Below are 144,179 nucleotides of genomic sequence, written 5' to 3'. Positions count from 1 at the left end.
AGCCTCCACCCAGGAAAATAATCTTTATAAAAAAATATGATTCATGATGACCTTGGTTTTCCAGTCAGAATTCTTAGGGGCTCCCAGGTGGTCCTCACGGTAGTACTGGTAGATCATTCCTCTGCCCCCTTCCCCTCACCTGTGCACATTCCTCTGCCCCCTTCCCCTCACCTGTGCATTATTTCTAAATACCACGACTTGAACCGTGTGCTCCTTTGGATAGAAGCTTGAAAACAAGTGATCTTTGTGCCAAATAGAAATTTTCTTGAGCAAATTATTGATTGAATCAATCTTACAATGAGACCTTTTTTTAAAAAAATGATAGTAGCATTTATTTTTAAAGATTAAAAAAAATTTCTAAGTCGTCTCTACACCCAGTGTGGGGCTTGAACTCACAACATTGAGGTCAAGAGTCGTATGCTTCACCAACTGAGCCAGCCAGCTGCCACTAAAATGCAGCCTTTTGAATGACCTAAAAATATAAATTGTAAAGAACCATTTCGAAGCACAGTCCTTCCCAAACTGATACACTGATGAATTTTTGAAGTATGGCCTTGATGGGCAAAACTTTTTGGCCAGTTGAAGTTACTGTGAACTTGAGAAAATGAATTTTTTTTTTTTATATGCTTTTTCTACTTTTCCTACGTTTCTTCTCATTAGCTGCCCCTTCTTGACTTCTCTTTCTCTTACTGCAGGTATAAGTAGTAGGGGGCATCTCTTCACACAAGCCCAAACAAGCTTGGGCAGCCTTGCATAAAGCTTTTGATAGAAACACATTATACATTGGGATTTTCCCAGGGTACCATAGTGTTACTAATGGGAGAGGCTGTTGGTTGACGGGAGGTCTTGGTTCTGGGATTCCCTACGAAAGATTTACATGAGGATCTGTCCTCTAATAAAGACAGCCAGAAGGAGAGTGGCAAGCACAAAGCAGTTTATTAAGGACCGTACACTCTCAGGGTGGGAGAGTGGGCAGGCTCAGAGGTGGCAACTGCATTGGCGTTAGGTCTTTTCTTTTTGTGTTTCCATCGGTTATGGGTCATAGCTAGAGCTATCTCTGACTGAGGTTGTTTCCAGTCATTTGAGGGACTCCCTCTACCAGTTGGGAGGGGGGGTTTTTTACCTTACAAGGTTCTTGGCAGAACTGTCACGGCCATCGTTGGGTGGGGGGTGTCAAAATCACAATGTAAATATATTATAATGAAGCTATAGGTTACCCTGGCACAAAGGTTGAAGAGGAGACTGCACGTTATGTACCTATGGCTCTTGGTCTGTCAGCCCTGGGGTGTTGGAAGCAGCAAGGCCAAGATGTTAAGAGCCACAAAGTCGGGATTTAGTCCTCAGGCTTCTAATGGGTCATCTATTTATTCATCACCTTTCTCTCCATCTCATGTCTAACTGCCTATTCTATCTATAGTAGCTTCAGGGAAATCATACACATAGATGTGTGTTAGTATAGAATGGGTTAGGATACACATGGATACACATAGATGTCTCATACACATAGATGTGTGTTAGTATAGCATGGGTTAGGATAACTGTTAGAGTCAGATCTGAATCTAAACAGTGGTTTGGTTCTCAGCCACTGTGCAATGTTAGGCAAGTTACTAAAACTCTCTGAGCTTCCGTTTCCTTATCTGTAAATGTAATTAATAATCATTGCCTCATAGGGTTATTGTGAGGTTAAATATCTAGAATGGTGTCAGGCATATTGTAAAGGCTCAATAAACAATGGTTTTATTATTATATGATGATGATAATGCTGCTACTCGTGATGCCATTAAACTTAGTGGAATTCTGACCTCCTCCTTCCGTAAATATAGGCAAAAACATCAGCACACAGTTATGGACAATTAAATGAGTTCTTTTGCTCCTTACTTTCTGGATAATGGGGCTTATAAATTCTTCATAAAGCACTTTGGATTCTGGAGCTAAAGCTCTAAAGAAGTCTAATGACTAAATAAAATTTAAATGCCATTAGTACTTCACATAATTATCACAAAGTGCCAGAGGGATATTTGGAAAATAAATAAATGGAGTCGGCTCTTTTGTTCTCTTTAAGATTTCTACTGAGATGTTAACAGACAGAAAAACATTAAAAATACTTTATGAAATTTATTTTTGCTTTAATTTTTTAAAATCCCACATTGTTTAGCTCAGGAGGCTGACTATAAGCAAGTTTCAGAGTAGTATATTAGCTTTTAGAATAAGAGTTAGCTTTGTGAATTACCTAATTACACTCAACCTTGGTGCTGTTGATATTTTGCATAATCACTATAGAACAATGCATGTGTGGCATGTGTACACTGTAGTTTAATTTGGCAGAGTCATTCTTTCTCAATGTCTGGGGAATTTATGGACCATCGTAAAAATAATTGGTATGGAAAATCAAAGTGCTTTTTATCTTAAATAACAATATTTCACTTATACAACATATACAGACAAGGGTCTGGAAAGAGTATAGGCCACTAGTGGTAAAAAAATAAAATGATTATATATCATAAATTCTGTTATCATCAGTGAAAGAGAAGATTGAATGAAATGCTTACGTTTGTTTGAAAGAAGCAGGAATTTGATTCATGTGAAACAAGGGCTATATTTTATTTATTATTTAATTTGTGCAGGAAACTACACATTTTACATATATTACCTGATTTAAACTCTCAATGCCCTTGTGAGGAGGTGCTCAGTGGAAAATACAGTATGTTTTCAACAGCAAATTCTTACCACTTACTATGTTTCAGTTGTTATGCAGGACACTGGGAATTCACCAGTGGTTAAGACATGTCTTGTTATGTTTTTTGAACTCTCCCAAAAGGTGAGGATCATCCATAAATAAATGAAAAAAAAGTTTGTGATAAGTAGGGAGGATAAGAAGAAACAAAGAAGTATGAGTATTGATTGCTAAGCATAATTCATTTGTGGGTAGGCATTCTTTTTTTTTTTTAATTTTTTTTTAACGTTTATTTATTTTTGAGACAGAGACAGAGCATGAATGGGGGAGGGGCAGAGAGAGGGAGACACAGAATCTGAAACAGGCTCCAGGCTCTGAGCTGTCAGCACAGAGCCCGACACGGGGCTCGAACTCGTGGACCGCGAGATCATGACCTGAGCCAAAGTCGGCCACTTAACCGACTGAGCCATCCAGGCGCCCCAAAGGTAGGCATTCTTAAAATAGTCACTGTATCACTTTGGCATTGGAAGATTCCCCAAGTTTTAGATTGTAGGACAGGGATGACTCAGACCTCATTTACTCTCAGATTCAGTGACTGTTTTCTCCGCACATCCGGGCCAGGCATTGTGGTACAGTATGTGGAGTGCACAGCCATGCCCAAGTAGAGGGATCTGAAAGATGATGGCCTGGATGCACTTACTGTCCCCCTTTTCCAGTCAGGATCTACACAGTAAAACAGACAGACCCTGGAGGTTGTGTTTCTGGTGGTGATATTTCCCGAGATGTCTCTGAAAGAGGGCAGGTTCAGGGGACTTAATTATCTGGAATGATGGCCCAAGCCTCTCCTCAGCCAGCAGTTGGGGGCAGACCTCATAAAAGAGCTGTTCACTTCTTCTGGCCTGTGGTCCTTAGATGGGCTTTCTTGTTGTTTAAATCTACACAGAGCTGGAGAGCAACTGGCCTGAGGGGCTGAATTAAATCTTCCCTTGTCTGGAAGCCATCTGTGTCCTAACAGCTTCAGGTAGTTTTTCTCTCTGTCATCCCCACAGGGCAGCAGCTTGATGCTCTGACTCTGGCAGGGGCTGTTTAGTTGTTCACTGCCCACTGGTTGACCAGTGGCTTAGAGACCCTTGCAGCCTAGGTAGAGAGTGTAGGAATTACAACCATGGCCATTCAGGAGTCACTGTCATTCTTGAAAGACAGTGGATCTCAGTCCTTGGATCACACTAGAACTTCTAAAAGTACCTGTGCCTGCATCCTGTGCAGAGCATGAAATCAGATAGTTGGGGCTGTGGCCCATGTATCAGTATATCTTACAATTTTCTCATGGTTTCTAAATGTATGGCCAAAGTTGCAAATGACTAATTTAATATGACTGAGGATGAACACATGTAGTTAAAAGAGGTGATTAATTTTGAGGGAAAACCAGTGGCTAAATAGCATGGAACATTGGCACAGAAAAAAAAAAATCAAACTTTCGAGTAGATGAAATGGGGCAACAAAAACAGAACTACTTTCTGAACTTGGATTCATAGTTCAGTAAGAGAATTCAACCAGTTACTGGCCCAGTTACTGTCTCAGAAAACCAAATGGCATAAGTAACTTACAAGATAGACAAATGAAAAGACATGAAAAGCAGAAGTGAAAGATAGTTGACTGATGACTAAGTGGGAAAAAGAATAAATGGAGGATAGATAATAATGAAAGAAATAATAGAATCTTTTCATGGGTAAAGAATGACTTAAAGGCTCAGTGGCTTGCAAATAGCATTGAAATTAAGGCCCAAATATCAGGGAGCAAATTAACAACATGTAATTGATTATTTAGTTGAAGGTCAGAACATATATATATATATAGGCCAAGGGATCATTCTTCTCTTAGAAAAAAAATTTTTTTTGAGAATATAAGATGGAATTGGTATGCCACCCATCTATCCTATGTAAGAACTTTTCCAAGTATAATACAAAAGGGTTGAAGCCTCTAAAAGGGTGAGGATAATATAACAGGAATATATGATAAGGGTGGTTGGCCTAGTGAAGACAGACTTGGCGTGAAAGCATTCCAATAATTTGATTTGGGCCAGGGAAATACAATGGGTAAGTAAACTATCTTGGTAGCAAGACTACTTAATTTAGGGTCATCAGTAGAGAAATGTAGGTTTCATTATAACTCTTAGGAATGGATATATAAACAGTTATGATATCAAAGTGTGGTTATATTTCCAAAGGAATATGCCATCCAGGCATATGGGTGGTGGGTGTGGGGAATAATATGAAAAAAAAAATGAACTTCCAAGAAAGAGTAAAAATGAGAACAAACACAACCGTGATAAATAGATCAAATGAAATTGAAGTATAAGAATAAACCCCCCTTATAAATTACCACATTACATAAAAAACAGAATTTCCATTACACAAGTCTGAGACTCTCATAGGTGGTTAAAATGCAGAGTGCACAAAAAGAGAATAGCTCTTGGTGACAACTAAGATAGTATTACTTACATGTGCCAAACCTAGGACAAACCTGTAAGAAATAAGAATGACTTGAACCAAGTAAAGTTATAATAGTGGGTTTTTATATAACTTGTTACAAAAATGTTAGTGATAAATTCGATAAAAAAGCCAGACTACTGTGCATTTTACTTATGTAATTAAAAGCTCAAAGCAATATGTACTAAAGAAATATTTTAGGTCATGTGTGAAGAGCAAGTATTACTTTTTGGTTCACAGGCATGTACAATTATCAACAAATGAATAAGACCATAACATATTAAAAATTTAGAGATTTTGCAAGTCACGTTTCTTATTATGGCCAGTAAAAGTAGAAACCAACCATACAATTATTACAAAGTCTTGTAATTTAAAAAAACAAACCCTCAATTAAAAAAATACCACAAAATAGATAAACAAAACACCAGTAGATCAGCTTACATTATGGCTTATATGACATAGTCTTTGCTTTATTTGGAGAAAATAATAATTATTATTATTAAATGAAAGCCTCATAATAAATATAAACTATTGAATTTGAGAAGCTAGGAAAAGCATAACAATATAAGGAATGAAGCTAGCAATAATTAGTGATGTAAAAGATAAAGAAATAGAAAAGTATATTATAAAAAAATTAAATATACCCCAAAATATGGGCCTTTAGAAAAAGCAAGTGGAAAATAAGAAAAGATAAATACATGTAATAATTTAAAAAGGACAGTTGACAATACCATAGACACTGAAAAAATAATTTATAAGAGTATTACTTGTATTTTTTCTGAGGATCATACTCTATTGATAACTAGTTTCTTGCTTGTTTTAATATTCTGGGCATATTTGTTTTAGCACTTGACTTTCTTGTTTTGCACACTGTTACTTCCTTTAGGTTTGACAGCTTTCTTCATAGTGGTAAGCTACTCACAGTATGTTACACCACTTTCATCTTTTGATCTAGTACTGATTTTTAGCTATAGAATAGGGTTGTTTATCATGAACTAGAATCAATTCGAGGTTGATATTTCAAGGAGGAATTTACCCTTACTTTCAACTTACTTGTTTGTTTTCCTGAGCCAAGAGACTTTCTGTGACTTCTTTTACACCAGGTAGACACAAGAAGGGTGCTCTCGGGGAGAGAGAGAATCACAAGCAGGCTCCACACTGCCAGTGCAGAGTCTGATGTGGGCTTTGAACCCACAAACTGAGATCATGACCTGAGCCAAAACCAAGATTGGACACTTGACCATCTGAGCCACCTAAGTGCCCCAATATGCTGTCTTGTTTTGAAAATGAATATAATATTATTGTAGTTATTAAAAATCCGGATGAACTAAATTTGGAAAATAAAAGGGCACTCTGTTCTTTAATGACAACTTTATTCCCCAAACTCAGCATTGTGGGGTGGTTCAATATCAAGTTTTTAGATGATTGCCATCATTGAACTACTTGCATTGAGCTGGTTGAAATGTGTTTTTCTTTTTTTTATAATAGTAATAAATGTCATTATGCTATTGTATTATCCACGAAAATGCATTAAAGGATCTTCAATTTAGTCATTGAAACTTTAACAACAACTGCATATAAATATACTCCCTCTTCAGTATAAAAATCAGTGTTTCAACATTGAGGCTCTTGGGAAGTGATGGGAAATGGTGGTGGTAACTCCTGGTAGGGCATGACTTTAACATAGAAGGTCTCTAGAGTCAGAGACTTTGAATTAAACTGAGTGAAACAACTACTGATAAAAATGCCCAATATTAGGTATTTTCATTTAAAAATGGCCATTTTGGTATATAGGAAATTTTCCCCCATTTTTTCTCTAGATTTTCCACTTACTACAACTACCTACGCCTCCAACACTGGAACAAGGCCCTTTGGTTTAAATAGGTACAAATGTCCTTTCCATTTGCTTGTCCACATAGAGCTTTATATGCACTCCCAAAGCAAGCTTTAATAGATGCTTTGGCTTGTTGATGAACAAGAAAAAGAAAATGTCTGGTGGATTCAACACCTAACCAAAGTGTGGTTTTCTTCTCCCTACATTTGACTAACAGATAGAACATCTTAGTATTATATTAAGATTGTAATAATGAGTTTGTTTAAAAGAATATTTTAATTCACTGTTTCTGCTATTCAAGGTAGAACCCAAATTTTCTTTAAAACAGAGAAATAAGGTCATGGATTTTAATACTATTTGTACTGTGCAAGACATATGTCCACTGGATCTTACGTTGTGTTTATTTTTCTATTCCTCCAAAGAATGACATTAAAACACCTAAGGTAAAATGAGTAAGTGATAGGGCGTATGATTTTAGTTTATATGCTGTTGTAGTATTCTAAGTTAAATTATGTTTGAATTTTGTATTGCAGTCTGTACGTTTATTCTTACATGTGTACAGAGAGACAAGATATTTTTTTCTATTGAAATCCTTGAATTTGTAACTTAAACCTTGAATTATGGCAGATAAAATGATCTGAATTGCTATAATGCACTTATCACAAAGCTCCATTTCTCTATGTAGTAGGATCAAGAGGATGCAAAATGATATTTATTATTTACGAGATGATGTATCAAGCAAGAAAAACATATAAACCAACACATATATTTTCAGGTGTTTAAATGAAAAATAAATACTGAGATGAAATGTTTGATGGTCCAAGAAGCAATTTATAATGAGTATATGATAATATCACAGATTCGACTCCTACTTTACATCACCAAAGTCCGCATAGCTTGATCTTAAATTCTGTGGAAAGGTTTGTAACTCTTTAAGCGGTCCTTGTCTCATCTTGATCCTTCCCTAGGAAAGGGAATTAAGTTGTTTAGTATCTTTATAAAATTGTCATACATTTCTGTATTTTTCTTTCAAAGCAATAGCAATGATAGTTTATAGCATGCTTTCATGTACACATAATCCTGAGGATTATTGTTCTGATTTAATGACTTGATAAGAACATCTATCCAGTAACAGAGCTGGAAACTTTGAGGAACTGCTTTGGGATTTAGGATGCAAACATGTATCATTTCGTATTTTCATGAGTAAAATAGATAAGCTGTCACAAGAGTGCTATGTGCATATGAGAATGTTTGTTATTTCTATCAGGCCCCTGTAGCTTCACTTCCTTTCATACCTGGCTCCAACATGTTCTTCAGTTCAACTGCAGTTCTTAGAAATATTGTTCACTTTTTTGATCTAACTGTCCTTTTACCATGTTTGCCTGGCAAAATCCCAGCGATGCTTCAATCTGATTGTCCTTCTTACTTAAACCTACAACTAAGGTTGCCCAATGCTGCTAGTCAGATATTAATATCTATCATTTAATAATCTCTTTCCTTTGCAAGGGTGAAGATTTGTATCACGGATATATCACGGATGACCTTTCTTTCTTCCCTGACTGTAATATCCCCTCATAACTTCTTGTTTTTCAACATTTGATATCAGCATGACAGGAACATAGGAATATATCTTATTTTAAACGTATGACACATCTTTAATCTAAATTGGAGGTAATAATTTGAAAACTACATGCTTTCAAAAAGTACAAGATAGAAATAAAAATACTATGTAAAGTTTCTATCACCAACTAAATTGACAAATGAAATAGTTCCACAGACTATGGCCCTGAACATTATTGCCTAGGGAAATATTCTAAAGTGCCAGATGTTTCATTACTTGGGTATATTTTTATAAAATGGAAATTCATTGATTGCCTTCAGATGGAAATTAGAAAATCAAGTATTTAAAATCATCTCATCAATTTATTTTACCTGATGTTTTTAAGCATAGATATGTGTGTGTATACCCCCCCCACAGTCATCTATTTAAATGTAAATACATATGTATATATGTATGGTTTTGCTAAACTCATGTAATAAATTTTACTATAATTGTAATATTTTTATAAACATGTTTTGAATTTTTTTGGAAATACCTGCCATAAATGTACATGTTGAATGTTGTACAGGTAGTGTGTTTATAGAAAATGAGACTATTCATCTGCATTTCTTTTAAAAATAGTGTAAATGGGTTTATCACAACTGTGAGGTATCAAAGGTCAGGTGACTAAAACTCTTGTGTAGATTCACAGCATCACTGGTAATTACCTTTACCATTGCTCTTTATTTTTTCATACGGATTTGAGTTACTGTCTACTGTCCTTGGATTTCAGTTGGAAGAACTCCTTTAGTATTTCTTTAAAAAAATTTTTTTAAATGTTTATTTATTTTTGAAGGAGAGACAGACAGAGCGTGAGCAGGGGAGGGGCAGAGAGAGAGGGAGACATAGAATCCAAATCAGGCTCCAGGGTCTGAGCTGTCAGCACAGAGCCTGATGCAGGGCTTGAACCCACGAACCGTCAGATCATGGCCTGAGCTGAAGTCGGATGCTCAACCGACTGAGCCACTCAGGCGCCCCATCCTTTGGTATTTCTTACGGGACAGATCTGTTAGCAGTGAACTCTTTCAGTTTTGTTTATCAGGGAATACGTTTTATTTTATAACACTGTCTAACCTTTGCCGCTTGTTGGTGCATAGCCTCCAGGTTAATCAGAAGTGAGTACACAGGATAGTCTCAGGTCTTTTCTGAGCATGTGCACAGTCCGAAACGTGCACATAGCTCTATGTATGTGCCTTTTAGATTGCTAGGAATATGTTACAGTTTTTCAACCCCTTCTGTGGACGTCTAATTCCTCATTTTTCCTTTTAAACTTAATGATTAGCCTATTGTTTGTTTGAACTGTTACCCACTACCTCAGGCGTGTATGTTGTTACACAATTGCCTCTAATTGTTCTTGACAAATCTTTCCACTCCCAATACTTGATTTCAAAAAGTTTATTTGTACTGAGTGAATTTTGAGTCAGTGCTTATAGACTGAATGTCTGTGTCCTCCACCTCCCTCAAATTCGTATGTTGCAACCTCATCTCCAATGTGATGGTATTTGGAGATGGGGTCTTTGGGAGATGATGAGGACACGAGGGAGGATCCCTTATGAGTAGGATTAGTGACCTTATAAAAGAGACTCCAGAGAGCTCCCTCACTCCTTCCGCTGTGTAGAAGACTGCCATCTGTTAACCAGGAGGAGGGCTCTCAGCAGACACTGACTCTACTGGTGCCTTGGTTTTGGACTTCCTATCCTCTAGAACTCTTTGAAATAAATGTTGGTTGTTTAAGCCACCCAGTCTGTGGCTTTTTTTTTTTTTTTTTTTTGAGAGAGAGGTTGGGGGAGGGGTGGAGGGAGAAGGAGAAAGAGAATCTTCTTTTTTTTTTTTTTTTAATATATGACATTTATTGTCAAATTGGTTTCCATACAACACCCAGTGCTCATCCCAAAAGATGCCCTCTTCAATACCCATCACCCACCCTCCCCTCCCTCCCACCCCCCATCAACCCTCAGTTTGTTCTCAGTTTTTAAGAGTCTCTTATGCTTTGGCTCTCTCCCACTCTAACCTCTCTCTTTTTTTTTTTTTCCTTTCCCTCCCCCATGGGTTCCTGTTAAGTTTCTCAGGATCCACATAAGAGTGAAAACATATGGTATCTGTCTTTCTCTGTATGGCTTATTTCACTTAGCATCACACTCCAGTTCCATCCACGTTGCTACAAATGGCCATATTTCATTCTTTTTCATTGCCATGTAGTACTCCATTGTGTATATAAACCACAATTTCTTTTTTTTATTTTTATTTTTATTTTTTTTATTTATATATGAAATTTATTGTCAAATTGGTTTCCATACAACACCCAGTGCTCATCCCAATAGGTGCCCTCCTCAATACCCATCACCCACCCTCTCCTCCCTCCCACCCCCCATCAACCCTTAGTTTGTTCTCAGTTCTCAACAGTCTCTTATGCTTTGGCTCTCTCCCACTCTAACCTCTTTTTTTTTTTTTCCTTCCCCTCCCCCATGGAACGGTTCCTGTTAAGTTTCTCAGGATCCACATAAGAGTGAAACCATATGGTATCTGTCTTTCTCTGTATGGCTTATTTCACTTAGCATCACACTCTCCAGTTCCATCCACGTTGCTACAAAAGGCCATATTTCATTTTTTCTCATTGCCACGTAGTATTCCATTGTGTATATAAACCACAATTTCTTTATCCATTCATCAGTTGATGGACATTTAGGCTCTTTCCATAATTTGGCTATTGTTGAGAGTGCTGCTGTAAACATTGGGGTCCAAGTGCCCCTATGCATCAGTACTCCTGTATCCCTTGGGTAAATTCCTAGCAGTGCTACTGCTGGGTCATAGGGTAGGTCTATTTTTAATTTTTTGAGGAACCTCCACACTGTTTTCCAGAGTGGCTGTACCAGTTGGCATTCCCACCAACAGTGCAAGAGGGTCCTGTTTCTCCACATCCTCTCCAGCATCTATAGTTTCCTGATTTGTTCATTTTGGCCACTCTGACTGGCGTGAGGTGATATCTCAGTGTGGTTTTGATTCATATTTTTCCTGATAAGGAGCAACGTTGAGCATCTTTTCATGTGCCTGTTGGCCATCCGGATGTCTTCTTTAGAGAAATGTCTATTCATGTTTTCTGCCCATTTCTTCACTGGATTATTTGTTTTTCGGGTGTGGAGTTTGGTGAGCTCTTTATAGATTTTGGATACTAGCCCTTTGTCTGATATGTCATTTGCAAATATTGTTTCCCATTCCGTGGGTTGCCTTTTAGTTTTGTTGATTGTTTCCTTTGCAGTGCAGAAGCTTTTTATCTTCATGAGGTCCCAATAGTTCATTTTTGCTTTTAATTCCCTTGCCTTTGGGGATGTGTCGAGTAAGAGATTGCTATGGCTGAGGTCAGAGAGGTCTTTTCCTGCTTTCTCCTCTAGGGTTTTGATGGTTTCCTGTCTCACATTCAGGTCCTTTATCCATTTTGAGTTTATTTTTGTGAATGGTGTGAGAAAGTGGTCTAGTTTCATCCTTCTGCATGTTGCTGTCCAGTTATGCCAACACCGTTTGTTAAAGAGACTGTCTTTTTTCCATTGGATATACTTTCCTGCTTTGTGAAAGATTGGTTGGCCATACTTTTGTGGGTCTAGTTTTGGGGTTTCTATTTCTATTCCATTGGTCTATGTGTCTTTTTTGTCAATACCATGCTGTCTTGATGATTACAGCTTTGTAGTAGAGGCTAAAGTCTGGGATTGTGATGCCTCCTGCTTTGGTCTTCTTCTTCAAAATTACTTTGGCTATTCGGGGCCTTTTGTGGTTCCATATGAATTTTAGGATTGCTTGTTCTAGCTTCGAGAAGAATGCTGGTGCAATTTTGATTGGGATTGCATTGAATGTGTAGGTAGCTTTGGGTAGTACTGACATTTTGACAATATTTATTCTTTGAACCCGTAAGCATGGAATGTTTTTCCATTTCTTTTTATCTTCAATTTCCTTCATAAGCTTTCTATAGTTTTCAGCATACAGATCCTTTACATCTTTGATAGATTTATTCCTAGGTATTTTATGCTTCTTGGTGCAATTGTCAATGGGATCAGTTTCTTTATGTGTCTTTCTGTTGATTCATTATTAGTGTATAAGAATGCAACTGATTTCTGTACATTGATTTTGTATCCTGCGACTTTGCTGAATTCATGTATCAGTTCTAGCAGACTTTTGGTGGAGTCTGTCGGATTTTCCATGTGTAATATCATGTCATCTGCAAAAAGGAGAGAGAGAATCTTGAGCAGGTTCCACTCCCAACTTCAAGTCCAGGGCTCAATCTCAGGACTGTGAGATGATGACCTGAGCTGAAGTCGAGTCGGATGCTTAATAGACTGAGCTCCCAGGCACCCCAGTGTCATTTTTGTTATAGCAGCTGAATGGACTAAGTTAAAAGAAAGACTAGCTTTGCAAGTGGAATCTTCCAGGGAACTACTAAACTGGTTAAATAATGAAAATTCTCTTGAATGGGGCTTTAAAAGAGCTCTAATCCTGTTTTTCTTCCTCCATTGCTGCCAAACTGTTGATTTTCATGTGATTGCGAATCTGTTGTTTTCAAGGCTATCTCCGAGCTGGCATGGGGTGAATGGGAATAGGGCAAGTTAAAAAAATGCCATGAAACTGTTCTTTCTGAGATTTAGCAATTATTCTTGAATTAAACACTCTCCAGGTTGCTGCAAATCATAAAGTCAATTCAGGTTCTGAAATGTTGATTCTGACCATTACATACACGCACACAATCTTTTCTCATGTCTTTTATGGAAGGTTTCGATGGTTTTTATCATTTAAAAAAATTTAATGTTTATTTTTCAGAGAGAGAGAGAGAGAGAGAGAGGGAGAGAGAAGGAGAATGATTGGGGGAGGGGCAGAGAGAGAGAGAATCCAAAACAGGCTCCAGGCTCTGAGCTGTCAGCACAAAGCCCAGTGTGGGGCTCGAACACACAAACCATGAGATCATTTCCTGAGCCAAAGTCAGATGCTCAACTGACTGAGCCACCCAGGTGCCCCTTTACTTTGTCATTTTTATTAATATCACCTATTCATTTCCTATTTGATTATTATTTTGACCAATAACAATATCAAAACTGTGGCATAAAAACATACTCAGACCAGTGGAGCAGAATAGAGAACCCAGAAATGGACCCACAAACGTATGGCCAACTAATCTTTGACAAAGCAGGAAAGAATATCCAAAGGAAAAAAGACAGTCTCTTCAGCAAACGGTGTTGGGGAAAATTGCACAGTGACATGCAGAAAAAGGAACCTGGACCACTTTCTTACGCCATACACAAAATAAAATGGGTGAAAGATCTCAGTGTAAGACAGAAAGCCATCAATATCCTCGAGGAGAAAGCAAGCAAAACCCTCTTTGACCTTGGCCGCAGCAACTTCTTACTCAACACGTCTCTGGAGACAAGGGAAACAAAAGCAAAAATGAACTACTGGGACCCCATCAAAATAAAAAGCTTCTGCACAGCAAAGGAAACAATCAGCAAAACTAAAAGGCAACCGACGGGATGGGACAAGATATTTGCAAATGCCATATCAGATAAAGGGTTAGTATCCAAAATCTATAAAGAACTTATCAAACTCAACACCCCAAAAAAACAAATAATCCAGTGAAGAAATGGGCAAAAGACACGAATAGACACTTCTCCAAAGAAGACATCCAGATGGCCAACCGACACATGAGAAAATGCTCAACATCACTCATCATCAGGGAAATACAAATCAAAACCACAATGACATACCCCCTCCCACCTGTCAGAATGGCTTACATTAGCAACTCAGGCAACAACAGACGTTGGCGAGGATGCGGACAAAGAGGATCTCTTTTGCATTGCTGGTGCAAATGCAAGCTGGTGCAGCCACTCTGGAAAACGGTATGGAGGTTCCTCAAAAAATTAAAAATAGAACTACCCTACGACCCAGCAATTTCACTACTAGGTATTTATCCAAGGGATACAGGTGTGCTGTTTCAAAGGGACACATGCACCCCCATGTTTATAGCAGCATTATCAACAACAGCCAAAGTATGGAAAGAGCCCAAATGTCCATCGATGTATGAATGAATAAAGAAGATGTGGTATATATACACAATGGAGTATTACTCGGCAATCAAAAAAGAATGAAATCTTGCCATTTGCAACAACGTGAATGGAACTGGAAGGTATTATGCTAAGTCAACTTAGTCAGATAAAGACAAATATCATATGACTTCACTCATATGAAGACTTCTAGAGACAAAACAGATGAACATAAGGGAAGGGAAACAAAATAATTTAAAAACAGGGAGGGGGCAAAACAGAAGAGACATATAAATATGGAGAACAAACTGAGGGTTGCTGGAGGGGTTGTGGGAGGGTTGTGGGCTAAATGGGTCAGGGGCACTAAGGAATCTACTCCTGAAATCATTGTTGCACTATATGCTAACTAATTTGGATGTAAATTTTTAAAAATAAAAAACAAAACAAGTTAACAAAAAAATGAAAAGAAAAAGAAATGAGTCCTTTCAACACTAAAGCCAGTGATACAATAATTCTCCTTTCTCCTTTCCACTAGGAATCTTGAGGTCTCCCTACTTTGCTTCTTGTTTTCTTAATGATTCATCAAATTCTATTTCCTTAGTTTATCCACTCTTCTGTCTGTCCTCCTGTCATTTATATGACAGCTCTCTACTCTCAGCCTTCTCTTACTCTCTTCCTTGTTCTCAATTCACCTATCCTGTATCTGCCTTTTCTTCTTTAAATTTCTTTTTTAACTTTTATTTATTTTTGAGACAGAGAGAGAGCATGAACGGGGGAGGGTCAGAGAGAGAGAGAGACACAGAATCTGAAACAGGCTCCAGGCTCTGAGCAGTCAGCACAGAGCCCGATGCGGGGCTCGAACTCACATACTGCGAGATCGTGACCTGAGCCAAAGTCGGACGCTTAACCGACTGAGCCACCCAGGCGCCCCATGCCTTTTCTTCTTTAAATTGGTTAAGCCAAGCCATAAAGTCCCAGACTCTGCCATCCATCTCCTGTTTGCTAGGATGCATGGACTCATTCACGCTATCACATACAAGTCACACCTACCCTTCCTGTCCACCTCAAATTCACATGCTTAAGTTCAAGAATAGTGCATTCATGAAATAGAGTGCCTTCCATTTCATTATCATTCCCCAAACATCAACTCCCCAAAATCGACATAACATTACACACTTTTCCCAGGACAAAATTTGTAAGTATCTGTGAGTTTTTTTTAACTCAGTTTAGCAGAGTATGCTCAATATGCCCTGTGAGGTATGGCATGTAAATGACAACATAACAACAGTTGTTACTGATTAGTATATCCTTTGTATTGATGATAGCTGCTTTGGACTGAATCCCTGTTACATGACACACACAGATTTATGCTGAAGCTAATACTCAGAGTAATCCTGGGAGGTCTTTGGTATCACTACAGATTAGGAAACACAGAGTAGGGCAAGTAAACCATCTGCAGACCTGGGATTCCCACTCAGGGATGCCTGATGTTGCCATCAATGTCTTATTTACTAGGGCACCTACTATTAACACCATTTTAAAAAGTCAACAGATTAGCCACACTTGATTTTAACCTGGTGGTTGTTGTTTTTATTAATTTGTTTGTTGATTGTTTTTAATACCAACAGCCACCATTAATACAGTATAAAGCTATCATGGACAAGTATTCAGTACAGAAGTTGTGGGGACTATGCATGTACTAAGGAATAAAAGATGGGCACAATTCCGTTTACTCACCTCTAAGTAGTACAGTTTTAATATTGTCCCCCCCCCCATAAAAAAGCTTAAAATTTAATTAGGGAAACAAGACATAAACACATAAAATCAAAACCATTTACAAAAGTAGAATATAAGGCTTAGATTGCGGCAGCATTAATTACTCCATACGCCCAGTGCCCGCTCTGCAGAATGTGAAGTTACCTGTGTTCCCTCTTTAAAACATTTGCTGAAGTCTAATATATGTACAGAAAAGGGCACACATACTGCTCCCAAGAATTTTCATAAACTGAACATACCCAGAAAATAATACCCAGGTCAAAGAAAAGAACATTACCAACATTCTGCAAGCTCCTCCTTTTGTTCCTTTTCAGTCATTAGTCTCCTTGGAGTGTAACCTTTATCCTGACACATAGCACCATAGATTGGTTCACCTGTTTTTATACTTTATGTAAATGGAATCATGAAGTATGTATTCTGTTGTGTCTGGATTCTTTTGCTCAACATTATGTTCTTTATTTTATTTTTTTAATTTAAATAATTTTTTTTAATTAGCATATAGTGCAACAACGATTTCAGGAGTAGGTTCCTTAATGCCCCTTACCCATTTAGCCCACACCCCTCCCACAACCCCTCCAGCAACCCTCTGTTTGTACTCCATATTTAAGAGTCTCTTTGTGCTTTGTCCCCCTCCCTGTTTTTATATTATTTTTGCTTCCCTTCCCTTGTGTTCATCTGTTCTGTGTCTTCAAGTCCTCATGAGTGAAGTCATATGATATTTGTCTTTCTCTAACTCATTTCGCTTAGCATAATACCCTCTAGTTCCATCCACGTTGTTGTTGCAAATGGCAAGATTTCATTCTTTTTTGATTGCCGAGTAATACTCCATTGTGTATATATACCACATCTTCTTTATTCATTCATACATCGATGGACATTTGGGCTCTTTCCATACTTTGGCTGTTGTTGATAATGCTGCTATAAACATGGGGGTGCATGTGTCCCTTTGAAACAGCACACCTGTATCCCTTGGATAAATACCTAGTAGTGAAATTGCTGGGTCGTAGGGTAGTTCTATTTTTAATTTTTTGAGGAACCTCCATACCGTTTTCCAGAGTGGCTGCACCAGCTTGCATTTGCACCAGCAATGCAAAAGAGATCCTCTTTGTCCGCATCCTCGCCAACGTCTGTTGTTGCCTGAGTTGCTAATGTAAGCCATTCTGACAGGTGGGAGGGGGTATGTCATTGTGGTTTTGATTTGTATTTCCCTGATGATGAGTGATGTTGAGCATTTTCTCATGTGTCGGTTGGCCATCTGGATGTCTTCTTTGGAGAAGTGTCTATTCGTGTCTTTTGCCCATTTCTTCACTGGATTATTTGTTTTTTTGGGGTGTTGAGTTTGATAAGTTCTTTATAGATTTTGGATACTAACCCTTTATCTGATATGGCATTTGCAAATATCTTGTCCCATCCCGTCGGTTGCCTTTTAGTTTTGCTGATTGTTTCCTTTGCTGTGCAGAAGCTTTTTATTTTGATGGGGTCCCAGTAGTTCATTTTTGCTTTTGTTTCCCTTGTCTCCAGAGACGTGTTGAGTAAGAAGTTGCTGCGGCCAAGGTCAAAGAGGGTTTTGCTTGCTTTCTCCTCGAGGATATTGATGGCTTTCTGTCTTACACTGAGATCTTTCACCCATTTTATTTTGTGTATGGCGTAAGAAAGTGGTCCAGGTTCCTTTTTCTGCATGTCACTGTGCAATTTTCCCCAACACCGTTTGCTGAAGAGACTGTCTTTTTTCCTTTGGATATTCTTTCCTGCTTTGTCAAAGATTAGTTGGCCATACGTTTGTGGGTCCATTTCTGGGTTCTCTATTCTGTTCCATTGATCTGAGTGTTCTTGTGCCAATACCATACTGTCATGATGATTACAGCTTTGTAGTGTAGCTTGAAGTCTGGGATTGTGATGCCTCCTGCTTTGGTTTTCTTTTTTAAGATTGCTTTGGCTATTTGGGGTCTTTACTGGTTCCATACAAATTTTAGGATTATTTGTTCCAGCTCTGTGAAGAATGCTGGTGTTATTTTGATAGGGATTGCATTGAATATGTAGATTGCTTTGGGTAGTATCGACATTTTCACATTATTTGTTCTTCCTATCCAGGAGCATGGAATCTTTTTCCATTTTTTTTTGTGTCTTCTTAAATTTCTTTCATAAACTTTCTATAATTTTCAGTGCATAGGTTTTTCACCTCTTTGGTTACTTATTCCTAGGTATTTTATGGTTTTTGGTGCAACTGTAAATGGGACCGATTCCTTGATTTCTCTTTTCTGTTGCTTCATTGTTGGTGTATAGGAATGCAACTGATTTCTGTGTGTTGATTTTATATCCTGCAACTTTGCTGAATTCATGAATCATTTGCAGCAGTTTTTTGGTGGAATCATTTTTCCATATAGAGTATCATGTCATCTGGGAAGAGTGAAAGTTTGACCTCCTCCTGGCCAGTTTGGATGCCTTTTATTTCTTTGTGTTGTCTGATTGCAGAGGCTAAGACTTCCAATACTATGTTGAATAGGAGTGGCCAGAGTGGATATCCCTGTCTTGTTCCTGACCTTAGGGGGAAAGCTCTCAGTTTTTCCCCATTGAGGATGATATTAGTGTATTAGTGTTGGGTCTTTGGTATATGGCTTTTATGATCTGGAGATATGATCCTTCTACCCCTACTTTCTTGAGGGTTTTTTATCAAGAAAGCATGCTGTATTTTGTCAAATGCTTTCTTTGCGTCTTTTGAGAGGATCATATGGTTCTTGTCCTTTCTTTTATTGATGTGATGAATCATGTTAATTGTTTTGCAGATATTGAACCAGCCCTGCATCCCAGGTATAAATCCTGCTTGGTTGTGGTGAATAATTTTTTTAATATATTGTTAGATCCTGTTGGCTAATATCTTGTTGAGGATTTTTGTATCCATGTTCATCAGGGAAATTGGTATAGTTCTCCTTTTTAGTGGGGCCTCTGTCTGGTTTTGGAATCAAGGTAATGCTGGCTTCATAGAAAGAGTTTGGAAGTTTTCATTGCATTTCTATTTTTTGGATTAGCTTCAAGAGAATAGGTGTTAACTCTTCCTTAAATGTTTGGTAGAATTCCCCTGGAAAGCCATCTGGCCCTGGACTCTTGTTTTTTGGGAGATGTTTGATTACTAATTCGATTTCCTTACTGGTTATGGGTCTGTTCAAATTTTCTTTTTCTTCCTGTTTTGGTTTGGTAGTGTATATGTTTCTAGGAATTTGTCTATTTCTTCCAGATTGCCCATTTTATTAGCATATAATTGCTCACAATATTCTCTTATTATTGTTTTTATTCCTGCTGTGTTGGTTGTGATCTCTCTTTCATTCTTGATTTTATTTTTTTGGGTCCTTTCCTTTTTCTTTGTGATCACACTGGCTAGTGGTTTATCAATTTTGTTAATTCTTTCAAAGAACCAGCTTCTGGTTTCATTGATCCGTTCTACTGTTTTTTTGGTTTCAATAGCATTAATTTCTGCTCTAATCTTTATTATTTCCTGTCTTCTGCTGGTTTTGGGTTTTATTTGCTGTTCTTTTTCCAGCTCTTTAAGGTGTAAAGTTAGGCTGTGTGTCTGAGATCTTTCTTCCTTTTTTAGGAAGGCCTGGATTGCTATATACTTTCCTCTTATGACCACCTTGGCTGCATCCCAGAGGTTTTGGGTTGTGGTGTTATCATTTTCATTGACTTCCATATACTTTTTAATTTCCTCTTTAAATGCTTGGTTAGCCTATTCATTCTTTAGTAGGATGATCTTCTGTCTCCCAAGGATTTGTTACCTTTCCAAATATTTCTTTATGGTTGATTTCGAGTTTCCTAGTGTTGTGTTCTGAAAATGTGCACGGTATGATCTTGATCTTTTTGTACTTACTTAGGGCTGATTTGTGTCCCAGTATGTGATCTATTCTGGAGAACTTTCCATGTGCACTGGAGAAGAATATATATTCTGCTTTAGGATGAAATATTCTGAATATATCTGTTAAGTCCATCTGGTCCAGTGTGTCATGTAAAGCCATTGTTTCCTTGTTGATTTTTTGATTAGATGATCTGTCCTTTGCTGTGTGTAGGGTGTTGAAGTCTCCTACTATTATGGTATTACTATCGATGATTTAGTTTACGTGTGTGATTAATTGATTTATATATTTGGTCCTCCCACATTTGGCGCATAAATGTTTACAATTGTTAGGTCTTCTTGGTCTATAGACCCGTTGATTATGATATAATGCCCTTCTGCATCTCTTGATACAGTCTTTATTTTAAAGTCTAGATTGTCTGATATAAGTATGGCTACTCCAGCTTTCTTTTGTTGACCATTAGCATGATAGATGGTTCTCCATCCCCTTATTTTCAATCTGAACGTGTCTTTAGGTCTCAGGTGGGTCTCTTGTAAACAGCGTATAGATGGATCTTGTTTTCTGATCCATTCTGTTACCCTGTGTTGTTTGATTGGAACATTGAGTCCATTGACATTTAGAGTGAGTACTGAAAGATATGAATTTATAGCCATTATGTTGCTTGTAGAGTTGGAGTTTCTGGTGGTGTTTTCTGGTCCTTTCTAATCTTTGTTGCTTTTGGTATTTATTTATTTATTTACATATTTTATACACACACACACACAAACACACACACACACACATACATATATACATTTCATCTTTTCTCCTCTGTGAGAGTCCCCCTTAAAATTTCTTGCAGGGCTGTTTTAGTGGTCACAAACCCCTTTAATTTTTGTCTGTCTGGGAAACTTGTTATCTTTCTATTTTGAATGACAGCCTTGCTGGATAAAGAATTCCTGGCTGCATATTTTTCTGATTTAGCACACTGAATATATCCTGCCACTCCTTTCTGGCCTGCCAGGTTTCTGTGGCTAGGTCTGCTACAAACCTGATCTGTCTTCCCTTGTAGGTTAGGGATTTTTTTTTCCCTTGCTGCTTTCATGATTGTCTCCTTGCCTGAGTATTTTGTGAATTTGACTATGATACGCCTTGTTTAGGGTCAGTTTTTGTTGAATCTAATGGGGGTCCTCTGTGCTTCCTGGATTTTGATGTCTGTGTCTTTCTCCAGGTTAAGAAAGTTTTCTGTTATGATTTGCTCACATAACCAACCCTTCTACCCCTATATCTCTCTCTTCCTCTTCTGGGACCCCTATGATTCTGATGGTGTTCCTTTTTAATGAAGGACTCTTATTTCTTGGCCCAATTTATTTATTTTTATTTTTATTTGTTTTTAGAATTTTACATTTATTTGCTTTATTTTTAATGTAGGATATTTATTTTTATTTATTTATTTATTTATTTATTTATTTATTTTTTATTTTATTTTATCTTATTTTTTCAATATATGAAATTTATTGTCAAATTGGTTTCCATAGAAAACCCAGTGCTCATCCCAAAAGGTGCCCTCCTCAATACCCATCACCCACCCTCCCCTCCCTCCCACCCCCCATCAACCCTCAGTTCTCAGTTTTTAAGAGTCTCTTATGCTTTGGCTCTCTCCCTTTTTTTTTTTTTCCTTTCCCTCCCCCATGGGTTTCTGTTAAGTTTCTCAGGATCCACGTAAGAGTGAAAACATGTGGTATCTGTCTTTCTCTGTATGGCTTATTTCACTTAGCATCACACTCTCCAGTTCCATCCATGTTGCTACAAAGGGCCATATTTCATTCTTTCTCATTGCCACGTAGTACTCCATTGTGTATATAAACCACAATTTCTTTATCCATTCATCAGTTGATGGACATTTAGGCTCTTTCCATAATTTGGCTATTGTTGAGAGTGCTGCTGTAAACATTGGGGTCCAAGTGCCCCTATGCATCAGTACTCCTGTATCCCTTGGGTAAATTCCTAGCAGTGCTACTGCTGGGTCATAGGGTAGGTCTATTTTTAATTTTCTGAGGAACCTCCACACTGTTTTCCAGAGTGGCTGCACCCATTTGCATTCCCACCAACAGTGCAAGAGGGTTCCTGTTTCTCCACATCCTCTCCAGCATCTATAGTCTCCTGATTTGTTCATTTTGTCTTGGCCCACTTTAAATTGAACTTTTTCTTTCCCTTTAGAGATAGTAGAGTAACCATAACAAAATGATTGTAAACATATGGTGTGTGTTAATGTGATCATTTGCTTCCTCATTATGGATTTAGTATGACCATTAACATCTAACTGCCTAATTTCCCAATAACCATTGAAAAATTAGAGCTGCATCATTGCCACCTATTATTCACCATAATAATTTCATTTCTGAAGGCATTTAATCTTTGTAAAATGATGCACATCATTTGCCTTTTGTATTATTTTGACTTTTGGCCTATATTGACATGATTTACTTGTGTTTTATGTACCTGTATAAAATAAAAATTACACACTTAGCAGTCTTTTATAAAAAAGTAAATTATAGTTATATTTACTAATTTTTAGTTTTTTTTTCTGTTATGTGATCAATGTTTATTTGCTCTTGGTATATCTATGTCCATATCAAAGCTTTAAAAAATACCTATATGTCTATGGTAAAATACTCACATCTTTCCATGCTTGGTTTAAATTGCTTCCATATATCTCCAAGAACAAATGGTTCCTTTGTGCATTGTTATAATTCATTACTCAATGGGAGAAGATTCCTATGAAGGTGAAGACTTGGGTGCTTCTGGTTATAGAAGGAAATGTGATCTTTGGTGATTTTCACATTAGTGTGCAAATGTTCACACCTGGATGCTTACATACAAGATCATCTATTGGTTCTCTCTCTCTCTCTCTCTCTGTCTCTCTCACACACACACACACTCACTCATAGTCCATAAACTCACCCACACCCATGCTCAAATGCACACAGTCACATATGGTATTCACATGCTTTCGTATGCATATGTAGATATAGATAGTTATTTAAAATGCGTTGGGAAAATTTTCTGTTTTATTTGGAACATACAGAACTCTCATTTTTACAGTGTATTATTTTCACTAATATTAAGAGGTAACCCTCTGAGATTTAGCTGCCTTTCATCTTGGATGTGAATAAACAGAACGATTTATGCATTTAATTTTGAAATATACTAAATGCTTCTATTAGATACCAACCCTTAATTTTTCCCTTTAGGTGTTTGATTAGTCTTAAAAGAATTTGGGACAAAAATGAACATATAAAGTTAATATTTTTTTTTTTTTTAATTTTTAACGTTTATTTATTTTTGAGACAGAGAGAGACAGAGCATGAATGGGGGAGGGTCAGAGAGAGGGAGACACAGAATCTGAAACAGGCTCCAGGCTCTGAGCTGTCAGCACAGAGCCCGACGCGGGGCTCGAACCCACGGAGTGTGAGATCGTGACCTGAGCCGAAGTCGGCCGCTTAACCGACTGAGCCACCCAGGCGCCCCTAAAGTTAATATTTTAATCTTTCTCTTAAAGACTTGGTCATTTACAAATTTCCAAAAAAGAGTTAATAGTCATCAATTAAATATATCTCCCATTAGGATTATAGCTAAATGCACAGTGATTCTACCTGATGCCTTTGTTGTTGCTGATTCTTCTTGTGTGGTAGGTTTTTATGTCATCAACTTTCACCCCACATCCCATCTAAACAAGTATATTGCATGTTCCAATCACATCCAGCCCAGGTCAACTGACCACAGCTGTGCAGGTTATCAATTAGACACATGTATGTGGTGGCCGTACCTGTGTGACCTTGTATAATCTCTTCATCTTCATTTCCAGTAGACCAGGCCACAAATGTGTAGAAATAATATCCACTCTACCTTGGTTTCTTTGTTAAGAAGGAAGGGTCTGAGTAGGGCCAGCAAACCATAATGAGTAGTGCTGCGATGTTTTACCATGTTTTGCATCCAGGCAACTGAAACTTGGGCTGAAGGAAAGAAACATAAAACATGTTTTCTTCATGAAAACAACCTATTCTGCAAATCTGCATTTGGGTATTTTGGAACTTGCACTTCAAGTAACTCTAAATCAAATTTGTCAGTCTGCCTTTCCCTGAATATCCTTTTACAGATGAGAATATCGAAGTCCCCAGAAGGAAGACAACTTGCCTAAGATCACAAAAATAGTTTATGTCCAGGCCAAGACTATAATAAAAAATCTTCTAGATCCTAGTCCACAGTGTCTTCCTTCACTCCTTAAGGATTCGTCATCACCCGTTACCTGGGTGATTTCCTGCTATTGCTTCTCTTTCACCAAGTGGTGACTGCCTAAATAGGGTGAATTCTAGCATGCACCTTCTATAGAACCTGTAATTTCCGTTCCTCCAAACTCTGGGTCCATGTTTATTAGCTTGTGTCTGACTGTGAGTTTTCAATACCCAGGTCAGAAGGAATATGTATCAGATTTCTATTTTTACTATTATTATTTAAAGATTTTATTTTTAAGTAATCAAACCCACTGTAGGGCTCAAACTCAAAACTCTGAGATCAAGAGTCATATGCTCTGCTGACTGAGGCAGCCAGGTGCCCCCAGATTTCTATTTTTAATTACTGATGATTCAAATAGCGTTTGAAATTCTGTCCAGAAGCTCTTCAGTTGCCCTAGTTTAAATTGTGAAAAGTAAACATCATGGAAAGGACTCTTCCAGTTTCAAAGTATGTAAATGCTAATATTGACCCCAAATACATGTGAGCTAAGAACCTGGTTCACATTGCATATTTAACTCCCTCCAGACTTTTTAGAAGGGATTGTATGTTCAATGTTTTTTATAATTGGCATGAACTTGATAAGTAGCTGTATTGGATTATGCTGGTTAGAGACTTTTAGGCAAAAGGGTTATTTGAGCAGATGATAACATCCACAGTAAGGATGTTGTCAACCTTGTTAACTGACTGGAATTCATCCTATTTAGTGGTAGAGCAATGAAGTAGCCTTGATTTGATCTGTTGTTATGCTTGCAGATTCATTGGTTACAGGTACAGATGATGTTTGGTGATTTGGAAGGTTTTTATGAAGATTTGTATAATGTGAAGTTGACAATTAATACTCATTATTCAGAGTAGGAGTTCTGGTTTTTAATTGTACAGGTAGCTGTTTTTATACCTGTTTTATTTTTCCTTCTATTTTTGCCAGGTACATTGTAGGATGTGGGAGGGAGGTAGAAAAATTCCTGAGTTCAAACACAATTTCTAGGGAGTTGCTTCCTTTCCTGTGAATTTACTGTTAATCCTTAGCCATAATCTCTTCAATTGAATACGCAACACCATTCTCCTAGCTGAAAAATGCCAAATACCATTTCAAAGTGATTAAAAACCTGGTGATAAAAAATTTTCCAATAATGCTTTCACTTTATGACTATTTCCTTGGATGATTTCCTAAAGATGAAGAAGCAATAATAATGTGTGGGCATTTAATATTAAGTATTTAGAGACTTTAATAATTTGAGATTAATATTTATAAAACTTTTATGGGTAACAGTAACATTTAATGAAACTATCTCATTACATTAGTATTATTAGATTGACTGATATAATTGTAAGATATAAATTATGCATTTTTCTCATTGATCCTTGACAAGTTTTTATATGGAAACATGACTGATGGGATGGATATTTGTAGGCTTTGGAATTGTTCCAATATGAGATTCAATAGAGGTTTTGGGACTTGTTAGCAGTGAGAGCTTCAGAAAGTTAATTGTACTCTGAAGCTCTTCCTTACTTAGTAAACGACCATGGTAATTTCTGACTTGCCTGATATTTTAAGGTATTAATAATACATGGTATAAGTGCCTAGCATAATGGTTTGAGTGTAGTGATAATAGTGAAAAATAATAGTAACAATAAGGTAATCACTATAAGAAACAGGCTACATACAATAAGAAGCACCTAATGTTGACCTTTAAGAAATTATTCTATTTCCAAAATCTCCAAGTATTTTTATTTACCATCTCTCAGTAAAAACCAAGGTGTTTAAATAAGAGTTGCTTTATATTCTGGGAATTAAGATGAGACAAGAGATGAAATTGAATTCAAACAAAAGGCCTAATGAGTGTTTCTTGAAACCTTTGTAAAAATTGCACAGTTAATAAGGTGGCTTAATTTCATTGCTGGAGGCGCCGATGCATATTTCATTCATTTTAAGTGTTTCCTTTTTCAGAGCCAGAATGAAAATATAATAATTGCATAGTCCATGATTAGCCAGCTGCTTAGCAATTCTTTGTCCTGTTGAGTATTTTCTGCTGGATCTTTGTGCTAGCAACGGATAGCAAGTAGACAATGTTAGTTGAGCACAGACAATATATTTTTGTTTTGACATAATTGCTGCCCCTTTAATGGAATATTAGGGCTACTGGCAGTGTTTGACTACCTGTGTGTTTACAAAAACTGAAGATGACAAAAAGTCATATCCACAATACAGAGTTACCCCTTTCATGAAGATGCAGCCGATTTCACCAAATTGAATTTGTAACTCTCTCTCTCTCTCATGCTTTAAACCTGAAGCCTTTGTTTGGGGAGGATCAATGGACGCTTATCAGAAATCTCTGCCTCTGTGCCAAGTTCTTTACCCACACAGCGAGTGCCTGTAAATAGAGTGTCAGTCACAGGGCCTCACATCCACCTTCTCCTGCCCCACCGTCAAAAGAGCAACAGCAACTATCAGGGAGAGGAATATTCTACAAAGAGATTGGGACTGTATTTAACAATGTAGCCCAGGACTGACAGTCATCACAGCCAGTGAAGAGCATCCTAGGCACCTGGGAGCGCGATCATTCTTTCTCAGGAGTGTCGGGCTGGAAAATTGCCCTGGACATCATGCTTGTCCCTGAGAGAAGGCAAACTTTTAAACTAGGTGACTGGGGAAGAAGGATTGTTTGAGTTTGGTTCCCTACTTTTTCATTTTTGACAGACTAGTCTTTCATGATTGAGAGATGAGCTAAATTACTCCATGATACTGCTGCCTCAGCGTCCGTTTTGGGTGGCTATGTGACTCGCAGGGGCCTTGAACTGACTAGTCCCTCCCCCAGCACGTGCTCTAGATAACAGCCTGCAGTGTCACAAATAAATTGAAATTCCTAATATGACTCCCCCCAGTGCCCTCTTCCACCTCCCAGGGCCCCCGATGAAGCTTACCAAAACCCTGCTCTTTTTGGCTAGAATTAACCAGGCTGGCCTAAGCCTGGGAACCCCAGAACACTCCGCTTACGGAGTCATGACAGCTTTTCCTCAACATTGATTTAATCATCATTTCTTCTGTTGAGTGTCAAGTGAATTTTTGACTTGTGTTTTGGCATCATGCTATGTGAAGAATATGTATATGTAACCCTAGAATCCTGTCTAGTGAGCTGAGATATTCATAACATTGGGGACACACTAAAGAAACAGCAGATTCTGTGGCTGGGGTCATACTCACATTGTGGCATATGCTCATTTAAAGCAGTGAAGACTGGATTGTCAACACTTGCTCCTTGTTCTCTTCTTTTCTCTAAACAGCTCACTTGAATCTGCATAAGCCAAACGTGACAAATGACAACATCCCCGTGTTCTTTTGTACAGCTCAAGCCTTATTCTAAACATTTCCCATGGCTGTTTGTGGCATTTCGAGCCAACAGTGATAATCATGACCACCATTTATTGAGTATTGACTAAGTATGTGAGATATAATGCTAAGTGTCTTACATTGTAGTTTCTTTGGGTCTACACTACAACTTTATGAGTTCTGCACTCTTAGTCCCATTTCCTGTATATATGTACGTGTGTGTGTGTGTGTGTGTATTTAAAGAATATTTTAATCAAAACAAAACACTAAGCAAGCAACATTACCTGCCTGCTTTTACTCCTGTGTGCATACATGTATGTTGTATGTCTTACGTGCCAACTGGCTTACAGACAATAGCTTTTTTTTTTTTTTTTAACGTTTTTTTAATTTATTTTTGAGACAGAGAGAGACAGAGCATGAACGGGGGAGGGACAGAGAGAGAGGGAGACACAGAATTGGAAGCAGGCTCCAGGCTCTGAGCCATCAGCCCAGAGCCTGACGCGGGGCTCGAACTCACGGATTGTGAGATCATGACCTGAGCTGAAGTCGGACGCTTAACCGACTGAGCCACCCAGGCGCCCCCAGACTATAGCTTTTTTTTTTTTTTTTTTTCAACGTTTATTTATTCTTGGGACAGAGAGAGCATGAACAGGGGAGGGGCAGAGAGAGAGGGAGACACAGAATCGGAAACAGGCTCCAGGCTCTGAGCCATCAGCCCAGAGCCCGACGCAGAGCTCGAACTCACGGACCGTGAGATCGTGACCTGGCTGAAGTCGGACGCTTAACCGACTGTGCCACCCAGGTGCCCCCAGACTATAGCTTTTTAAAGAGATGAAAGTTTACAAGGTAATAAAAATGTTTTATTATATTAAAAATGGTTTATATTGTATTTACATTGAAATGGTTGAAGATTAGAGAGTTAACACAATTGCTAAGTCATTTAGCTGGTTCAACTAAGTATTCTTTGTTTCCAACTTGTTTCTATCATCTATTTTCTAGTTTTTCAGCTTCCTCAGGAGCTGGAACTTTGGTAATATCACAAACCACAGGTATTGTAATACTGTGTGCTTTGTTCATGTAGCTGCTAGAATTCTGAGCTGTATTGTATTGTACTGTACTTTTTAAATATTTATTTATTTAGAGAGAGCACGTGTGTGAGCTGGGGAGTAGGAGAGAGGATCCCAAGCAGACTCCATGCTGTCACCACAGAGCCTGATGCGAGCTGGAATTTATGAACTGTGAGATGATGACCTGAGCAGAAATTAAGAGTCAGATGCTTAATTGATTGAGCCACCCAGGCACTTCTCTGTGCTGTATGTTGTTATGTTATGTTACATTATTTTTAATTTACATCTGAGTTAGTTAGCATATAGTGCTATAATGATTTCAGGAGTAGATTCCAGTGATTTATCCCCTATGTATAACACCCGGTGCTCATCCTAACAGGTGTCTTCCTTAATGCCCCTTACCCATTTAGCCCATCCCCCCACCCGTAACCCCTCCAGCAACCATCTGTTTGTTCACTGCATTTAAGAGTCTCTTATGGTTTGTCCCCTCCCTGTTTTTATATTATTTTTACTTCTCTTCACTCATGTTCATCTGTTTTGTATCTTTTTTTAAAAATTTTTTTAATGTTTATTTATTTTTGAGAGAGAGAGAGAGAGAGAGAGAGAGAGGAAGCATGAGTGGGGGAGGGGCAGAGAGAGAGGGAGACACAGAATGCCAAGCCGGCTCCAGGCTCTGAGCTGGCGTCACAGAGCCCGATAGGGCTCGAACTCACACACCGTGAGATCATGACCTGAGCTGAAGTAGGATGCTCAACTGGCTGAGCCACCCAGGCGCCCCTGTTTTGTATCTTAAATTCCACATGAGTGAGGTCATCAGATATTTGTCTTTCTCTGACTTAATTCACTTAGCATAATACCCTCTAGTTCCATCCACGTTTTTGCAAATGGGAAGATTTCATTCTTTTTTATCGCTGAGTAATACTCTGTTGTTTATATGTTATATACACCACATCTTCTTTATCCGTTCATCCATCAATGGACACGGGCTCTTTCCATAGTTTGGCTATTGTCGATAGTGCTGCTTTAAACATTGGAGTGCATGTGTCCCTTTGAAACAGCTCACCTGTATACCTTGGATAAATACCTTGTAGTGCAATCGCTGGGTCATGGGGTAGTTCTCGTTTTAACTTTTTACACTTGATCTTAGCCAAAAGGCCGAGAAGCGGTATCTGTTTTTAACTTTTTGAGGAACCTCCATACTGTTTTCCAGAGTGGCTGCACCAGTTTGCATTCCCACCAGCAGTGCAAAAGAGATCCTCTTTCTCTGCATCCTCGCCAACATCTGTTGTTGCCTGAGTTGTTAACGTTAGCCATTTTGACAGGTGTGAGGTGGTATCTCATTGTGGTTTTGATTTGTATTTCCATGATGATGAGTGATACTGAGTATTTTTTCATATGACTGTTAGCCATCTGCATGTCTTTTTTGGAAAAGTGTCTATTCATGTCTTTGTCCCATTTCCTCACTGGATTATTTGCTTTTGGGGTTGAATTTGATAAGTTCTGTATAGATTTTGGATGCTAACCCTTTATCTGATGTGTCATTTGCAAATATCTTCTCTGAGCTCTATTTTAAAACTGGATGGTCTGTACTTGTAGTCTTGGGACCTTCATATAGAAAATATCTTGAAAATCTACCCATTTTCTGGTAAAGTACAATTTCCCTATGCACACAGGGTTTATTGTTCTATTGGGGTTAACTTGGGTCACTCTTGATACAACTTTAAGATGTTTCCATCAACAAACACCTAAATATGATGCTGTCTGGATAGGGGGAGTAATGCTATGTTACCTATTTCTCAAGGTTTCATAGGGAATTTATCTCATTTCTATTTATTGTGATAGATCACTTATCCTGCCTAATTTCCAAAACTGCATAATTCTATTTTAATATTTCCTTTGTTTAATATGTACTTGATTGTTATCTTTGTTAATTTATAATACTTTTTAAGATTTAGGGCATATATTTTTAATTATTTCAGTGTTACTTGTAATGTCAAAATAGGATCACACATACCTATGTGCCTGTAACTCTATGCCTTTTTTAAATTGGTATTGTAGCTTTATTTATATATCTATTTATTTTTAAAAGTTTATGTATTTTGAGAGAGAGAGCATGAAATGGGCAGAGAGGGAGAGAAAGAGAATCTCAGGCAGGCTCCACCATTAGCATGTAGCCCAATGTGGGGCTCAGACTCATGAACCATGAGATCATGACCTGACCCCAAGTCCAGCACTTAACCAACTGAGCCATCCAGGCACCCCTTTTTGTTGTAACTTTAAATGAGATGAAGTGTGGCAAGTCCCTAGTGGCCTGTAGCTTATTAATTTTGCAGGGATATGTGCTATTCTAGGCAAACTGAAGTCTGACAGCCAACTCTTGACTGGAATAATCTGTATTAACAGAATTAATTTTCATATTGACCTCTTAAAACATAGTTTTCACATTTTCCTGAATATTTTAATTTCTATTAGGCTCTGGCTCAAAAGTGGGCACCTTATAATTGTATTGATTTCAAATAATAGATACTTTGCTAAATATGGTTAGTAAACAACCTCTAAGCCAGCGGCAAAATTTCACAATAAAACACTGTTAATGTACTTTTAGTGATTAATTTACACTACGATTATTACATATTAAAAAATTCGCATTTACCTTTTGAAAAATAACCATCATGGGGTCATTTAGCACATTGCAACAATAGTATGTTAAATATCACGAGAATGTGCCAGGAAGACATTAATGTAATAGTATCACAATCAGCTTTGTACGTACGGGATGTGTATGATAGCAGACTTCATGAAAGCTAGCAATAGGATATAGGAAATGGATATTGACTCTAGATTCAAATGTACATATACATATATACACATTTACATATGCATTATATGTACACAAACACACATATATATGCATATCCGTGTGTGTACATATGTATGTATACATGCAAAAACATGTATATTATATATATTTTTGAGCCTGAGTATACATAGACATTTTTAGAACAATATGATCTTATAATAATAGTAAACAGTTGCTCAAAAGACTGTATTATTTGTATAATAAAGGGACAGACAACCTATTGAAGAAAGTGAGTCTCAACCAGAGTTAGAACATCCTGATTTTGAATGACAGTGTTAGTATCAAATATTGAAGCTTCTCACCATCTTTTCAGTTATGCACTGTTACCAGTCACTTTTCTGGGAATAGTGATTAAATGCAGAGTTTATTTTTCTCTGTAGCATAGAGTGTGTGTGTGTGTGTGTGTGTGTGTGTGTGTGTGTGTGTGTGTGTTTTATTTTAATTAAGAACACAAATATGCAAAGAAAAAGTGAATAATAATTCCTGGGCAGTTTCTGAAGTTTAACTCCTTGCCATGCTGCTGCTCATTATGAGCACTGATTCTTTATGTCAGGCAGTGGTGGAAAGCTGACACTCTGTATTAGCAGACACTTAACGCTTTCTCCCACATCTTTCTGTGATTCTACAGCTTTGCTTAGATCTTTTCCCTCAGTGGCATGTGGTTTGCCCTCTGAACCTAGCATCTGCTCTGCAAAAGAAATAATGTTCTTTTTCTGTGGACAGAAGTTCAGCTTTCAAGGAACTCGTAGGAGAGGTAAAAAAAAATGCAAAAATATTTGTAATGGTAAGTTAAATGTAATAAGTGCAACAATACACAGGAAGCCCAAAGAAGAAATCTTCTTGGGGTGTTTGTGATTAATCTTAAAGATTGGGTAAGATTGCAGCCAAAGAGATGCACAGTGGATATGTGAGGATTGGGGGAACACTACCTGGTGGAGGCAAATGCCTGATGATTGTGGAGTGTCCAATTTGAATAACGTCAGGGGAATGTGAAGAGTAGTTATGGGAGAGTAGACCAAAAAATTAAGGCAGATCCACATTGTTTTCCTGGAGCTAGTCGTTCTCAAGTGAGGTTCCTCAAGAGAAGCCTTATGTAAAATAAATTGAACAATTATTTTCTCAACTCTCTCAGAGTTGCTACATAGCTATCACTGATCTATATGCATAGGAGAGAAGTTACTTCATTACATATAATGGGTGTCTGGGGGTTTTGGGTTTAATTCTCAACTGAGAAAGGCTGGCCTAGATTCTGGATAGCGAGGAGATGTGTGAGTTGAATGGTGACATCATATGGCTGTGTTTTGGGAAAATTTAACTGATAGTAGAATTCAGGACAATTTGAAGAATGCAGAACTAAAGATTATTGGAACTTTTGTAACATGACAAATTATGAGGAAAATGAAAATGGTAATCAAAGGAAGGTGATGGGCAAAAAGTAGACTTGCATTACTATCTCCTGCGAAGTTAGAAATTGAGTAAATAAACACAAATCCATGTAAATTCTTAAAAGAGATAAATGCTATGAAGGGAAGTTTCTATGTACATGTAACTGTGACATAAAGGTTTATATATTTGGAGGAGCGGATAGCAGTATGATAGAATGAGGCTTTTTTGCATATGGTGAGTTTAGAATTTGTTTTATCATTAGTGAGATACTAGTGGATATTTTAAATCAAAAGTAAAATTATGATAGAAATCCCTATCTCCTCTTTTTGATCATAGGATCCTTATTTTAGTGATGGTAAGGTTACATGAGATTGACTATAATTATAACCTTGCGACCAATGATCATTAAAAGCCACTGCTTTCTTCTTCGATTCTAAAGCTTACTAAAGAATACTTTTGCGAGAATTGTGATGATTCTTGCATAAGGTTATAAACACAAACAGGATTTTCCCTCCTTGTAGGTTGTACCTGCCTAATTGATGGATTTTATCTACTCTGTCCACATTCTATTATTACTGAAAAATGGGCTGTGTGTACAACCAACAAGGCATTTACTGATACTCTCCAAGTTCAGCAGTTGACAGAGGAGCTGTCATCTTTGTTAAGGGGCCCAACCTGACCCAAATTCAGGTCTGACTATAAATCCTGGTTTCTTTACTATTCTACACTGCCTGAGTGAATTTTCCTGAGTTGAGAGAGAAACAAAACTGCTGGAACTCAAATTAAATACAAATAAATGAATTGAAGCTAAATTGAAGAAACATAACTTTTAAAATTGTAAATGATTATAAATCTGTTATTGAAGATACTGTCAGGAGTGTTACTTGTTCTCTCATACCTTCGGGTCCTATGTGAACATTTCCAGTAAAATTTAGTACCAATATAAAAGTCTCATTAAGGAGTTTTTTGGTTTTTCAGTTTTAAAACGGAGACTTTCACTCTGACTTCAAAGAAGTTAAGGAACAATTTTGATGGTAAAGCATAATTAGTACACTTCATTGAATTTGAGGTCCCAATTTTCTTCTAGTTTATCGATTATACCGTATCCATATCCCATTCAGTTTGTTACTTCACATAGAGAATTTCTAAGTTGAAAGGTCATTATGCTTAAGCAGATTGCCCATTTCTTAGTATCTAGTTAGTCAAGTCTCATAGGATACTCCATTCTGACACTGTGAGTTAAGCAAAGATAATGGCTTAACCAAGCTATCTTGTCTTTACCAAGAGGACATAGCATGAACTGGCTGTATGGTAATGAAACTCGTTATGAAGAACAATGAGCATTCCAATCTCATTGTTGGTGTTTATATTTTTATTAGAACAAAACTGTCTTCTGGGAAGAATCAACACAGCAGACTTGGGAGGTTTTGAAAATGTGAAAGACAGGCTGAAAAAATGTGTAGGTAAATCTATATCTTGAGATGGGAAATAAACCATAATTTTAGTTTTTATGGTTGTGTGATGAAACGAATGCCCATAAATGTCTAGACTAGCATGGAGGGATTTGGACAAACAAATGGCTGAGCTGCTTTTAGTAAATCCCGTTGAAAGTGATAAAAGTCCTGAAGAAACTATAAACAAAAATCTATAAGAGATTAAGTTTCAAATGGGACTGTTGGATTTAATGAGATCTAAACACATGAAAACTGTGTTTTCTGATATGGTAGCTAATAGCCAACCATATTTAATTTTTGTTCAGATTTTCTTTGAGACTACAATCTTTTGATTTAGAAACACTGTACTATACCTATCTTGTACATACACTATACCTTCTTCCTTAGCTGCCTCCCTGTCTAGCCTCTGGCAGAGTGCAAGGCATAGAATCAGAATCTCAGGAACAGAAAGACACTAAGCATTACATTATCTGGTCCTATACCCTCCGTTAAAGAAAACCCTTGAGATCTGGAATCACTCATTCCATCCTTAGGCAAATCCAAGTTTTCCTTTTACTAAGAATCAGATTGGTAGCTGTAAGCAGTATGCCCAATTCTGCCCTCCAGAGTCATCATGAAACATGTTTAATCTTTATTCTGCCCACCATTTCTTTAAATATTTAATAAAAATACCATTAAGCCTAAGTAATAGTTTTTACCTATGTGAAGTGGCATCATTAGATATCACCCCATACGTGTACAGTCACTGCCCTCATAATAGTAACCACCATATGTTGAATCAGCCAACAATCACAAAATCCTGGACTAGGGATTTTACTTAGATTTTTTTTTCTAATGCATACATGTAACCAGAAAAGTGAATGCATATGTACAATGAACAAGGCATTTACTGTTATTCTCCAAGTTCAGCAGTTGACAGAGGAGCTGTCATCTTAGTTAAGGGGCCCAACCTGACCCTAAATCAGGTCTGACCATAAATCCTGGGTTCTTTACTATTCTACACTCCCTTATATAAATTGCAAGCACATGCCTTATTATCAGCTATATCATTCTGGGTAAATTGGACTATTTAAACTCGGTGTTTGTCCTTTTAAAACACTTATCTTTGGGTTATGGTAATGACCAATCTGATCCTCTCTTGGATAGTGTAATTTTGGGGAAACTTTACAAAAATTTTTTCTTAATATTTATTTTTTGAGAGAGTGTGAGTGGGGGTGGGGCAGAGAGAGAGGGAGACACTGAACCTGAAGCAGGCTCCAGGCTCTGAGCTGTCAGCACAGAGTCCGACGCGGGGCTCAAACTCACAGACTGTGAGATCATGACCTGAGCCAAAGTTGGACGCTTAACCGACTGAGCCACCCAGGCACCCCTTGGGGAAACTGTTTTAAATCAAGATCAGGAGGTTGCTTGCTAGAAGAGACAGGTTCCTGTAAGCTTGATCTAGCATGGGACAGAGTGGGAAGTTGCCATATCAGCACTCAAGAAAGGATGCACCAAAGCATATTCATACTTCCCAAATCTTCAGTTCAGTTGGACTCAATTGAAGTCATTTAATTATAAAGATTCTTCTGACTATATATTTTTGTGATTCAAGAAGTATAATGAACTAATGGTACAGATTGAGGACGTAATTTATATATATGCATGATATATAAAATATGTGTGATATGATATATATGCCATACCAGGTCCATTTAGGTTTATGTATAGTATGTGTATATGTATATATTTAAGCGCTTATTTATTTTGAGAGAGAGAGAATGCTTGGGTGAGAGTGGGGGAGGGGCAGAGAGAGGGGGAGAGAGAAACCCAAGCAGACTCCGTGCTGTCAACACAGAACCCCAGGCGGGGCTTGATCCCATGACCTGAGCTGAAATCAAGAGTCAGATGTCTAACCAACTCAGCTACCCAGGGACTACTATATATTTTTTACCGTAAAGAAAAAAAGTCAAATTTATAGTTATAAATACCAAAATATAGAACTGTTTAGAGAAACAAATAGAAATGTTTAAAAATAAATTTAATATCACCTTTTTAGTATCCCCTTGCCCCTCAGCCTTTTAATAATTTGGGGAATATGCATCCAAACCTTTCTCTGTGTTCATACATATTTCCTTTTTCTTTCATTCTTTTATTTTTCAACGAAAGAAGTTTAAAGTCTGAAATTCCTAGAATTGACTTCCAAAGCATATGACAACTTGTTCAAATAATAAGTGCTTTTCAACTTGATAGAAATTGCTTGATGGTTTTGCAAAAATTTTTGCAGTACATACTTTGAAAATCCTGGTGTATGTGCCCTTTCTCCTCAAATTCTCTTCATCACAGGATACCATAAAGTTTTTAAACTTTGGCTAATATGATGAGTGAAAAAAATATATCTCATTCATGAAGCATAATTTAGATGTTTAGTGATACTGAAAATCTTTTTGTGTTTAGTGACCATTTCTATGTTCTTTGTGGCTTGCCTGCTTATATCCTTTGCTAAATTTTCTTTTTTCAAAATTTTACTTATTAATTAAAAGAACTTTGTATATATTAAAAATATTATCTTTTTGTTGGTCATTTCATTCTAAATGCTTTTCCCAGTTTATTGATTACCTTTGGCTTCCGTTTGTGGAGGTTTTGGCAAATGATTATTTTGTGTCATAAAATAGGGTCAACTTAAGAAAATCCTCTCAATATGTGTGATGGTTAATTTTATGTGTCAATTTGGGCTAAAGGATGTCCAGACAGCTGGTACAACATTATTTCCGGGCGTGTCTGTGAGGGTGTCTCCAGAAGACCTAAGCATTTGAATTGGTAGGTACTGTAAAGAAGGTTACAATCACTAATGCTGGTGGCCATCATCATCCAGTTTGTTGAGGGCCTGAAGAGAAGCAGAGGAAGGGTAGGGGAAGGGCACCTTCTTGCTGTACTTGAACTGAAACATCTGTCTTCTCCTGCCCTTGGACTCTCTTGGGTATTCAGACTCAGACCAGGACTTAAACCACGAGCCCCCTGATTCTCAGGCCTTCAGACTCAGTCTGAATTACACCACTGACTTGCCTGTTCTCCAGCTTGCAGATGGCAGATTTGGGACTTCTTGGCCTCTGTAGCTGCCTGAACAGATTCCTATAATAAATCTCTCTCTATATATCACTATATGTCCTACTGGTTCTCTTTTTCTGGAGAACCCTAATAAAACATATTATAAAATTTTTCTCCAGAACAGTTCTCATAAATTTTTTTATTGTGAAATTTATTTTTATATTTTGGGTAAGATCATGGTTAACTTTTCTTTAACATCATTAGTAAAAAATGTTGGCTTTACATGATAAATTGAAATTCTTTCCATGTGTTCCTATGACTGGGAAAGAAGTGATAAGATATTTAAAATTAGGTGTAATCAGCTACAAAACAGTCTGGAGTGAGGTCATCTTAAAGGTAGATGTGATTATGTGTCTGTTGAGAGTATGTATCTCTTGGATCAAATTTTATAGTTTTCAAGATTTCAATTGGTGTCTCACAGTTGCTCTTATATCTTAAATTCATTCTGATATTTTATGTTTTTCATGAACCTAACTTTATATATCTTTAATTTCTCTCTTTTAAAGTCACATAACACAAGATTATCTATGCATTCCTAAACCCAGTCATGGTTGTATATCCTTTTAACGGTGTACCTTGACATGTCACATTCTCTTCTGTGGCAAATGAGCAGGGGATGGAAGGCATGGCAGTTCTCTTGTGGCTCAGAGTAAATGAAGTTTTAGACTCTAACCCTTCTGTTATGGTTTGGGAAGGATCTCACTCTGCTTTCTTTTTCTAAGGGGCTGGCTGCCATGTCCCAGATGCAAGCCCTGGCCCTAACTGCTATTTCCACCAGAGCTCACTAAGGTTTACACAAGTGAGTAGCCGTTCTAAGGACCACAGGAAGTAAATGGACCTATGTTGCTTATCATCCAGAGATCCTAGAGCTTCAGCCACTTGAGACCACTCATGAGCAGCTCCCAAAGATTGAGGAGAGACAAACCTTGTCTTTCACTTCAGATCCGTTGGAGAAGGAAGCTATGCCTTGATTTCCTTTCCTGGAAATCCCAGCTGAACTTGTGTCCTTGGACCCTCGTAGTCTACCAGGAGCATGCTTGCCTGGGTTTATCACCTTCTCTAGAGAAAGGATATTGGCAATGAAAGTAATGATATGTGACCAGTATGCGATTATCCCAGAATTTCACAGAAATGACTTCAGTGTTTAGACATATCTTTGTAAGAGAAAGAAATCTTTTGTAGTGGTCTTTTTTTCCTTATTTTTCTACCTTTAACATACTTTGGAATTAAAGGCAACCAGATTTTAAGTGTTTGCCTCTTACAAGTGTGATATAATAAGAATTGAAAAACGGATGTTCTTCAAGGAATTTTTTAGAATTTTATGGCTGACCCACTTGAATTTCAATTTCTTAATAAGCTTAATCATATTTTGCTCTCCTGCTACATGTCTAATCATAATCATATGAGTATTTTTCTGTTCTTCTACATGCAGATTGCCCCATACATAACATCTCTCCATCTAAGGCTCCACATGTGTTCTATCACCCTCTTGGAGAAATGCTTCTCAACTGTTCCTAAGTATTGCTGGTATGGTCTCGGCTGTCATTTCCTCAGCACCATCTGTAGACTGATATTTTGTGGGAATTTGTATGGATTCCAAGTAAGAATTCAGCTCAACAGGCCAGCATATTTAGTTTTTAAGAGAAAAGAAAGTAATCGATCAATTCCTATTCTGGTCCACTCTCTACCCCCTCTCCCACCTCTCCTCATTCTACCCTCACATGAAGATATTTTTACAGCTTTGAAGTGGAACCAGATTTGCAGGCTGCACAATTAAATTTCAGTCAAAAATTCCACTTACTAGAATGCTCACAATACTAATAGTGTTGTTAGAAATAAGACACTTGATTAAAAGGCGGCACACTTGTCTATATCTTTAATGTGCATTCCTAATGAGTCCTAGCAGGAGGCTGATTCACATGAAAATGCACAATTAGCTCATCCAAGTTTAATATACCATTATCTGCACCCAAGCCCTCTCTTCATTACCATTTGAATGCACTGTTTTCTTTGGAGTTTTGTGCAGGAAACAAATCCCTGTATATGGCACACAGCTCTAGACTCTGATTTGTCTGCATTTGCCCTTTAGACAAAAGGCCAAAACGACGTGCTCTGTGGTGCATTAATTTTCAGTCTCTGGCTATTTTTGAAATTGTAATGCAGCACATTTCCTTTTCCAAGGGACTTGAGTCAGTAGACAATGTAGAGGTGGATATAGTCAAGGGATTTGTTTGTTATTCTGAGTAGTGGCACGCCATCTTTCCCACATGGACTTCAGATAAAAGGGGTTGTTTTAAAGAGCTGTTGAAACCCACTGAAATAAAATACTATTTGAAATCTGATTTCACTATATTGAGTCTACATTACTATCTGGACTTTGAAGTCTGAGACAACCAGGTGCCTGAAATAGCTGAGAAAACACAGATTTTATTTAATTCCTATCAAAATTATCATGTGGCATTTCATTACTTTCGGTGTTTCTGGCATATCACACTCCCACAGTTCTACAAGCTTCCTGGTGTTCAGAATTCTATTTAATCGGGAACAAATAAAATCAATAATATTAAAAGTAGTCTGAGGGGCACTTAGGTGACTCAGTCAGTTAAGCGTCCAACTCTTGATTAGGGTTCAGGTCACGATCTCATGGTTGTAAGATCGAGTCCTGTGTGGGGCTCCGTGCCAGGTTTGGAACCTGCTTAAGATTCTCTCTCTCTGCCCCTCCCTCCCCTGTGCATGTATGCTCTCTCTCTCAAGAAAAAAAAAAATAGTACTGTGAACATTTTTAATAATTGCTTCCTTCTTTATTCTTCATTTTCATGGATAGTGTAAATTTAGCTTTTCAAAGAGAAATAATGGTAAAAAGAAAAAATGTGTTTTTTTATGATATAACTGATAGTTTCTACTGTTGAATAATGAATCACATAGGACATTTTTCTAAGGCTGAAGTCAGTAAAGAAAAATACAATTGATTATTATTTTGCAGATTTACACAGTAAAAAAGGGCATGTGGCATACTTGAGGTACACAGGCAATACTATTATTTGCTCCTAAGGTAATGTTAAGAATAAATGACTAAGGTTAAGGAAAGCCAGGCTCATTGGAGGGCGCATGGCATATTGGAAGGTAGATGATGTTAGAGATCATTTGAACCTATAGGGTTTGTTTACAGTCTCTACAGCTTACTACTTTTGTTAGTCAAGATTGTTTCTTAATTTCTGAGTCTCAGAATTCTTCTTTCTTACATCTGTAAAAAATGGCATAATTTTGTGCACCACTGTTGTGAGGATTAGAGATAAAGTTACATATAACCTAGTGATAAATACATAAAGTTTATAGTATATGAGACCAGTAAAAAATGAACTGTATTTGTATATACTAGCAATGAGTGTTTTGAACTGGAAATTAAGAAAAATTCCCATTGCAACAGCATTAAAAAGTATTAATACTCAGGAATAAATTTTGAAAATGAAGTATAAGAGGGGCACCTGGGTGACTCAGTGGGTTGAGCCTCCCACTTCAGCTCAGGTCATGATCTCACGGTTCATGAGTTCAAGCCCCTCATCCGGCTCTGTGCAGACAGCTCAGAGCCTGGAGCCTGCTTCAGATTCTATGTCTCCCTCCCTCTCTGCTCCTCTCTCGCTCGTGTTCTCTCTCTCGCTCTCTCAAAAATAAATGAACATTAAAAAAAATTAAAAAAAAAATAAAAATGAAGTATAAGATTTGGACACTAAAAAGTACAAAATGTGGGTGAAAGGAATTAAAGAAGACCTAAATAAATGGAAATATATTCCATATTTATGGCTCAGAGATTTAGAGTTGACTTACTTATTTTGAACGACAGTAGGGGAGGGGCAGAGAGAGAGGGAGAGAAGCATTCCAAGCAGGCTCTGTGTTGGATCTCCTGAACCGAACTATGAGATCATGACCTGAGCCAAAATCAAGAATCAGATGCTTAACCAACTGAGCCACCTAGGCACCCTGGCTCAGAGCTTTAATATTGTTAAATGATAATACTATCTAAATTGATCAACAGATTCAACACAATGTCTATCAGAGTTCTTGCTGTGTTTTTTTTGCAGAAACTGACAAGCAGATTCTATAATTCATAAGGAGATTCAAGAGACCCTGAATGCCTAAACAATCTTAAAAAAGAAAAAGTTAGAGGACTTAGACTTCCTGATTTCAAAATTTACAACAAAGCTATGATAATTGACATTGTGGTACTGGTATAAAGGTGGATACTTGGAACAGTGGAACAGAATCAGGAAAGAAGTAAGATATCTATACATCTGTACATCTAGTGGAGTACAAACAGTTGCCATGGCTGAGCACTTAAAAGATGCAAGTAGTAAAAAAGCATCCTGAGGGAGCATGGAAGAGTGAGGACCCTAAGCTCACCTTGTCCTATGGACGCTAGTAGATAACTCTCATATCAGTGTGAATAACCCAGAAAATGATTCAAAGACTGGCAGAACAAACTCCACAACTAAAGGTAGAAAAGAGGCCACATTGAAAAGGGTAGGGAGGGCAGAGACCCAGTGGGGACCTAAACAGACCCTTGGGCACAGAGAAGAGGGAGAAATAGGCTATCACACTGGGGAGCCTAACATTTGGCTTTGAAAGCAAGAGGGGATGAATTTTGTCAGTTCTTTCAATGAGTGGGACTTAAAGCCTGGAATTTTCCCCGTTTTTAATTTCAGAGAGAGCGTGTGTGTGTATTTGAACATTGCCATAACAACATCTTTCTAGATGTCTCCTGGGGCAAGGGAATCAGAAGCAAAAGTAAACTATTGGGACTACATCAAAATAAAAAGTTTATGCACAGCAAAAGAAAACCAACAAAACTAAAAGACAGCCTATGGAATGGGAGAAGATATTTGCAAATGACCTATCCAATAAAGGGTAGGTATCCAAAATATATAAAGAACTTGTACAATTCAACACCCCCCAAAACAAATAATCCAATTAACAAATCCAATTAACAAAAGACATGAACAGGCATTTCTCCAGTGAAGACATCCAGATGGTCAATAGACACATGAAAAGATATTTATCATCACTTACCTTCAGGGAAATGGAAATCAAAACCACAGTGAGATAACAGCTCAAAGCTATCAGAATGGCAACACCTGACAGGGTGTTGGTAAGGATGTGGAGAAAAAAGGAACTCTCTTGCCCTGCTGGTGGGAACACAGACTGGTGCAGCCACTGTGGAAGACTGGATGGATGTTCCTCAAAAAGTTAAAAATAGAACTATTCTACAATCCAGTAATTGCATTACTGGATATTTACCCTCAGAATACAAAAATATAAATTCAGACGGTCATATGCCACCCCTGTGTTTATAGTAGCATTATTTACAATTTATGAAGCAGCACAAGTGTCCATCAATAGATGAATGGATAAAGAAGATACGGTATATATACACAATGGAATATTACTCAGTCATAAAAAAGAATGAAATCTTGCCATTTGCAACAACATGGATGGATCTGAAGAGTATAATGCTAAGCAAAATAAGCAAGTTAGGGAAAGACAAATACCATATGATTTCATTCATATGTGGAATTTAAAAATCAAAACAAATGAGCAAAGAAATAAAATAAAAAGCAAACCAAAAAATACATTCTTAACCGTAGAGAACAGACGGTTGCCAGAGGTCAAGTGAGTGGGGGGGGGGGGTGAGTGACACAGGTGGAGGAGATTAAGTGTACACTTTACCTTGATGAGTACTGAATAATATATGAACTGTTGAATCACTATATTGTACACCTGAAACTAATATGACACTGTATGGTAACTACACTGGAATTAACACAAAAAATAAATAAGGGGCATCTGGTGGCTCAGTCAGTTAAGCGTCCAACTCTTGACTCAGGTCATGATCTCATGGTTCATGAGATCGAGCGTCCCAGGTCAGGCTCTGCACTGACAGAGCGTCGCCTGCTTGAGATTGTCTCTCTCCCTCTCTGTCCCTCGCCTGCTCATGCACGTATTCTGTCTCTGTCTCTCTCTCAAAATAAACATTAAAAAAACAAAAGTAAATTTAAAAAAGGCAAAAAAAAGATAGAAATGAATGTCTTGCAGTGCTTCAATTGACTACATGAGGATCTCTGTGAAGAAGGTTTATTGTGCCCTTCTGCTCTTTGGTCTCTCAGAAGAACAGTATCTGATCGTCTTGCCAGATGGGAGAGCTGATTTCCAAGATTAAGGTATTAGAGCTCTAGCTGAGAGCTATTCTACAGATGAATCCAAGAATGCTGAAGATCCTGTGGATATGACTGTGGATATTGATACAGCCAGTTAATTCCTCATCATTTCTGATGACCTGAGAAACATCCAATGTGGGAATATCAGCCAGAAGCTGTGAGTGTGTGCTTAGAGATTCAGCTACTGAGTTCTGTGTCCTGAACTCCCCTCAAGGTTCACCTCTGGTCACCATTACTGGGAGGTGAATGTGAGACAAAGCAAGGAATGGGATCTGGGAGTCTGCTGAGAATCTGTTAACCAACAATGTGAGATCCAACTATCTTCAGAGCTTGAGTTCTGGACCTTAAATTTGAGACAAGAAAGCTACTTGTCTGCCAACACTAAGCTATAGAATGCCCTCTGGGTAAATGCCCAGTTACACTGAGCGGGCAATTTCCTTGATAAGGGTTTTGGACTATTTCCTTTTGTGACATTGGTGATGGAACCCATTATCTTTACAGTAACTAAAATTTCAGTTTGAGTTACTGTGCCCATTCTTTTATTTTTTGGGTCCAAGTAATGGTGATCAAAGCTCCCTGAGTGTCTTGTGAGGAACATTCTACATCATAATCAGACATAGACTAATAAACCCAAATAACAAAGCAGTTTTATGACAAATGTTTTTGTGCTCATAGCTATGATCTTTTTCATTTAGTACACATGTTAGACAAACTGAAACACTATGAATCAACACAAATTAGGTTAATTGGAACATAAATTGTATTTTAAGTTTTAAGAGTCATGGTCAAACAGTTAAAAATAGCATTGGTGATATAAATAACACACTGAATGCCAGAATAAATGGACTAAAGCTTACATAGAACATCTAAACAAAAATTATAAAACATTCATGAGAGTAATTATAGAGGGCTGAAACAAATGGTGGGATATACCATGGCAAGGGATTGGAAGATTTAATACTGTAAAGTGGCAATAAAAAATTTAGGTTTAGATTATGAGAAACTTAACAGAAGACCATGGGGGATGGGAAGGGAAAAAAAAGAGGTTAGAGAGGGAGGGAGCCAAAACATAAGAGATTCTTAAAAACTGAGAACAAACTGAGGGTTGATGGGGGGTGGGAGCGAGGGGAGGGTGGGTGATGGGTGAGCACTGGGTGTTGTATGGAAACCAATTTGACAATAAATTTCATATTAACAAATATTCAAAACAAAAAAATATATAGATTTAATCAACTGCCTTCAAAATTATTGATAGAATTTGACATGATGATTTTAAAATATAGCTAAAATTGAAAAGGACCATGAATAGGCAAAAGAGTCTTGAAGAATAAAGTTGGAAGAATTATTCTATCAAATACAATAGTCATGATAAAGCTACCTAAATGATACAGTGTGGTATTGGTGCTACTATAGACAATTAGATCATCAAGATAAAATAGAATAAAAAAATGAACCTATACTTGTATGGGCTATATATTTATATAAGTTTATATAGATAAACTGCAAAGTTTACTCTTTGCAGTGACAAAGCAAAGTCTTTTCAAAAGATGATGGTGGGTCAGTTGGATGTCCAGATGGATAAAAAAGATTCTTGTGTCACATGATGATCCAAAATCAATTTCAGATGGCTCATGGATCTTAAAATGAAAACAAGAGTGGCTCTAGAATAGATTACATGATGATAACTTTTTGAATTATATACATGCAATAAGATGCATATGTCTCATAAATAATACTGTATAAGTTTACCTTATTATTACCTTGTTATTAAGCAAATATTTATATTTTATAAGCTAGTACTTGAGAATTTTTTCTTAGCTGCTCCATTCTGCGATAAAAGATGAGATGGCTCAAGATCCAGGAAACAATTGCTTTCAAAATTATGTTTCGTGATGGTTTTATGGAGTATAATTATCTTCAAACTCAGTAAGTTGTATATATTAAATGTGTACAGCTTTTTCTATGTCAGTTATACTTTAATAAAGTAGTTTAAAAATTGTGTTTCATGGAATGAGGATAAAGATTTCTTACGCTCATCGGATCATATTTGGTGACTGAGCCAGGATAATTGGCTGAAGGGATCGCTTATAAGCAGGTCTTGGGAGGGAATATGTTTGTCACCTAGAAAAGCCACATGATATTAGTTAGATATCCTTGTTAGGCTTTCCTTAGTACTGATATGACCCACTAGTAAACTCTTCAATTTATTTTGAGAGGAGTTTTCTCCTTTGGAAGTATCTCTGTATTGATGGAAAAAAGGTCCTGACCTGTGCTTGAGGGTAGCTTGTTCCAAAGAGGGACATTATAGCATCTTTTCAATAAGCTTTGAACAAAACTTACAAAGTTTGAAAAATAAGTGTGAAAGGAGTATTCTTTACTCCAGAAAATAAAACTATTTTTGTCTGTTAGCAAAGTAACCAGTAGCTTAAGAGATGTTGCCTTTGTGCTCTAAAGAATATTGTTTTTTAGTGGATACGAGGCTAAAAAGGATACACAAAATATGTTCTCACCTTGCTGTATCTGTCATCAATGCATAAGGCAGATTATACCTTCGTTCAAGATCTTATGTCATAAAACTACACAGAATTTTACAATAGTAAAATCGAAAACTTTTATTCAGTTGAAGGTATTACCAATCAGAAAGGTCTAAGAGTCTGCCTGTCATATATTCACATAGCAGATGGTCACTGAATACATTTTGAATGAAAGGATGTTAAATCTCTTCCCTAAGGGAAAGTTCTAGTTAGTATATGAACCAGAAGTAGATGTCAAATCTAGTGTTCTGTTACATAATACTGTTATGTATAAAGCTGTTTGACTAAGGTAAAAGGACAAAGTAACCTATTTTCTCAATACATTTTCAGGAACACTTGTTCTTTGATGAAGTTGTTTTATTTATTTATTTATTTATTTATTTATTTATTTTTTTTTTTATTTATATATGAAATTTATTGTCAAATTGGTTTCCATACAACACCCAGTGCTCATCCCAAAAGGTGCCCTCCTCAATACCCATCACCCACCCTCTCCTCCCTCCCACCCCCCATCAACCCTTAGTTTGTTCTCAGTTCTCAACAATCTCTTATGCTTTGGCTCTCTCCCACTCTAACCTCTTTTTTTTTTTTTTTCCTTCCCCTCCCCCATGGGTTCCTGTTAAATTTCTCAGGATCCACATAAGAGTGAAACCATATGGTATCTGTCTTTCTCTGTATGGCTTATTTCACTTAGCATCACACTCTCCAGTTCCATCCACGTTGCTACCAAAGGCCATATTTCATTTTTTCTCATTGCCACGTAGTATTCCATTGTGTATATAAACCACAATTTCTTTATCCATTCATCAGTTGATGGACATTTAGGCTCTTTCCATAATTTGGCTATTGTTGAGAGTGCTGCTATGAACATTGGGGTACAAGTGCCCCTATGCATCAGTACTCCTGTGTCCCTTGGATAAATTCCTAGCAGTGCTATTGCTGGGTCATAGGGTAGGTCTATTTTTAATTTTCTGAGGAACCTCCACACTGCTTTCCAGAGCGGCTGCACCAATTTGCATTCCCACCAACAGTGCAAGAGGGTTCCCGTTTCTCCACATCCTCTCCAGCATCTAGAGTCTCCTGATTTGTTCATTTTGGCCACTCTGACTGGCGTGAGGTGATACCTGAGTGTGGTTTTGATTTGTATTTCCCTGATAAGGAGCGACGCTGAACATCTTTTCATGTGCCTGTTGGCCATCCGGATGTCTTCTTTAGAGAAGTGTCTATTCATGTTTTCTGCCCATTTCTTCACTGGGTTATTTGCTTTTCGGGTGTGGAGTTTGGTGAGCTCTTTATAGATTTTGGATACTAGCCCTTTGTCCGATATGTCATTTGCAAATATCTTTTCCCATTCCGTTGGTTGCCTTTTAGTTTTGTTGGTTGTTTCCTTTGCTGTGCAGAAGCTTTTTATCTTCATAAGGTCCCAGTAATTCACTTTTGCGTTTAATTCCCTTGCCTTTGGGGATGTGTCGAGTAAGAGATTGCTACGGCTGAGGTCAGAGAGGTCTTTTCCTGCTTTCTCCTCTAGGGTTTTGATGGTTTCCTGTCTCACATTCAGGTCCTTTATCCATTTTGAGTTTATTTTTGTGAATGGTGTGAGAAAGTGGTCTAGTTTCAACCTTCTGCATGTTGCTGTCCAGTTCTCCCAGCATCATTTGTTAAAGAGACTGTCTTTTTTCCATTGGATGTTCTTTCCTGCTTTGTCAAAGATGAGTTGGCCATACGTTTGTGGGTCTAGTTCTGGGGTTTCTATTCTATTCCATTGGTCTATGTGTCTGTTTTTGTGCCAATACCATGCTGTCTTGATGATGACAGCTTTGTAGTAGAGGCTAAAGTCTGGGATTGTGATGCCTCCTGCTTTGGTCTTCTTCTTCAAAATTACTTTGGCTATTCGGGGCCTTTTGTGGTTCCATATGAATTTTAGGATTGCTTGTTCTAGTTTCGAGAAGAATGCTGGTGCAATTTTGATTGGGATTGCATTGAATGTGTAGATAGCTTTGGGTAGTATCGACATTTTGACAATATTTATTCTTCCAATCCATGAGCAGGGAATGTCTTTCCATTTCTTTAAATCTTCTTCAATTACCTTCATAAGCTTTCTATAGTTTTCAGCATACAGATCCTTTACATCTTTGGTTAGATTTATTCCTAGGTATTTTATGCTTCTTGGTGCAATTGTGAATGGGATCAGTTTCTTTATTTGTCTTTCTGTTGCTTCGTTGTTAGTGTATAAGAATGCAACTGATTTCTGTACATTGATTTTGTATCCTGCAACTTTTCTGAATTCATGTATCAGTTCTAGCAGACTTTTGGTGGAGTCTATCGGATTTTCCATGTATAATATCATGTCATCTGCAAAGAGCGAAAGCTTGACTTCATCTTTGCCAATTTTGATGCCTTTGATTTCCTTTTGTTGTCTGATTGCTGATGCTAGAACTTCCAGCACTATGTTAAACAACAGCGGTGAGAGTGGGCATCCCTGTCGTGTTCCTGATCTCAGGGAAAAAGCTCTCAGTTTTTCCCCGTTGAGGATGATGTTAGCTGTGGGCTTTTCATAAATGGCTTTTATGATCTTTAAGTATGTTCCTTCTATCCTGACTTTCTCAAGGGTTTTTATTAAGAAAGGGTGCTGGATTTTGTCAAAGGCCTTTTCTGCATCAATTGACAGGATCATATGGTTCTTCTCTTTTTTTTTGTTAATGTGATGTATCACGTTGATTGATTTGCGAATGTTGAACAGCCCTGCATCCCAGGAATGAATCCCACTTGATCATGGTGAATAATTCTTTTTATATGCCGTTGAATTCGATTTGCTAGTATCTTATTGAGAATTTTTGCATCCATATTCATCAGGGATATTGGCCTGTAGTTCTCTTTTTTTACTGGGTCTCTGTCTGGTTTAGGAATCAAAGTAATACTGGCTTCATAGAATGAGTCTGGAAGTTTTCCTTCCCTTTCTATTTCTTGGAATAGCTTGAGAAGGATAGGTATTATCTCTGCTTTAAACGTCTGGTAGAACTCCTCTGGGAAGCCATCTGGTCCTGGACTCTTATTTGTTGGGAGATTTTTGATAACCGATTCAATTTCTTCGCTGGTGATGGGTCTGTTCAAGCTTTCTATTTCCTCCTGATTGAGTTTTGGAAGCGTGTGGGTGTTCAGGAATTTGTCCATTTCTTCCAGGTTGTCCAATTTGTTGGCATATAATTTTTCATAGTATTCCCTGATAATTGTTTGTATCTCTGAGGGACTGGTTGTAATAATTCCATTTTCATTCATGATTTTATCTATTTGGGTCATCTCCCTTTTCTTTTTGAGAAGCCTGGCTAGAGGTTTGTCAATTTTGTTTATTTTTTCAAAAAACCAACTCTTGGTTTCGTTGATCTGCTCTACAGTTTTTTTAGATTCTATATTGTTTATTTCTGCTCTGATCTTTATTATTTCTCTTCTTCTGCTGGGTTTAGGCTGCCTTTGCTGTTCTGCTTCTAGTTCCTTTAGGTGTGCTGTTAGATTTTGTATTTGGGATTTTTCTTGTTTCTTGAGATAGGCCTGGATTGCAATGTATTTTCCTCTCAGGACTGCCTTCGCTGCGTCCCAAAGCGTTTGGATTGTTGTATTTTCATTTTCGTTTGTTTCCATATATTTTTTAATTTCTTCTCTAATTGCCTGGTTGACCCACTCATTCGTTAGTAGGGTGTTCTTTAACCTCCATGCTTTCGGAGGTTTTCCAGACTTTTTTCTGTGGTTGATTTCAAGCTTCATAGCATTGTGGTCTGAAAGTATGCATGGTATGATTTCAATTCTTGTAAACTTATGAAGGGCTGTTTTGTGACCCAGTATATGATCTATCTTGGAGAATGTTCCATGTGCACTCGAGAAGAAAGTATATTCTGTTGCTTTGGGATGCAGAGTTCTAAATATATCTGTCAAGTCCATCTGATCCAATGTCTCATTCAGGGCCCTTGTTTCTTTATTGACCGTGTGTCTAGATGATCTATCCATTTCTGTAAGTGGGGTGTTAAAGTCCCCTGCAATTACCACATTCTTATCAATAAGGTTGTTTATGTTTATGAGTAATTGTTTTATATATTTGGGCGCTCCGGTATTCGGCGCATAGACATTTATAATTGTTAGCTCTTCCTGATGGATAGACCCTGTCACTATTATATAATGTCCTTCTTCATCTCTTGTTACAGCCTTTAATTTAAAGTCTAGTTTGTCTGATATAAGTATGGCTACTCCAGCTTTCTTTTGGCTTCCAGTAGCATGATAAATAGTTCTCCATCCCCTCACTCTCAATCTAAAGGTGTCCTCAGGTCTAAAATGAGTCTCTTGTAGACAGCAAATAGACGGGTCTTGTTTTTTTATCCATTCTGATACCCTGTGTCTTTTGGTTGGCGCATTTAATCCATTTACATTCAGTGTTATTATAGAAAGATGTGGGTTTAGAGTCATTGTGATGTCTGTATGTTTTATGCTTGTAGTGATGTGTCTGGTACTTTGTCTCACAGGGTCCCCCTTAGGATCTCTTGTAGGGCTGGTTTAGTGGTGACAAATTCCTTCAGTTTTTGTTTGTTTGGGAAGACCTTTATCTCACCTTCTATTCTAAATGACAGACTTGCTGGATAAAGGATTCTCGGCTGCATATTTTTTCTGTCTAGCACACTGAAAATCTCGTGCCAATTCTTTCTGGCCTGCCAAGTTTCAAAAGAGAGATCAGTCACGAGTCTTATAGGTCTCCCTTTATATGTGAGGGCACGTTTACCCCTTGCTGCTTTCAGAATTTTCTCTTTACCCTTGTATTTTGCCAGTTTCACTATGATATGTCGTGCAGAAGATCGATTCAAGTTACGTCTGAAGGGAGTTCTCTGTGCCTCTTGGATTTCAATGCCTTTTTCCTTCCCCAGTTGAGGGAAGTTCTCAGCTATTATTTCTTCAAGTACCCCTTCAGCACCTTTCCCTCTCTCTTCCTCCTCTGGGATACCAATTATGCGTATATTATTTCTTTTTAGTGTATCACTTAGTTCTCTAATTTTCCCCTCATACTCCTGGATTTTTTTATCTCTCTTTTTCTCAGCTTCCTCTTTTTCCATAACTTTATCTTCTAGTTCACCTATTCTCTCCTCTGCCTCTTCAATCCAAGCCGTGGTGGTTTCCATTTTGTTTTGCATTTCGTTTAAAGCGTTTTTCAGCTCCTCGTGACTGTTCCTTAGTCCCTTGATCTCTGTAGCAAGAGATTCTCTGCTGTCAGCTATACTGTTTTCAAGCCCAGCGATTAATTTTATGACTATTATTCTAAATTCACTTTCTGTTGTATTATTTAAATCCTTTTTGATCAGCTCATTAGCTGTTGTTATTTCCTGGAGATTCTTCTGAGGGGAATTCTTCCGCTTGGTCATTTTGGATAGTCCCTGGCGTGGTGAGGACCTGCAGGGCACTTCCCCTGTGCTGTGGTGTATAACTGGAGTTGGTGGGCGGAGCCGCAGTCAGACCTGATGTCTGCTCCCAGCCCACCGCTGTGTCCACAGTCAGACTGGTGTGTGCCTTCTCTTCCCCTCTCCTAGGGGCAGGATTCACTGTGGGGTGGGGTGGCCTGTCTGGGCTACTTGCACACTGCCAGGCTTGTGATGCTGATCTGGCGTCTTAGCTGGGGTGGGTAGGCAAGGTGCACGGGGGCAGGAGGGGCAGGCTTAGCTTGCTTCTCCTTAAGTGATCCACTTCAGGAGGGGCCCTGTGGCAGCAGGAGGGAGTCAGATCCGCTGCCGGAGGTTTGGCTCCGCAGAAGCGCAGAGTTGGGTGTTTGCGCGGAGCGAGCAAGTTCCCTGGCAGGAACTGGTTCTCTTTGGGATTTTGGCTGGGGGATGGGCGGGGGAGATGGCGCTGGCGAGTGCCTTTGTTCCCCACCAAACTGAGCTCTGTCGTCAGGGGGCTCAGCAGCTCTCCTTCCCTTTGTCCTCCAGCCTTCCCGCTTTCTGAGCAGAGCTGTTAACTTATGACCTCCCAGACGCTAAGTCGCGCTTGCTGTGGGAACACAGTCCGTCAGTCCCCTCCGCTTTTTGCCAGCCAGACTCGGGGGCTCTGCTTGGCCGGGAGCCGCCCCTCCGCCCCGGCTCCCTCCCGCCAGTCCGTGGAGCGCGCACCGCCTCGCCGCCCTTCCTACCCTCTTCCGTGGGCCTCTCGTCTGCGCTTGGCTCCGGCGACTCCGTTCTGCTAATCCTCTGGCGGTTTTCTGGGTTATTTAGGCAGGTGTAGGTGGAATCTAAGTGATCAGCAGGATGCGCGGTGAGCCCAGCGTCCTCCTACGCCGCCATCTTCCCTCTCCATCGATGAAGTTGTTTTAAAGATGTCATTGGATCCTTAGTGTTTTTCTGACATACTTTATAGGTCAGATCAAAGATTACACTCTGGTTATAGGGGTCTAACAGCAAACAGAATCGCCATATATAGCACTAGGTTAGAAGTCAGTTTTAACTTTGGGCTAGATCCAGTTAGGAGATTTCTCAGTACTTTTCCTAAAACTAGAAATCAGACAGATCAGTAGGTGGGCAGACTCGCTGATAATGAATACAAGGCTGTGTTTCCTATCTGAAAATAAGGAAGATACTGGGAAAGTGTGCATGTGCTTGCTTGTTACCCAGGGCAGGGACTCCATTACATATGCCAAGAGACCTTTCCCAAGTTAGAAGAGACATGAGTTGTATCCAGAAAAGTCTGTGACAGCCACCAACAACCCCACGTTTCAGTCAGTCTTTCTATTCATCTGTGTTTTAATTTGGGGGGCATTATATTGTACAATGTAATTCAACCAAATTAGATGCAGTGGTAAATACAATTACTCTTGATATTTCTATTAGTATACTTACTACGTGCAAATCTATGAAAAGATTATTCTGCCTCGGTCAATCTTGCTTAAAGGGTAAATAGGTGTTGTGTATCAAAGACCACAACAATCATCAGTAACTATATAAAGCTGTACTTTATCCAAAATACCCTTTTCTTTCCTAAAATATGCTTTGGTGGTGGAATATAGTGAATAGAACTGATTATTCTATAGGAAGCACATAAAAGAATAGAGAGTTAATGGGACAAGGAAGGCAGACACATGTTATTGGGAAATTGAATAATAAAAATAGACATTTGGATAATTGCAACAGATGGGCTTGACACAAAACAGAACAGTGCCAATGCAGAGACTGCTGCATTTTCACAAACAGTACACAGAACTGTATTTATTTATCCAAAATATTCCATTTATATGTATACAGACACAAGTGTACCAAAGTTCATTTTTTTCAATATTATACTTAAGATAGCCTAATTTGTATGTGTGTTTGAAAATAAACCATTATAAAAATAGAATTATATGTATACGTATCAAGTTATTCCTACAAAAGAGTTGATTATAGAGCATTGTATCCTTTCAAAAGGTCTTATATATGTGTATATATATATTTTTATTTGTACATATTTGTTCTTAACAACTTTAATGAAAAATTGACTTCTGTGTTTGAGGTGCCCCTGGGCTCTGAAGAACCAGTCAGTGGATTTAGTTTTATCATTGCAAAGCCTGGTGGTCTTTGGCCCAGTCTTTATGTTTATATCTTCCTGGCCATGTTCCTGGCTTTGACTGGGGCCTTGTGTTGATGACCTTTAGTTTTTATTTACTCCCTCCTAACTCCTTGCCTGGCTCTGAGTCAATCTGTGCCTCATCTTTGTTGCAAAGTAACTTGTGAATCTGTAGCATTCTGCAGTTCTGATTCTTTGGAGGATACCTAGGAATTGTCAGTTTGGCAGAGAAGAAATGAGAAAGTTTTTGGTAACACTTCTTGCTTGTTAGGCTGCATTTAGCAATATGGAGGTTTACTGGTGAGCCTAACAAGAGTCGTGTCTGTCAAGAAGTGGTGATGCAGGCTTGACTGGGCTGGGTTGGAGGTTAGGAATTGGGTAACTTGTTAGGATAACTCCATTGAGGCTTCTTGCTGTAAAGGAAACACAGAAATGAAGCATAAGCTATGTGTGTGTGTGGGGATATCTCTCTCTATAATTTTATATTTTATTAAAAATTTTTTATGTTTAATTTTGAGAAAGAGCACCAGCGGAGGAGGGGCAGAGAGAGAGGGAGAAACAGAATTGGAAGCAGACTCCAGGCTCTGAGCCATCAGCACAGAGCCTGACGCGGGGCTTAAAGCCTTGAACTGTGAGATCACGACCTGATCTGAAGTTGAACACTTAACCAACTGAGCCACCCAGGCACCCCTTTTATATTGTTATTTTAATTGAATTCGTTTTAGATAATAGAAACTTAAGTGAGCTTGTTGGCTGAAGTAAGCCACTTTAAAGAGAAGGGGATAACCACATGAATGGAGGGATTGGATGGGTCCGTGGAGGTTGCTTTTGAGGTATTAAGTAGAGGAAAGTATTAAGTATTCCTTGGGGATATGAGGCACTTACTGCCTTGTGATTGGAAGGAAGAAGGAAAAGGATTCACTGATAGATGAGTATGTAGATTTGTAGTGGAAAACTGAGTGGATTCATGTATGCTTACTTTTGTTAACTCATTGAAATATGAAGCAAGAAAAATCGGTTGTGAGGAGGTAAGTGAAACGGTTTTAACAGAGAAGAGACTGTATGAAATGTTTCTCTAAGGAGTGGGAAAGTAAGCTTACTAGAAAATGGCAGGATTAGTGAGTAGTACTAAGTAAATGCCACTTTGAGACTCACAGTCATGACTATAAAGGGGACACATGAGCTGGGTTGTTGGTTAAGGTGCTGTGTAGGTTGACATTCCACGAATGAGCTGTGGTTTTTCCCAGGAGAGTGAAAGAGAGCATGAAGAGCACAAAGTCAGAAGCATTTTAAAAGGGTGATTTTAATGATGCATCAAGAAAAGAGGCTGGACAAGGAGCAGGGTCACTCAAGGTGGGACTTTCTCAAGCAGGGTCACTCAGCGGGGATTACCATGGGGTCACTGGATTGGAGGTATCACGTGGTTGTGGAATGTGCCAGTAATGGGGGCATACTTGAGCAGGTGAACCGTTGTGATCAGAAAGTGGATGATTAAAATTCAGCTTTAGGAAGTGGTGTAATGCCTGGTAGGGACAAGATGCAGGGAAGTCGGATGGGAGGTAGAGGTTCGAGGAGGACATCAGAGAACTAAAAGTGTAAGATGTTAGCCCATCGGTGTGGACATTATCAACATTGAGAGTACTGGCCGGAAGGTGGGAGGATGAGGAAGACCCTGAGTCAGGATTTAATTAGTGAAGGGTTTAATTCATGAAGAATGTTTAGGACATTAGCAGGGAGGTGCAATGAAAGAGGGTGGTGGGAATAGAGAGGCTGCTGTGGCCACAAAGTTGAGTTCTGGGGATCAGAGGAAAGGGGAGGAGGGACTGGAAAAAGGCTGGGAAGCCAGGTATGCAGTGTGTGAGACAGAAAAACAGTTTCTGGAAGAGAAGTTTGCAGAGGAGTCCCAGCAAGGAGCTGGGTTTCTGTAAGAGGAAAACACATAAAGAAAATGTTCTACAAATATCTCAGGTTGTGAAGAAAGACGACTGATCACACAGAGGAAGGTGGAGAGCAGTGCTTGAGTAGAAAGTTTGGAAGGAAAAGATCACTTAAGAATTAGGTTAGGGAGAGGACAATGTACCGTGCCCCTTTAATAAGGTGTGTGGTTAGCAAAGGATTGTGCTATTTCTAAGCTGGAGTCTGGCTGCTTTATAGAAAGTTTTGGGTGATAAATGTGTATTGCTAAAATATCTGCTAGAAAACAAACATCCTCACACTCTTTGGAAAATGAACTCAGAACAATTGCCATCGCACACTGGGACAACTGGCATCCATTAAGGGATTCTGAATACTCATCATACAAGACCATCCTCTACCTTGACCATTACCTCAATTTCCTAACTGGAAATGGATTCAATCCTGAAATACTTGTCCTCATCTATGGGGCAGATAATATCACAAGAATTTCATTGAGCCACTTGTAACATACACTTGAGAAAATAATAGGAAGGGCAGAGTGACTAAAGATGGTTTAGATCACTATGCTTACCATAAAAAATGCATTATTTTCTTTTTTTTAAAAGATGTTTATTTTTGAGAGAGAGAGAGTGCAAGCAGGGGAGGGGCAGAGAGAGAAGGGGTCAGAGAATCTGAAGCAGGCTCTGTGCTGACAGCAGAGAGCCCGATGCGAGGCTCAAACCCATGAGCTGTGAGATCATGACCTGGGCTGAAGTTGGACGCTTAACCCACTGAGCCACCCAGGTACCCCCAAAATGCATTATTTTCTTTTCTCTTTAAAAAATAATTTTTTAAAAATCTTTATTTATTTTTGAGAGAGAGACAGAGTGTGAGCAGGGGAGGAGCAGAGAGAGAGGGAGACACAGAATCTGGAGCAGGCTCCAGGCTCCAGGCTGTCAGCACAGAGCCCGACGTGGGGCTTGAACTCACGAACCGTGCGATCATGACCTCAGCCGAAGTCAGACGCTCGACCGACTGAGCCACCCAGGCGCCCCCAAAATGCAATATTTTTTAATGGTTAGATCAACATTAATGTTCGAATCAACACTTTGTAATTACATATTTTTTTGGTGAAGCAAATAAATAGAATTAAAAAAATGAACCAAGTCGAGACTTAGTTTTGATATTTTAAAATTAAACACAGATTTTTTCAGCATTTTTTGGGTCAATAGCTATAGTTACATATCATTCTGTATCCTCTTTTGTGCTATGTATTTGATCAGTGAGATGGTGATAGTAAGTTAAAGCTAAAATTGTATTTATTATGATATAATTTTCACACTTCTTTCTTTCTAAAGTAATCTAGGGGAGGAAATTAGTACTGATACTATGTCAAGCAAGGAAAGTGATCAGATTTGTATGTGAAGTGGGGAGAAGTATTTGAAGGAGATGATACCTTTATATTGCTTGAAACTTATTTACTCCATTAGAAAAGGTCACTTTTCCCAGTAGATTTAAGGAAGAAAGATCACATTTGCTTAGAACCAATGGACAGGCATTTTGTAAAGCTGCAAAAGACCCTGAATCTGTTTTCATTATTCTATTATGGTGGGGACTCAGAGTTAATGCTACTGCAAATGTGGGGAGAAAGAGAGGTTTATTGTTGCCTAAAGCTTTGGAAATAAATTTAGAGCGGTCTCCAAGGAAGACCCTTCCATGAATGGCCTGCTCTCTTTTGTACTTGTCTGTTGCTATTTCGAGATGCTATTTTGTTATTGCTAAGAGCTAGTCCAAATCTGATCAACAGAGGTTTCTCAAGAGAATGTGGGCGTGCTTTTTATCTTTGGAACTATTCAGTTATCTTTAACTTTAAACTGTCTCTGAGTAATTAGTTTGATATGATGCTTTAACATAAAGTAATCCTCAAAACTCTTAATAGAGTGAAAATCTGATAACAGAAAAAAAGGAAAGATAATGAAAAATTGCTCTTAATTTTCTCATTTTTTAGAGTACAAAATAATAGATTTTACTTACAAAATTATCTTTATGTGGAATACATATAGGAATGTGTACATAAACCAAAAGACTTAAAAAGCCCAAATAGCAATACAAGCATTAGCGTGATTTTATATGCTTAAATGTGATTCTGTGGCTTATGAACTTTTTAAAGCATTTTTCTTTGTGTTTATTCTTGCCATATCAATTATGCACACTGAACCTCAGATGTATGTCTGATAAGTAGTAGGGATATTAATTTATGAATTACTATAAGGAAGCTAATGTTTTTCCTTTTTTTAAATGAAGTGTAGTTAACACACAATGTTACCTTAGTTTTAGGCATGCAAGATAGTGATTTGACAACGCTGTGCGTGATGCTGTGTGACCACAGGTGTAGCTACCATCTGTCACTGTACAACCCTGTTATAATACCATTGACTGTGTGCCCTGTGCTGTACCTTTCATCCCCTTGACTCATCCATTCCATAACCAGAAGTATGTACCTCCTCCCCTCCACTCACTTTGCGAATCCCCCACTTCCCTCCCCTATGGCAGCCATCAATTTGTTCTCTGTTTTTAGGGGTTTCTGGGTTTTTTTTGTTCATTTGTTTTGTTTTTTAGATGCCACATATGATTGAAATCAAGTGATATTTTTCCTTCTGTGAGTCTGGTCCATCCATGTTGTTCCAAATGTCAAGATCTCATTCTTTTTATGGCTAATATTCCACTGTGTGTGTGTGTGTGTGTGTGTGTGTGTGTGTGTGTGTGTGTGTGTGTACATACTACATATTTTTTAAAAATATTTATTTTTGAGAGAGAGGTAGGGAAGAGGGAGGGAGGGAGGGGGAGGGTCAGAGAGAGAGAGGGAGACCAGGGACCCAAAGCAGGCTCCACACTGTCAGTAGAGAGCCCAGTGCAGGGCTCAAACTCATGATCTGTAAGATCATGACCTGAGCTGAAGTCAGGTGTTTAACTGACTGAACCACACAGGTGCCCCTTACACTACATCTTCTTTAAAAAAATTTTTTTTAAATATATGAAATTTATTGTCAAATTGGTTTCCATACAACACCCAGTGCTCATCCCAACAGGTGCCCTCCTCAATACCCATCACCCATCCTCCCCTCCCTCCCACCCCCCATCAGCCCTCAGTTTGTTCTCAGTAAAAAAAACTTTTTCAATGTTTACTTATGTTTGAAAGAGAGGGAGAGAAAAAGTACAAGTTGGGGAGGGGCACAGAGAGAGGGAGACACAGAATCTGAAACAGGCTCCAGGCTCTGAGCTGTCGGCACAGTCTGACACAGTGCTTGACCCCACGAACTGTGAGATCATGACCTGAGTTGAAGTCAGATGCTTAACTAACTGAGCCACCCAGGTGCCCCTATACTATACCTTCTTTAACCATTCATTTATCTATGGACACTTAGGTTGATGAAGCTGATGTTTTTTTTTTTACAGTAACAGAATTTTCATGTCATATAAAACGACATTCCTTTTTGTTGTCATTAAAAAAAATTTTTTTTAATGTTTATTTCTGAGACAGCATGAGCAGGAGAGGGGCATAGAGAGAGGGAGACACAGAATCAGAAGCAGGCTCCAGGCTCTGAGCTGTCAGCACAGAGCCTGATGCGGGGCTTGAACTCACAGACCATGAGATCATGACCTGAGCCAAAGTCAGTCACTCAACTGACTGAGCCACCCAGGCGCCCCATAAAATAATTGATTATTCAGGTAAGGGTTGGTGGTGTTGGACATGGAGAAGTCAGCAGTTTAAAAGAGAAGAACCATCCCCATCCCCACAATGCTCAGGTTTGCCAAACTTCTCTCTGGGAGGTTGACCAGTCTTTAAAGAAGGAAACCACCTTATTCATTGTTTTTCCAGTGCTTTGGAGCTCTGGTAGATACGTGGCTTTGCATAGTCACTCTGATGAGCTGAGGGCAGAGAAATGACTAGATTTTCCTTATAACTTATCAACTTCAACAGCACTTAAAAATTTGTTTACAACTTGGATCAGGTGTTAAAGAAATTTCACACCGAAAAATAGTTTGAAGATTGTTCACTTAATACAAAACATTCAATTTATATACCGTGGAACTGGGACATGTGGAGGTTTTATGTCTGACTGTCTGTAGCTCCCCAGTTACAAGCCAGTTTGTGGCAGAATCATGAACAGCTCTTTATTTGTGTGCATCTTCCACATTCACCTCCTTTTCTTTTCCTTATCCCTATTTCTTTCTTCCCTTCCACCTGCCCTCCTTTCTTGCCTCCCTCACTTCCCTGACTTCGTTTGCCAAGTACTGGATTCTATTTGAGATGCACATTGCTTGTCATAAAGGGCACAGAGATCTAGTTTAAAAACACAATAAACAAATCACAAAACAGCTTGGCGAATGCTACAACAAAAATATGAATGAGATAAACATGCAGTTGACTGGGTTACTGTAAGACAAGCAGTCGCCTTTCCTGAGTCATGGAACAGTAGTTAAATACTTATTTATTTTTGTTTCTTTTATATTTGAGAGAGAGAGAGAGAGAGAGAGAGAGAGAGAGAGAGCGCGCGCACATGAGCAGGGGAGGTGCAGAGAAAGAGGGAGACAGAAGATCTGAAGCGTGCTGACAGCAGCGAGCCCATGCTGGGGCTTGTACTCACCAACTGTGAGATCATGACCTGAGCTAAAGTCAGAGACTGAGTGACTGGGCCACCCAGGTGCCCTGTGGTACAGCATTTAAACTCTGTGATGAGATTTACTTTCAAGTCTTCTCTCAGCCACTGATTAGCTGCATGACCTTTGATAACTTCCTTAATGTGGATTGCTTTATAGTTCTTACGGAAGGGAGGAGGAATCAGACAAGCATTACTCCTTCTTCCTACTTACAAATCCATGGGAATGTCTGTCTATGTAAAGGAAAAAACCATTTTCCTATACTCCTAACACTCGGATACCACATGTGGGGTTTCCCCCGAAACCAATTTTTAAACTCTGTGGACACCAATTGGTTGTGTTGCAATTCAGTTAGGAAACTAACAAGATAGAATTAGTACAGAGTTACGGGCTCAGTCCCACAATATTGCTGTGATGTCAGATGCCAGTCACAAGTTTTAGGTTGTTGCCTGTACTTCTGACCAACCAGTTACAAATTTAGGAGTTCCTGTAACGCCCTCCTCAGGTACCATAATTTGCTTATAATGGCTCCCAGAACTCAAGGAAACACTTAGGCCTGCTGTTTTATTATAAAGGATTTAAAAAAAGATACAGATGAAAAGCAAGATAAAACGGTACATAGGGCAAGGTCTGGAAGGGTCCCAAGTACAGTGGCTTCTGTCTCCTTGGTATTGGGATGTGTCCCCATCCTCGCATGTGGATGTATTCACAAACTCAGAAGTTCTCTGAACCTCCTACTTGAGGAACTTTTATGGAGGCTTCATCACATCGTCATGATTGACTATTAACTTAATCTCTAGTTCTTCTTTCCTCCTTGGAGAATAGGGGAGGGCGCTGAAAGTTCCAAGCCTGTAATCATGCTTGGTCTTTTTGGTGACCACTCACCATCCAGGAGCCCAACAAGAATTGTCTCATTTGAATTAAATATATTCCTATTACCCAGAAATTCCAAGGGATTTAGGAACTCTGTGTCTGGAACCAGAGAGAGACCAAATATATATTTCTTCTTATGTCACAGTCCATACCCTGGTCTCAGGCCATGGACCCCTTAGAGCAAAGTCATCGTATTTTTCAGATCATTTACATTTGATATAGTATTTATAGAATAGATATAGCAATAGCACCAACACAAATATGCCTAACATTTGGAGAAGGCAATGTGAGATAGAGATGGGTTTAAAGAAACAACTAATTTGTCTCAAAAAGGTATTACATATATTTTCATATTCTTGTACATTTGATAATTCCCCCCTCCCCCCTTGATCTACTGCTCTTTGTACATCAAGATAAACTTATGTAGAACTGTTTAGCACAGAAACAAGCTGATGGTTAGCTAGATTCAGTTCTTCTTTAGGCCGGTTATTTTCTAAGGATATTACATCCTGAGGAGGTGTTAGCTTATTCTCCTAGTGCACTGGATCATCAACATGAGTGTTATCATAAGACTTATTTACATGAGGTAGTTGAATCCTTTCAAGTCTAGTATTATACCATATCACAGTGTGATCATGGCACCATTCAGTTTCATTACAGAAAAAATCAGAATTACTGAGGTATTTGCTTTGCCTACCCAACAAAATCTACCTTTGCTCATATACAAGATCTTATTGAGGACAGGCATCATTTCACTTGGCTCTCACTCACTTGTGTATGGGTTCTAAGTTAATTAGAGACCAAGCCAGTTACCCTGCCTCACCTCACAGGCTTATACGAAGGTTGATTTCCTGTGTGTGTTGCTACATAGCAGGATCCACTCCGCTTCTATGGGGGAGGACATGAGCAGTACTTTGATTAGTTTCTATCCCTACTAACTGTATTAGAAGACATGTTTTATTTTAATGTATTCTTTGTATAAGAGTAATCATAGTACATTGATGTAAATTACAAGTGCCACCACAGAACTTCCATACATTTGGAGGGTCATAAGATTCCCATAGGTGTGCCTCTAGAGCCTCAGCAGCTAGGATTGAGGACCATTGCTTAATGGCCACTTCAGACTCCATTTGTATTAAAATAGTCAAGGGACCCTGTTGGGTCAGGGTACAGGTCTTTTCCCAATGCTGGATTCTAGCATTATCCAGAATTATTGAGTTATAGCACCCATTTTAATATCTCTTAAACCTCTATCTCTCTACAGCTATTGCCATTTCTGTTTCTCCTCACAGCAGTATTCCTAAAAATATTGCTTAAACTATATAATTAAAGAACTTCATTTCCTCATCTCACATTTTTTAACTCTTAGTGTACAAGGAAAGATAGTCATTATTTATCATTAGGGTTTAATGGACTATCATCTATTTAAAACATTATTAGTGGGGCGCCTGAGTGGCTTGGTTGGTTAAGTGTCCGACTTCCGCTCAGGTCATGATCTCACGGTTCGTGAGTTTGAGCCCTGCGTCGGGCTCTGGGCTGACAGCTCAGAGCCTGGAGCCTGCTTCAGATTCTGTGTCTCCCTGTGTCTGCCCCTCTGCTGCTTGCACTCTGTCTCTTGCATTGTCTCAAAAATAAATAAATGTTACAAAAATTAAAAAATAAAATATTATTTCTACAAATAATTTAAAGACAATACAGGGAGAGAGAATTACTGTTAAAAATTATAATAAACATTAAACATAGCAAATCTCTGTGTATAAAATAATTTTTGCTACAATCACCTCATTAAAGATAAAGGAATATTGCCACATACTGTTTTTTTTTTTTTTTTTTTTTTTTTTTTTTTTTTTTAGCAAAAGGAGATGGTCCAGGTTTTTGTCACAAAAAAAATTGTATGATAATGTCCTTCCTATTAAATGATTAAATAGATGACAATGCTATATTTCCTTTTTTGTCCTTAGAAGTATATTGTTCAAACATTGATTCTTAAGTTTGAGAAAATTCATCTATAGATGTCATCATCTGAAGGTTCATAGTCTGATATTTTACTTATATAATCAATTTTATTACCAGTAGATTTCAGAGTAAGCCTGTCTCTTTGTATTCATCTCATTTTTCTAGTGATTGTGAAATGTCTTGTTTATTTGCTTTGCCATATGGGCAGGAAAAAAATCTGAATTCTCAACTGTGTTCAATGAAAAGTAAAAATAGGCTATAGAGATAGTTTTTCCCATCTTTTAAAAATGCTTTGCAAAAGATGATGTAATACTTTGGGTTAACAATTAGAAAAATTGAAGAATTATGACTTATTTCACTCTTGGAATATCCTTTTAGGTTAGTTTAATATTTTTCCATTTTTATATTTTAGACTCTTTTTTAGCTTACATGGGAATTATTGATGAATAGTGATAAAATGAATTTTAGGATTATGAAATAGCAAAATGTTTCAAGATAGAGGAAACATAAGATCACTAAATTCCTGCCTTATCATATACCTTAGATTTATAAGAGTCCAGTAGATTCATATGGTACTTCAGATAGAATGGGTGTTAGTCTGTTTAAAATAATAAACTTTTTGAAATTCTCTAAGACTAACATAATGAAATATTAATCCTCACCAACAGAACTCTTCAAAGAAGAAACTCAAAAAGTGAAAATTGGATACAATGGACTCTAATTATATATTGATAAGCCTATTCTTATCAAGCTCTCTACTCCTCACAGATGCAAGGAAATAATCTTTTCCAAGTCATTAGTAACTTGAATCTTGACCAAATGTATAGTCCATTTTGCATTCTCATTGTAATGTAGTTGTTGAGGTTTCTACATTGCTGACTTCATCTTCCCTCTTGAAATGCTATTCTGAATGATTTTTGTAACATCACTCTCACCTGCTATTCCTTTTTAATCTCTTATTCTTAATCATCCCATCTGAACAGTGGAGAATCTGCAGTCTCTGTCCTTAGTGTTTCTCTCCATCTATTCTCTTTTAGCAGGTGATCTCATCTAATCCCATCTGTAGGTTAGATACACCATATTTCATCCACAATACAGTAAAAGGATCATTCACCACAATTCGGGCACTTATTCTGGGAATGCAAGGATAGTTTAATGTCTGCAAATCACTGTGATATATATCACATCAACAAAATGAAAGATAAAAACCATATTATCTCAGTAGATGAAAAAAAAAGCATTTGGCAAAACTCAACATCCATTCATGAGAAAAACTCTCAGAGTGCGTTTAGAGGGAACATACCTTAATGTAATAAAGGCTATATATGACAAACCCACAGCCAACATCATAGCAGTGAATAGCTGAAAGCTTTTCCTCTAACACTGGGAACAAGACAAGATGTCTCCTCTTGCCACTTTTATTCATGGTACGGGAGGTCCTAGCCACAGTAATCATATGAGAAAAAGAAAGAAAAGGTGTAGAGACTCCATATTTCATATGGGTCACACTAAACTATTACATAACCCTCCTCCAAACTGACAGTCTCCGTTGCCATGTCTTCCCTTTCTCAGCAAATAGCAGTGGCATTTACATGTTGCTTGCTACAGACACTTATGAATGATCCTTGATTATTCAATAGTAACCTTAGACATCTCAGTATTCAAAACATATTTAACATAGGGTAACCTTTTACCATCTTCTGTATAATAATGCTAGTCTAAGCAATAATTGTTAGTCACCTGAACCACTGTACCCATCTTCTAAATGCTCTCCAATCTTGCTGTCTTGAAACTTAGTTTCTAATTAGCAGCCAGAGACAGTTCTTTTTTTTTTTTTTTTTTTGTCTTGTTTTGTTTTTAAGTAGGTGTCATGCCCACTGTGAGGCTTGAACTCTCATGAACTCTCATGAGATTGAGCCAGCCAGGAGCCCCCAGAGAGAGTTTTACAAAGACATTGTTACATTACATTACTCTCCTTCTTAAAACAGTTGAAGGGTTTCCCATTGCAGCCAGAATAAAATCAAACTTTATATGATCTAGCTCCTACCTCCACCTCTTCTCTTCACTCTTTCCATTGTTGTATTCTCCAGGCACACTGACATTCTCTTTGTTTCTCAAACACTTTGGAGAAAATTTTAATTGTCTTTCTTCCTAATACATTAAAGGAAGAATACCACAAGAAGCCATCTCTATTTGGACCCTCCCATTTTACCAGAATAGTGAAAGTTCTGTATTAGAGGACTATAGTCAAAGCATCCTCACACCTGATGAATCTATTGCATTATTCCTCCTTCTTGGAGAGAAAAAGGAATTTGTGAGTGGTGTGGCCAGTTTTGGATTATGTGCTAATTATCTGTGTTATAAATGAAAACATATATCATGGTACATATAGAGTCAGAACTCAGTAGAAGGCACATATCATTCATTGTTGGTTATGAGAACCAGGGGCCTACTTGTGCAAGAAGTCTTACCAGTAGGGAAGAATAAAACTTGTATCTACCTCAGTGTTTAGAAAAATTGTTTTTTACTGTGACATATAGTAAGACATGTATTTTACCTTATAGCCCATTCATTCATTAGTCTGTAACTTTTCATGTCAAGTACTAAAGTGTTAAATCTGGAACATGAAGGCTAAGACCAATAATAATAACTTAATAATAATAGCTAGTATTAATTGAGTGCTTTTTATCCCCAACATCTAGTGTGGAATTATCTCTAGTGAGGTTGAGTTACTATTGAACTGTGGAATATAACTTTTGTGGGATTAGCTCTACTCACATACTGGATTGTCTTGCATTTACTAATTTTTCTATAAATGATGCTTGAAGTAGTCTAGTGGGGAAAAGCTGAAATACTGACTGAAATAGTTTAACAGTGAAGCTTATTCTAGATGAAGTAAGGAACCAATTTTAATGACTCCTTTGTGGCCAGTGTAACTTTTCTGTCTCATACAGGGTTTGGAGATATTTTATTATTTTTTTTGTCTTTATTATGGTCTAAGAGAATGGACTAGTTTTCAATAATTGCTGTATCTCTTCTTCATATTTAAATGTTTTTTCTCCTTTCTCTTATGGTCACAGTGTTTCCCGTAAAGCTTGTCTTTTGAGAGCACAGAATGAAAGCAGCCTTATGGAGGGAGTTAGTTTTATTTTCTGGCAGTCTAGAATGAAAGTTCCTTGTAGAATAGTGTTCCTGTGTTCAAAGTGGCTTCAGTAAGGTCCCTGAAAGTAGAGGATGAGCTTCCAGGGCTGAGGTCCACCTTAACCAGGTCTCCCAGGTGGAGGGATGCCATTTTACATGAATGATGATAAAGAAAAATGGTTTTCAATGAGGAAAGCCTAGAGGAAGCCAGGTGGAGCTGAGGAAACCGAGCTCACATGGAGAAAAAGGAGACAGGAAGCTTGTGGACGCTTGGCCAAGATGGGAATTTGGAGCAGTAAGTAGAGAGTTTTTGAGTTATTTTCAGTGAAGATTGTTGTTCATCTCCCTGTCAAGATACATAACAATTTTCACATTGCTCAGTGGTGTTTTTATGTGAGTTTGTTCTTTCAGGGAAGCTGTAAGAGGAAGAGGACATAGCCAACACCTGGTGTCCAGAGCAGTCCTAGTACAGTTGATCCTTGAACAAGGCGGTTTGAACTGTGTGGTCTACCTAACTGCAGATTTTTTTGATTAATATAGTCCAGTACTATAAATGTATTTTCTCTCCCTTATGATTTTCTTAATAACATTTTTTTCCTCTAGCTTACCTTACTGTAAGAATATGGTAAAATGTATATTAAATACTTTGGAGATATTAATAAAGGTCTATTTCCTTCCCACTGGTCCATCATTCCAGAGATACCTACTGGGCTCTGTGAGGAAGAATTTGTTAACTCTCCAAAAATGTCCTTTCAGACTCTCAGGGCTCAAATGTAGTGATTTAAAATAGTATTTTTCCTTCTGCTCCTACTTACTGACTTGAAAGGGCCAACTGGTGCCATAATATGTATTTGTTGCTTGTCTATATGACCATGCCTCTGTTTTCTAGTAGAACTCGACCTTTTTCTCTGGGTGTCTACACTGGCCCTCTGTTTATTATCTATTTCTTTAGAAGCTGATCTCATCCTCTGTTCCATTCCTTACGCACAGAGCTTGATAAAGGAATGAAAGTATAGCCCAAGGCAATCTAATCACAATGAATCTTACTTTTTAAAAACTATTTTTACTTGTAGTTTTTTTTTTTTTTCCGTAACAGGCAATGTTGCAGTAAGCACAGTTACACATTTATTTTAGATACAAGTGTTATTACAGTAGGACAGAGTCCCAAAGTAGTCACATCTTCTTTATCCATTCATCTATCCAGTCGATAGACATTTGGGCTCTTGCCATAATTTAGCTATTGCTGATAATGCTGCTATAAGTGCATGTGCCCCTTCAAATCAGCTTTTTTGTGTTCTTTGGATAAATACCTAGTAGTGCAATTGCTGGGTCATAGGGTAGTTCTATTTTTATTTTTTTGAGGAACCTCCATAGTGTTCTCCAGAATGGCTGTACCAGTTTGCATTCCCACCAGCAGTGCAAAAGTGTTCCCCTTTCTTCACATCCCTGCCAACATCTGTTGTTTCCTGAGTTGTTAATTTTAGCCATTCTGACAGGTGTGAGATGGTATTTCATTGTAGTTTTGGTACGTATTTCCCTGATGCTGAGTGATATTGAGCATCTTTTCATGTGTTTCTTAGCTATCTGGATGTCTTCTTTGGAAAAGTGTCATGTCTTTTGCCCATTTCTTCACTGGATCACTTGTTTTTGGTGTTGAATTTGATAACTTATTTATAGATTTTGGATACTAATCCTTTATCTGATATGTCATTTGCAAATATCTTCTCCCATTCTGTTAGTTGCCTTTTGGTTTTAGTGATTGTTTCCTTTGCTGTGTAGAAGCTTTTTATATTGATGAGGTCCCAGTAGCTCATTTTTGCTTTTGTTTCCCATGCTTCCTGAGATATGTCTAGTAAGAAGTTGCTGCAAATGAGGTCAAAGATGTTGTTGCCTGTTTTCTCCTCTAGGATTTTGATGGTTTCATGTCTTACATTTAGGTCTTTTATCCATTTTGAACTTACTTTTGTATATGGTATAAGAGGGTAGTCCAGGTTCATTCTTCTGCATGTTGCTGTCCAGTTTTCCCAGCACCATTTAGTGAAGAGACTGTCTTTTTTCCTTTGGATATTCTTTCCTGCTTTGTCAAAGATTAGTTGGCCATACATTTGTGGGTCCATTTCTGGGTTCTCTGTTCTGTTCCATTGATCTCTGTGTCTGTTTTTGTGCCAGTACCATCTGTCTTGATTATAGCTTCGTAATATAGCTTGATGTTTGGAATTGTGATGCCTCCAACACTGGTTTTCCTTTTCAACAGTACTTTGGTATTTGGGGTCTTTTCTGGTACCATACAAATTTTAGCATTGTTTGTTCTAGCTCTGTGAAGAATGCTGGTATTATTTTTATAAGGATTGCTTTGGGTGGTATAAATATTTTAACAATATTTGTTCTTCTGATCTATTAGCGTGGAATCTTATTCCATTTCTTCATGTTCTTCAATTTCTTTCATAAGCTTTCTATAGTTTCCAGTGTACAGATCTTTTACCTCTTTGGTTAGGTTTATTCATAGGTACTTTACAGTTTTTGGTGCAATTGTAAATGAGATCAATTCCTTGATTTCTCTTTCTGCTGATTCATTATTGGTATATAGAAATGCAACCAATTTCCGGGGTGTCTGGGTGCCTCAGTTGGTTAAATGTCTGACTTCAGCTCAGGTCATGATCTCATGGTTCATGGGTTCGAGCCCCATGTCGGGCTCTGTGCAGACAGCTCAGAGCCTGGAGCCTACTTCAGATTCTGTGTCTCCCTCTCTCTGCCCCTTCTCCAGCTCATACTCTGTCTCTGTCACTCTCAAAAATAAATAAACATTAAAAAAAAAAGAAATGCAACCAAGTTCTGTACATTGATTTTATATCCTGTGACTTTGCTGAATTCATGGATCAACTCTAGCAGTTTTTGGTGCAGTCTTTTGGGTTTTCCATGTAGAGTATCATGTCGTCTGTGAAGAGTGAAAGTTTGACTTCTTCCTTGCTGATTTGGATGCTTTTTATTTCTTGTTGTCATCTGATTGCTGAGGCTAGGACTTCCATCACTATGTTCAAGAAGAGCAGTGAGAGTGGACAGCACTGTTGTGTTCCTGACCTTAGGGGGAAAGCTCACTGTTTCTCTCCATTGAGGATGATATTAGCAGTGAGTCTTTTGTATATGGTCTTTATGATGTTGAGATATTTTCCATCTATCCCTATTTTCTTGAGGGTTTTTTTTTATCAAGAAAAGATGCTGTATTCTTTCAAATGCTTTTTCTGCATCTGTTGAAAGGATTGTGTGGCTCTTGTCCTTTCTTTTATTAATCTGATGTATCACATTGATTTGTGAATATTGAGCCACGCCTGTAGCCTAGGAATAAATCCCACTTGATCATGGTGAATAATTCTCTTAATGTACTGCTGGATTTAGTTAGCTAGTATCTTGCTGAGAAGTTTTGCAACCATGTTCATCAGAGAAATTGGTCTGTAGTTCTCCTTCTCAGTGGTCTTTGGGTTTGGAATCAAGGTGATGTTGAGTTCATAGAATGAGTTCAGAAGTTTTCTGTTCATTTCTATTTTTTGTAACAGCTTTAAAAGAATAGGTATTAACTCTTCTTTAAATGTTTGGTAGAATTCCTCTGGAAAGCCATCTGGCCCTGGACTCCTGTTGTTTTTTTGTTTTGTTTTAGGGGAGAGGGGGGTGGCGAGATGTTTGATTACTGAATGAATTTCTTTGCTGGTTGTGGGTCTGTTCAAATATTCTGTTTCTTCCTGTTTCAGTTTTGGTAGTTTTTATGTTTCTAGGAATTTGTCCATTTCTTCTAGATTGTCCAATTTGTCCATTTCTTCTAGATTGTCCAATTTGTTGGCATATAAATTGCTGGTAATATTCTCTTATTTGTATTTCTGCAGTGTTGGTTGTGATCTCTCACCTTTCATTTGTGATTTTATTTATTTGGCTTTTTCTTTTTGATCAGTAGGGCTAGGGGGTTATCAATTTTGTTAATTCTTTCAAAGAACCAGCTCCTGGTTTTGTTGATCCGTTTCATTTTTTTTAAATTTTGTTATTGATCTCTGCTCTAATCTTTGAGAATTTTTTAAAAATTTATTTATTTTTGAGAGAGAGTGAGAGTGTGAGTGAGCAGGGGAGTGGCAGAGAGGAGGGCAAGAGAATCCCAGTAGGGTCCACACCATCAGTGCAGAGTCTGAGGCAGGGCTCAAGGTCACAAACTGTGAGGTCATGGCCTGAGCCAAAATCAAGAGGCAGGCACTTAACTGACTGAGCCACCCAGGCACTCTGATTACTGCTCTAATCTTAATTCTTTCTTTTCTTTTGCTGTCTTGTGATTTATTTACTGTTCTTTTTACAGCTCCTTTAGATGTAACATTAGGTTGTGTATTTGAGACATTTCTTCCTTCTTTAGGAGAGCTTGTATTGCTTTATATTTCCCTCTTATGACCACTTGTGCTGCGTCCCTGAGGTTTTGTACTGTCAGATTTTTATTTTCATTGGCTTCCACGTACTTTTTAATTTCCTCTTTAATTTTTTGTTTAACCCATTCATTCTTTAGTAGGATGCTCTTTATCTCCAAGTATTTGTGTCTTTCCAATTTTTTTTTCTTGTGGTTAGATCAAGTTTCATAGTGTTGTGCTCTGAAAGTATGCATGATATGATCTCATTCCTTTTGTACTTGTTGAGGGCTTATTTGTAACCCAGTATGTAGTGGCAGGATATATTCAATGTGATGAATCAGAAAAATACGCTGTGAATAATTCTCTATCCAGCAAGGTTTTAATTCAAAATAGAAGGAAAGATAAAGAGTTTCCAGAAAAACAAAAACTAAAGGAGTTTGTGACCACTAAACCAGCCCTATAAGAAACTTTAAGGGGCATTCTTTGAGTGGAGAAAAAAATAAAACAAGACCAAAAGCCAACAAAGACTAGAAAGGACCAGAGAACATCACCAGAAACACCAACTGTACAAACTATACAATGGCACTAAATTCATATCTTTCAGTTCTAAATGTAATTAGACTAAATGCTCCAGTCACAACACACTGGGTATCAGAATAGATAAAAGATCAAGACCTATCTTTATGCTGCCTGCAAGGACTCATTTTAGTCCTAAAGACACCTGCAGATTGAAAGTTAGGGACTGGAGAACTGTCTATCATGCTAATGGACATCATGCTTATATCAGACAAACTAGATATTAAAACAAGACTGTAAGAAGAGATAAAGAAGGACATTATATCATAATTAAAGGATCTTTCCTCCCAGAACATCTAACAATTATAAATATTGATGCCCCCAACTTGAAAGCACCAAAATATATACATCAATTAATAACAAATAAAAAGAAACTCATTGATAATAATACCATAATAGTAGAGGACTTTAACTCCCCAGTTACAGCAATGGACAAATCATCTAAGCAGGAAATCAATAAGGAAACAATAGCTTTGAATGGCACATGGACCAGATGGAATTAACACATATATTTAGAACATTTTATCCTAAAGCCGTAGAATATACATTCTTCTCAAGTGTACATGGAAAATTTTCTGGAGTAGATAACATTTTAAATTTTAATACACAATTTCTAGATTACTTTCCCCGGGAAGCAGCTCATACTCTATGAACAAAGTCTGAAGATGGCTTATCCTCATTAGCTATGAGTGTTATTTCCTTTTAAGTTTTGTGCTAATCTAATAGGTAAAAAATAGTTATGATTTTTCTTTTAATTTATAATCATTATTTCTTTTTTTTAAATGTTTATTTATTTTTGAGAAAGAGACAGAGACAAAGACAGACAGTGGTGGATGAGGGGCGGAGAGAGAGGGAGACCAAAGCAGATTCCAAAGCAGCCTCCAGGTTCGGAGCTGTCATCACAGAGCCCAACGTGGGGCTGGAACTCACAGACTGCGAGATGACCTGAGCCAAAGTCATACGCTCAACTGAATGAGCCACCCAGGCACCCCATACAATCATTATTTCTTTAAAAATTGTAGTAAGAACACTTAACCTGAGATCTACCTGCTTAACAAAAATTTTAAGTGCACAATACAGTATTGTTAAGTATAGATGCAGTGTTTTATAGCAGCAGGTTTCCAGAACTTATTCATATTACATAATTGGTATACTATCACTTACCATGATAGCCTCCAGGTTCATCTGTATTTGTCACATATGGCAGGATGTCCTTTTTTTTTTCTTTTTTAAAGATTGAATGTATTATTGTTTTTGATGTTGTTCATAAGAGAATAAGATCCCTTGAATAAATGTTGTGAGCTTTGAAAGTAATACTTTCAGTAACTTTCCTACTTTTCCTTTCTTTTCATGTTTTAAATTAAATCAATGTCTTCAGTTTAATGCAAAACCACATTTTAAACCTACAACTTAAAACTCTGTTTTGGTGATTTGGTTGCTTTTATCATACTCCAAAACCAAAGTATACTGGAATATTTTAATTCAAGGTACACTTCTCAATTATGGTGCAACTTGATATTTTGTAGGATAATTATAATTCAAATATTCCATTCAATGTAATATATACAATAATGTAATTTATTGCTGTTATTTTTTTGAGACTTATTTTTTAAAAATTCACATAATAAAGGGAAATCTATATGCAGAAAATGTACCTAGAAGGTTTTTATAACCGTATTTTTATCATTTTGAATTTATAAGAAAGATCCTTAGGTAGTGACCTTTTTAACAAGAAGGTCCTCATTACTGCTTCATTTTGAAATGTTTAATATAGACATCTTTCCATATCTTGGTCTATTGCAATAGATAATAACATCTTTCAAATGGTAGGAATCAGAGAATAAAGTTTTTCTTTAGTTGTCTTCTTGGACTTTATGAAAGATCAGAAAAGAATGCACCTATAGGTCATTTTGGGGCAAAATTTTGAAACTAATGACCAGCCTGTTTTTCTCTGTGTGCAGTTTATATCTATTTATACTAGAAATGAGAATCATAGCTTCTTGAAAAAAAATATGACCATTATGCACTTAGCTGTATTCATATATTGCATTTTTTTGGATTGTATGAAGTCACATAAACATTCCTGTAATTAAAAAAAATTGCTATAGGGGCGCCTGGGTGGCGCAGTCGGTTAAGCGTCCGACTTCAGCCAGGTCACGATCTCGCGGTCCATGAGTTCGAGGCCCGCATCAGGCTCTGGGCTGATGGCTCAGAGCCTGGAGCCTGTTTCCGATTCTGTGTCTCCCTCTCTCTCTGACCCTCCCCCGTTCATGCTCTGTCTCTCTCTGTCCCAAAAATAAATAAACGTTGAAAAAAAAATTAAAAAATTGCTATAGAACATAAAAACATGCAAATAATGTAAAGAAATGCCATTTTTGCTGGATGGAAGACTCAATATTTAAAAAATATATTATGTCTCTAATAAGTTAATGTGTAATATCAGTGTGGTCCCAATAAAACATCTAATAGATTTTAAAATAGAATTTGGCAGGCTGTTTCTTTATGAGCACAGCCACTGGTAAAGTTGTTTCTATTAAGATATATAGTCCAACAGAAACTGAAAAAACAGTGCAGTAGAGTTAAGTATCAGTGACAACAGGGAAGAAATATCTTTTATTATGTTAACAGATAAAGGAGTAACATCTATAATTCCTAAAAGGAAACATTTCCAATATTTAAGAAGAATGTTAACCCAATAAAAATGGACAAAGATAGGAAAAGGAAATTCATAGAAGTTGAAACACTGAAGTTCATATATAGATTTCAGCAGTTACATATTTTATCATAAAAACTAATTGAAAAAATTTAACCACTAAATAGATAAATTTCCCACCATGAGAATTAAAAAAAATAATGCTAATGTCAAGTGTGATTAAAGGTGTATATCAAATATTTAGTATTCTGGTGGAGTTATTAATTGGTATAGACACTATGGGGAGAAATTTGGTATCACTTAATAAATTTTAAATGTGCATGCTTTATGGCATTGCCATTCTTCTTTATGATATAAATTAAATTAAGTAAATTTCACAGTAGGGCATGAGAGCAGTAGGGGATGAGAAAGCACCTCAGGTCCAACTACATTATTATGACTAGGAAGGGTTATAAAATATGACATTCAGTCACAGACTGGTTTTCAAGATATATTATATGAAAAAAGCAAGTTGAAAATACATACAACATATTCTATTAAAATACAAAAATAAATTCTTTATCAGAATAGGATGTGTGGATTCATCAATGGTACAGGGCGTCTTGTAGAACATATCACAGGAATTATGGTAATTATGGAGGCAGAGGAGATGGAGACAGAATCAGTTTACTTACCCTTTTTCTTTTTTTTTTCTTTCTCTTTTTCTTTTTTTTCCTTTCCTTTCCTTTCCTTTCCTTTCCTTTCCTTTCCTTTCCTTTCCTTTCCTTTCCTTTCCTTTCCTTTCCTTTCCATTCCATTCCATTCCATTCCATTCCATTTTCTTTTTTGTTTTCTTTGGGAGAGTGAGCATGCGTGCAAGCAGAGAAGGGACAGAAAAATAGGGAGGGAGACAATCCCAAGCAGGCTCCATGCTCAGTGCGGAGCCCTAGGTGGGGCACAATCTCATAACCTTGATTTCACAGCCTGAGCCAAAATCAGAGGTCAGATGCTTTAATGACTGAGCCACCCAGGTGATCCTTAGTTTACTTATTTTAAATATTGTCATAGAAATTTATTAAGATATTACCTGTTATAATTAAGCATTTTTTTATTTTTTTATTGAGCTATAGTTGACATACGTTGTATTAGTTTCAGGGGTACTACATAATGATCTGATATTTGTATATGTTGTGAAATGATCACCACTAAGCATTTATTGTTAATGGAATTCTACTGAAGTGTCTGGTTTAGAATCAGAAAGATACAGCCTTAAATAGGGCTGATCAGCTAGGGTATATGTTTTCAGGTAAATGTAAAAACATGGTTTTGTTCCAGAGAAGCAGTTTGCCTAAGTAGAATGCCATTTGAAGTTTAGAAGACTGAACTGAAGATTTTTAAAGATAAAATTTCTAATTACAGACCTAACATACGTTAGGATAATTCTTGGCTCTCTATTAAATCAATAAGGAAATGCCCCTCCTTTGTGCTGCTATTATATTAAGAATTGATTTGCACAACCACCTCATTCACACCCTTATCTAGTCCATTGTAAGGATCATGATCCAGTATTTGGCATTAGACAAACCTGCTATTAGGGAATAGGCCATAGGAAAAAAAACCTCATGTGTGGAATGAAGAATATATGCAAGTGCACCTATCACATGCTCAAGACATGTTTGTTTCCCTTCACAAATTTTAAGATTTTCTTGCTGCTGAAGGGAGTGTCTAGTGTCTGGCAACCATTGCTCTCTTCTGTACTTTCACGAGTTTAACTACTTAAAATACTTCCTATAAGCAGAACCATGCAGTGTTTGTTCTTCTGTGACTACCTTATTTCACTTACCATAATGTCTTCCAGGTTCATCCATATTGATGCATATGGCAGGACTTCCTTCTGTTTACAACTGAATAATATACCATCGTATTTATTTACCTTATTTTCTTTATCCATTCATCATTGATGAATATTTAGGTTGTTTATAAATCTTGCCTGTTGTGAATAATGCTGCTGTGAACATAGGAGTGAAGATCCTGATTTTAATTCAGAAGATTGCCAGATCATATAATAGTTCTATTTTTAACTTTTTGAGGACTCTTTATACTATTTTCTATAGGGCTGCACAGTTCTGTATTCTATCAACAGTGTACAATACAAACATTCCAATTTCCCCACATTCTTTCCAACAACGACAACAATAATAGTAATTATTATTTTGACAATAGCCATACTAACAGGTGGTGAGGTGATAATGTGGTTTTGGTTTGCATTTCCCTGATGATTAGTGCTGTTTAGCATCTTTTCATATTCTTGTTGGTCATTTGTATGTCTTCTTTCGAGAAATGTATGTTCAAGTCCTTTGCCCATTTTTAAAATTTGGCTTTTTTTGTTTTTTGCTGTTTTTGCTGTTTTGTTGTAGGACTGCCTTATATATTTTGGAAATCAACTGCTTCTCACATACAGTGCATATATTGCTCCCATTCTGTAAGTTGCCTTTCCACTCTATTGATTGTTTACTTTTTTGTGCAGAACTTTATTAGTTTAGCCCCTCTTGTCTGCTTTTACTTCTGAAATGATAGTTAATGTGTGAATAAGGATTGTATTTGGTGAAAGAATATGTTCATCACACCGTGGTACATGGAATAAATGATGTAAACACATATGTCTAAAAGATGTTTCTAAAAGTGCTAGTTATATATGTGAGTAAGGACAGTGATAGTTCAGTGAAAGAATATGTTCACCACACTGTGATGCATGAAATATAGTATGTAAAGGCACATAAATAAAAGGTGTTTCTAAGAATCTAGTTGTATATGTGAATTAAGACTGTTAAAAAACCCCGTAAGAAACCAAAAAACCAAAAGATGTTTTTTTTAAGGTAAACACTATTGGGAATTAAGAGTTATTTTTCTGTCTGGATTTTTGATTGGGCAGTTCAAGGGAGTAACCATTAAATAAACACAGGCATGTAAAGCATATTTTAGTTACTTTATACATTTTGGGGCACCTAAACCCCAACTCCACCACTTAGGGTGGAGATAAAATATTCCAGTAATGTTTTTATTTCTGGCTGTTGGGATTATATTTTGTTCAATCTGGAACATGTGTCCCTAACTAGGTCATCAAATGACACATGAATTTTCCCTTCAGTATTAATTTTCACAGTGGTGATTGCAGTATTCAATAAATCCATAACAAGACATAGCACTCCATTAGAAAAAAACAATTCCATTCTCAATTGATGGATAAACAGTTTAGTATGAGATCGTTTGATAGTTTCTGCCTTAAACTATTTGGTCTCCCAAGGTAGTGGTATTTTTTAGAGCCAGCCCTTGCACCGTGTCATTGTAATGACACCGTAAAACAGTTCTTTTTATACTTTCCAATAAAACAGTGTGACATCTTAAATCTGAGTTGCTTTACTTTTTAAAGGGTGAAGAATGCATGATTCCTTTCCATCTGCCTCCCTCCAGCAAGGCAATCATCAGGTACAAAGAAAGAAGCTCAGGGGAAACACACTGTCACTCTATGAATACATTCAAGGTAACCATATAGATGGAGAGGGAATTGTTCAGTCTGAGAAGATAAGACAAGGTGACAATAACCTAGAATTATTCAAAGATGTTTAGGTTTTTCAATGGGTAAAGATAATACAATGGAAGATTCTTCCACACAAATGCACACTCTGCAGGGTCAGAGGTGGTTTCAGAATCATCATAGAACAGCCAAGTCTGGGATTAGCCATTGCAACTAAAATGAGACTCTTTGTTTTGAAAGTTGGGGCCATGTCCTGTTACATGGATCAAGTTGGGTGTGTGAGAGGGAGAGGGAGGACTGGAAAGGGAAATATGCAAGGGGGTGGTTTCTGGATGTTGTCTCTATTCAAGTAGAACTGATCTCTAAAATAATAGTTATCCATTTCTCTTCAAAGCTTCAATTTTGATATTTCCCCCCTTCCTAAAAAGAAAGCATAACCAAATAAACACAAACAAAACAACTTCTGCTCAGAGTCTGTATGTAAGATTGCTTGCACATGTTCTGATAATAATTATTTTAATGTTAATAATGTGTTGTGCAGTGGCAACTCTGAGTCAAAATAGCAAAAATCTAACCCCTCAGAAGGATCTAAGTCAATGGAAGCATTTGAAAATACTAGTTTTTCAGAGAAAATCTATTGTTAATACTGTTTTATTTTCCTGAAGATCAGACATGGGTTTTGAGAGATGGAGGTACTAAAGTTTGTAATAGCTGTCTTAGTACGTTCAGGCTGCTGTAACAAAATACCACCGTCTGGGTGGCTTAGAATTTACATAAATTTATTTCTCACAGTTCTGGAGGCTGCAAATGTGAGATCAGAGTGCTAGCATGGTCAAGTGAAGGCTCTCATCTGAACGGTAGATGTATTGTATTCTCACATGGTGAAAAGGGCTAGGGAGCTTTTGGGGCTTCTTTTATAATGGCACTAATTCCATTCACAAGGGCTCTGAGGCACTCATAACCTCAGCATTTCTCAGTGGCCCACCTCCTAATAGTATCATATCGGGCATTAGGATTTCAAAATACGCATTTTGGTGGAACATAAACATTCAGACCATAGCAATGGCTGTGTCCTGCTTCCATAGCCAACTTTTCCCTTATGACTTACTCAAATCCATAATGTGAACCAGACTCTTGATCTTTACAGATAAACCCCTAGCAAATGTCGTCTTCTCTGAATTCATATTTGAGCTGAAATTCCCAGGATTATATACTTGCAGTGACATTTTGCAAATATTGATTTAATAACTTGATTTACCTCTTTCTTCAGAGTTCTGTATGTCTCTGTAAAACCTGCTTTCGCTCTCTTTAACATGCACTTGCATAATGTAAACTGAAGACAGATGTCCTAAATGCATACTAATGGAGAATACTTTGGCTTCTGTAATTCCTGATATGTAAAGCTGATGAACACATGAGGACAAACCCTGCCTGCCGGGTGCCCTCTTTGAAATTTCTAATCTGTGGGCTAAGGAGCATTCTCTTTGTCCCTGGAATCTTGACACATGGATAGTTGTTTAATAATTATTTTATTACTGTTTAGATTTGAAAATTTATTTTTATTACCACACAATAAAATTGTTGAAAAGCTTTATGCCACCCTGGAAAAGAAAAAGCTCCCTTAAAGCAGCATGAGGATTCCTCAAAAAGTTAAAAATCAAACTACCTTGTGATCTGGCAATTGCACTAGTAGATATTTATCCACAGGATACAAAAATACTAATTCAAAGGAGTACATGTACCCCAACGTTTATGGCTGCATTTATCAGCAATAGCCAAACTATGGAGAAAGCCCACATGTCCACCAACTGATAAATGGATAAAGTGGATAAAGAAGATGTTGTATATATGTATATATAATGGAATATTACTCAGTCATCAAAAAGAATGAAATCTTGCCATTTGCAATGATGTGGATGGAGCTAGAGAGTATTAGGCTAACCGAGATAAGTCAGTCAAAGAAAGACGAATACCACATGACTTCACTCATACGTGGAATTTAAGAAACCAAACAAACAAACATGGGGAAAAAAAGGAAAACCAAGGAACAGACTCTTAACTGTAGATAACAAACTATAGAGAGGGTTCCCAGAGGGGAGGTGTGTAGGGAGATGGGTAAATAGCTGATGAGTATTAAGGGGTGCACTTGTGATGAGTACTGGGTATTTTAAGTGTTGAATCTCTATATGGTATACCTGAAACTAATATTACACTGTATGTTAACTAACTGGAATTTAAATAAAAAATAATAAGAAAAATGAAAAGCTCCCTTAAATAGGGGGATCAAAGTGATAATGGAGAAAATAAAATAGGTTAATACAGGGGAAATGTGGTTTTGGATTCTTTATCTAATCATAGTGTGGTAGGCAGAAAGAGTTCCAAGTTTTACTTCCAAAGGACTGAAACAAATCCTAGAAGAAAAATAGGGAGACAGCCGACTAGCCAGTTGATCATTAAATAAAGTAACCCCCTTTCCATTTATCTCATTGCCAAGGAGTATCATTAGTTTTTGCTTAGGACCAGGAATGTGTACACTGTGGTGCTCAGAAAGATAGCAGAGAACCAGTGTATTTTCACCCCAGAATGAACTCCACAACATTCTATGGAACCTTTTGGGGTTCTTTTGTGTGGTAAGGGGAAGTGAGCAGCAGGCTTCTCTGGTTTGGGGAGAAAATCTTAGGGCCCACTTGCTCTGTGAAAAAAATTTTCAGACAAGTTCCTAATTTCTGGAGGAGTCCACTCTGGCGTATCTGGAGGTTCTGTCTGTACAACCTGTCAGGGGTCTGCAAAGTCAACTGTTTGTCTTTCTGCGATGTTCTGCAGGCCCAGACGCTTCAACTCGCCCATTCTGCTTGTTCATCTTTCCTCCTTGGCTTCTGATGAAAAGAAAAAAAATCATTGATTTCTTAAAGCAATTCCTCTGGTTTCCCTGGCTCTGTCTTGCTCTGATCCTGTTCCTCTAATATGCTTGCTCCTTCTCCCTGCAGTTCTCTCTTTCTCCTCTGGGTCTCTGTGTCTGTCTTTTAAGCAGAAGCCTAATTAGTCTTTTGAGAAGCCTGATTAATGAATGAAAAAAAAAAAAAGAGAAAGGATTGTATTTTGAGGTGATGTGCTGTTAAGGTAATTCTGTGAGTTTGGAAGGAGTGTATTTTTTTTTTTTTTAACGTTTTATTCATTTTTGAGACAGAGAGAGACAGAGCATGAACGCGGGAGGGGCAGAGAGAGAGGGAGACACAGAATCGGAAGCAGGCTCCAGGCTCTGAGCCATCAGCCCATAGCCCGACGCGGGGCTCGAACTCCCGGACCGCGAGATCGTGACCTGGCTGAAGTCGGACGCCTAACCGACTGCGCCACCCAGGCACCCCGGAAGGAGTGTATTTTTAAAAGGGAAGGTGTATATAGAAATATTTGGAAGAATTATCATGAATCCACCAGAGGGAAGGCTTCATGGGAGCTAAAGGCATATTCTTTTATTCTGAATGTATTCTAGTTGATGTTGTTCCTTTGAGTCTTTGCTAGTGTTGTTTAAATGTATGCGTTGTCTTTCTCTACTGTTCTAAGTTTAATGACATGCATTTTTCAAGGCAGCCACCAGAGTCAGGGTGCAGAAATTCCAGAGTTGTTTCCTGTTTTCCTCAAGATGTTAACTAGCCCATCCAGTGGGAGCAAACTTGGGCCTCATGAGCACTGTGCTTCATCAAGCTGCAAAAATTGGCCATGGTTTTTAAGAGTATAGCTAGACTATTAAGAGTACTTCAGTCAAATTTTATGAAGCTTTAAATAAATGGATTTTCTGGTTATTCTTGCAAAACTTACTCTTTTGAGTTAACTTACAACTAAAAGTGGTGCTTTCTCTCTTTTGTCACCCCCAATTCTCTTAGCACACAAACTACTCTCTGGGGAGAGACATCTGGGATGGAGACATAATATAACTGTAACTTAATGGGACCCCAATGGCCTTTAAAAGTTAATGCTGCTAAAGCAATTAATGAAGCTTCTAAAGTAAGGGATGTAAGCCCGAGGATAATTTATGCATTGGGATGATCTGGCTCATTATTGGCATTATTTAACATTCCCCAGGCACTCAACTAGATCATGGCTACACATCCAAAAATAGGACAAGAAAATATTTTTTACTTCTATAGATAGGAAAATATTCTTTACATTAGAAGAATTGAAAAAAATCTTAAAATGGAATGTAACAAGTTGGGAGGATGGTTCATCCTTACTGGAATTCAACAAATGAATACATAAATAAGAGTGATAGAATATATGAATATATGTACATGTGTGTCTGGTGTGTATGTGTGTGTGTGTATATATATACATATATATATATATATATATACTTTTTTTTTTTTTAAGTAGGCTTCACGCTCAGCAGAGCCAAAGTGGGGTTTGAACTCACGACCCTGAGATGAACACCTGTGCTGAGATCGAGTCGCCTCTTAACTAAGACACTTAGACACCCCAAGAATGATAGAATTGTAAAATCACATTTTGAAACTTGGGATGAAATAGTGGGTCTGGGCAGTAATCACAGTGAATCCTAAAATCATTAGGGGAACACTTGATTGGAAATTTTAAAATGAGGATGGACTAACATCATCTGAACCTACTGATAAATCTTAACATCATTAAATATGAGGCAACCAGATGTCATAGAGTCAGTGATAAGAAGTAATAGGAAGTAAAAGCACCACATATGAAGTATGTTGTCAAAACACTTGAGCCTGACTACCTCAGGTCCTCTAAGATCTACCTGTCAGTTTGTAGGAAATACAGCAGACAGGAGAGTTAATGTATACACCACGAGGAAGTAATCAGTCAAATGCAGAATGTGAAACATTAGATAGTACAAATCAGTGGAATAAATAATACTTAAAAAATATAACAATATAGTATGTGGACATTGAGAGATCCTGATTAAAATAAATAAACAAAAATTTCATGATATTAAGAAATTACTGACTTTTAAAATATGAAATTTATTGTCAAATTGGTTTCCATACAACACCCAGTGCTCATCCCAACAGGTGCCCTCCTCTATGCCCATCACCCACTTTCCCCTCCCTCCCACCCCCCATCAACCCTCAGTTTATTCTCAGTTTTTAAGAGTCTCTTACGGTTTGCCTCCTTCCCTCTCTGTAACTTTTTTTTCCCCTTCCCCTTCCCCTTCTGTTAAGTTTTCAGGATCCACCTAAGAGTGAAAACATACAGTATCTTTCTTTCTCTGTGTGACTTATTTCACTTAGCATAACTGACTTAAAGTATGGCGATTATTTCAAAATAGCCTTAGAGAAGAAGCATACTAGTATTTACAGTTGAAATACCATGCTATGGGAGTTGCTTTAAAATATTGTGGCTAAATGGGGTGCCCGGGTGGCTCAGTTGGTTGAGCATCTGCCTTCTGCTCAGGTTATGATCTCATGGTTCATGAGTTCGAGCCCTGTGTTGGACTCTGTGCTGACAGCTCATGAGGAGCCTGGAGCCTGCTTCAGATTCTGTGTCACCCTCTCTCTCTGCCCCACCCCTGCTTGTGCTCTGTTTCTCTCTGTCTTTCAAAAATGAATAAAGATAAAAAAAAAAATAAAAAAAAATATTTTGGTTAAAATATGTGGGTCAGTAGATAAATTGAAGCTGGTCACATGTTAATATATATATATATATATTTTAATTTTTATAAATTTTTTTTTCAACGTTTATTTATTTTTTGGGACAGAGAGAGACAGAGCATGAATGGGGGAGGGGCAGAGAGAGAGGGAGACACAGAATCGGAAACAGGCTCCAGGCTCTGAGCCATCAGCCCAGAGCCTGACGCGGGGCTCGAACTCACGGACCGCGAGATCGTGACCTGGCTGAAGTCGGACGCTTAACATGTTAATATATATTAAAGCTGGGTGATGAGAGTGTTCTGTCTACTTGTGGTTATGTTTGAAAATTTGCGTAATTAAAAGGGGAACAGGAGTACCCTATGATAGACACAAAGATGGTAAGTGAAAGAATTTTTTTCTGTGACTGAAGACTTGAAGATACGGTAACATAATCAGATCAAGTGTGGATATTGTTTGGAGCTGATATAAAATTTTTAGACATTGTTCAGATACAGTCACAAAGAAAGGACTGTTTAATTTTGTGTTAAATCACCATTTTTGTAAATTGATTTCAAACATCGCTCCTTGTGATTTTACCTATGAGATGCACATATTTAATTTCTAAAGCATATTACTGACAGTTCTATGAATTCAACCAAAGTAAGAATTTTCTTGCTTCTGATGGTTTTAATATTGTCAAAATACCAGGGGGTGCCTGGGTGGCTCAGTCGGTTAAGTGTCTGACTTCAGCTCAGGTCATAATCTCGTGGGTTTGTGAGTTTGCGCCCTGCATTGGGCTCCATGCTGTCAGCACAGAGCCCACTTTGGATTCTTTGTCTCCCTCTTGCTCTGCCCCTTTCCGGCTCGTTCTCTCTCTGCCCCCCTCTCAAAAGTATTTAAAAAAGTGTAAAAAAATACCAAATTTTCTAAAAAAAATTTTTTTTAGCAACACTGAGGGGGAAAAATGATCTGCTGTTCTTTTGCAAGTGGTGGTACTTTTCAATTTCTTAATGTAAATAACTTAAAATGACAAGCAGAATGATTGTAATATTTCTTATTTCTTACTGTTTTGGAAATATTTTCTTGTTTCTCACATGTTGTAGATTTCTCACTCAAGTTTGACTGCACTGTAGTTTATTTCAAGCAAACCATGCAAAGTGCATTTTAAACAATTTTATCATATATGATCTGTGTCTGGCCGGGTACCTGTAAAAACACCAGTGTGAATTTAGGGAAACCAAGGCAATAATATTTAAGGATCTGCATCATTTCAAGGGTCCTGGAGAGAAAGACAACTTGAATTTAAATAAGGCAGTCACAAGTGTGTGCATGTGTAGCGGGTCTACCCTATAGTACAAAGGCTCAGCCACGTACATCCTCCCCATAGATTCTCTCCAAAGCTTTCTAATTCACATGGCACCTGTGATTTCCCCACTTTTGATGACTCTTTGTGATTTCTCCATTTTTTCAAACCCATGGAAGATGAACCATGTGTGAGTGAAACAACCACATCTAGCACTGCCAAGATGCTATCTACAAATTGGAATTACTGATGTTTCATGCTAATATCTCATCTTTATACATACATACAAACACACACACACATATATTTAATTTTACTTTTATTTTTGGAAGAACACTTGACATGAGATCTACCTCTTAAAGTTTTTAGAGTACAATATCATTGAGTCTAGGTGCAATGTTGTACAGCAGGTCTGTAGAACTTATTTAACGTGTCCTGGTCAGTATTGTTATAATTATGTCCCCCTACTGATCCGGGTGCAGTGTCATTAATTGTCCTGTCCTATTCCTTTTCTTATCCTCTGCACTTTTTTATACTGCATGTGTCCTATCAGGTACCTCTCTAGAGGGACTACTCTCTGTTCTGCTGCACTGAATGCCAGCCTGTCTCAAGATACCGTGTCTTTATGTCCCACTTGACATTCTTCCTAACTTGTTGTTGCTCTTAGGGTTTTTGTTTACATCCATTTCCTTTTGTAAGTTGGATACACTAAATATCAGGTAATAAGGGAGAAGACAAGTATTTGTGTCTCGTGGATACCCTTGGCTTCTCTGGGCGCTTTCAATTACAGTGTTTTCCTACTTTAATGAGACTCCGTGTGCATGAGAGTAGGGAGTAGCATAAAATGCAATGATGCAAACTAATTTGAAAGGCCAAATGCCATAGTAATATTCACCTTCGGGGACTCTCTAGAATTTTGAAGGAGAATTGTGGAGCACTATTATATTTCAACACTGCAGGCCCCTGCCCAGGTGTGAGATAGAGACATAGAGGGTTTCCGGATACTGGATCTGTACCAACAGTTGTTTTATGGAAAATATCCAATTGTTTGTTAGCTTTTAATGTGGAAGAAATCTCATTCACATTAAACTAATTCAGTGTTTTAGATTAGGAAAAAAATCACTCAGATACTGGAGATGAGATAATTTCCAGGTGGGGCTCTTCATTTGTTTAAAGTGGTGGCTTTTTCAAAGTCTGGTCTTGGGACCAAAAGCATCCAGCATCACCTGGAAACTTGTTAGAAATGCAGAATAACAAGTCCCATTCCAGACCTTTTGACTGAAAAACTCCTGAGTGAGTTCCGGAAATCTGTTTTCACAAGCCTACTAGGGGATTCTGGTGGATGCACAAATTTAAGAACAACTGGTTTCATGCGTATTTTTCAAAAGAGAGATTTTGAAATTTTTCATCCACTTTTTCCATCTTAATACTATAAAATCCTTTGAAATAATCCTTCAAGTCAGAGCAGTAGTCCTTCCCCTCTCCCCGCTCAGGAGTATTAGTAAGAGTAATGAAGTTCATACTAGTTTGATAATTCAGCTTATTGAGAACTCAGAAAATATTTGTGTTTACTTATTATTGCAAGTGTCACATTATATCAGTAGTGTCCGTGGCCTGATGCATAGCCTTAATACCTCCATGTTTCTAAGGAAAACAAGAAAGGTATGACTGTAGCTCCTTTAGGATCCATAGATTAATAATAAAGCAGTAATTGAGTCAGGAATAGAGTGAAACTCAACTCAGTTTCAAATTCCAGGTCTGAGCAGCATATTCCCCCCAGGATATGAGATAGTACATACTGTAACATTCATTGCCTTGCCAAGCATACCAAAGGAGCTTAATGTTAGCTTTTATTATCCTGGTGCTCTTTAATACTATTCCAGAGAAGACTGCTGATGCGTCCCTGTTTATGTCATTGTGAAGTCTGACCAACTGACAAAAACAAAAACAAAACCCTCTTCAACAGCTCATTTTTTCTTAAGACTATGTGTATCAATGAAGTTCTAAAGAAAATATTAGAAATTAGCAGTGTATTAAAAATAAATTTACTATGACTAGATTCAATAAAACCATCCTTATGATCTTTGTTTTCTTAAGAGATGTCTTTTTATTATAAAGTGATATTTCTTGCTCAAAAGTCTCATATTAATATAGTTATAGCAGCTTTATTTACAAACTATTTAGTTACAAACTTTTGGTGTATCATTCCTCATCCCTTTATTTTAGACAGCTTTTGTCTTTTAAAACATAGACCTTGTAAACAGCATACAGTAGGGCTTTATTATTTCTCTCCAATATGAAAATCTTTGCTTTATGTACAATGTTGATTTTATTAACATTTAATTATAGTTGGTTATTTACTTATTACTAAGTCTGCCATTTTGCTTTTTCTCTATTTTCCCTTCTCTTTGTTTTTCTCCCTTTTTATCTTTGGATTAATCAATATTTTTATTATTTCTCATTTTTAGTCAACTTTTTCAGTTGATTGCAGTATTTATCCTTGGCTTGTTAAAAGTTTAAACTAGTACTTTTTATATTTCCAAAGTAATGCAATTATTTAACAAGAGTTTAATTCTATTTAAACCCTACTTGGGACTTTCTTTTCTTGTTTATCTTTGATGTTCCTACCATTCTTTGTTTTGTCTCGGGATATTTATTGTATTTATTTAAATTTTTTGACCCCATAGGGGCACCTGGGTGGCTAGTTGGTGAAGTGTCTGACTTTGGGTCAGGATCTCACAGTTGGTGGGTTTGAGCCCTGTGTTGGGCTCTGTGCAGACAGCTCAGAGTGTGGAGCCTGCTTCAGATTCTGTCTCTCTCTCTCTCTCTCTCTCTCTCTCTCTCTCTCTCTCTGCCCTTCTCCTGCTTGTACTTTGTCTCTCTCTCTCTCTCAAAAATAAATTAAAAAATTAAAAAAAATATTGATCCCATATGTTTCAGTAATTCAGATGATAAGTATTCTTTAGTTTTTGTGTTTCTTGTGTTTATATTGCTCTTTTTAATTTTTTCTGTTTCATGGCCTGTGAGTTGCTCATTTCCCCCCAGTTAGTAGCCACCCTCTCTGGCAAGAAGGGTCAGGGGCAGGTACTGGCCTGTCACTCTCCTGGTGTGTTTGGACATAAGGGAGGGGATGGGCTCCATGATGGAGAGCTGTAGGCACTGTAAAACTGTTGTCTTGAACTCTGACAGGCTCTTTCTCACTTTCTGGTAAACTCTCAAGTTAGGGAGTAGGAATCTCCTTAGGTTTGTTGTTCAAGGTTTTGGACTTGAGAATGGAGGAGTCAATGGGACATGACTGCAGAACAGCTTTAACCTTGTAGGCTTTGTGTTCTGACAACAGTGGGATGCCTGACAGCCATGTTGGGCAAAGGTTGTTCCAAAGCACTGTGTGTGTGGGAGGGGTGGAAGCCCCCAGATCCACCTATGCCACACATACGGCATAAAGAGATACAGCACATACACAACAATCTCTGACCTGCTCAGGAACTTCTCAGAGTTGGTACGTATTTCCTCATACTCACTCTGTGTTTTCATTCTGTGTTTTCTCCATGAGACAGACCGAGTAGCCAATGCTGTGTCACCATGGAGTCAGGGCTATTGTTTGTTTCATGGTTTGTTCACCGTGCTTTCCTCTCAGCTGTCCTTGAAATGCACAGTTTGGGCTCCTATATTTTGATAGACGAGAAAATTTGTGAGTTGAAAGCCAGGGCTGTGAATAAATACTTGATATAATTGTTTGCTCTGGGGAGGTCACATGCTATGATAGGAGAAATCCCTCTCCATCCCCATATCTTGATCATATTCCAGATCCAGAAATCAGAGATTGAAATAAAAGTGAGATCAACGGTGTTCTTTTTTGCCATTTTTGACTTCTTGCTGGCCAACAGAGGGGAGATTGAGACCATCTCTTGAGGGGTATGGGATCATCATAGAGAAGACCTTGTGCCTTGCTGTGAGTTGGGGGTATGGGATGGGGTTCGTGGAAAGAGTTGCCTTCACCACATGAAGCAAATGTAGCACTAAGTGGGGTGTTTAGGCTGGGAAGGCTTAAGAACCATCAGCTTCCCTGGGGTCTTAGTGTCATCTGAGAGAGTAAATGTGTCCTTTGGTATGGGATGCTGGGCAGCCTCCGATTTCCCCCAGAATACTATGTAAGTAGAGAGAGCTATCTTTCTCTCTTGGTGACAATTTATGTTCAACTAGGGGAAGTGTTAGAGAAACAGGTATCTTTCTAACTCCTCTTCTTCCTAACTACCCCCTACCCCCGCCTTTCAGTTCTACTCTTTGTGGAAATAAAAAAAAAAAAAAAAATTCAGTTTGTACTACGAGATGTGGTTGCCAGTAGCATCTGTTCTTCTTGTTGATGTCCTGCTTTGAAGAATCCGAAAAACCTGCCACCCTTCCCCTGAGGAGCAGCTGCCCCACTGGGATCTAATGTCAACCCTGACTATGTACTAGAAACATCTGAGCAGCTTCAAAGAATAAAGAGCCTAGCCCCATGACCAGAATTCCTGACTTCAGTTGGTCTTGAGGGGGGTCAGGGCACTGGTATGTTTTATGGTTTCCCAAGTCACTCTTAGCCCTAGATGGCACTGGGAGCAGGGCTTGAAGATCTATACTGGTGGGGTGGCAGGTGTTTAGGAAAGAGGAGTTGTAGTGGAGGGAGGAGGGGGATAAGACAGAAAATGGCATTTCCAGAATTCTATTCAGAGTGGAACAAAAAGTGATATGATTGGAAAGATAATAGAGTTAAAAAAAAAATTTTTTTAATGTTTATTTTTGAAAGAGACAGAGACAGAATGAGAGTGGGTTAGGGGAAGAGAGAGGGAGACACAGAAGCAGAAGCAGGCTCCAGGCTCTGAGCTGTCAGCCCAGAGCCCGACGTGGGGCTCAAACTCAAGAGCTGTGAGATCATGACCTGAGCCAAAGTTGGACGCTCAACCGACTGAGCCACCTAGGTGCCCCATGGAAAGATAATAGAGTCTTATCTTATGGATGTTGTGGGTTTAACTAGTCCACATGAACTGTGCCTTTTCTCTCAGGTTTCTTTTGTTTCTTTCAACTGTTGGTGATGATCATTATCTCTTCACGCTATTTGGCACAAGCCTGCTTGGGTCCTGTTCATTTCCATATTGATATCCCCAGTTGGCAAGGGCATTCCAAGTTCTTACAACATTATTTGGTAGGAGAATGCACTCTGGCCTGGCAACTCCTGTACTTGCAAAGCTGCATATCCCAAATGTCAATCTTTGGTGAGCAGAACACCTTTCTTTTTTTTAAATTTTTTTTTTCTTTTTTTTCAATGTTTTATTTTATTTTTGGGACAGAGAGAGACAGAGCATGAACGGGGGAGGGGCAGAGAGAGAGGGAGACACAGAATCGGAAACAGGCTCCAGGCTCTGAGCCATCAGCCCAGAGCCTGACGCGGGGCTCGAACTCCCGGACCGCGAGATCGTGACCTGGCTGAAGTCGGACGCTTAACCGACTGCGCCACCCAGGCGCCCCAAGAACACCTTTCTATTTATTGCTAGTGTCTACTCTCATTGGAGGGAGTTGGGTGGGTGGGTGGGCTTCTAAAGTTACATACAAATTAGGAAGTCTTCTGATTATTATTGAATTTGCCATTTTAACCATTTTGGAGAAACTTCACTCTCTTTCGACTTTTAGGATTAACAACTGATAGAATGGGAATTTTGATCTGCAGATGTCTGTATCTTTTGGTAAATTCCATGTTAGGTTACATGACAAAGGGGAGTAAAGATTATAGATAGAATTAGGTTGCGAATCAAGTAATCTTAAAATAGGTAGGTCATCTTGGATTATAATCACAAAGGTCTTTTAAATTGGAAAAGGGAACTTGAGGAGAGAGCCAAAGAGTTGGCAGCGGGAGGGGGACTCCACCCCTGGGTTGGTGGCTTTGAAGATGGGGGAAGGGGACCACCAGCCACGGAATGCAGGCCTCCTTCAGAAGCTAAAAAAGGTAAGGAAATGGATTATCCACTAGATCCTCCAGTAGGGAGTGCAGCTCTGTGGACATTGTGGTTCTTTTTAAACTTAAAACCTCCAGAACCATAAGATAATAAACTTGTGTTGTTTTCAACCACTAATTTTGTGGCAATTGATTATAGCAGCAATGGTAAATGAATATATTGTTAAAAGAGATGAAGAAATTAATAATGATAAAAACAAACATGCAAAGACTTAAAGATCCTATGATGGAATCGACTATAAATTTGCTAAATACTAATTTTTTAAACAGAATGTCCTTGTACAGATTTTAAATGACTTAGTGAAATGAAACCATTGTTGAGAAAGAGGTTTAACAGAAGAATTAATTTTCCCTCCTTACAGGCCTTTTCTCTGATACTTAATTGCCTAATGGAAAATTAGTTCATAATCAATATTCTTCGAAGTAAGTTTATTTAAGGGACTTGAAAAGGAGCCATTTCTAGTTTTCTGAGCATAATAGACTCAAATCCAGTTTACTCCATTTGTGGAGGCAAGAGTGCCTCTTTGCCCCTCCCCCAGCCCCAGGTTTCTTTTTAGACATTTATTAATCTAATACAGGGCTAAGTAAGCATGAAGTCAATCTAGGTGTGTATGGCTTTAATTCATTTTTATGGATGTCTGTGTTTCATGGAAGTCTTGTTTTTTTATTTCCCCAAAGGAAAAACACTTTGATAATAAAAAAGAGAAAATAACAAGACATTCCCACCCCCCCCCCCCCCAACTAATATAGTAATAACAAATGAAACAACAAGAGGATGAAGCTGACACTTGAAACACTTCTGAAATGCTTCCAGGGGTCAGCCAATTGCTAGCGGCCTGGTTATTTCCTACATTGTTTTCATAAAACCGTCTCCGCTTATTTGGCAAAATGGAAGTTTAGTCATTGTTGAAATTGTTTGCAAGAGTCTAAGAAAAATTCTTTAAAACATATTTGGGATAAAAAAGACTTGGGATGAAAGAAAGCTGTGTAGTAGGTGCTTTCTCTTTGAGGTCTATTATAGTCAGTCACTCTTGCAGCCCAGCCTAAATCGCACTCTCTTCCTTTGTAAGTACTCAGAAAATGTTTCATTTTTGTGAAGAGCTGTCGGACACCCAGAAACTTCACCTTCAATAAGATTATTTCTGGGCGTCAGAACAATTGAAGCGTTGTTTCTTCAAAATCACTGCAATATACTTCAGAAGCCCTGCTTGTAGAATACTCTATTTATGTCCCATCAGTGCTTGTCCGAGCTTTTGTGTCCACCTCTCTTTTGTCTCTAAATGATGAGTAGAGTTGGCACTACACAGATAATTCAGAGATGTGTTCTGAACTGTCATTATTTTGGAAGTTCTTTATTTTTTTAAAAAAATTATTTATCTTAGTATGATAAAACACATGCACGAGATCTACCCTCTTAACAAATATTTGAGTGTCTAGTCTTAGCATTGTTATGAGCACAGTGCTGTAGAGCTGATCTCTAGAACATTTTCATCTTACACAATTGTAAAACTTTATTCACACTGAACAGTAATTCTCCATTCTCCCTCCCCCAGCTACTGGTACCTACCTCCCTCTGCTGCCATGAGTTTGACCATTTTAGATACTTTGCCTAAGGGGAGTCGTGCCATATCTTTCTTTCTGTGACTGGCTTATGTCACTTAGCACCAGGGCTACTTAGAGAACTTGGTGTCTGGAGGAGACAGCATCTGTTGAGTGAGCCTGAACCTGTGCCCTGGTGGTGGTGGTGATGGGGTGCTTCTGATTCATGGGGTTTATGATTCAGACCACAAATCCCCTAAGGAAAAACACATCATCAGAAGATTGTAGGTAAGTTTTTATTAAAGATGGTGGAAGAAAGATGTAGTAAAAGATGTTAGGTCAGACGTTTAAAGGTTTTTTCTATACTTAATTCCCTTTTTACTTTTCAAATTTTTATTTAAATTCTAGTTAAGATACAGTGCAATATTGATTTCAGGAGTATAACTCAGTGATTCATCATTTACTTACAAAATCCAGTGCTCAGCACAAGTGCCCTCAATTCCCATCAGCCATCTAGCCCATCCCCCACCCACTTGCCTTCCTCAACCCTCATTTTGTTCTCTATCTTTAAGAGTCTCTTATGGTCTGTTTCTCTCTCCTTTTTCTTTTTTCCTCTTCCTATACGTTCATCTGTTTTGTTTCTTAAATTCCACATATGAGTGAAATCTTACGGCATTTGTCTTTCTCTGCCTTCTTTCACTTAGCATAATACACTTTAGCTCCATCCACATCATTGTAAAGGGCAAGATTTCATTCTTTTTTATGGCTGAGTAATATTCTGTTATATATATTTATGTGTGTGTAGATGTATATGTGTATAAACATGTATTTATCTTTACATGTGTATATATATGTATTTGTATTTATATACATACACATACACACATGCACATACATACACACACACCCCATATCTTCTTTATCCATTCATCAGTCGATGGACATTTGGGCTGTCTCCATAGTTAGGTTATTGTTGATAATGCTGCAATAAACTTCACAGTGCCTGTACCCCCTTTGAATCAGTATTTTTGTATCCTTTCGGTAAATACCTAATAGTGCAGTTGCTGGATCTTAGGGTACTTCTATTTTTAACTTTTTAGGGAACTTCCATACTGTTTTCCAGAGTGGTTGCACCAGTTTTCATTCCAACAGTGCAAGAAGGTTTCCCTTTCTCCACATCCTTGCCAACACCTGTTGTCTCTTGTGTTAATTTTAGCCATTCTGACAGGTGTGAGGTGGTATCTCATTATGTTTTGATTTGTATTTCTCTGATGATGAGTGATGTTGAGCATCATATCTGGATGTCTTCTTTGGAAAAATGTCTATTCATGGCTTTTGCCCATTTCTTAACTGGATTATCTGTTTTTGGATATTGAGTTTGATAAGTTCTTTATAGATTTTGGATACTAGCCCCTTATCTGATATGTCATTTGCAAATATCTTCTCCCATTTTATAGGCTGCCTTTTAGTTTTGTTGATTGTTTCCTTCACGGTACAGAAGTTTGTTTTTTTATCTTGATGAGGTCACAGTAGTTGATTATTGCATTAGTTTCCCTTGCCTCTGGCGTTGTGTCTAGTAAGAGGTTGTTCTGGACAAGATCAAAGACTGTCTGTGTTCTCTTCTAGGATTTTGATGGTTTCCTGTCTCACATTTAGGTCTTTCATCCATTTTGAAGTTATTTTTGTGTGTGGTGTGAGAAAGTGGTCCAGTCTCATTCTTTTGCATGTTGCTGTTCAGTTTTCCCATCACCATTTGTTGAAGAGACTCTTTTTTCCATTGAATATTCCTTCCTCCTTTGTCAAAGATGAGTTAACCATATAGTTTTGCATCCATTTCCAGGTTTACTATTCTGTTTCATTGATCTATGCGTTTTTGTGTCAGTACCATACTGTCTGGATGACTACAGCTTTATAATAGAGCTTGATATCCAGAATCATGATGCCTCCAGCTTTTCTTTTCGTTTCGTTTTTTTCTTTTCTTTTCTTTTCTTTTCTTTTCTTTTCTTTTCTTTTCTTTTCTTTTTTCTTGTCTTTTTTCTTGTCTTTTCTTTTCTTTTCTTTTCTTTTCTTTTCTTTTCTTTTCTTTTCTTTTCCTTTGAGAGAGAGAAAGAGCACTGAAGAGAGAGAGAGAGAGAGAATATAATTCCAGGCAGGCTGTGCACCATTAGTGTGGAGCCTGATGCGGTGCTCAAACTCACAAAATGTGAGGTCATGACCTGGGCCAAAATCAAGAGTTGGACACTTAACTGACTAAGCCACCCAGACACTTCATGGCTTTGCTTTCCTTTTTCAGGATTGCTTTGGCTATCCAGGGTCTTTTGTGGTTCCATACAGATTTTAGGATTTTTTTGTTTTTCATTCTAGCTCTGTGAAAATGCTGGTGGTATTTTGATAAGGATTGCATTAAATGTGTAGATTGCTTAGGGTAGTGTATTCATTTTAGCAATATTTCTTCTTCCAATCTATGAGTGTGGAATGTTTTTCCACTTCTTGTGTCCTCTTCAATTTCCTTCATAAGTGTTCTACAGTTGATAGGGTACAGATCTTTGACCTCTTGGGTTAGGTTTATTCATAGGTATCTTACATTTTTTGGTACAGTTGTAAATGGGATCAATTCCTTGATTTCTCTTTCTGCTGCTTCATTATTGGTGTACTGTGGTTGATTTTATATACTGTGATTTTGCTGAATTCATGTATTCTAGAAATTCTTTTGTGGAGTCTTTTGGATTTTCTACATAGAGTATCATGTTACTTGCAAATAATGAATATTTGACTTCTTTGTTGACAATTTGGGTGCCTTTTATTTATTTTTGTTGTCTAGGACTTTCAACACTATGTTGAACAACAGTGGTGAGAGTGAGAGCGGACATCCCTGTTGTGTTCCTGACTTGGGGGAAAGCTCTCAGTTTTTTCCCATTTAGGATTATATTAGCTGTGGGTCTTTCTTACATGGCCTTTCTGATATTAAGGTATATTCTATCCCTACTTTGTTGAGGGTTTTTATCAAGAATGGATCTTGTATTTTGTCAAATGCTTTTTCTGCATCTGTTGAGAGGATTGTATGGTTCTTAACCTGTCTTCTTTTAATGTGGTATATCACGTTGATTGATTTTTGAATATTGAACTAGACCTGCAGCCCAGGAATAAATTCCATTTGATCGTGGTGAATAACTCTTTTACTGTACTGCTGGATTCGATTTGCTAGTGTCTTGCTGGGAATTTTTGCATCCATGTTCATCAGGGAAAGTGGCCTGTAATTCTCCTTTTTAGTGTGGTCTTGGTCTGGTTTTGGAATCAAGGTGATGCTAGTCTTGAGAGTAAGTTTGGAAGTTTTCCTTCCATTTCTGTTTTTTGGAACAGTTTGAGAATAGATATGAACTCTTCTTTAAATGTCTAGTAGAATTCCCTTGGGAATGCATCTGGCCCTGGACTTTTGTTTCTTAGGAGATTTTTGATTACTGATTCAATTTCCTTGCTGGTTATGGGTCTGTTAAAAATTTCAGTTTCTGTTTCAGTTTTGGCACTTGATAGGAATTTGTCTATTTCTTCCAGATTGCTCAGTTTGTTGGCATATAATTGCTCATAATATTCTCTTATGGTTATTTGTATTTCTGTAGTGTTAATTATGATGTGATCTGTCCTATCTCATTCATGATTTTTTTGGGGGGTCTTTTTTCTTTTTATTAAGTCTGGCTAGGGGTTTGTCAATTTTACTAATTCTTCTAAAGAACCGGCTTTTAGTTTTGTTGATCTGTTCTACTTTTTTTGTTTCTGTATCCTTTACTTCTGCTCTAATCTTTTTTACTTCCCTTCTGTTGACTTTAGGCTTTATTTGCTGTTCCTTTCCTCGTTCCTTTAGGTGTAAGGTTAGGTTGTATGTTAGGGATCTTTCTTGCCTCTTGAGGTAGACCTGTATTGTAATATACTTCCCTCTTAGAACTGCCTTTGCTGCATCCTCAAAGTTTTGGAATGTCCTGTTTTCATTTTCATTTGCTTCCATGTACTTTTTTTTTTTTTTAAAGTTTATTTATTTTGAGAGAGACAGAGACTGTGTGAGTAGGGGAGGGGGCAGAGAGAGAGAGAGAGAGAGAGAGAGAGAGAGAGAGAGAGAATATCCCAAGTAGGCTCTGCGCTGCCAGCATAGAGCCCAGTGCAGGTCTTGAACTCATGAACTATGAGATCATGACCTGCTGAAACCAAGAGTCAGATGCTTAACTGACAGACCCACCCAGGTGCCCCTCCATGTCCTTGCTAATTTCTTAATTTCCTGGTTAACTCATTCATTCTTTAGTAGGATATTCTTAGCTTCTGTGTATTTGTAGTCTTTTAAAATTTTTTCTTATGATGGACTTCAAGTTTCATAGGGTTGTGGTCTGAAAATAGCATGGTATGATTTCTATCTTTTTGTACTTGGTGAGGGCTGATTTGTGATCCAGTATATGATCACTTCTGGAGAATGTTCCATGTGCCCTCAAAAAGAATGTGTATTCTGCTACTTAGGATGAAGTGTTCTGAATATATGTATCAAGTCCATCAGGTCCAGTGTGTCATTCAAAGCCATTGTTTCCTTGTTGATTTTCTGCTTAGATGATCTTTCCATTGCTGTAAGTGGGGTGTTAAAGTCCCCTTACTATTATTGTATTATTATCAATGAATTTCTTCATGTTTGTTATTAATTTACTTATACATTTGGGTACTGCCAAATTTGGAGGCATAAATATTTACAATTGTTAGATCTTTTTGATGGATAGACCTCTTAATTATGATATAATGCCCTTCTTCATCTCTTGTTACAGTCTTTGTTTAAAAATCTAGTTTGTCTGATATAAGTATGGCTACTCCAGCTGTTTTTGACATCTATTAGCATGATAGATCTCCATTCCCTCACTTTCAATCTGCAGGTGTCGTTAGGTCTACGGTGAGTCTCTTGTAGGCAGCATATAGATGGGTCTTGTTTTTTTATATTTTTAAAATCCATTCTGATACCTCTGTGTTTTGATTGGAACATTTAGTCCATTTACATTACATTTAGAGTAATTATTGAAAGATAAGAATTTTGTGTCATTGTGTTACCTATAGAGCTGGTGTTTCTGGTGATGTTCTTTGTTCCTTTTTTTGGTTGCTTTTGGTTCCCTCCCCCCAACCCCCTCAGAGTCCCCTTTAATATTTCTTACGGGGGTAGTTTAGTGGTCATGAACTCCTTTAGTTATTGTTTCTTTGGGAAACTCTTTGTCTCTCCTTCTATTCTGAATGACGGCCTTGCTGGATAAAGTATTCTTGGTTGCATATTTTTCCCATTCAGCATGTTGAATATATCCTGCCATTTACATCTGGCCTGCCAAGTTTCTGTGGACAGATCTGCTGCAAACCTGATCTGTCTTCCATTGTAGGTTAAGGACTTTTTTTCTCTTGTTGCTTTCATAATTCTTTTCTTGTCTGTATTTTGTGTATTTTGTGAATTTGACTATGATATATTATGGTGATGGCTGGCTTTTGTTTAATTTATTGGGAATTCTGTTGTTCTGGGATTTCTGTGTCTGTGTCCTTCCCAAGATTAGTGAAGTTTTCAGCTATGATTTGCTGAAATATATCTTTTGCTCCTCAGCTTTATTATTTTTCATAATTTTATCTTCTGTATCACTGATTCATTCCTCTGCTTTGTCCATCCTTGTTATTGCATTCATTTGGTTTTGCATCTCAGTTATAGCTTTTTAAATTTCGTCCTGACTAGATTTTAGTTCTTGTGTCTCTATAGTGGGTGATTTTCTTGTGTCTTCTATGCTTTTTTTAAAGTCAAGATAGTATCTTTTTAATTGTTCTTGAAAATCCTAGCTCAGCCATCATACTTGTATCTATATTGATTGAATCCCTGCTGTTACTTCCTTCTTTTTTTTTGTTTTGGGGTGAATTCCTCTGTCTTGTCATTTTGTCCAGAAAAAGAAAAGCTAGATCCTAGGTTTGTTTTGGTCTGCTTGTTAAAGGAAGCTAGATCCAAAAAATAAAAGTAAAAAAAAATATGTAAATGAAAATTTAAAAAATAAAAAAATAAAAATAAAAGCGAAGCTAGATCCTGTTTCCCCTAGAACTGAAGCTTTGTAGCACTCTGATCAGTAGGCTTATTGCATGTGAGAGGTGTGTGCTTGTCTTCTGGGGGAAGGGCCTGTTGCACTGATTCTCAGGCTGACCTGCCCTAGTAGTTATGTATCTGCAAGGCGCAGGGCAGCAGAACTTGGTGTAAGTGGCTCCGGTCACCACTTGGTAGCGCTGTTTAGCTCACTGAGGTTGGTTAGTGCTGATGGGCAGGGAGTGGAAGTGGGGGATGGCTTTTCTCTTCTCTCTCCTTCCTGGAGCAGACCGCGTGTACCTGCCCCTCTTAAACAAGCCCTAACAGAAGAGCAAACAATCACCCCTCTTGTGTCCCTGGCGTTGGTCAGATCCCTGCCTTCACCCTGTGTTGGAGCTGTCTGCCTGCCGGGTGGCACAGTACTTCTGTGTTCTATCTCAGGTGTGGGGCTGGGTTTTCAAACTCTAAATTTTAGGGACTGATCCTTTGGGGGAGGATCTCCCTGAACTTTTGCTGTTTTCCAGCCAGTCCCAGGAAAGTGGTCACACGACTGTGCAGCTTTTTGGAGTTTATGGCAAAGTGGAGCACAAAATACCAAGCCTCACTGCTCTCTGAGCCAGTCAGCAGGTGTCTCTGCTCCTATACCTGGAAACAGTGCATGTCATTGGAGCCACCCATTCTTGTGTCCCTGGAGAGGCCTTGCTGCCTCTCCCAGTTGCACTCCCAAGCATGGGAACGATTCCTCCTCACGTGACTCAGCAGCTCCTCAGACCACACCGTCTGCTCCGGGGTCTTCACCCTCCCTTCCAACAGAAGCACTCCAAAGCTAGGTATGACTGAAGGGGTGGCGAAATTCTAAAACTTCAGATTTTGCACTCTGCTGCTTATAATAACTTGTGGTAGTCTCCATAAGCAAGGCTCCCTCCCTTCTGCAGCACCTGCAGTTCTTATCTCCCCCAAATCAACTCTCCCCAGCTCCTACTATCCACATCATTTTTTTTTTACTTGTAGATTTGCAATTTTGTTCTCTCAGTCCTTGGATTGATATCTTGGGTTTTCAGAATGATTTGATACTTACCCAGTTGTGTTCCAGGGACAGGGCAAGCTTGGGGTCCTCTTACTTTTCCACCATCTTCACTCTTCTCCCAGTACTTAATTCCACTGTAAGTTTGCTCTATGTGATGGTATCAATGATTTTAGGTGGGGGCATTTTCTTTGATGAGGAGGTTCACAGACCCAGGACATGATATTTTGCTTGGATCAGTTTGGAAGTAGCTGGAGGTGGCTATGTGTGTGAGAAAGCTTTCATGGCTTTCTAGATTTCATATATTCTTTGCTCTGTATTTTTAAGTTTCATTCATAAAAATTTCAATTCAGGTGTCCTTAGTCCTAACCCTTCTTCAGGAAAGAAGCCCTTTGTGTCTTTGAGACTTCCCAAAGAAACAAGGAAAATGTGATGTATTTACTATCAGCTCTTCATAAGATGCCTTCACCCAAGTGCATTTGACATGAAATGATTTGTAATTACAGAATATGATTGCATAGGTCTGGTTTTAATTTTCTTTCTTTACCAAATAAAGCAAATCATTTTTTTGTGAATGCCTTGCTTTGAAATATTTATTTTTCCTTTTCAGCTGTATTATTTCCCTCTCTTCTGACATGGTTTATCCCCTGGAAATATGTCTTAGTTACACATTCATGAGCATTCTCATTTTAGTTACCCTTGAAAGTATTTTTTTATTTTTCTTTATTTTATGTTTTCTAAAATTAAAAATAGAACTACCATATGATCTGGCAATCCCACTTTTGAGTATATATCCAAAAGAGTTGAAATAAGTATCCTAAATAGTTATCTGTACCCCCTTGTTCTTTGCAGCATTATTCATAATAGCTAAGATACAGAAACAGTTCATTTGTCTTGTTGACGAATGGACAAAAAACTATGGCATAAACATGCATGGACTGTTATTTAGCCTTAAAAAATAAAGAAGTACTGAAATATATGAGAACATGGATAAAACAAGGGGACATTATACTACATGAAATAAGGCAGCTGCAAACAGACATACACTGCATTATTCCACTTACATGAGGTATCCACAATAGTCACACACAGAGGCAGAGAATGGAATGGTGGTTTCCAGGGGTTAGGGAGAAGGAGTTGTTCACGGAGCATAAAGTTTCAGTTATACAAGATGAATATGTTCCAGACATCTGCTGTGCAACATAGTGCCTGTAATTAACAATACATATTGTGTACTTTAATATATATTAAGAGTAAATTTCATGTTAAGTTTTCTTACCACAAAAAACAAAGCAAAACCCCATAAAAGAACACAAGGAAATTTTGGGAAGTGGATAGATATGTTGAAGTACCTTGGTTGTGACAGTGGTGTCACAGGTATATGCATAAGCCTTAACTCATCAAGATGTATACATTAAAGAGGTGCCTGGGTGACTCGGTTAAGCGTCCAACTCTTGATTTTGCTTCAGGTCATGATCTCACGGTTTGAGGTTGAGCCCTGTGTCAGGCTCACTGTGACAACCTGGAACCTGCCTGGAATTCTCTCTTTCTTTTTCTCTTTCTCTGTCCCTCCCCTGCTCATTTTCTCTCTCTGTCTCTGTCTCTCTCTCAATAAACTTAAAAATGTATACATTAAATATGTGCAGTTTTTTGTTTAATGATTATACCTCAAAAATATAAAAACTAAAATTAAATCAATCAACTTTTTCTTTAGAGACTTGCCTATCTTTTCTACCTTCCTTTTTTTTTTTTTTTTTTCCATTTTAGAGAGATTGGGTACAAGCAGGGGAGGGGCAGAGCACTCAGCACAGAGCCCAAAGCAGAGCTTGATCCCACAGCCCTGGGATCGTGACTTGAGCCAAAATCAAGAGTTGGACACTCAACTTACTGAGCCACCCAGGCATCTCTTTTTTCTGCCTTCTACTTTGAAATCCTTACTGCCTTCAGATATATCCTCTATAGAGCTGTGTTGATTTACTGAAATGTGTTCCTTACATGTGTCTGTGATTGCTTCTGTCTACATCCCTCTTCTGGAGGATACAGTCCCCATTGGGAATGTTCAAATGGAATGTTCCACCCAAGTTTTCTGCTTTGCTCTGTTTCTGTTTTCTACAGTTTTTATTTTCCTTTATAAAAATTTTTGTTTCTTTTTTTTTTGGGAGAGAGAAAGAGATAGAGCACGAGCAAGAGAAGGGCAGAGAGAGAGAGACATAGAATCTGAAGCAGGCTCCAGGCTGTGATCTGTCAGCCCAGAGCCCGACGCGCGGCTCCAACCCATGAATCGTGAGATCATGACCTGAGTTGAAGTTGGACCATTGAGCCACACAGGTGTCCCTAGACCATTCACATTTGTCTATCTGTCTAATTATAAAATTTTGTTATTTATAATTTAATTTTTTTTGACTTACATCCAGATTAGTCAGCATATAGGGTGGCAGTGATTTCAGGAGTAGATTCCTTAATGCCCCTTACCCATTTAGCCCATCCCCCCCTTCCACAACCCCTCCAGTAACCCTCTGTTCTCCATATTTAAGAGTCTCTTATGTTTTGTCCCCCTCTCTGTTTTTATATTATTTTTGCTTCCCTTCCCATATGAGTGAAGTCCTATGATATGTCTTTCTCTAATTTCACTTAGCATAATACCCTCTAGTTCCATCCACATGGTTGCAAGTGGCAAGATTTCATTCCTTTTGATTGCTGAGTAATACTCCACTGTATGTATATACCATATCTTCTTTATTCATCCATTGATGGACATTTGGGCTCTTTCCATACTTTGGCTGTTGTTGATAGTGCTGCTATAAACATAGGGGTGCATGTGTCCCTTCAAAACAGCACACCTGTGTCCCTTGAAATAATAGCAGTACAATTGCTGGGTCGTAGGGTAGTTCTATTTTTAAATTTTTGAGGAACCTTCATACTGTTTCCCAGAGTGGCTGCATCAGCTTGGATTCCCAACAAAAATGCAAAAGAGATCCTCTTTGTCTGCATTCTCCCCAACATCTGTTCTTGCCTGAGTTGCTAATGTAAGCCATTCTGACAGGTAGAAGGGGGTATCTCATTGTAGTTTTGATTTGTATTTCCCTGATGATGAGTGATGTTGAGCATTTTTCATGTGTCAGTTGGTCATCTGGGTGTCTTCTTTGGAGAAGTGTCTATTCATGTCTTTTGGCCATTTCTTTACTGGATGATTTGTTTTTTGGGTGTTGAATTTGATAAGTTGTTTATAGATTTTGGATACTAACCTTTTATTTGATATGGCGTTTGCAAATATCTTCTCCCATTCTGTCAGTTGCCTTTTAGTTTTGCTGATTGTTTCCTTCACTGTGCAGAAGCTTTTTATTTTGATGAGGTCCCAGTAGTTCATTTTTGCTTTCATTTCCCTTGCCTCCAGAGACGTGTTGAAGTTGCTGCGGCCAAGATCAAAGAGGTTTTGCCTGCTTTCTCCTTGGAGATTTTGATGGCTTCCTGTCTTACATTGAGGTCTTTCATCCATTCTGAGTTTATTTTTGTGTATGGTGTAAGAAAGTGGTCCAGGTTCATTCTTCTGCATGTCTCTGTCCAGTTTTCCCAGCACCACTTATTGAAGAGACTGTCTTTATTCCATTGGGTATTCTTTCCTGCTTTGTCAAAGATTAGTTGGCCATACATTTGTGGGTCCATTTCTGGGTTCTCTGTTCTGTTCTATTGATCTGAGTGTCTGTTCTTGTGCCAATACCATACTGTCTTGATGATTACAGCTTTGTAGTATATATAGCTTGAAGTCTGGGATTGTGATGCCTCCTGCTTTGGTTTTCTTTTTCAAGATTGCTTTGGCTATTTGGGGTCTTCTCTGATTCCATACAAATTTTAGGATTATTTGTTCTAGCTCTGTGAAGAATGCTGGTGTTATTTTGATAGGGATTGCATTGAATATGTAGATTGCTTTGGGTAGTATAAACATTCTGACAATATTTGTTCTTCCTATCCAGGAGCATGGAATTTTTCCCCATTTTTTTTGTGTCTTCTTCAGTTCCTTTCATAAGATTTCTACAGTTTTCAGTGTATAGATTTTTCACCTCTTTGGTTAGATTTATTCTGAGATATTTTAAGGTTTTTGGTGCAGTTGTAAATACAATTTGGGGCAAATTGTAAATGATTTCTCTTTCTGTTGCTTCATTGTTGGTGAATAGAAATGCAACCATTTTCTGTGCATTGATTTTATATCCTGCAACTTTGTGGCATTCATGAATCCGTTCTAGCAGTTTTTGGTTGAATCTTTAGGGTTTTCCACATAGAGTATCATGTCATCTGCGAAGAGTGAAAGTTTGACCTCCTCCTGGCTGATTTGGATGCCTTTTATTTCTTTGTGTTGTCTGATTGCAGAGGCTAAGACTTCCAATACTATGTTGAATAAGAGTGGCGAGAGTGGACATCCCTGTCTTATTCCTGACCTTAGGGGGAAGGCTCTCAGTTTTTCCGCATTGAGGATGATATTAGCGTTGGGTCTTTCGTATATGGCTTTTATGATCTCTTGTATGCTCCTTCTATCCCTACTTTCTTGAGGGTTTTTATCAAGAAACCATGCTGTATTTTGTCAAATGCTTTCTTTGCATCTATTGAGGGGATCATATGGTTCTTGTATTTTTATTGATGTGATGAATCATGTTAATTGTTTTCCGGATATTGAACCAGCCCTGAATCTCAGGTATAAATCCCACTTGGTCGTGGTGAAATTTTTTTAATGTGTTGTTGGATCCATTTGGCTAATATCTTGTTGAGGATTTTTGCATCCATGTTCATCAGGGAAATTGGTATAGTTCTCCTTTTTAGTGGGGTCTCTGTCTGGTTTTGGAATCAAGGTAATGCTGGCTTCATAGAAAGAGTTTGGAAGTTTTCATTGCATTTCTATTTTTTGGATTAGCTTCAAGAGAATAGGTGTTAACTCTTCCTTAAATGTTTGGTAGAATTCCCCTGGAAAGCCATCTGGCCCTGGACTCTTGTTTTTTGGGAGATGTTTGATTACTAATTCGGTTTCCTTACTGGTTATGGGTCTGTTCAAATTTTCTATTTCTTCCTGTTTCGGTTTGGTAGTGTGTATGTTTCTAGGAATTTGTCTATTTCTTCTAGATTGCCCATTTAATTGGCATATATTGCTCATAATATTTTCTTATTGTTTTTATTCCTGCTGTGTTGTGATCTCTGTTTTTTTTTGGTTTCAATAGCATTAATTTCTGCTCTAATCTTTATTATTTCCTGTCTTCTGCTGGTTTTGGATTTTATTTGCTGTCTTTTTCCAGCTCTTTAAGGTGTAAGGTTAGGTTGTGTGTCTGAGGTCTTTCTTCCTTCTTTAGGAAGGCCTGGATTGCTATATACTTTCCTCTTATGACCACCTTGGCTGCATCCTAGAGGTTTTGGGTTGTGGTGTTATCATTTTCATTGACTTCCATATATTTTTAATTTCCTCTTTAACTTCTTGGTTGGCCCATTCATTCTTTAATAGGATATTCTTCAGTCTCCAACTTTTTGTTACCTTTCTGAATTTTTTCTTGTGGTTGATTTCAAGTTTCATAGCTTTGTGGTCTGAAAATATGCTTGGTATGATCTTGATCTTTTTGTACTTGCTGAGGGCTGATTTGTGTCCCAGTTTGTGGTCTATTCTGGAAAATGTTCCATGTGCACTGGAGAAGAATGTATATTCCATTGCTTTAGGATGAAATGTTCTGAATATATCTGTTAAGTCCATCTGGTCCAGGGTGTCATTTAAAGCCATTGTTTCCTTGTTGATTTTTTGATCAGATGATCTGTCCATTGCTGTGTGTGGGGTGTTGAAGTCTACTATTATGGTATTACTATCAATGAGTTAGTTTATGGGTGTGATTAATTGATGTATATATTTGGTCCTCCCACATTTGGCGCATAAATGTTTACAGTTGTTAGGTCTTCTTCGTCTATAGACCCCTTGATTATGATATAATGCCCTTCTGCATCTCTTGATGCAGTCTTTATTTTAAAGTCTAGATTGTCTGATATAAGTATGGCTACTCGGGCTTTCTTTTGTTGACCATTTGCATGATAGATGGTTCTCCATCCCATTACTTTCAATCTGAAGGCATCTTTAGGTCTCAAGTGGGTCTCTTGTAAACAGTATATAGATGGATCTTGTTTTCTTATCCATTCTGTTACCCTATGTCTTTTTATTGGAGCATTTACTCCATTAATGTTTAGAGTGAGTACTGAAAGATATGAATTTATTGCCATTATGTTGCTTGTAGAGTTGGAGTTTCTGGTGGTGTTCTCTGGTCCTTTCTTATCTTTGTTGCTTTTAGTACTTACTTACATATTTATTTATTCCTTCCTTCCTTCTTTCCTTCCTTCCTTCCTTCATTTATTTTTTTCTCTCCTAAGAGAGTCCAGTCCCTCCCTTAAAATTTCTTGCAGGGCTGGTTTAGTGGTCACAAATTCTTTTAATTTTTGTTTGGGAAATGTTTTTTAAAAAAATTTTTAATGTTTACTTTTGAGAGAGAGAAAGAGAGCATGAACAGGGGAGAGGCAGAGAGAGGGAGACACAGAATCCGAAGCAGACTCCAAGCTCCGAGCTGTCAGCACAGAGCCCGATGTGGGGCTCGAACCCATGGGCTGTGAGAGCATGACCCGAGCTGAAGTTAGGCCCCCCTGTCTGGGAAGCTTTTTATCTCTCCTTCTATTTTGAATAACAGCCTTATTGGATAAAGCATTCTTGGCTGCATATTTTTTTTGATTCAGCGCATTGAATATATCCTGCCACTCCTTTCTGGCCTCCCAACTTTATGTGGATAGGTTTGCTGCAAACCTGATCTGTCTTCCCTTGTAGGTTAAGGACTTTTTTTCCTTGCTGCTTTCATGATTCTGTCCTTGTGTGAGTATTTTGTGAATTTGATTATGATATGTCTTGTTGATGGTCAGTTTTTGTTGAATCTAATGGGAGTCCTCTGTGCTTCTCGGATTTTGATGTCTGTGTCTTTCCCCAGGTTAGGAAAGTTTTCTGCTATGATTTGCTCACATAACCCTTCTACCTCTATTTTTCTCTCTTCCTCTTCTGGGACCCCTATGATTCTGATGTTGTTCCTTTTTAGTGAGTCACTGATTTCTCTAATTCTTAAATTGTGCTCTTTTGCCTTAATCTCCCTCTTTTTTTTCTGCTTCATTATTCTCCATATGTTTGGTCTCTTTATCGCTGATTCTCTGTTCTGCCTCATCCATCCTTTCCACCACGGCATCCATTTGAGATTGCAGCTCAATTAGAATTTTTTAATTTCATCCTGACTAGCTTTTACTTCTTTTATCTCTTCAGAAAGGGATCTAATCTATTTTCAACTCCAACTAGTATTCTTATTATTTTGATTCTAAATTCTGGTTCATACATCTTGCTTGTATCTCTGTTGGTTAAGTCCCTGGCTGTCATTTCTTCCTGCTCTTTCTTTTGGGGTGAATTCCTTCATTTTGTCGTTTTGAAGGGAGAAAAGGAATTAATGAGGTAGAAGTATTTAAAATAAAAAAATTAAAATTAAAAAATACCAGAATTAAAAAATTAAACACATACACACAATTGAATAAATGATGCTAGATCCTAGGTATATTTTGGTTTGGGTGTTGAATGTGGCTTGATTGTTTAGAGAAAAAGGAAAAAACAAAAAAGGAAATTGTTTGAAAATTTGAAAAAATGAATACTCGGAAGTATACTAAAATGAAATGATGGAAGTAAAATAGAATTTGAAAGAAATTACCGCAAAGTAAACAACATAGTATAAAAAAATGAAAGAAAAATATTTTTAATACATTTGAAAATGAAAATGAATTTTTTTCCTTTTCTGTATTCAAGAAAAGAAATGAAAAAGAGAAAATGAAATGAAGAAAATTAAATAGTTGGACTGGCTAACAGACTGAAATACGACTGAAATTACTTCATTTTCCCCTGGAAGTCAAACTCTGAAGCGCTTTATAGTCCATAAACCAAGCAGGTAGAGTGATTTGTGGCCCAGTTGGGCGGGGCTTAGTGTAATGGCTCCGTTCTCCACTAGATGGCGCTGCTATTCCACTGGGGTGGATTGTTGTGGTGCTTGTAGGTATGTGTGCGCATGCATGGGAGTGGTGAAAATGGCATCACCCAGCTACCCAGTCTCTAGTATCAGAACTCTGTTCTCCCTGATCAGCAATCGCACACCCATACTTTGTCTTCAGCTTCCATCCACTCCCCGCTTCCACACTATTTGTGAACCAAGCAGCTGGCAGCACCTCCCTCCTGAGTTTTGTCTCAGATGCAGCTGCCTTCCCCGGCCCCTCACTTCTGAGGGACTGTGGTTTTGACCCTCTCCGCCCCTCTGCAGAGGGTCTCACCAAGCAATGGCTGGGTGCCAGCCACACCCAAGAACGCTTGCAGGACTGTGCTGTTGCTGAAGTCCAAAGATTGCAGCCAGGTGCCAGCCTGCCCCAGAAAAAGTTCAGTAGACAGTGTAGCAGCAGTGCCTCAGGGATTATGGAAAATCACAACACACATCTGGCACCAGTCTTCACCCCCAGTGACCTTGTTCCAGCACCAGCAAATGTGGCCATTCTTTGGGGTCTTCTGGGCCCAGGTGGTCTCAAAGCGTGTATCAAATGGCCTTCCAGTAGTGGAACCGTTTCTGCCTGTGTGGCCTGAGAACCTCCTGGACCCCATTCTGCTCCTGGGGATTTTCCCTTCCCACCAGAGCGCCGCCAGGTATTGAGCTGCAGAGTTTCAGACTCTGCACTCCCCCTGTTTACAGTCTTAATGGAGTTTAAACCCTCTCCTTTCTTCCTTTTTAGTTCAATCCCTGCAGCTGTTTCCAATTTTCCACTTTCTCTCCAGCTGCTTTTGGGGAGGGGTGCTTTTCCCGTGTTCCAGGCCCTCCCCCCCCCTTCTCCATACTGTCTCCTCATGCAAAAGAAGTTCCCTGCCCTCTGCAGCCATTCTCTTCCCAAGTTCACCTCTCCACCCCATGTACCTGCTGAATTCTGTGGTTCAGGTTGTCCAGATTGTTGTGTTAATCCTCAGATCAGTTTTCTAGGTGTGCAGGATGGTTTAATGTTGGTCTGGCTGTATTTCATGGACATGAGACACACAAAAAACTTCCATGCTGTTCCGCCATCTTGGCTCCTCCCCTAGACCATTCACATTTAAAGTGATGATTGATATAGTTGGATTAAAAAGTACCACATTTGTAACTGTTTTGTTGCCTTTCATTCCTTTGCTTTAATCTCCCCTCTTTTTCTGCCTGTCAGGCTTTAATTTTACCTGATTTTCCTCACTTAAATTTTTTATTATTTTAATTTCATTATATTCTGTTTTTTCAAAGTTGCCATAAATATGTGTTTTTAAGGTTTCTTATTGTTTATTTTTGAGAGAGACAGTATGAGTGAGGGAGGGGCAGAGAGAGAGGGAGATACAGAGTTTTAAACAGGCTCCAAGCTCTGAGCTGTCAGCACAGAACCCAATGTGGGGGCTTGTACTCCAAATCCGTGAGATCATGACCTGAGCCAAAGTTGGATGCTTAACAGATTGAGCCACCCAGGCGCCGCTCTGTAGTTTTTCGACAGGAAATTTCAAGAATCTCAGTCTTAGAGAAGTAATTTCCATTTTAGTTTTCAGAATTTTAACTGGGAATTTAGAGTAATTGAGAAAATGTGTATTTTCTAGATATCTCATAATAACATATTTCAGTAGTGAAAAGCTATTAGAAAAGCTGTTAGAATTTAAGCATTCGCTATTGTGACATAGATTATATTTTCAAAATACTATACTTTAAAATGAAAGAGCAGATTTTAAAATACTGTGAGTTCAAACATGTAAAGTGTGTGTACTTTGGAAAAAACAATGATTAGAAGGATATAGAACAAAATGTTAGCAGTGGTTATCCATGGATTGCAGGATTGTGCATTTTATGTGTAATTTTTACTTTCATTTATATACTTTTCTCTGATTTATTATTTTTTAAAAAGCAAAGTACATGTATATATTTTCTTGTAGTTACAACTTATTTCCATTTAGGAAAAAATCAGTTACAATTCACAAATTTAGCAATTACCTTGTGTAGCAGTTTGCTTTCCTTTATAGGTTTTCATATATAATCTTAAACCCACTGTATTTATTGCCACTTTCTTGATAAAAACTATCATGTTTTCAAAGAAACATTTTTTATTCTGGAGAAACATTTCTTTCTCTTAACATTTAATGTAGACAAACAGGTTTTGAAGTTTTCTACTTACTTACCCTGATGTTTGCCTTGTTAAAACCAGAATCAGTTTGGAATGGTAATTCCTAGCCCTATTTTGAGTGGCAGCTGTGAGAATTGTTTGCCAAGTTTGTGGGTCTGAAATGTGTACCTTACCAGTGATGTTATGTACCTTGCCAGCAGGAGGCATACATATTCTGGCCATAGTCCCTAAATTAAATATTACAAGAAGCCAAACAACTTTATTTCTACTTCTGTAGATGTGATGGGATGGATTGTTCTGAAAATTGAAAGTCCCAGAAAATCTTTTCCACATTAGGATGTAATATATTGGCATAGAAATGATATGATCCATTAAATGAAGACTTTTATATCTTAATGGGATCCTGAAAATAATCCAGGAAAATGAGTGTGTTTGACCAGCATGAGAATTCAGCTGTGAAGATATAACATATCCAGGGTCTCATGGCAACTATTGGCATTTAACAAATGGTTATTGAATAGCTACTATGTGCCAGGCACTATGCTAAATATTAGGAGTCTTTATGGTTTCTGTTTAGTTTTAAATTATTCCTCGTGTCTTCATAGTTTTGACCTTAGGAGGTTTTTATTCTGCTGTAAATGATTTCTTTATTCTCTGAAAACCTGTTATTGAATGTTCACATACAGTAATGATTCACATTTTATTTGTCTGATATGTTGTTCTTCATTATATACTATTTTCTCATATTTTCCTCTATGTAAAGTGTCTCTCATTTGAAACATATTTTATTTTCAACTACATAAAAATTAAAAGAATCTCACTGAAGCAAACACAATGGAAAAATATGAAGATTTCTCACACGTGCACATACACATACCTTGCATGCACAATTGTATGCACAATTGTGTGTACCTTGTATGCACAATTTGCATACAAATGCAAGTATGTGCCCACTTCCAAGGGTAGTCTCTACTGCTGTCAACCTTGGCGTGCACACTTCCTGATACTGTTTTCTGTGCGTTTAGAGTTGTACACAGATAAACAAATAACAATAGTTATTTTACACAACTGTTTCATGTTAACATTTAACCACACAATTTGCTTTTCTTAAGTTAAATTTCTACTTTAAAATTTTTCTGTCAGACACATGAGCCTGTTTTTCTTAGTGACTTCATAATATTTCACAGGATAACTCATAGAATAATAATGATCACTGTGTTCAGAATATCTGCTATGAATCTCCTTACCCACTTTGTACAGTGTGTGAATTTTTGTATAAATAAATAGAAATGGATCACAAGGCCAAATAGGCTAACTTTTTAGTACTGGTTTTTCAGTTGCTGCTAAATGGCCCTTAAAGGGGTACTGCAGATTATGTCTTATTATTCCTTAATCCACACCACGTATTCTCACCTTGACTGACCTACAACTTCTATAAGAAGATTATAGGACCAAATACCCGCATGTAATTTAACTTTGCTGGTTGGGATGTTTGTGTGGAAAGACTGGAATTAGTTCTTGCTATAGAATGGAACCACAGGGGCAAAACCTCAATTGTAAGAAATGCTGCAATGCCATTAAAACATTTAACATGTGGCATGTCTGTAGAATGGTTTTTAAGAGAGGGAGGGGAAGGTGGTAGTGGACTAGAAAAACAACATTGGCAGAAATTATAGACCAGAGTAGCTTTATCTTTATTCTAAACTGAAATTTTTTTGGATGGCTAAGTATTAGAAGAAGGAACCAGAGATTCCTATATATATACATACATTGGAGTATAGTATTGTCTGAACTCACCTTTGTAAAAACTGCTGGTGAGTAACCTGTCTGCTAAAATTCCTTGGATATTTTAATACTCAACTGGTAAGCTTATTTTTATCAAGTAAGACTTTTGTAGATGCTTTTTTCAAAGCTGCAATCACATATGATTAGCAACACTTGCTTTAGTGTCATTTTTGAACTCAAAAACAAAGTAATTTTCTTCTTAATTTGTTTCTGGAGTTGGGAGAAATGCACACGCACACACTCCACTATTCCAGATTTCTAACTACTTAGAGCAGGTTCAGCTTTATGGGTAAGAACTGAATTTTTATTTTTCTCTCTTCATATTGTCCTCACAGTTGCTGCCGAGTGAAAGTTCACATGCAGATGTACCAAAATCATCCTACAAACCTGTCATTTCACCCGTATTGTTTTCATAAATTTGCTACCTCCCTTGGTGCAAACATATGATTTTCTTCTTCAGTTCACCTGAAAATTGCTTCTTCAAGCCTTCATTTGGAACGGTTTGGATTTGGGTGTTGTCAGCAGTGTAGGGATATATTTGAATAAAGCCATACTCCCTAGATCTAGGGCGATGTCATCAATCACATGTGTGTCAGGGACTCTTTTTGTGGCCTCACAAATCTTTGGCTCCAGAATGAGCTAAGCCCCTCACTTATGAGCAGGGTCCACTGCTGCACTTGATGGAGTCTTTGTATCAATTTCTAGATGACTGGAGCATGGTTTTTTTCCCAGATGAGGTTTGTACGTGTGAATGTGTTTATTGAATGTAAAGCTTTTTTTCTAAAAGTTTTAAAATACTCCAGCTGAAGAGAGTTTTATTTAACAGAGCCACTTTTAGAGGAACTAAAGTTCAAGTACAAGTAGACTAAAGAATTTATATTCCTCCCTGAATTTGGCATTTGAAAACACTAAAGGAATGTTCCAAATATGGGCAGTTGTTCTAGATTGAATAGATCTGTCCTAAGCAGAGAATATGAGGGGAAATCACATTATCCAATATAATCACTTTTTAAATTCGGAAGGGAACCATAATCTACACTGAAAAAATTAGAAAATATAAAAAAAGGAAAAAATTCCAATAAAATTAGCAAAGAACATACCTATATGTGTTAGATTATTTCCTTCTAACGTCATTTGTATCTATATGTTTGTCTATTTAAGATTCTATTTGCATATTATATCATAACTAACTCATAACTAATATTTATCAAGCACTTAGGTAATGTGCACATTCCTGTTATTTTCTCATTCTAGTTCTAGTGAAAAATCGAGTGTATATGTATTATTACTTTCATTTAATAGGTGTGAAGACTAAAGCTTAGAGTAGCAAATTTTCCAGGGTACAAATTTAGTAAGTTTGGCTCTTTGCCTGTGCACAACTGTGTGGCATTGTCTTTGCTTCGCAGTTAACATATCATATTGTATTCATTGCCCATGGTGCTTTGTAGTCTGTATAACAGTAATTCCTAATGACGAAACCGTGTCCATTAAGTGGAGGTGCTGTAAAAATGGAATTATTCTAGAGTTGAAAGTTGTAGCTACATTTTAAAAATTCAGCAGAGTATTTTGTTAAATGTATGTTGCAGTAATCTTTTTCATATTATGCATTATTTTCTTAGAATATAGGTCCGTGATAAAAATTTTTACCAAAAACAGAAAAGTTGATGTTTCCAATACTCGTATTTAAAAAATTTTTTTAATGTTTACTTATTTTTGACAGAGAGAGAGACAGAGTGCGAGTAGGAGAGGGGCAGAAAGAGAGGGAGACAGAATCTGAAGCAGGCTCGGGGCTTTGAGCTCTCAGTACAGAGCCCGACATGAACCCACGAACCATGAGATCATGACCTGAGTTGAGGTTGGACGTTCAGCCAACTGAGCCACCCACGTGCCCTGTCATTTTCAGTACTCCTGATTGTGTAATTACCAGATAGTTTTCCAAAAAAGTTTATATTGATTTCAAGATTTACCAGTAATTCCAACATCTTTAATTTTAGCTTTCATGAAATCTTTGAAAAAGAATTTGACTGAAATAATAATCCAGATAGTTTAATGATGATTAAAATAATGAGTTAAAGCTCTTTATCCCCTCTCCCAAGTATCCACTTCATGGAGTATTGAATGTTCCAGCTTCTTGTACTTGCTTCTAAGATATTTTCTGTGGTCCAGGTTTCGTTTCGTTTCTTTTCTTTTCTCTTCTCTTCTCTTCCCTTCTCTTCTCTTCTCTTCTCTTCTCTTCTCTTCTCTTCTCTTCTCTTCTCTTCTCTTCTCTTCAAAAATAGTGTGACATGCATTTTTTTAATCTAATTAGTTGCCTAAAAAATGGAGGTCACATTACTTCGTAGATGATATAGATACATCAGATAACCTCAGAGAAGGCTCTTTTTCCTTGTTTTTGCCACTTTCTTGAGTGGTAAATTGCTCTTTGGTTGTTACTTGTGCATGGTCTGCTTATTTTGAGATGCAAGGGGTGGGGGTCTCTGTGTTCCTGGCCCAGCCTGGAGTCCTGAGTCTCTGGCTCTTGGGTTGGATTCTCTCAGTGATCCTGCCACTGCTCTGTGTGTTAGGAAACATCTAATGGATTGAGTCCAGGTTTCTTGCCCCTTCCCTGAGGGGATGAAGCCTTTTTCCTTTTCTCTTTCTCCACTTGTCCCAGTCACGGTGGATCTTTTACTCTATCTTCTTAGGCATAGGGTTTGCTGCGTTTTCCTTGGTGGCTTACACCCTCCGTTATTTAGTGGAGAAGACACCAGCTGGTACTTTGTGTTTTTCTCCAGGGGCTGCCACTCCGTGTGTTCTGGCCTGCAGCACCACAAGAGGCTTTCCCCAGGCTTCCCCCCATTCCCGCTCTTGGTCGTATAGATTTCTTATGCACCCTCTGAGTCCATGGAGAAGAGTCTCTAGTGGGTGCAAGAGTCTGCGACTTTTAGGGCTTCTATTCTCTCCCGCTAGCTCACACTGGTGAGCCCTGTTCACTAAAAACATAGCTGAATTCCTCGTATCATCTTGTATGAAGATCTCATCGTCCTCCTGGTGCAGCTCTTATGACTGTGTTCATGCCCTGTCTTTCCTTTGATAACAGTTGGTTCTATTTCCTCACCTTTTAATGTGTCCAAGAACCATTATAATTTTGTAAATTATCCTGCTTTTTCTTGTCATTAGGGTGGGAATGACACTCTAACCAGCTTTATACATCTTAGGCAGAAACCTGAAGTCTGCTTCCATTTATGAAAAGCATTTTATAAGTTACAGGATTTTTTGTTTGTAGGTATTTGTTGTTTTGTTGTGTGTCAGAACTTTAAGGATGTTCTAGCTTTTCTTTGCCTTCAGTTGCTCCTGATGAGAAGTCACTGGTGTTTAAATCGGTGTTTCCTGCATGTAAGATACCTTTTGTTTTTGCTTGTTCCCTCACCCCCCCCCCCCACTGCTTTCAATGTTTTCTCTGCAATTTTTGAGTGTTTTCCTATGATGTTTTGAGAACTGTGCTCTTCCCTTTTTCCAACTGTGTTCTTCTTCTCTAGAATCTTCTTCATGATACTGTTTTTTGTTTTAAATTTATTTTTCAATAGTTTTTCCAGAATTGATCAATGTTACCTGTAGGATAATTAGTTAGGAAGGACTGTTAAAACCATATCAGAAGTGGATTGCAAACAATTTGCTTTTACTTCAACCTTCATTCTGTGACCGTGGTTGTCCATATACATGGCAAGTCTGATGTGATGTAACCTTACTTTTCTGCTTAGCCTGGCCATCCTCTGTGCCCCCAGATGTTAGTTCATCAGGTCCTGCAAAACTGTTGAGCTGGTGGTCGCTGCAATACCACTGGGACGTTGTCAACTTTGGTGACTCTAGCAGTCTGCAGATATGACCCCCATTACTGGTTAATTTTAGAAGCTCCTTGGGTGATCCTAAAACCTGATCAATTTTAAAAACCACTTAAACAAGTTCTTATTCTACAGTTTTCATGACAAATTGAGTTTTAAAGGTTGTAGAGGACTTAGAATTGTGGAAGAGTGGAAAAAATTATTCTTGACAGCGGCAGTAGTACAATCAAAGAAACAGCCAGAAAAGTGAGGTGAATGTAATTACTGCTGCATTGCTGGAATAGAGCATGCGAACTGCAGATTAGTTTGGGGCCAGGTTTTGGATGGCCTTGGAAGTCAAGCTAAGGATACTAGGGTTCATTCTCTAGATAATAGCAACTCAATTAAGGTTTTTTGAAATGAAGAATAACATGATTAGTGCAGCCCACAAAAAAGAGACTAATCTACTAGCTTGAATAGCCCTGACTGACATCAAGAGACTAGAAGTGAAAAGGCTATTTGCAGTATTCTAGGAGAGAGTAATTGTGGGCTTGAAGGAGAGGTTGGTCACTGGAATGTAAAGGTTGTGATAGATGTGAAAGCTAATAAGGCAAAGGAATCAATAGAGGAGAGGGCAGTGTCAAGGGTAGCACTGAGGTTTTAAATGCAAATGATTAGGAGACCAGGCTGTCATTTATAGCAACTGGGAACAGAGAAGCATAAGCAGCTTTGGGGAAAAGATAAAACATTTAATTGGGGTTAAAATTATTTGAGGGGTTGGTGGTACTTCCACTTGGTGATACATCAAACTAGTTCAAGTTCATTAATGCAAATGCACAGTTCATCAGGCATGCAAACTTTCTATTTGTAATAGTAAAATTCTATAATTGAGATTTTTCTCACTTTTATCCAGAATACCCTGTGGATATACTGAATTAATATTCCAACTTATTCACTTTGCATTTAATATGTAATATTTGATTTCTAATAGGAATTTGATTTTTCAGAGTTCTCAAAACTTTGAATCATTTAAAGAATGAATCAAGAAATTAGATTTACTTACTGTAGTACAAATTCTTAAGACTAATTATCCTCTGTTTTCTTTTGTGATTAATTTTGACCTTATGTTTACTTTTTGTGTTATAATTCCATTTTTAATCTGTATTTGAATTTAGTTTTTATCAAATTATATTGCATATACAGAATAACACAGTAAAAATGGACCTTGAAGAATTTTCACGAATGTCCTTCTGTGTGACCCCTTCATTTTATTAGCCACCTTCTGCAAAGAAGCCACTTCTTTCACTGTAGGTTAGTTTTGCCTGAATGGAATCATACAGTATGTACTATTTTGTGTGTGGTTTCTTTTAGTCAAAGTTGCATGTGCGCTGTTGTTCCATTTTGTTGCATTAGAAATACGGTATTTATTTTTATGAATTCCACTAATCTTTATTGACATTTGCCTTGTTTCTGGTTTGCTGCTATTCACACAATGTTATTATAATGTAGTTATGCAAATCGTTCAGTCAGTATATGTATGCAATTTTGTTAGGTTTGTATTTAGATTTGTGATTGTTAGTGGGGGATTGATAGGGTATGAACATGTCTGTCTTTTGTAGAAAGCCCCAGTTTCCCACAGTGGAAATGATGAGAGTTCCAGGTTCTCCTCATCTTAGCAGTGCTCAGTGTTTTCAGACTTTTACATTACAGTCATATTAATATATATGCACATGTAGATTGTTGTGGAGTTAGTTTACATTTTTCTGGTGATTAAGGAGACTGAATGCTTTTTCGTGTTTATTGATCATGACATATCCTCTTTTGAGAAGTTGCAAAAGACTCTTGGCCATTTGTCTTGGTTGTCTTCTACATCTTGATTGTTATAAATTTTTCCTATATTCTGAATATGGGCCTCTTGTTTATGAAATATGTTGTGAATATATGCTTCTACTCTGGCATACATCTTTACTCTCTTAATAGTCTCTTCTGATGAGGATCCCTTCTTTATTTTAATTTGATTTATCAATATTTTTATTTATAATTACCCCATAAGAAAACTTGCCTATTTCTCCTATCTTAAGTTCCAAAGATTTTTTTATTATATATCTTAAAAATTTTTATTCCCTTTATTCTCCTATACTTTTATTTGTATGATGTGAGGTAGGTTGTCCAGTTTAATGGTCATCCATATAGATTGACCAAGTGCATATCCTAATACAATGACTAAACTAATTCATCAAAAAGTCTATTCTGTTGCAATCAAACATTTGTCACTCATCAAGTCTCTACTTAAATGTAATCTGAATCTTGTTCCATTTCGTACATCTGTCTGCCTTTGCTTGACTCAATACAGCATTCTCTTACATATTCTTTTTCTACAACAAATTTTGATATCTTGTTATGTAAGTCCTCCAGTTTTTTTGGGAGGGGGCTTTTTATTTTTATTTATTTTTTTTATTTTATTTTTTTTCAACGTTTATTTATTTTTGGGACAGAGAGAGACAGAGCATGAATGGGGGAGGGGCAGAGAGAGAGAGGGAGACACAGAATCGGAAACAGGCTCCAGGCTCTGAGCCATCAGCCCAGAGCCCGACGCGGGGCTCGAACTCACGGACTGCGAGATCGTGACCTGGCTGAAGTGGACGCTTAACCGACTGCGCCACCCAGGCGCCCCGGGAGGGGGCTTTTTAAAGAAAAGATAGATTTGGCTCTTCTTGTCCACTTACATTTTCCATAGAAATTTTAGAAAAAGTCTGCAAGTTTAAAAAACAAATGTGGGTATTTTGATTGAGAGTGCACAAAATCTACATATCGATTTAAGAAAACACAAATTTTGGGGTGCGTGGGTGGCTTAGTCGGTTGAATGACCAACTTCATGTTGGCTCAAGATCTCACGGTTCATGGGTTCGAGCCCTGTGTCAGGCTCTGTGCTGACAGCTCAGAGCCTGCAGACTGCTCTGGATTTTGTGTCTCCCTCTCTCTCTGCCCCTCCCCCACTCATGCTGTGTGTGTGTGTGTGTGTGTGTGTGTGTGTGTGTGTGTGTGTGTGTCAAAAATGTTAAAGAAAAAAATAAATCTTTACAATATTAATCCTTTTGCTCATGAAGAAGTCATAACCCTCATTACCTTACATCTTTATTTTCTTTTGATAATTTTGTATAATTCCTTTTCTTTTAAGTTTAAATTTTTTAATGTTTATTTATACTTGAGAGAGAGAGCATGAGCAGGGGAGGAGCAGAGGGAGATGGAGTCAGAATTCGAAGGAGGCTCCAGGCTCTGAGCTGTCAGCACACAGCCCGATGCGGGGCGTGGATTCATGAACCATGAGATCATGACTTGAGCTGCAGTCGGATGCTTAACCAACTGAGCCACCCAGGTGCCCTGATAATTTTGTATAATTCTTAATTACACTTATGCCTGATATTTGATGATTTGATGCTATTGTAAATTGTATTATGAAAAATATTGTAATTATTGCCTTTAAATGGAAACAAAAGTGATTTTATATTAACCTTTTAACCCATAAGATTCTTAAAATCACTTATTAAGGTGAAGAATTATCTTTAGATTTATCTATATGTTTTATATACATAATTTATGAACTTAAAGTTTTATTTTTTCTTTGAAATCATTATAATTTTGATATTTTTATTTATTTCTCTTGCTTGGACCTTCAAGATCATATTGAACAAAGCTGGTGATAATGGACATCTTAGTCTCTCCCTACAGTTTCATGGAGAAAATTCAGTATTCATTATTGGGTGTACTTTTTTGTTGTAAGGTATTTTTTAGATAGCTTAAGGGAATCTTCTGTTAGTATTATAGTGGGTTTTATTGTGAATGCATGAAAGAGTAATATTTCTTCAGATATACTCTTGAAAACATTAATTATTTTGTTAATGTGATGAATTACATGATTTATTTTCAGATGTTAAAACCAATTGTGCATTCCCGGAATCAGTCCAACTTGTATATATTTCTGGATTATTTTTGCGAACATTTTCTATATGATTTTGCACGTATGTTTATGTTTTTGTCAAATTTTGGAATGATAGTTATCTTGGTCTCAAATAGGCTGAAAAATTTCCCCTTTATTCTCTAGAAAAGTTTTTAAGTAAGATTGAGGTTAATTATTTCTGAAATATTTGGAAGAATTCAATAATGAAATCATCTTGGCCTGAAGTTTCCTCTGAAGATTTTCATTTGAGCTGTCATTTTTATAGGTATAGGAATATTCAGGGGTGCCTGGGTGGCTCAGTTGGTTGAGCGTCTGACTTTGGCTCAGGTCACGACTCAAGGTTCATGAGTTTGAGCCCCGCGTTGGGCTCTGTGCTGACAGCTCGGGGTCTGGAGCCTGCTTCAGATGCTGTGTCTCCCTCTTTCTTTGTTCCTCCCCTGCTCACACCCTGTGTCTCTCTCAAAAATAAAGACTAAAAAAAATTTATAGGTATGGGAATATTCATATTATCTGTTTCTTCTTGTGTTAGATTTATTAAATTGCATTTTACTAGCAATCTGTTCATTTTATCTAAAATTATATAAAGTCTTCATACCTTTTTACATCTTCTTCTTTCTCCAGTTTTTCATTTAAATTCCAGTTAGTTAACATATATTGTAATGTTAGTTTCAGGTGTAGAATTTAGTGATTCATCACTTATATATAACAGGTGCTCATCCCAACAAGTGCCCTCGTTACTATCCTCCATCTCTTACTTCCCCCCTCCCCCTCCCCCTTACCCCCTCCCCTCCAAGAACCTCAGTTTGTGCTCTATAGTTAAGAGTCTCTTTCTTGGTTTGCTTCCCTTTTCCCTGCCGTGTTCATTTCTTTTGTTTCTTAAATTCCATGTAAGTGAAATCATATAGTATTTTAATATTTTTCATTCCTAATATTATTTGGCTTTTCTTTGTCTCTGTCTTTGTCCCTCTCTTAAAGGTCTTTACATGGAGTCCACAGTTTTATTAAGTTATTATTTATTTTTTTAAACTATTATTTTCCAAACTTGTCATTTAAATTTTTTTCTCTAATGGGTTCTTTTCTTTATTTCGTTAATTTTTTATCTTATTTTTACTCTTGCCTTCCTTTTACTTTCATTGGATAGCTTACTGAGATGGTTACTTAGATCATTGAGTATTAGCATTTATTCTTTTTCTAAATAAGCCCTCAAGGCTATAAATTTCCATCCTAGAATCTTTAAATGTGTCTCAGAAGACTCAGTATAATTTATGTTTATTGTATTTCCATTTAGCAAATTAAAAAAATAGCACAGCAACTTTAGCTTTGACTCAAATATTGGGAAATTGGCTAGTTAGATTTTTGTTACTGGTTTCTCATCTAATTCCACTTGGTTAGAGATACGCATGGAATTGTTTCAATCCTTGTAATCCTGTAGTCCTCTTGCTACTTAAGGTACTAGGGTGATCAGGTGATACATAGAGTCCTGGCCTAAGTCTCTCTCACTGTGAATCCATTGGTGTCATTACTTTTCTGGTGAATTCCCCAGTCCTTCCTTGCATAACGAAGATATATATGTATAATTATAATTAGGCAGAATTCTTACATTGGTTTTCTGTCTTACGGAGAAAGAACCAGAATGTTTGTTAAAAAAACAAGTGGAAATACCTAAAATTCCTCACTGGTCAAGAGACTAAATGAGAAGCCTAATATATCCTAAGAGAAAAGGCAGATTTAGTATCACCCCATGCACTTAAAGAATGCAGGGTTGGTGATCTCCATTGTATTTCCATTCACTTAACTCATCTGAATCCTGAACATATCAGATAGATAGGGAAAATTATGGGGAAGTACCATAAATTTAACCAAGTGATAGCACTGATAACTGTTGGCATCTATTGCAGTGATAAAGGCAAATAACATCTCAATATTAGGAAAATATTCTTGACTGCAAAGACCCCTCAAGGTATCACAGGATCTCCAGGGTCTAAGAACCAAGAGTGGGAGTATTAGTGGTCTCTTTCACCATTATTCCCAGGGACCCACTTGATGAATTTGTGCTTCAGTTTCCCTGAGAGAAATGCTTCCGCCAGGGTACATACAAGAGTTCCACAAAAGCTAAAATCACAGCTGTACTTTAGTCATGCTGGTCTTCCACCATGAAGTATAGAAGGCATTTGAGAAGTTATTACACTGTTAGTGGAAATAGATCATTACTATCGTGTGGATACAGAGTTGCTGCAACATAATAATGAAGGCAGGGAAGTTCCTTGTGTTTCTGTATCTAGTAATTTACCAGAAAGGGGTAATGGCAGAAAGCATGACCTACCAAGAGCATGGTAACTGCGGTCTCAGAATCCTCAAAGGTGAAGACCTGGTTTATCCCAGATCATCAGAAGCAATGGCCAATTACCTTGATTTGAGTGGTAGAAGAGATAGTAAATATTAGTTACAACTTTCGGATAAACTGCAATGAGGCATGTAACTTGTTCCACTAAAACTCCTGTGCATGTTAATTAAAAAACAAAACCAAATGAAACTTGACCCTGAAGGAAAGGTGACAGGAAAGAGTACACTTAACTTGGGGGCATGAATTGTTTTGAGTGTCACAAAGGTCAGACTGCAGGCTTACTGTATCTGTGTGCTCTAGATAATTGGTGGCTGCCAGTAACTGTATGTTCTGCTGTACTCATGGAAGGCTAGAAGTGCTTTGGAACTATTTAACACCCTCAGAGATATCCCTCAGTCAATGCCTGATAAGAAAGGTCATACAAACCTTACCCCCCCCAACCCCCACTGCCACATAGGATGTAACTGAGGTATGTGCTTACATGTCCCAGAGTTATGCCAGTTGTTTGTATCCTGCTTATTTGGGTGCTTCTTATTGGTTGTCTCTCTTCCTTCCATCAATTCCCACTTTAGTCTTCATGTTCCTTGCATCTCCCAAATGAACTACTTGCGCTAAAATATTTATCTCTGTTCTGCTTCTGGAAAAACCCCAAATAAGATTTGTGACCATCACTTGGTGCTGGGTTTTTCTGCCCCTTGGCCACTGCTTGGGAATTAGAAAATAAATGCCTTACAGGTGAAAGTACTTCTAAATATCCAGCTCATTTCTATGCTCTTCTTTTCTCCCTGGGTTCTTGACCCTTCAAGTCCTTTCTGACTTGGTATCTCTCTGATGCCTTCAAACAGACTTTAAAAAATGTATCTGGCTATTACCTTTGTTCCCAACGGGAGAGTTGGTCCAATGTAACTGATAACCAAAATCTATTTCTTTCATAATCCATGTGCGAATTAAAGAAACATTAATGAGAACTAAAAACAGTTACTGCCTTCTTCCATGATATTTTGAAAACTCAAGGAACATTTTTAAAACATACCATTCAATTTTATGGAAGCGAAAAATAACCAAGCCAAGCTCAAGGCATTCTTACATTATAACTCTTTGAGTCACCTTTGATTCTTTGTTTTCTGCTAATATCTACATCTTTGGGGAAGTTCCTTTACCCTTATTTTATGACAAAGAATTAGACTTCCAGATTTGCTATTATTTTCATGGTATGTTCAGGGAGTAATTAACAGGCTTTTAAGGATCATCCACTCATTCCTTTGGGGGTAAGGGAGTGAATATAAAACACTCATATTTCTCTTCATTTTTTTTTTTTTTAAATCAACGTTTATTTATTTTGGGGACAGAGAGAGACAGAGCATGAACGGGGGAGGGGCAGAGAGAGAGGGAGACACAGAATCGGAAACAGGCTCCAGGCTCTGAGCCATCAGCCCAGAGCCCGACGTGGGGCTCGAACTCACGGACCGCGAGATCGTGACCTGGCTGAAGTCGGACGTCCAACCGACTGCGCCACCCAGGCGCCCCTCTCTTCATTTTTTATCCAGCAAGTACATTCAGGAGGAGCACAGTGTACTCTTTGGAATAAAATAGAGGTGACAGGAATGAAAAAGTGCTCATTTGAAGAGTTTACCATTAACACTCATTTTGTAGATTAATAGATCACTAGCCTCTAGGGTTAACAAGTCAGCAATTTCATAAAAATTAAATTTACGTGAAAATATGGGGAAAATGAATAACATTTCAGTCTTTGTTGGTAGTAGGTCAAAAAGCCATGTCCCCACTGAATTTGGAGCTCTGCTTTACATTGACTTTTACTATGACCTGTTTTCCAGCTTCGAGTTTATTGACTGGCTAAAGGCTTCTCTCTGAACCAGTTGTTTTTTCTTTTGTAGTTTTTAGTTCCATATATTCAGGAAGCTGTGCCCATAAGTTGAGTTGTAAATACATGCTCCTTGTGACTTCTCAATTAGTGAATGCCGTGAAGTTTGAGTGTTTCCTGGAGGGTGAGAGGTTTTGCCATACAATTATATTAAGAAGTTGGACACATTGTCAGTATTATCTTGTTTGCTGATGTAAAGAGTGTCTTTTAACCCCTCACACATTGGAGAAAAGAAATGGGGGGGGGACAGCTGATACTGTATTTATTGTAAAGATTAGTGACAACCTGAATATTTATCCCATAATAAAAAGATGAAAGAGAAAAATACACCCAAATGTTACCATCAGGCCTGTTAAATGTAGAAAAATGTTTTTCTCTATTCTGTTGGAGAAAGAATATAGTTGCTGATAGAATACTAGCTACCTTCCAATGAGATGCCACTCTAAAGCAAGGGGTATGAAATTTCTGCTTTATACCTCTGAGTTTAAGATTCAAAAAGGATATTAGGGTAATATTCAATGTGTAAAAGCAGAGTAAAGGAAGCTATCCTATTGTCTTGAATTCTTTGTTCCCCTTTCTTACTTCGGTTGTAAACATCATATCAAATCCTAGAATTTGCACTCCTGGTCCAAAATTTAAATTCTTGAGAAAGAACAGAGGTACAGCAATTTTGATTATAGTTATTGCCCACCATTGAATTCTTTGTGCTTATTTGGCCCACACAACTTGGGGTGGTTTAAACTCTGAGGCAGAGACTAAATCAAATGCTTTGAGACAGAGAAATGATCTTGTCCACATTTTTTCTTGATTGTTGTGATGGTGGTGGGTGACCTGCCAAGTGCAGCTAGCAGAGGTATACAAGGAAATATTCTGACCTGGGCAAGACGGATTTAAAAAATTTCCTCATAGAGGGAAAATAAATGTTAGATTATTTAACATATATTGTATGCATTCACTAGATATTTTCACTAAATATGTAAAATTTTAATATATTTGTTATTCGTTCAAAATATATAGAAAACTTAAGCTTGAATATTGCTAAGTGGTTGATTTAAAAAGATTAAAAAATGATTTGCTTTCAAAGAACTGGCTAAACACTGATCATTTCACTTCAAAGTCACACACATATTTCACTAGCATTTGTCTTTCCAAGTATATGTCACATTTAGGGTAGGTATTTGTGATATGCTATATGTTTATGACTGTTTTTATTAATGCCATGTTACATGATTTATTTAGAACGTTCAATATTTATTTCAAACCCTATCAGGAAAGAAAATTTAACATGCACTATCCTGAGATCAAGATAGATTTCTGTTATTTTTTTATACATTGTGGACCTGGAAGCAAGAGTCCGTGTAGCATATGCTACTCTTATCTCAAGTAGGTTTTTTTCTCCCCTAATATTCACCAAATGCTTAATACACCAAATGTACTCAGAACACATTATTCTAATTTTACAAATAAGGAAGCGAACTTGTGAGGTCTTAAATCACATGGCTAGCATGTGTCAGTTTCATCATGGAACCTCTGAATCTGGATCCTCTTGTTTTATGATGAAGAGTACATTAGTCAGAGAAAGACAAAAATCATATGACTTAACTCATATGAGGACTTGAAGAGACAAAACGGATGAACATAAGGGAAGGCAAAAATAATAGAAAAACAGGGAGGGGGACAAAACAGAAGAGACTCATAAATATGGAGAACAAACTGAGGGTTGCTGGAGGGGTTGTGGCGGGGGATGGGCTAAATGGGTAAGGGGCATTAAGGAATCTACTCCTGAAATCATTGCTGCACTGGATGCTAACTAACTTGGATGTAATTTAAAAAAATATAAAATAAAAAAAGATAAAAAAAAAATAAAAGTATACTTTTCCAAAAAAAAAAAAAAGTAAAAGTACAGTGAAACCTTGGATTGTGAATATCTTGTTCTCTAAGTATTCTGCAAGATGAACAAACATTTCTAATAAATTTTAACTTGATAAATGAGCCATGTCTTGCAATACGAGTAGTACGTGATGCTGAACATCACATGAGCACAACTGAGCCAATGGCTCTTCTCTCTCACACGCTGCTGGATTGTGGGTGATCATTAATGCGATGTCACATTTATGTGAAATCCTCAAAAGCAATCAGAAGCAAGTGTCATTGCATAGGTTCCTTGTTAAAGTTGCACAAAAAGAAAAACATTCCATTGAGCCAATAGACAGCAGTGGTTTTTCTCAGTGATAGTGAAGTCATCCTACACAGTAACCCTCCTCTCGTCTCCCTCCAGCCTCCCTCATGTCACACCAGCCACAGAAGTTTTCAGAGATAAGTGCAAGTTAATTTGCTTATTTTTCTTTATATTTTGTATTTTCCTTTATTATTTTGTATTATATGCAATATTGTAATCATTTTTAAATGAATATTTTTGCGTTGTGGAATGAATAATCTGAGTTTCCATTATTTCTTACGGGGAAATTCACTTTGATATACAAGTGCTTTGGATTACAAGCATGTTTCTGGAATAAATTATGCTTACATATCAAGGTTTTACTGTATTTAGAATTTTTGTGGGGATTTTCTTCTCTTTCTTAAGTTTTTATTTAAACTCTAGTTAGCTAACATACAGTGTAATACTAGTTTCAGGTGTACAATATAGTGATTCAGTACTTCCGTACAACACCCATGCTAATCACAAGAAATGCACTCCTTAACACCCATCACCTGCTTCACCCATTCCTCCCACCCACCTTCCCCCTGGTAACCATCAGTTTGTTCTCTATAGTTAAGAGTCTGTTTCTTGATTTGCCTCTCTATATGTTTTTTTCCCTTTGCTTGTTGGTTTTGTTTCTTAAATTCCACGTATGAGTAAAATCCTATGGTGTTTGCCTTTCTCTGTCTGACTTATTTCCCGTAGCATTGTACCCTGTGGCTCCTTTTGTGTCAGTGCAAATAGCAAGATTTCATTCTTTTTTATGGCTGAGTAATATTTCATAATATATATCTACCACATTCTTGATCCATTCATCATTTGATGGGCACTTGGGCTGTTTCCATAATTTGGTTATTGTAGATACTACTGTTATTAACATTGGGGTTCATGTATCCTTTTGAATTGGTATTTTTTGTATTCTTTGGGTAAATACCTAGTAGCGTGATTGCTGGATCAAAGGGTAGTTTAGTTTTGTTTTTAATTTTTTGAGGAACCTCCATTCTGTTTCCATAGTGGTTGCACCACTATGTTTGCATTTACACCAACAGTGTAAAAAGGTTCACCTTCTCCACATTCTTGCCAACACCTGTTGATTCTTCTGTTGTTGATTTCAGCCACTCTGACAGGTGTGAGGTGATATCTCATTGTGGTTTTGATTTGTATTTCCCTGATGAAAAGTGGTGTTGAGCATCTTTTCATGTGTTTGTTGGCCATTGTATGTCTTTAGAAAAATGTCTATTCATGTCTTCTGCCCATTTTTAATTGGATTTTATTTTTTGAGTATTGAGTTTTATAAGTTCCTTATATATTTTGGATACTAGCTTTTATCAGATCTGTCATTTGCAAATATCTTCTCCCATTCTGTAGGTTATCTTTTAGTTTTGTTGATTATTTCCTTTGCTGTACAGAAGCTTTTTATTTTGATGTAGTTCCATTAGATTATTTTTGCTTTTGTTTCCCTTGCCTCTGGCAACATGTCTAATAAAAACTTGCTATTATTGATGTCAAAGATATTACTGCCTGTATTCTCTTCTAGGGTTTTTATGGTTTTAGGTCTCATATTTAGGTGTTTACTTGAATCAAATTTGAAGTTAATTTTGTGTATGATGTAATAAAGTGGTCTTGTTTCATTCTTTTGCATGTTGTCCAGTTTTCCTAACACTATTTGTTGGAGAGATTTTTTTCCCATTGAATATTCTTTCCTGTTTTGTCAGAGATTAATTGACCATATAATTGTGGGTCCATTTCTGGGTTTTCTATTCTGTTCTATTTACCTATTTTTGTGCCAGTGCCATACTGTTTTGATTACTACAGCTTGTTAATATAACGTGAAGTTCAGAATTGTGATGCCTCCAGCTTTGCTTTTCTTTTTCTTTTTTTCAACGTTTTTTTTTTTTTTTTTTTTTTTATTTATTTATGGGACAGACAGAGACAGAGCATGAACGGGGGAGGGGCAGAGAGAGAGGGAGACACAGAATCGGAAACAGGCTCCAGGCTCCGAGCCATCAGCCCAGAGCCCGACGCAGGGCTCGAACTCCCGGACCGGGAGATCGTGACCTGGCTGAAGTCGGACGCTCAACCGACTGCGCCACCCAGGCGCCCCTGCTTTTCTTTTTCAAGATAGCTGTGGCTATTCAGAATCTTTTGTGTTTCCATACAAATTTTAGGATTTTTTGTTTTAGCTCTGTGAAAAATGTTTCTGGTATTTTGATAGGGATTGCATGAAATGTGCAGATTGCTTTGGGTAGTATTGACTATTAACACTGTTCTTCCAATCCATGAACATGGAATGTCTTTCCAAGTTTCTTTCATCGATGTTTTATAGTTTCCAGAGTATAAGTCTTTTACTTCTTTGGTTAGGTTTATCCCTAGGTATCTTACTTTTTTGGTGCAATTTTAAATGGGATTGATTCCTTAATTTCATTATTGATGTATAGAAATGCAGTAGATCTCTCTTGGTTGATTTTATCTCCTGCAACTTTTCTGAATTGATCAGTTCTAGAAATTTTCTTGATGGAATCTTTATATAGTACCTATATATATAGTATCATGTCATCTGCAAACAGTGAAAGTTTTATAACTTCCTTACCAATTTGGATGCCTTTTTTAAATTTGCCTTTTATTTCTTTTTGTTTTCTGATTGCTGTGGCTAGGACTTCCAGGTCAATGTTGAATAAAAGTGGTGAGAGTGGACATCTTTGTCTTGTTCCTAACCTCAGAGAAAAAGCTCTTAGTTTTCCCCTATTTATGATAATATTAGCTGTGCGTTTGTCATATATAGCCTTTATGATGTTGAAGTATATTTCTTCTAAATCTACTTTGTTGAGTGCTTTTGTCATAAATGTTGTACTTTGTCAAATGCTTTTTCTGCATCTAGTGAAATGATCATATGGTTCTTTTCCTTTCTTTTGTTCATGTGTTGTATATCATGTTGGTTGATTTGCAAAGAGCAAACCATCCTTGTAACCCAGGAATAAATCCCATTTGATTGTAATGAATGATTTTTTTAATGTCTTGTTGGGTTCAGTATGCTAATACTTTGTTGAGGGTTTTTGCAACTATGTTTGTTGGGGATATTGGGCTGTAGTTTTCTTATTTTGTGGTGTTTTTATCTGGTTTTGGTATCAGGGCAATACTGTCCTCATAGAGTGAATTTGGAAGTTTTCCTTCCTTTTCTATATTTTGGAATAGTTTGAAAAGAATAGCTATCAATTCTTTACATATTTGGTAGAATTCTCCTATGAAGCTGTCTGGTCCTGGACTTTGGTTTGTTGGGAGTGTTTTGATTACTGATTCAATATCTTTGCTAGTTGTCAGCTTGTTCAAATTTTCTATTTCTTTCTCTTTCAGTTTTGGTAGTTTATATGTTTTTGGAGTTTATCCATTTCTTCTAGGTTGTCCAGTTTGTTGACATATAGTTTTTTATAATATTCTCTTAAAATTGTTTGTATGTCTGTGGTGTTGGTTGTTATTTTTTCTCTCTCATTTGTGATTTTATTTATTTGGGTCCTTCCTCTTTTCCTTTTGATAAGTCTGACTAGCAGTTTATCAATTTAAAATTTTTTCCAAAGAACCAGCTTGTGCTTTCATTGATCTGTTCTATTGCTTTTTTAGTTTCTATATCCTTTATTTCTGATGTAATCTTTCCTATTTTCTTCTTTCTGCTTCCTTTAGGCTTTGTTTGTTGTTCTTCTTCTAGCTTCTTTAGGTGCAAGGTTAGGTTGTTTATTTGAGATTTTTCTTGCTTCTTGAGTTAGACCTGTTTTGCTATAAACTTCCCTCTTAGAACTGCTTTTGCTGCATCCCAGAGGTTTTGGACCATTGTGTTTTCATGTATTTTAAAAATTTCTTAATTTCTGGTTGAACCATTCATTGTTTAGTAGTATGTATTTGTAGTCTTTGATATTTTTTTTATTGTGCTTGACTTCTAGTTTCACAGTGTTGTGGTCAGAAAATGTGCCTGGTATGACACCAGTGTTTTTGAGTTTGTTGAGGCTTGTTTTGTGTCCTAATATGTGATCTGGAGAATGTTCCATGTGCACTTAAAAAGAATGTGTATTCTCTTGTTTTGGGATGGAATGTTCTGAATATATTTGTTAAGTCCTTTTGGTCTAGTGTGTCATTCATAGCCATATTTTTCTTGTTGATTTTTTTGTTTAGATGATGTTCATTGATGTAAGGGGGGGTGTTAAAGTCCCCTACTATTATTGTATTGTTATTGATGATTTCCTTTATGTTTGTTATTAACTGTTTTATGTATTTGGGTGCTTTGATGTTGGGTACATAACTATAATTGTTATATCTTCTTGTTGGATTGTCCCCTTTATTATTCTATAGTGTCCTTCTTTTTCTCTCGTTACAGTCTTTGTTTTAAGAGAAGTTTGTTAGACATAAGTGTTGCTACTCTGGTTTTCTTTTGACAAACATTTGCATGATAGATGTTTCTCCATCCTCTTCCTTTCAATCTGCAGGTGTCTTGAGGTCTGAAATGAATCTCTTGTAGGCAGGATATGGATGGGTCTTGTTTTTTTTGCTTTTTGTTTTTTTTATCCATTCTGACACCCTGTCTTTTGATCAGATAGTCAAATTACATTTGAAGTAATGATTGATAGATAAGTATTTTTTTAAGTTTATTTGAGAGAGAGAGAGAGAGAGAGAGAGAAAGTGAGTGAGTAGGGGAGGGACAGAGAGAGAGGGAGAAGGAGAATCCCACGCTCCTTTCCTTGGTAACAGTGTGGAACTCAATGCAGGGCTTCCTATCCCAAACTGTGAAGTCATGATCCGAGCCAAAATCAAGAGTTGGATACTTAACTACCTGAGCCTCCCAGATTCCCCAGTAGGTATGTATTTATTGCCATTTTGTTACTTGTTTTGTGGTTGTTTCTGGAGAAATAAAATCTTGATTTTTTTTTACAGAAATACTCATTTTTATTGCTTTTGTTTTTCCTACCTTTATACTGTCCCTTTCAGTTTTCCTTTCTACTCAGAGAATCCCCTTAAATATCTTGCAGGGCTGATGTAGTGGTCGCAGACTCCTTTAGTTTTTGTTTGTCTCTCATTCTATTCTGTATGATAGCCTTGCTGGATAGAGTATTCTTGGCTGCAGATTTTTCCCATTCAGCCATTTGGCTTGCAAAGTTTCTGTTGACAAGTCAGCTGACAGTCTTACAGGTTTTCCCTTGTAAGTTAATGTCTGCTTTTCTCTTGCTGCTTTTATGAGTTTTTCTTTATATTTTGCCAATTTAATTACAGTATATCTTGGTATGGGCCTGCTGTTTGTTGTTGATTTTGGTTGGAGTTCTCTGTGCCTCCTGGATCTGGATGTCTATTTCCTTCCCCAGATTAGAGTAGTTTTCATCTATCATTTCTTCAAGTTAATTTTCTACCCCCTTTTGTCTCTCTTCTTCTGGGACTCCTGAAATATGTATGTTACTATGCTTGATGGAGTCACTAAGTTACCCAAGTCTTTTCTCATTTTGCATGTTTCTTTCTTTTGTTCAGCTTTATTGCTTTTCTGCTATGTTGTCTTCTGGATCATTAATTCATTCCTCTGCTTCTTCCAGCCTGCTGTTCTTTACATCATTTGTGTTTCTAATCTTGTTTGTTGCACTCTTCATCTCTGATTGAATCTTTTTTAACTCTGTTATCTCTGTGGTAAGGGTCTCACTGATATCTTCCATTCTTGTCTCATGCCCAGTGAGTATCCTTAGGATGGTTGCTTTAAATTCTCCATCAGGCAGATGGAGATTATTTTACAGAAATATTACTTTTATCTGTTTTGCTTAGATCTCTGGCTATGGCCTTATCACTTTCATTCATTTGGGATACATTCCTCTGTCTTCTCATTTTGTTTAAGTCTCCAACTGCTTTTCTGTATTAGAAAAGCCAATTGTGTCTCTTGTTCTTGAAAGTAATGGCCTTATGAAGAACAGATCATGCAGTGCCCAGGCCCTGGTGCTTCAGGTAGTGTCTCCAGTGTGTGCTGCCTGTACCCTCGTCTTGTGTTTTGGCTACTCTATCCTTCAGGCCAGTCATCTGCAGAAGCTCTCCTTGCCTGCTTTGGGTAGTGTTTGGTTCCTGTCTGGAATGTGGTGAATTTTAACCACGTGTGCTCTGGTCTGCTTGTGCAGTGACACCCGTTACCTCCATTGGAACTGAGGCCCTGCAAAACTCTCTGGTCAGGAGATGTGGTATGGGCAGGGGTTTGTGCTGGCCTCCTTGGGGAGGGGTCAGCTCTGCATGAGTGAAAAGGGCAATTTACCAGAGTGCAGGGGGGTGGGATATAGTATAAACAAGTTAGGCAGCCAGCCTTGGTGCTGCACTGCTTCCCATTGGTGGCTGTCTGTTGATGCTGAGGGGTGGTGGAAGGAAATGGCACAGGCCAGCTCCTTTGTTACTGGAGAGGTGTCTCTGTGGATACTGCCTCTCAGGGACATGCTCTTAGAACAGACATGCTCTTAGAACAGCATACAATCTCCCCACTGTGTGCCCTAGGTCCTCTTCAGATCACTGTTTCCATGCTGTATGCCCCTGAGTTGTTTTCCTGACTTCTCTCCAGGAGCAGCACAAGGCCCTCTGAGCTCCATTCCAGCAAAGCCCGCTGACCTTTAAAATTCCAAGCTTTAAGGCCTGCTGGTTGTAAGAACTCATAAAATTCAGCCCTTCTCATTTTCCAACACAGTGGCTATGGGGAAACTTTTTCCTTGTGTGTTTCTCTGTCATTCTTCTCTGTGACCATGGCTTCCTCTTCTCTGCAGCATCCAGGATCCATTTTTCCCCTAAACCGTGTCTCTGCACTTCCTACCTTATTTGATGTGGCCTCTTCCCTCCTTTTAATTGTGGAGCTTGTTCTGTCAGTCTTCAGGTCAATTTCTGGGGTAATTAGGGTGATTTGATAGGTATCTAGTTGTATTTGTGGGATGAGGAGATCCTAAGGGTCCTCGTACTCTACTGCCGTCTTCCTGTCTGAAGAACTTTTCAACTTAACACATTACAGGTTTATGGTAAGTTATAGCCAAGAAACATACCATTGCTGGCCTCACAGGCCCAGCAAAATGCTTACTTGTGTTTGGCATGGGAGGTCATCCTACTCCAAATGATAAGTTTCGGAAGAGTGAATAAGTACTTTAGGACGTATATGGTATCCTAGAAGTTAATTTTAACCGTCTCATCTATACTTAGCCACCTAATTTTTCCTGAGTAACACATGCAGTCATCTCTAGGATTTGGGTATTTGTCTGAGTTTCTCTGATTGGCCTAAAGCAATGGAGAGGAGGGGAAAGTGACCCATGGGCAAAATAAAGGGAAGGAGTGAAGTGGCATGACAGAGTGATATCGGAGAGGAGGATGCACAAAAAGATGGAGATGGAGAGGAGCCAACCTGAAATACCAGAGTGCTTGCTGGATCTCTGGCAGGCACCTGTTCTGTCAGTTATTCCCTCCTGCTCTGGTGAGGAGGGATAGAATTCATCACTAGCTTCTTTTCTTCTACTTCCACACCTCTCTCTGGGGTTGGGAAAGGTGAGCAATTTGTTGTAAATGCATGATGAATTTCATTAAGTATTCACAACTGCTGTTAAAATCACTGGAGATCTGCAAAATAGAAACCCAACATGCCCAGAACAGGTTTGACACACAGAGCAAAGATGTGAAATTTGCCAGAAATTAAAAGCTGTGCTGGTAAATTCAGGTCCTTTATGATTCACTTTTTTTTTCCTGAGCAGAACATGATTTTATTGAAATAATGACAGTTACATGTTTTATTAATGTGCTTTTTGGACAGGCTTCATAATATGATCTCATCATAAAATCCTGGAAGGTAATGGATTTATCATTCAATGAGTTAATGCAGTAGAGAGTGCTTTGTAGTCTGGAAAGTGCTAAATAAATACTAGTTATTGCAATCATAATCCACATGGCATTTTGTCTTACAGATTTTTTATTTTAAAACAATTTTGGGGTTACAGAAAAATTATAAAAAAGTACAAAAAGCTTCCAAATACCCCAAATCTAGCTTCCCTTGTTATTAACATTTTAAAGTGATATGGTACAATTATTATCATCAATGAACCAATATAATACACAATTTAAAGTCTATATTTTAGTCAGATTTCCTTAGTTTTTTACCTAATGTCTTTTTTTTTTATTGTTGTTGTTATGTGGTACCATCCAGGATACAACTTTACATTTAACTCTTAGGTTTCCTTAGGATGTTCCTGTCTGTGGCAGTTACTCAGACTTTGTAGAATGTCCCTCATTGGAGATTGGTCTGGTGTTTTCCTTATGATTAGACTGGGTTTGTGAATTTTTGAGAGCACGAGCACAGAGATAAAGTGTAATTTTCATCACCACATATCAAGGGTACATCGTATCAACATGACTTACCAGTCTTAACGCTTCCCTTGATCATCTGGCTGAAGCTGTGTCAGTTTCTCCACTGTAAAGTTACTCTTTTCCTCTTTTTTTTTAATACTGTACTCTTTGGAAGAAAGTCACTATGTGCAGTCCACAATCAAGGAGTAGAGAGTTGTACTTTACCTCCTTTAGGGTGGAGTGTCTACATAAATTACTTAAAACTCTTCTGCTTAGGAGATTTGTCTTTTTTCCCATTTATTTATTCAATCATATGCTTATATCGGTATGGAATTATATTTATTTTTTACTTTGCATTGTCATCCAGAACAACTTTATTTTATTGTTCAAATTATTTTAGCTTTGGTCATTGGGGGCCATTTATGTTGGCTCTTAGGTCTCTTTGATATATCCCCATCGTTGTGAGTGTGTTTTCGTTTTATTGTTTTGTTTAGCATTTACTTACTTTCTGGCAACTGAAGATGCTCCAGGCTCATCTTGCAGATATCCTGCCCCAGTACTAGGATCAGCCATTTCTTCAAGGAGCCCTGGTTCCTTTTATTGAAGAATGGCATTAGAAACCAGTATCTGAGTGATAAATGCACTCATTGCTACTGAAGCATCATTCATTCTTCTGGGCCGCCTTAGCTGACAAAGCAAAGTATGTGTACATACTAACGTTTGTATATACACATATCTATAAATATTTTACAGGTAACCATCGGCATGCACACTAAGATAAACATGAGTTCGTATTGATGTCTTCAACAGCAGTCTATCACCACATGGACCACCTGCTCCTGCTTATCTTAAACAGCCCATTCTAGCAATGAGAAACCTGACTCCCAGCTTTGCCATTCATTTACTTACCTGCTTTACAGATTTCAGCATTTACCATTAGTATGCTTCTTGTGTAAATAGAAGATAGAAGGTAGAATTAGACATGTACAAGATTTGTTAGGAGATAAACCTGGGTGGGGAATAGGATCAATAGGGGAAGGTTTTAGATCATGAGACACATCTCGGACTTGTGAAAAGAGAAAGAGAAGGAGGGAAGGAAGGCAGTAAGGAGAGAAAGGCAAATGGGGTTGGAGAGGCCTCACACTGTGGTGCACCTCTGAGAAAGTCTTGACCAGGACACTGAGGGGTCCCAGAGCAGTTATTTCCCAACAGAGGAGATTCATGTAGGGCAGAAATGGCTGGCTCTAGTGTTCCCACTGTGCCCAGTCATGGACTAGGAGCAACTCAGAGATAGTGTGGCTTTGGGGTAAACATTGCCACAGAACTTAGAGTATAGCAGCTGGGGACTACCAACAAATGACACAATTTATTGTAGGATATCCGAGCCACGCATTCCCATGGCTATTACAGGTCTGTATTGTCTAGCTCTGTTTTGTGCTGGATTGTGTCTACCCAGAATTCTGATGTTGATGTCCTAACCCTCAGTAACTCTAAAGAAGTAATTAAGGTAAAATGAGGTCTTAAGAATGGTCCCAATTCTAATATGACTCATGTCCTTATTAGAAGAGGAAATTAGGACACACACACATGCAGAGGGAAGACCATGTCTTCAAGTGGAAAGATGTGACCATCAAGTTGGCCAGAGAGGCCTCAGAAGAAACCAGCTCTGCCAGCATCTTGAACTTAGACATATAGCCTCAGAATTGTGGGAAAAGTTCTATTGTTTTAGCCATACAGTCTGTCATACTTTGTTATGGCAGCTTTAGCAAACTAATACAAGGTCTTAACATTTAAAAGTCTTTAATTAAAAATTAAAGGAAATTTTTAAATTTAAATTTTACAGGGAAAAATACTATGATATCTAGAATTTATTTTGGCATACTCCGGCAGGGGATAAAAAAAGGATAGATGATAAAGAATGCCAAGATGATTACTATGGAAATTTTTTGAGTCCATGAAAATTCATTATGTGTTCTCTTTACCTTAGTATATGATTGAAAATTGACATAATAAATAGCTTCAAAATGTAACTAACTCATTATTATTAATTATTGATGGGACTACTAGGCACAGCCTGCCAGGATCTGTATGGATTTTAAAATGTTAAATTTAGAATACCACAAGAATAGTAATGGCTACCCACTGAAAATCAGGAGTTCTACAATACACATTAAGTAAACTGTTCTAATGATTACAATATAGGCCAGTAAAGTAACTGTTATTGGCATTAATTTATACAGTTAGTGAATAACTTAGTTTGGACTTGAAGAATAGCCTACCTGTTTCAAAAGCCAGTGTTGTTTCCACTATACCTTTCTATTATGTCACTGTCTCCCATAAAATAACTGCTTTTACTGAGTATATGTCAGGTATTTTGTATAAGCAGGAAGGAATGTCAGAGTTGAAAAAATACTTCTTATGCATCTATGGATACAGTCATATGGTTCTAATTTATTCTGTTAATGTGGTAAAATTGATTTTTAATAACTTTATTTGGATATAATTGACATATAATTAACTGCACATATTTAAATTCACAGTTTCTTAGATTTTAATATATGTATGCACCTGTGTAACGATCACCACAATCAGGATGATTACTATTTCTATCAGCCCCTAAAAGTTTCCTCTTCGTTTTGTATAATCCCTTATTCCTGCCACCTTCAAAACCTCACAACCAGTGATCTGTTTTTATTTATTTGTTTATTTATTAAAACATTTTTTTAATATTCACTTACTTTTTGAGATGGGGGGCGGAGAGGGGCAGAGAGAGAGTTGTACAGAGGATCCTAAGTGGGATCTATGTTTACAGCAGCAAGCCCAACGTGGGCTCGAACTCACTATGAGATCGCAACCTGTGCCGAAGTCAGATGCTCAACCGAGCCACCCAGGTGCCCCTTTATTTATTTTTTTAAAATACGCTCCAGGCCCAGCATGGAGCCCAGTGCAGGGCTTGAACTCATGACCCTGAGATCAAGACCTCAGCTGAGATCAAGAGTCGGTTAAGCAATAGACTGAGCAACCCACGTGCCCCAACCAGTGATCCATTTTATGTCACAGTAGGTTAGCGTACACTTTTTTAGAGCAGTGATCAGCAGACAATGTCCTATGAGCCAAATCTGGTTCAATTACCTGTTTCTGTAAGCAGCATTTTAGTGGAACACAGGCACATTTGTTTACCTATTGTGTACTTCTGGCAATGTAGAAGTCTGTCTACTTTGGTTTTAAATTTTCTGCTGGGTCCTGTGTAGTTTCTCTGAGAAGACAGAAATTCTCATGATCCAAAGAGGGATGTCTGGATCATTAGGACCCCTTCTTCATACGTCCTTAGTGTCTGCAGTTTTGCGTGCGCACATGGGCATCCTGGTTGCTTGAGATCTGTGGGAGCGTATCACGGGCTCATTCTGTGATCCCTGGTTAAGTTCTGGCTAACTTAGACAGGTGCTGCGTGTCTCAACCAGAATTGCAACCTCATGCTAGCTGTGTTTTAAGTATCCCCGGTTTTTGCTACCAGGATTGCTGCTGTTGTGGACAATGGCTAGGAGTTTGGTAGTTTTCTAGTCTCTGTTCCAAATTAAGTCAATGCCCTCTGGCAGGGAAGCTGATGCTTCCTGCTTAGCCAGGCTGGTGTGGGAGGAATGAGGCAGATGAAAGCACCCCCAAGGCAAAGCTCCAAGTCCCACTGTTCATTTGCCTCAGATTGGGTAGTTTTCTTAAATTAACTCTTCTGGATTTGTTTTATATGCCTCTGCTTGATCTCCAGCGTGCCAAAATGATTGTTTTGGTCACTTTTGTCCAGTTGCGACATTACTTCCTATGGAGGGATTTTGCTGGGCTCTTCATACTATGGTTCCAGAATCCCTGCCTCCTTGAGGCCCTCTTTTAAGAGGTTTCTTATAGGCCCTATAACTCCCTCATTCTCCTCACTAATTCGCATCTTCCAAGAGCTGTCAGCTGTAACTGTAAGTTTTCTTTGGCACACTTAAAAAACTTAGTTACTGTTATGTGACCTTGATGACATCTTCTGTACTGTGTTTACAGATTATTTTCTTCACTTAACGTGTATTTACTTTGTATTTATCATCAGTGTGAAGGGCTCTGAGTTAGGAGAGGTGCTGCAACTTGAGTGGGCCCTTGCTCTCCTGAAATTCACATTTGTGTTTATAGATTAAAAAGTACATATATAATAAGTAGATAAAATTGTATGTGAACATTATTAGTGCTTTTGGGTAAACAAAACTATGTACTAAAACGATAACTGGTGGTAGATAGGAACTGCTTCAAATAGAATGACATGCTTTTCAAAGGTGATAGTTATGTTGCAGTGTGAATGATGAAGAGTTCTATGTGATAGTCTGGGGGATGTGTGTTTCACGCAGATAACCCCAAGGACAAATATTTTTAAAATGCTGGGTAATAGTGTGTAAACTGATAGACCTGGAGCTTAGGTGATAAAGAGTCATAAGCAGGAGTAAAGGTAAAAACAAATAAGGTCAGGGGCACCTTGGTGGCTCACTTGGTTAAGCATCCCATTTTGGCTCAGGTCATGATCTCACGCTTGTGAGTTTGAGCCTCACATTGAGCTCTCTGTTGTCAGTACAGAGCCTGCTCTGTCTGGATCCTCTGTCTGTCCCTCTACCCTTTCCCCACTCATTCGTTTGTGTTCTCTCTCCCCCCCCCCCCCGCCATTTCTCTCTCTCAAAATAAATAAACTTAAAAAAAAAAACAAGGTCAGGAATTGCTACAAGTATTGGAAAACTATGTATTTATATGAATTGGAGTATGTAAGTAACATTTGACGTAGATCTCGGCAGTGTGCTGAAATGACATTGCCCTCTTTGGAGTTTCAAGAATACAATTTTATTTTCAGTCAATGGAGAAAGTCCCCAACTTTCAAATGGATGCTCTCTCTTTACATCCTACCAATTGAAGTGTCCTTATTTTTCAAACTGAGGTTTTATCACAGCTAAACATCAACCAGGGGATTTACATGTTGTATGGTTATGGCAGTGAATTATAGAGTCCCATCCTGACCTTACTTTTTTTTTTTTTCAACGTTTTTTTATTTATTTTTGGGACAGAGAGAGACAGAGCATGAACGGGGGAGGGGCAGAGAGAGAGGGAGACACAGAATCGGAAACAGGCTCCAGGCTCCGAGCCACCAGCCCAGAGCCCGACGCGGGGCTCGAACTCATGGACCGCGAGATCGTGACCTGGCTGAAGTCGGACGCTTAACCGACTGCGCTACCCAGGCGCCCCCTGACCTTACTTTTTAAGAAGCATTTTCAAAAAAGGCAAGCAGGAAGAGCATTTTACTTTCAGATACGAAACAAAAATATCTAAGCAAGTATGCAGATAATGAATTACTGTTTGGGGCTGGGCGTTAACAGAAGCAGATGTGAACAATGGCATCCACTAGGGGAACATCTCAGCACCTTGTGTGGTGTCCCGCCTAGCTGGAGAAGAGAAGGAGAAACTGAGCTCCTCCAAACAAAGAAATTTCTTGATAGATGTGACTTCTGAAGAGCAATGATAATTTTGACGTTATATGCCACTTCATGGTTAGGTATGACAGTTTTTAGATATTTGTGAAGAAATAGAAGCAGATGAACTCATTTCTCCTAGAATATGGATACATATTCTTCAAAAGGTGAATGTATCCTGCATTAATACCCCTTTCAGCAGAGAACTGAAGTAAAACAAGTATTTATCTTCCATGAAAATGGTGAAACTGGAAAGGTGAAGTATAAAAAGAATCTTCAGAAAAATAATAAAAAGAAGACAATTACTAATAGACATAAGTGTGTTACTTACATCTGCATTTCCCCCCATTTTTACCTCTGTTTGTGTTGTACACTGTTAGTGGCACCTTTCTGATCTCATTAAAAAGCGAAGTGCCCACTTCACTCGAGTATTAACATACATAGATATGCATGTCCTTAACCACCTGTGGATGAATATGCTCTGTGAACTAAACAAGTAAATCACATTCAGATAAATAGGGCATGAAATATTTCAGAGCATTTTACAGTGTCACTAACAGCCAAAGAAGTATTATGTTTCTTACTTAAAGAAAGGTTTTAAAAGCAACCACAACAGCATTACCAAATCTAAGTTAATTAACAGTAATTCTGTATTGTCATGTAATACATGGTAAGTATTCCAGAATCCCCAAATGTATCATTTTTCTTTTTAAAAAATTTAAAAAAAATGTTTATTTTTGAGAGACAGAGACAGAACGTGAGTGGGGAGGGACAGAGAGAGAGGGAGACAAAGAATCCAAAGCAGGCTTCAGGCTCTGAGTTGTCAGCACAGAGCCCGACGCGGGACTCGAACTCACGAAGCGTGAGATCATGACCTGAGCCGAAGTCGGATGCTCAACCGACTGAGCCACACAGGCGCCCCCTCTTATTGTGGTTTTAATTTACAATTCCCTGATGGCATATTATGTTGACCATTTTTTATATGCTTATGTCTTGTCTGTATGTCTTCTTTGGTGAGGTGTCTGTTAAGTTTTCTGACCATATTTGAACTGTGAGTTACTCATTTTTTTTTAGTGTTGTGTTTTAAGAGTTCTATGTATATTTTGAATAACAGTCTTTCCTTAGATGTATTTTGCAAGTATTTTCTCACTGTCTATGGCTTGACTTCTTATTCTCTTGACTTTTTTGGTTTCACTGAAGTCCAGCTTACCAATTATTTTTTCTATGGATCATGCCTTTGGTATTATATCTAAAAGTCATCACCATACTGTAAGTCATCTAGATTTTATTTTAGGCAGTCTTCTAAGAGTTTTCTAGTTTTCCATTTTATATTTATGTTTGATTCATTTTGAGTTCATTTTTTTTGAAGTATGAAAAGTCTGTATCTAGATTTTAGAGGGTTTTTTTTTGTTTTTTTTTTTTTGGTTATTGTTATTACTGTTATTGTTTTCTATGTGGATATCGAGTTGTTCCAGAACCATTTGTTGGAAAGACTTGTCTTTTCTCTATTTCACTGCCTTTGCTCCTTCATTAAACATCATCTGACTTTATTTGCGTGGGTCTGTTCCTGGGTTCTCTGTTCTGTTCCACTGATCTGTTGGTTTACTCTTTCTCTAGTACCTCACTACTTTGATTTCTATAGCTTAGTAATAAGTCTGGAAGTATGGTAATGTCATTCCTCCAACTTTGTTCTCTCTTTCAGTATTGTGTTTGTTATTCTGGGTCCTTTGCTTTTCTATATAAACTTTAGAATCAGTTTGTCGTTATCCATAAAATACCTTGTGGATTTTGATTGCATCAGTTATATCATTTTTTAACTGTATGTATCAAGATCCAAATAAGATTCAAGTATTGAAAATTATTTACATATGTTTAAGAGTCTTTTAATCTACCAATTCTGTTTCCCATCTCTCTCTCCATGCATCTTAATGATAGAAGCAACTTATTAATTATTCTGTAGCGTTTTCCACAGTTCTGATTTTGAATAGTATATCTTTCTGGTAACATTTAGCATGTTCCTCTGTTGTCTTTGTTTCTTACAAACTGGAAGTTGATCTACAGGTGTGATCGAATTCATTCTAGAATTTTTGGCAAAATCGCTTCATAGCTTGCCTTCTATACTTCCGTTAGCATGTACTTCATCTCATCTCATCTCTATCTCTCCCTCTCTCTCTCTCTCTCTCTCTCTCTCTGATGTTAGCAGCCATTTGTAAAATAGTGATATTCTATTTCCTTTTCAAATATTAGTTGGAATACTTTTTTTAAAAAAATCTCCTTTGTCAACTATTTGGTTACTCAAGAGTATGGCTTATTTATCATAATCAAGAGTTGGTTCCTTAGCATTCTTCAGAGTTTATTGAGACAATTCATCACTAATTATGAAAATGTCTTTAACTTCATTAAAGGATGTTATGAATAGCTTTATGGTAATAAATTTTAGAATTCAAGTGAAATTTTATTTCATTTCATTCATTTATTCATTCAAAGATTTTATTTTTAAGCAATCTCTACACCCAGCATGGGGCTCAAACTTACAACCCCAAGATCAAGTGTCTCATGCTCTACCAACTGAGCCAGTCAGGTGCTCCTCAACTGAAATAAGATTTAAATTTTTTTCATTTATTTTTCAGACAGAGAGAGAGACAGATTGTGAGTTGGGGAGAGGTAGAGAGAGGAGGCAGAATCTGAAGCAGACTCCAGGCTCTGAGCTGTCAGCACAGAGCCCAGTGGAGGGCTCGAACTCATGAACTGTGAGATCATGACCTAAGCCAAAGTAGAATGTGTAACCAAGTGAGCTACCCAAGTGCCCCTGAAATGAGTTTTTAGAAAATTTCCTAGAAAAATACAGTGTACAAAACTAAAACCAGAAAAAAAGGAAATAAAAATGTGTAATAATGGTTACAGATATTAAAACCCTACAAAGGAATCTTTGATGCAAAGTCTTTAGTCTTACATGGTTTCCACCAGTGAGTTTCTAAAAAAATATTCAGTAAAGAAATATTACAATTTCTACGCCAATTATTCCATTATAGAGAAAAGGAGGAAATGTTTCCCAGATCATTTTATGGGTCTAGTATATCCTTGATACCAAAGCCTGACAAGAAAAGTATAAGAAAAGAAAAATATAGAGAAATACATTACATGAATATGAATGCAAAAGTCTAAATAAATTATTTGCATATCAAATGCAGTGCTTATAAATAGGACAATAAATCATGAACAAGTGAGGTTTATTCTAGGAATGCAAAGTTGATTTGACATTCTTATACCCATAAATACAGTTCAAGCATTAACAGAATAAGTAAGAATAAATGTCAAATTCCCATCTCAATAGCTAAATAACAACCACTTGATAATTCCATACTCACTATGTTTAGAGCATTTAGCATGTTATCAATGGAAGGGAACTTCCTTAATATGATAACATATATAGTGATTTAATGACTTAATTCTGAGAAAGAGAATAAAATAGGTCTGCTATTATCACTTTAATCAACAAAGTAGCAGACAGCTCCACCAGTTCAGTAATGCAGATGCTGAAGTGAACAGAATAAGGAAAAGGAAACTGGTCATCAGTCATGGTATACATGAATGTGTACATGATTATTTCAAAGACTCAAGCACAGAAAATTAGAAAATGCTAATATCTAACAACATATAAAATTAATGTTAAATTATATTTCATATTTTATAAACCTGTAAAGATGGTGAGTAAACACCTTTCCTCAGGTCTGTCTTTGCATTTATTTAATACAGTAGAAAATATATTTCTATTTATTTTCAACTCAAAACCAGGCAGCGGTATGTATTCTCTATAATCTCAAATGATTTTATAATATTTTATTTACCAGACACAGGAACAAAATTCCTTCCAAAGATTATAATTAAATTTTATGTATACCAGAAATGACCTGCCATAAACAGAGATAGAAATGATGAAAATTAGTGCAACGTGGTACATGGATAAAAGAACAAATAACATTTTGTCTATCTTCAAGAATGTTTCTTGCTTTTGAAATTAAACCCAGCAGGTAGGAAGATTCTAAACAGACTTCAAATTGTTGAACATCTGCTCACCCTAGCACAATCTAAAACAAGGAACACATAACATTTTACAATGGTGAAATTCATACAATCTAGTTAGAATCATTACCCTATTAAATTTGGGGGGGAAGAAAGCATGTCTCAAACCCAAATGTTTTCACTTTCAAGTGGTAAAACACTATTAAACTGTTCCAAACAGCTCTTTAATTTTGTTAAAAATAGTTGAATATTTTTTGCTAATGTAAAATGTAAATGTAAAATTTTGAAAATGTAGATTGCAGCTTTAAGATGAGGCCGCTTCATTTCCTTCTTTCATACCCATGTGGCACTCTGACATATTCTGGTTTGCTGCAGATACGAGAGGGCTCACTTCATTTTGGGGTGACGAAAATGCCCAAGAATTTATTCTAGTTATTCATGTAATAAATACTCAGAAGAAGGTGACTTGGTCCTTCTAGTCCCGATGTTATCATTCATAGCCCTTGACGAGTTTGGACAGTCACCCTCTGTAGAAAGACTTGACCCATCCCGATTTGCCTCCATCCCAATACATCCTCCTGGGAGGTACAAACCAGTTGGCTTAGAGACCTTAAAGCCCCACTGCATGAATGGTTGCCACAGGTGGCTCAAGAGTTTTGTATTGCACAGCTGATTTCATTGCCTCAGCTCGTCTTCCGTGCAGAAAGTACGAAGCTACCCTTCAGTTCTCCAGTTGGTCATCTTCGTAGTTGCAGACAAAACACGTTGTACACTGTATGACATCCTCAAAAAGATGAAAGTATAGTGATGAATGGATCCATGGTTCTCAGGGCTTAAGGGGAAAGAGGAAGGTGCGACTACCAAGGGCTAGCTCGGGGGGGGGGGGGGGGGGGGTTCTGAGGTGATAGAATCGTTCTGTATCCAGATTATGAAGGTAGTTGCATGGATCTGTGTATGTGTTAACATTTGTAATGTGTACACCCAAAAAAGTCAATTTTACTGTATGGCAATTTAAAAAATAAATCGTCCTAAAAGAAAA

The 144,179-nt window shown here is 37.7% G+C and overlaps 1 long non-coding RNA gene across 2 annotated transcripts; it reads left to right on the top strand.

Annotated features, from left to right (window-relative positions):
* The first annotated feature begins 76,348 nt into the window (after positions 1 to 76,348).
* On the top strand, positions 76,349 to 108,436 carry LOC147573374 (uncharacterized). Of its 2 annotated transcripts, none has more exons than XR_015244689.1 (3): positions 76,349 to 76,592; positions 77,541 to 77,651; positions 106,999 to 108,436. It is a non-coding gene; the product is annotated as an uncharacterized LOC147573374 (long non-coding RNA). The 2 variants fall into 2 exon arrangements; XR_015244688.1 differs by lacking the exon at positions 106,999 to 108,436 and adding an exon at positions 78,438 to 80,494.
* Positions 108,437 to 144,179: the final 35,743 nt, after the last annotated feature.

This window comes from Puma concolor, chromosome E2 (genome assembly GCF_028749965.1).
Source record: "Puma concolor isolate L17-30 chromosome E2, mPumCon1.1.hap2, whole genome shotgun sequence".
NCBI lineage: Eukaryota > Metazoa > Chordata > Mammalia > Carnivora > Felidae > Puma > Puma concolor.
This window is presented reverse-complemented; position numbering and strand designations above follow the sequence as displayed.